This window comes from Heterocephalus glaber, unplaced genomic scaffold, assembly GCF_053883595.1.
Source record: "Heterocephalus glaber isolate CG9 unplaced genomic scaffold, H.glaber_assembly_v1.0 deba00001606, whole genome shotgun sequence".
Classification (NCBI taxonomy): Eukaryota; Metazoa; Chordata; class Mammalia; order Rodentia; family Bathyergidae; genus Heterocephalus; species Heterocephalus glaber.
The window spans coordinates 13,179,620-13,321,769 of NW_028258377.1; the positions used below are offsets into that span (position 1 = coordinate 13,179,620).

At 46.3% G+C, this 142,150-nt stretch overlaps 4 protein-coding genes and 1 pseudogene across 32 annotated transcripts in view; 3 read left to right on the top strand and 2 right to left on the bottom strand.

Moving 5' to 3' along the window:
• The first annotated feature begins 2,577 nt into the window (after window positions 1–2,577).
• Gprin1 (G protein regulated inducer of neurite outgrowth 1) lies at window positions 2,578–16,447 on the top strand. Of its 3 annotated transcripts, XM_087194813.1 has the most exons (3): window positions 2,910–3,047; window positions 12,407–12,633; window positions 12,744–16,447. In XM_087194813.1, the coding sequence occupies exon 3, from the start codon at window positions 12,879–12,881 to the stop codon at window positions 15,438–15,440; it is 2,562 nt and encodes an 853-aa protein (XP_087050939.1). In that variant the 5' UTR covers window positions 2,910–3,047; window positions 12,407–12,633; window positions 12,744–12,878; the 3' UTR covers window positions 15,441–16,447. The 3 variants fall into 3 exon arrangements, with proteins under 3 accessions (XP_021094808.2, XP_004836381.2, XP_087050939.1); XM_021239149.2 differs by lacking the exon at window positions 2,910–3,047 and adding an exon at window positions 2,578–2,694 and having other exon boundaries at window positions 12,407–16,447; XM_004836324.3 differs by having other exon boundaries at window positions 2,890–3,047; window positions 12,407–16,447.
• A 38-nt stretch (window positions 16,448–16,485) lies between these two features.
• Window positions 16,486–55,819, bottom strand: Cdhr2 (cadherin related family member 2). Of its 8 annotated transcripts, none has more exons than XM_087194807.1 (33): window positions 55,680–55,808; window positions 43,309–43,416; window positions 42,549–42,611; window positions 42,233–42,304; window positions 37,663–37,802; window positions 37,473–37,526; window positions 36,739–36,828; window positions 33,619–33,708; window positions 32,844–32,969; window positions 32,624–32,770; window positions 32,467–32,542; window positions 32,255–32,370; window positions 31,925–32,158; window positions 30,865–31,020; window positions 30,623–30,784; window positions 30,269–30,330; window positions 29,271–29,514; window positions 28,068–28,307; window positions 25,897–25,966; window positions 24,771–25,376; window positions 23,992–24,063; window positions 23,532–23,581; window positions 21,806–21,957; window positions 21,538–21,646; window positions 21,366–21,454; window positions 20,765–20,833; window positions 20,593–20,670; window positions 20,426–20,486; window positions 20,226–20,350; window positions 19,587–19,700; window positions 19,426–19,506; window positions 19,180–19,237; window positions 16,486–16,706 (listed from the first exon to the last, which is right to left on the bottom strand). In XM_087194807.1, exons 2-33 carry the CDS (start codon window positions 43,376–43,378, stop codon window positions 16,566–16,568), a joined length of 4,017 nt encoding a protein of 1,338 aa, XP_087050933.1. In that variant the 5' UTR covers window positions 43,379–43,416; window positions 55,680–55,808; the 3' UTR covers window positions 16,486–16,565. The 8 variants fall into 8 exon arrangements, 7 of the variants coding, with proteins under 7 accessions (XP_087050933.1, XP_087050932.1, XP_087050934.1 ...); XM_087194806.1 differs by having other exon boundaries at window positions 16,486–16,709; XM_087194808.1 differs by having other exon boundaries at window positions 16,486–16,709; window positions 43,223–43,416; window positions 55,680–55,786.
• Window positions 55,820–61,004: 5,185 nt separating this feature from the next.
• Window positions 61,005–76,757, top strand: Rnf44 (ring finger protein 44). 18 transcript variants are annotated; one of them, XM_087194816.1, is made up of 12 exons: window positions 66,337–66,444; window positions 66,716–66,757; window positions 71,344–71,495; window positions 71,619–71,838; window positions 72,243–72,410; window positions 72,833–73,009; window positions 73,100–73,261; window positions 73,352–73,473; window positions 73,782–73,869; window positions 73,954–74,075; window positions 74,210–74,309; window positions 74,473–76,757. In XM_087194816.1, exons 3-12 carry the CDS (start codon window positions 71,389–71,391, stop codon window positions 74,533–74,535), a joined length of 1,329 nt encoding a protein of 442 aa, XP_087050942.1. In that variant the 5' UTR covers window positions 66,337–66,444; window positions 66,716–66,757; window positions 71,344–71,388; the 3' UTR covers window positions 74,536–76,757. The 18 variants fall into 18 exon arrangements, with proteins under 18 accessions (XP_012933718.2, XP_004836387.2, XP_021094849.2 ...); XM_013078264.3 differs by lacking the exons at window positions 66,337–66,444; window positions 66,716–66,757 and adding an exon at window positions 61,005–61,157; XM_004836330.3 differs by lacking the exons at window positions 66,337–66,444; window positions 66,716–66,757 and adding an exon at window positions 61,411–61,542.
• A 13,564-nt stretch (window positions 76,758–90,321) lies between these two features.
• The window catches only part of Faf2 (Fas associated factor family member 2), a 62,752-nt gene continuing 10,923 nt past the window's right edge, over window positions 90,322–142,150 (bottom strand). For 2 of the 3 annotated variants that reach the window (XM_004836336.3, XM_021239211.2), the window contains 10 exons: window positions 114,914–114,982; window positions 109,523–109,657; window positions 105,135–105,211; window positions 102,585–102,723; window positions 100,902–100,987; window positions 100,547–100,638; window positions 98,880–99,057; window positions 93,970–94,141; window positions 93,406–93,549; window positions 90,322–91,148 (listed from right to left, as the gene is read on the bottom strand). In XM_004836336.3, coding sequence (XP_004836393.1) covers window positions 90,966–91,148; window positions 93,406–93,549; window positions 93,970–94,141; window positions 98,880–99,057; window positions 100,547–100,638; window positions 100,902–100,987; window positions 102,585–102,723; window positions 105,135–105,211; window positions 109,523–109,657; window positions 114,914–114,982 — 1,275 coding nt within the window. In that variant the 3' untranslated portion in view covers window positions 90,322–90,965. Of the gene's footprint in view, window positions 91,149–93,405; window positions 93,550–93,969; window positions 94,142–98,879; window positions 99,058–100,546; window positions 100,639–100,901; window positions 100,988–102,584; window positions 102,724–105,134; window positions 105,212–109,522; window positions 109,658–114,913; window positions 114,983–124,395; window positions 124,420–142,150 lie in introns of those variants that run through there. The other variant, XM_087194821.1, reaches the window with a different exon arrangement.
• LOC101712421 (chromobox protein homolog 3 pseudogene) lies at window positions 115,484–116,084 on the top strand (annotated as a pseudogene).

A 142,150-nucleotide genomic window follows, 5' to 3' on the forward strand; every position in this document is an offset into this window, starting at 1 on the left:
TTGTCTACTCCTTACTCTCACGTACTCCCGAATCTGCCCCCCACTAAGTTGACCTTCCACTCCCACCACTTCACTGATGTTGTGCTTATTAAGTGTTATGGCTGTTTCCCCCAAAGCCTCATATGGTCATAGGTAGGGCCTTTCAGAGATGACTGGATCTACAGTGTGTGATACTAGGATTGTATGTGATGCTGGGATTAACTGTGTGATGCTGGGATCAAGGGTGTGTGATTACTAAATTAGTCCACTGGTTTATTTGGCATAGATCTGGGTATGGATAATGGTAAGGCCCACCCTGGATGTGAGTGCCACCACTCCTAAAGGCATGTAGCCTAGATAGAATATAAGGGACAGAAAGAGGGCTGCTGTAATGGATTGCTGCTTCTTCACTACTTTGCTGCTTTGCTGCCTTCTGCCTGCCATGAACTGTTTCTCCTCTGCAATCCCCCTCTGCCATGCCACCCTGTCCTGGAGCCAGCTGACAATTGCCTGAAACCTCTACAAACTGTGAGCTACAATAAACCTTTCCTCCTTTAACTTTGGATGTCAGGTATTTTGTCTCAGCAATAAGAAAGTAACCAAGACATCATGTTTCCAATTACCTTCTTTTCTTTTCTTTTTTTTTTTTTTTTGGTACCGGGGATCGAACTCGGGACCTTGCACTTGCAAGGCAGGCCCCGGAACCACTGAGCTAAATCCCCGGCCCTCCAATTACCTTCTTTTCAATCTAAGGAACACCTTTCAGGCCACATTTTGCCTTCCTGATATGGCTGATACTGCCTTCCTTCTGGAACATTCTCTCCCTTTGGTTCTGAATCATCACACTCTTTTGGGTTTTAGTGGCTTCTCAGTCCTCTGCTTCTCATTCTTCTTTGCAGCTTCCTTTTCCTGGCAAGTCCCTCAGTGCTGGTGCTCCTCAGGATGGCCTAGGGCCCTTATGTCTCCCTATTTTGTTTATACTCTCCCTCTGTGTGTCAACATCCCTCACACAACCTCCTTCATCAGCTCTCAGTTGGTGGAATTCCTAGTCTGTCTTCAGCTGTGACTCTTTCAGAACGCTGCACTTTTAAGTCTCAGTGTGGCCATCCCAGAAGCCCTTCCTACTCCCAGGGCTCAAAAGGTGTATGTCTTCCATTCAACTGACTCCTCAAGGCAGGACCTCAGGGGCAGCAGAATCCTGTCTCCCTTTGTACCTACACCCATGCCTATTGGTTTTTACCCCTAAATAGGCACTGAGTCTTGCCTCTCCTCTCCATCCCAACAGACCTTCTTGTGGGTCAGTTGTTATCATCCTTCACCTGAACAACTGCCTGAGCCTCCTCGTATATTGCTGGATTTACCCTGAGCATTCTCCTACCCCAAGGTGAACGTTTTAGATCAAAGGTTGGTTCTTGCCATTTTCCATGTCTTGTGACCCTCCCTAAGCCTGAATTTCTTCACCTGTATCCTGGTGCCAATGGTATTATTTTTGAAGGGTGGAGTGGAATTGAAGTGAAAAATAAGGAATACAACTGACAAATTCTGGAGCTAAATGCCATTGTGGGCAGTGAATGAAACATTTTCAGGATCAGAGATAGAGAGCAGCCTTGGAGTGTTGTTGTCCGTGGTCCTGAACGATGGTCTGCCACTCTGGGTTTTTTCCTTTCTTTGGGATGTTGAAGGAAGACGGTGGTGATTCCACTGATTTTTCTTCACTTGCATCTAGATTTTTAAAAGATTGTAAGGTCACGGTGACTTATGGTTCACTGGATGAGGGAGAAGACTAAAAACAATAATTAAGCATGAGGCCTGCCGGACTTAAATTTCGAAAATTTGTAATCCCAGCTGCACTATCAACTAGCTGTGACTATTTTCTTATCAGAAAAAAGTGGGTGTGATACATTAATATTGCTCCTGAGTGATTGGAAATTGAAATTTTATGAAGCCTGCAAACAAAATCTTAGCACAGTGTCTGTGCCTAATAAAAGTTTTATTAACATTAGTTGTTGCCATTTTTAGTAAGTGGTTTCATAGTACAGGCGAGAATGGGTTTATCACCTTCCAGACAATTACAGTTATTTTCTCTCGGAAATCTAAGAAACAAAGGAGTACTTCTCCGCTATGAAATCTAGAGGGAGTGGACAGTGAGTTCTCCTGTCTTTGGCAATTGAGATTCAACTGGAAGCCCCTGAACACCTACTTCAGATGTTCAGGTGATTAATGTTAGTCCTATTTTACAGATAAGGAAACTGAGGCTGGAAGAGGTGACATGACTTGTTGGAGGGTATCTAGTAGGAGAAGGCTTGCATAGACTGGAGGGTGGGCGGGCACCCTGCTTGTGGAGCCCGGCAGAGGCGAATGGAAGGCGCTTCTCCCGCAGCACCACCGCTTGCGTCCCCGCCGAGCGCGGGAGCGTGGGCAGCGGCGAGACAAAGGGCCGGGGGCGGGGCGGGGGGGGGGGCAGAGAAGGCCGGAAGTGCAGCCGAGGGGGAGGCGGGAAATTTCCTCGCAGAGGGAGCTTGGAGATCACAGCGACCGGGGTCCCCTCGCAAGCGCCGCACGTTCTGGACAAGTGGCAGCATCCCTGAGCAGCAGCTCCCTCCTCGGTGGAAGGCGAGAGCGTCTGCGGGGCTATGCTGACTGAGATCCGAGACAGCGCGCCCGGCCCCCAGCAGGCACCGCCAATGGGCAGCCTCTCCGCCCCTCAGTCTCCTGGTCCGTGAAATGGGAACCCGTTCGAGAAGGGCGGGGAATCCAGGATCCCAGGGGCCACAGGCACGGGAGGGATGAGGGGCGGCCTGTGAGGGGCGCCCCTCCCTCCCTCGGCTCCTTGTGCCCGCCGGCACCGCCCCCTCCCGGTTCCGAGGGCGCGAGTCGGCCAGCGCGCATGCCCGGGGCGGGGCGCGGGGCGGGAGCGCGGAGCGGGCTCTGGGGACAGCGGCTCCGGGGACAGCGGCTCCGAGTCCGCGGGTCCGCCCGCCAGCCCGGCCCTAGGCAGCCGAGGCCGTTGGGGCAGCGGCAGGAGCCAGAGCGCAGCGCTCGACGAGCCGGAGCAGCTGCACCCCCAGGTAAGCCCCCGCCCTTACCTGCCGTTCCCTGCCGGCGGCGGCTTCTGCCCGCTCGGTTCCCTGGCGCCTGCTCCGCAGCCGCTGTCCAGGGTCCTCAAAGCCCCTCGGCGCGGCCCGAGGCAGGTGCCCAGGTGTGCGTGGGGCGCGCGTCTGGGTCGGCCGCGTCCGTTTCCAGGCTCCTCACTGGGGCAGGGCGGGGCGGGGGCGGGTCCCGCAGCCCGGGCCGAACCCCCTCGGGGCCCAGCGACCCAGGCCGCCCTGCATATAGGAATGGGGCCCTGAGTCCGTTCTCGCGGTGGCTGGATGCTTTGTTTCGCACGGCAGTGCGGGAGGGGGCGCTTCCCGCCACCGGGGGGAGGGGTCTGCCCGCGTTGATCCATCTCCTTCCTGGGGCGAGCTCGGCGCTCCAGAGGCTCTATTCGCACCACTGAGCACACTCGCCTTTGCACACCCAGTGTGCCACACACTCCGGGACGCAGTCACACACTCACCGCATTCACACACAGGCGCCTCATCCCTGGGCGAGGCCAACAGGTCTTACACACACACACACACACACACACACACACACACGACATATGGCATGGCCCTTGGTCATTCCATCAGAGTCATAAGTAAGGCCACCTGTGTACCCACCCAGTACACCAAGTGGAAGACTTGCATACACACACAGGCACAGCTACGCACTCACACCAGCCATTGTAGATCACAGCATATTAACAATGGTTCCTGAGCAAACACTCTCAAGGCCACTTTTGCAGCCTTCTCTGACCTGCTTGTACCTGTTCACACTGCTCATGGTGTTCCTCATGTGTCCCTAGACCCTGGTATAGGCTATCACACTTGTGAATACACTCCTTATCACAGACACACGCATGCTGTCTCTCAGCTTGTTGCTCACCCCCACCCACACTAGCCCAAGTTTACACATCCATTCTTCTCCTCCTGTGGATGGATGGACAGATGAACAGATGGGCAGTAGTCTAGGGTAGTGGTGGTGAACCTATGGCATGCATGCCACAGTGGGCTGTTTGTATCATTGAAAGCTCTAAAGGTTCGCCATCACTGATCTAGGGGCTTTTCTGGAAGGTCTGTCACTCTTTGCTACACTGCTTCTCTCCCTACAGCCCCAGGCAGGACACTTTGCTCCTTTGAAGGCCCTAGCAGAGGAGGGGACAAGAGGAAGCAGACTGGGATTTACACACACACTCACAGGCACACATGCCTGCCAAAACCTCACCAGCCTTTATCCCTCCTGTTACCATGGGAGGAGATGCTTGCAGGTGCTTGAAAGCCCTGGCCCTGGATTGAGGGTGTAGGGATGGCTCCAAACTCACACTAGGAAGAAATCCTAGAGAGAAAGAAACAGGCTAGCCAGGTCTCTATGCATTCACAGTGCTCCTCTGCTTGCAAATGGGACACACGTGCCTGCATACTCACCCAGGCTACCACTCCCATGAGTGGGACTGGAAGGCTATGTGGTCACACATGTGCACACTCACAGAGTCCAGGTGACTCCCTGGAGATGCAAACACTCACATGAGCCATTCTGCACATAGAGGAGACATATATATATCAAGGTTTTCCTGGCCTAAGGTGGTGCAGACTTCCACGAGTCATCTGCTCACTTCCTTGCACACCAGGTGAACCACCTGGTATACTTAGGGTTATTTCAATCTTCTCCTTCAGTTAGGTCACACGCACCTGTGTGCAGGCTCATCTGTTCATAGGATGTGTGTTCCCGGAGGTGGGTGTATGTATGTAGGGACACTTGCTTCCTCTACTGAGTGCTCCCTGGCACTGTTGCCTCTGAGGTCCATGGGATTCAGAGGAGCCTTGGCCTGACCTCAAAGAACAGAAAGGGATTTAAGAGCCAAGTGTTAATATCCAAGATCTTGGCAGACATCATGGTAAGAAACCAGACCAAAAAAAAAAAGAAAGAAAAAAAAGAAACCAGACTTCGAGCTCAGACACAGCTGACTTTGAACTATAGCCCCTCCTCCCCCCAGCTATGTGTCTTTGGTCAAGTCTTTTCTCCTGACTTCAGTGTCCTCATCTGTGGAATGGGATGATAATGCTCCCCTCGTGAGATTATTGCTAGTCCAGATGACAAAATGAGCCTGAGAGTGCTGGGCCCGGAGCTGAGCACACAGAGAGAAAGGGTGGAAAGAGAGGAGGTGAAACCATAGGCCCAGGCTGTATCTTAGAGTAGTGGGTAGAAGGTACTGAGGTTTCATTTAGAGCCAGAAAGGAGCTGGCGGAACTGAGGAGCAGCACCTCTGGCATTGTTCTTTAGGCAGATAACTTTCATTTCACAGATTGGGAAACAGGTCTAGGAAGTAGGAAAAAATTACCCAAAGTCACAAAGCAAATAGATAACTAAGCTGGGATTTAACCCCACATCTTTGTGCTTCCTGGATCAGGCTCTCTGTCCTTACCCTGGACCTGATCCCCTCTCAGAGGCTGAGAACTTCAAGCTGGGAATTTGGAAGCTAGCCTCTTCCAGGGAGGTTTGCAAAGAGGGAACATGACCAGCTGGGCCAGGCCTGCCTCTCAGAACCTTGGCTTCCTCCTCTGGAAAACAGGAATATAGCACATGCCCGGCAGATGTACAATGTCTGTGCAAGGACACCTCCTGACTTTCTTGGCATCTAGGTCAAAGGTCAAAACTTCAGTGGCCATAGGCCAGGAGAGTAACATACATTAGGGGCTAGCTATAAGAAAAGTGATTGTGCAAATGTAGTGATTTCTTGTTCATGTTCTTGTTGTTGTTGCTCTTTCTCATCTTCTTCTTCTTCTTCTTCTTCTTCTTCTTCTTCTTCTTCTTCTTCTTCTTCTTATTCTTCTTCTTCTTCTTCTTCAAGACAGGCTCTCACTTTGTAGTTTAGGCTGACTTTGAACTCACTATGTAGCACAGGCTGACTTTGAACTCACGGCAGTCCTCCTGCCTCAGCCTCCTGAATGCTGGAATCGCAGATGTGTGCTACCATACCTGGCTGCAAATGCAGTGACTGATGGCAATAGTAAGCCTCAGGACTACCCATAGGAAGGAGTGGGGATTGTGGCTAATTGGAGAGCCTGTGCCCAACTAAGAAGCCCTTCAAGACTCCGGCTGACTGTTGCTATGCAGAAGCATGCTCACATTGCCAAATTTTAGTTTCCCAGGAGAATCTGGAAATCTGATTCTCACACAAAATCTTCTCATTTTTAAGTATTGATCAGTACATGCCTTTATTTTAAGTTGACTAAAAATTCTAGCACTCTGGGTCACACAGGCATATCTGAAGGCCAGATTGTGCTAGTTCGAGTGTCTGCTGCAGGCCCTCTCCCCCTGCCCCCTCCTGGGAGCACAGCTGGGCTCTGACAGGCTGAGTAGATAAACATAGGCCTTCCATGTACACAGCCCAGCCCTACAGTGAGCAGAGCCTGCACACTCCTTTAATTCTTACAGCAGCCCGGGGGAGCACAGGTGGGCTCTTCAGGGTCCCCAGTGAGGGGCACAGCCTTGCTTGGGGCCATAGAGCTGTAAGTGGTGACCTGCCTGGAGTTTGTGTGGGGCTCCCTCACAAGGGCCAATCTCAGAGGTTGGGCTGGTGTGTAGGGATCTCAGAGCTGGGCCACCAGGGCTGAAATGAGAGGTAGTGAGCACCAAGAGCACCTCTCCTACAGCCTTTTCTGACTCCTTCCCGCTGCAGCTTAAATTCCCTATCCTATCAGATTCCTACTTTCCAGAGAAGGAAAGCAAGGCTGGCATGGCAAGCAGATCTTGGCCCTTACCAGAACCTGGGCCCCTTCTCTTGCCCATCTGCCCAGTCGCTCTGGCTTATAACAGGCTTTTCCACAGACCCTGTCACGGGATAGGTCACAGGTCACAAGGCAGTGGCCTCGGGGTCAAAGTTGGCCTACAGGAGTGTTTTGTTTGGTCTTTGTGTCATTTTAAAAATGAGCCAACTGTAATCACAGCACTCTGGAAGGTTAGGGCAGGAGGATCACAAATTCAAGCCCAGATTTCATAACCAAGCAACTTAGTGAGACCCTGTCTCAAAATAAATCTTTAAAAAGCAAGGAGACTGGGCTGGGGATTTAGCTTGGTGGTTACGGCACCTGCCTTGCAAGCGCAAGGTCCCGAGTTTGATCCCCGGTACAAAAAAAAAAAAAGCAAGGAGACTGATGACATAGATCATTATGAAGGCCCTAGGCCTTCTCTCTCATACCACACATACATGCATGCACACACACGTTAATATTATAAAATATTAAAAATCCAGATTTATGAGTTTGCTCAGTGAATCATGATACCTGGCCAAGTAAAAGCCATTCACTCCCCCACTCAAAACACTCCAGGGGTTTCCCAGCCCCCTTAGGATAGATAAGCTCCCATCTCCCTAAGCCCTGCACAGCTCGCTACTGCCTATTTTTCTCCCTTCCTCCCTCTTCGACTTCCAGCTCAGCTCCAGCCACTCTGGCCTTTTCATGGTTGGCTCATGTGCTAACCTCCTTGGAGAAGTCTTTCTTGATCACATAACCAAACCAGCTGCCAACTCCTTTGTCTTCACAGCACCCAGTATTTGAAATTATATCATTCATTTGCTCCTTGTTTTTACACTCTTTCTAATATTTCTGCACATGGAGGATAGGGGCCGTACACGCCTTACTTTTGTATCCCCAAAACCATGAACAGTGCCTAGAACATTGCATATGTGCCTAATAAATGTTGAGTGAATGGGATGAATTCCTATGTGGCCACAACTGGCAGGAATTGTGTGCATTTACCCCTTTAGAAGGGATGAATCCTCTCCAGTTTGCCATAGTCCCCACCACTCCCTCTCATCTCCCTCATTCGGAGGATGTCAGAAGTCTTTAATCACCTCCCTTGCTCTATTGTTTTTCTTATGGGAGAAAATGTTTATTTCTTTTCATGTCATTATTACAAGCAAAGACCATCTATACCACTCTAATCTGATGCCTTTCTCACTCCTGCACACTGATAACTTTCCAACGCCTCCTTTTAATGCAGATGAAAATCAGATCCAAAGAATTCCAGCCAAAATATCTCTTGTGCTTCAGACCTATCTTCCACCTGATTCCCACATGCCCCCCAATAAATCCCACAGACACCCCAGTTGAACTCCTCATACACACAAAAACAGTACTCCACCCATCCTCTCAACACTGTCTGGGCTCCTGTATCCCCATCTTTGTGATGATTCTTATCCCTCTGCCCAGGTCTCAACCTCAAAGCATGGGGAATCCAGCAGTAAAGAGTATTAATGGAACTCCTACTCAGGAACTTAAGGTCAAGTTGGGGACCCAGAAATGTAAATGGGTCATGCAGAGTGACATGATTCTGATTAGGCAAAGAACAAGAGGCCATGGGAACACAGAGGAAGCTGGTAGGCAAAGAAGACTCACTAGAAGAGGAAGCATTCACATGGAGACCTGAAGGTTTAACAAGCAGTAGCCAGACAAGGAGGGGGGAAAGACTACCCCAGCAGAGGCTGAAATGGCTGTCAGGTTCATGGACAAACCCATGGAGGGGTGTTCATGGTGTGTGTGTGTGTATACATGCTTTGAGGGTAGGAGTAGGTAGGTAATGAAAGATAAATCCCACCAGGCAAACAGGTGGGTAGGGCTTTAGAAGTACATTAAAGAGGGCGGGGGATTTAGCTCAGTGGTTTCACCACCTGCTGTGCAAGCGTGTTCGATCCCCGGTACAAAAAAAAAAAAAATTAAGAAGTACATTAAAGAGATGGAGCCGGGGATTTAGCTCAGTGGTTCCGGCGCCTGCCTCGAAAGCACAAGGTCCCGAGTTCGGTCCCCGGTACCAGAAACAAAAAGAGATGGACTAAAGGTGATAGGGAGTCATTAAAAGTTTCTATTTTTTTCTGTTTTTTTAAAAAAGTACAGTTGTGTACCACATAATGACACTTTGGTCACTGATAGATTGGTATACACAATGGTGGTCCCATAAGAGTATATGGGGCCAGGGATTTAGCTCAGTGGTGCTGCCTCATACCTCACAAGCACAAGGTCCTGAGTTGATCCCCAATACCAAAAAAAAAAAAAAGAATATAATGAAGCCTTTGTAATATCTTAGCACAACATATTACATGTTTGTGGTGATGCTTGTATAAATAAATGTATTGTGTTGTGGTTGTATAAAACTATATCACATAGTTACACACAGTACATAATACTTGATTATGGTAATACTGTAACAATGTTACTAGTTTATATATATAGTATATTGTACTTTTTATTATTATTTTGAAGCATATTCCTACCTATTAGAAAATAAAGTTAGGCAGGCATGGTGATACACGCCTGGGAGGCTGGGGCAGGAGGATTGCAAGTTCAGGGTCAGCCTGGTCAATTTAGCAACTTAGTGAGATCTAGTCTCAAAATTTGTAAAACTTAATTACACTTAAAAAGGAATGGGGGGCTGGAGTATGGCTCAGCGTCAGAGCATTTACCTAGCATGTGCAAGGTCGTGGGTTTAATCCCCAGCATAGAACCCAAAAAAGGGATGGGACTGTAGCTCAGTACAGATGCCCAGGGCTCAATCCTGAGTACCACAAAACATAAATAATAAAAATAAAGTTTACTGCAAGACAGTATGCTGTGCTACCCAAGCAGCAGGCTCATCCATCTTTTGTTTAGCACATATCTTGATTGCATCCAACGACTACACTGAGTTATTGGTCCAGACTAAGTCCATTCTATGACTTTCCTACAATGGCAAAACTGCCAACAAGACATTCCTCAGAACATACCCCAGTCATTAAGTAAGGCATGATTATACTTTGTGCATGCATAACCCACACTTTGACATCTCAAAGGGGCATACAAAAAAAAAGTCTCTCCCACCCTCAGATCCCTTGTCTTACTTCCAAGACACAATCGCCACTCAAAGTTTTGTGGGATTCCATCTGGAAATTTTCTCCTTATAAATAAACCCATACATATGTGTCTGATCTTCTCCTTGGCTACTTGCACAGGAACCTAGAACCTATGCTGAACCCTACATGTCTTTTTTCATTCAGCTTATCTTGAGCATCTTCCCTTATCACTCCACATGTTTTAGCAGCTATGTGCTGTTCCAGGTGATTGTCCCACATGTCACAGGCCCTGCTCCCTGGTTTTCTTCGCAGTACCAGCCATGCATTTGTGCTCCCTGATGCACTATCACTCTGTCTTCAGGACCATCCCTAGAAGTGAACTTGCTGCCTCACATGCTATGTGCATTATAAACTTTGATAGAAAATCATAAATGTCCTTCCAAAAAATTACAACCAACTTAATTTCCTAACATGTGTGAGGAGAGTTTTGATCCAGGAGAAGTGTGGTTAGATCTACACCTAAGATTATTCAGTCATTCATGTAATGAATATTTTTTTGGAGCTTATTTACTGTGTCATTATTCTTGACTCTGGAGAACATATCAATGAGCACAAGAATGTCTTCACCCTCCTGGAGCTGGCATTCTAATGAAAGAAACAAACAACCATAAATAATAAAGAAATATATGATTAATGTCAGATGGTAACAGCTACTATAGAGAAGAGCTCAGTGGGAAGAGTGGACAGAGAATGCTATCCAGAGTTGGGGAGGAAGCTGTTTTATATAGGATGGAACAGGAAAGAACTCAGGGAATGGATGAGCCAGATATCTGCAGTCCACACCTGCCACCCAGCACCCTCTCCCAGCATTCCAGGCAAAGGAAACATCCAGTGTAAAGACCTTGAGGCAGAGGGTATCTAAGATCAGTGTGACAGCCACCAGGAGGGGGCTGAAGCAGCATAATGGAAAAGAGAGTAGTAGGGAAAAGGCCATAAAAGGTGATGGGGTCAGAAAATGCAGTGTCTTGTGAGTTACTGGAAGTTTGCTTCTACTTTGTGTAAAATAGAAAGACACTGCATGGTTCTGGGCAGGACATGATCTGCCTTGGGTTTTACTAAGACTCCTCTGGTGGCTGTTTAAGAATAACCTGGATGGGGTGAAAGAAAAAAGCAAGGGTAATCCAGATAAGAGGGAATGGGGGTTAGCCTGGGGCAGTGGCCAGAATGGAAGATAGATCCATTATATTTTTCTGATGGACAGGACATGGGATATGAGAAAAAGTCAAGAGGGATTCTGGCCTGAGCACTAGGAAGATGACTGTGGAGCAGGTCTGGGGGGAATCAGGAGCTCTGCTCACTTGCTCACTCTGGCTGCTGAGTGTGCAACAGAATGGAGTTGCTTGCAGATCCAGTTCCCTGCTGACCCTCTTCCTGAATGTTCCCGAGGCACCACAAACTGAGCTCATCTGGAATGGACCAACCTCCCGTTTATCCCTGACCTCCCATCCAGCAGCCCCCATCCTAGCCAGTATCCTGCAGGCCACCCTCACCATCACCAACTACAGCCATTGGTTCTTGTTCATTTTCTCTGGATATCTTGATTCTTCTCTTATACCTTTCATTGCTGTGCCATCCTCACTTAGACTATTGCAACTGCTTGGGGCCTGCTGCAAAGAGGGGGCTATATGAATGAATGAGGGATTGCTTGAATGAAAGATTGAATGAACTATTGACCTGCCTCCTCATAGGTCTTGGCCAGCTCCTGTCCTCCTGCTCAGCCTCCACATTGTCCTAGAGGAATCTTTTCAAACACACATCTGACTAGTCCTTTTCTTGACTGTAAAACATTCACAGCTCTCCAGGGCCTACCCAGACATAAACTGGTGGCCTACAGACATGTTTTCTTTGGCCCACATAGTGTTTTGGGTTTTTTATTTAAATCTTGAATTAATTAGCATATTTTACATTAAAGTCTAGATTTACCACTTAAGATACTAGAAGAGCTAGGACTATTAGGTTTCATTTCTCCGGGGCATTGCTTGGCTCATGGAGTCAAGGTTCCATTTACACAAGGCATGCATGCTGCAATTTGGCATAGTCCACATGATTCCTTTTTGCTTTATACTCAACCTGCTTAAATGACCAATCTGGCCCCTATGGCATCAGAGTTTGCAGACTTCCCCTAGAGGCAAATGCATAACTTCTGGGTAGCATATTGCATGGGGTAAGCTGGCAAGGGTGGGGACATAGTAGTGAATGTGAAAGGTCAGCCTGTGGGGAAGTTGTGCTTTGATTGCCCCCCATCCAGAGGGCTACTGGGTGCAATGAAGCATGGGAGTGATGTGGTCGCATTCATGTTTTTAGACCAAGCTCTCTGGACAGAAGGGGACCCGAGAGAGACAGAGAGCCCAGTGAGGAAGCTAGGCTGCTAGGAAGAGGATGAGCAGGAAAAGGCATGTATGGAAGCTGCTTCCCCACCGAATCTCCCCTAAGTCTCAGTCTGCTCTCCTTGTGTTTCAGAACCAGACAGCAGCCTTGGACTCAAGTATGGCCACAAGGACAAATGAACAGTGCTGAAGACCCAGACTGTCTCCAGCTGCTCCAGAAAGACTCTAGCCCCTCAGAACCCTTCTGCAGCCCACAGGATGGAAGCCTGGGTGCTGGGGGCCTGGCCATGAGGGACTACTGCCCCTCCCAACAAAAGGCCAGCCCTGCACCCTTTAAGCACACCCCTGACCAAAGCCCAGGCATGGACTCTAGACGCAGTTACCCTAGCGGGGCTGGGGAAGGGGCCTCCTGCTCTGAGGGGCCTTCCGGGAGCTCAGCTTACCCTCCTTCCATTTGCATCTCTCCCCAGGAGGCAATCACCAAGGAGACACTAGGGGCACATGGAGCTTCAACCTCAGGGATACCAGAAACCACCTTGCCTGGGAAGCTAGACCCTGTGTCCTCAGTGAAAACTGATCCCACATCCTTAGACGGCAGAAATCCTATGTTGTTGGAGAAGATGGATTCCAAGTCCTCAAAGCAGGCCAATCCCACTTCCATAGGCAAGGAAGATGCTGGGTCCTCAATGAAGGCAGATCCCACGTTGATAAGAAAGACAGAGACCATGATTTCTCGAAAAGGGGATGCTATGGCTGCTGGAAGGATAGATCCCATGAGTTCAAGAAAGGGGGATCCTGGATCCTTAGGAAAAGTAGATCTGATGTGCTCCAGCAAGGTGGATGCGGTGTCGCCCTTGAAGGAGGATCCTGGGTCTTTGAGAAAAATAGACCATGTATCTTTAGGCAACATGGATCTTGCATCCCCACAAAAGGAGGAGCCCAAGTATTCTAGAAAAGAACACCCTGTGTCCTCAGAAAAGGTGGGCACTATATCCACTGGAAAGGTGGGTCTTTTGTCCTCGGAAAAGAGACATTCTGGCCCTTCAGGGAAGGTGAATCCTACTTCCTTGGAGAGCATAAATTCTATGTCCACAGAAAAGACAGATTCTGCACTCTTGGAAAAGCTGACTCCAGGGTCATCAGGCAAGACAGAGCCTATGTCCTTTGCAACTGTGACTCCTGGGTCCTTGGGCAAGGTGGGTTCTACACACTTGGAGACCACAGATCCTGCATGTATGGGCAATGCAGAAACTGGGTCCTCTGTAAAAGAGGACCCTCAGTTACAGGGAAAGATGGACTCTTCCTCCTCAGGAGAGGGAGGTCCCATGGCTATAGGAATGATAAAAACAGTGTCTACTGGACGGATGGATCCTGTCTTTTCAGGAAAGATGGGTCCCACATCTGTGAAAAATGTAGATCTTGTGTCTTCAAGCAAGATGGATCCAGTCTCCTTGAGAAAGGTAGATCCCATGTCCTCAGGAAAGCCAGAGCCCTTGTCTCCTGGGCAGACACAACATGTGTCTGTGGGGAAGACAGAAACTGTATGCTCAGGAAAAGTGTCCTCCAGAAGGGCGGATCCCCCAGTCATAGAATGCATAAAAACGTCACCTTCTGGAAAAGTGAACCCTGAGTCTTCAGGAAAGACAGACCCTGTATTCTCAGGTCCAGGGGAGCCCACATCCCTGGGCTCCAGGGGTCCCCCATCTGCAGTAAAAGCTGAGGCAGTGGCTGAGAAGAAAGGAGATCCACAGTCCTTGGAGAAGGCTGGTCCCACAGCCTCAGGCCAAGTAGATCCCTTGAGCAGGGGAAAGGTAGAAACTGTCCCCTTTGGAGACATGGACTCTGTGTCTTTAGGAAAGGTGCCCCCTACAACCCCAGGAAAAACAGTCCTGGAGAAGATGGATCCCATGGGTTCAGAAAAGGTAGAAGCTGTCCCAGAGGGAAAGGTAGATCCCCTCTTTCTAGAGAAGGAGAATCCTGTGAACTCCACAAAAGCGGAAACCAGGGCCTTGGGGAGAGTGGAGCAGAAGGCTGGGGGCAAAACAGAAACAAAGCCCTCTGCGCATGAGGGTGCCTCGGCGTCAGGAAAAGCAAAGGCATTGTCTTTGCAGAAGGAGCAGCCAGGGGCATCTAAAATGGATCCTGCGCCCTCGCCCTCAGAGAAAGCAGAGCTCCTTGGGGCTGAGAAGGTGGAGCCTGTGGCCCAGGGGAAGGCTGGCTCTGCATCTCCGAGAAAAGCAGAGTCCCCGTCCTCGTCCTCAGGAAAGATGGTCCTTCTGTCCCCGGAAAAGTGTATCCCCTCCTCTTCCAGGCAATCAGATGGCAAACCCTGCGGGTCAGCCCCGTTTGCAGGGGCTGGCGGGAGCAGTCGTGTGGAGTCACAGCCGGTCCCCAACACTGAGGCCTGCCAGAAAGACCTGGCGGCTGCTGGGGCCCAGAGAAGCCCTCGAGCAGAGGCCGCAGTGCCCCCACAGGGGCCACGGACTCGTGACAACTTCACCAAGGCCCCATCGTGGGACGCAAGCGCCCCACCGCCTCCGCGCGAGGACGCGGGAACGCAGGCGGGCGCCCAGGCCTGTGTGTCGGTGGCCGTGAGCCCCATGTCTCCGCAGGACGGCGCGGGCGGCCCGGCCTTCAGCTTCCAGGGGGCTCCACGCGCACCCAGCCCCGCGCCCAGGCCGCCCTCTCGCCGGGACGCGGGCCTGCAGGTGTCGCTGGGCGCCACCGAGACGCGCTCCGTGGCCACCGGGCCCATGACGCCACAGGCTGTTGCGCCACCCACCGCGCCCCCTGCTTTCCCCGAAGTTCGGGTGCGCCCGGGGTCGGCGCTGGCCGCAGCCTTGACGCCCCAAGAGGCGGCCGAGCCTGTGCGCGACGTGAGCTGGGACGAGAAGGGCATGACGTGGGAGGTGTACGGCGCCTCCATGGAAGTGGAAGTGTTGGGCATGGCCATCCAGAAGCACTTGGAGCGACAGATCGAGGAGCATGGCCGCCAAGGGGCGCCGGCGCCTCTGCCCGCCGCACGAGCAGGCCCGGGTCGTGCGGGCTCCGTGCGCGCCGCGCCCCCGGACGGCGCTGCCAAACGCCCACCTGGCCTCTTTCGCGCACTCCTGCAGAGTGTGCGCCGGCCGCGGTGCTGCTCTCGGGCAGGACCCACGGCTGAATGAGCTGCCCCCGTTTTGTACACCCGGGTCGCCAACTGTCTCAGGCTCCCTTCTTGACCCCAGGGCCCTAGAAGGGGTCCAGTCCCCTCGGTGTGCGAGGGGCAGGCAGCCTCAAGGGGCTTCTCAACCTCTTCTTTCCCAAACACACAAATGAACCCCCCTACCCAGTCCCTTGGTAGCCATGAGCCCAGAAACCCACCCCTGCGCCCCCTTTACCCCATCAGTCCCCAGGTACTCCCTCTCCTGGTCACACTGGGTGAGGCGGGGACCTGCTCAGCACCCCTACTTCCCACCCCTGAGAGCTGAGGCAGGCTCCAGAGATGGCCAGCCTGGGGCATTGAGATCTCCAGGGGGGCCAATACTGAGCTGGGAAAGACTGCATGCAAATCTCTAAGTGATCCTCCATGTGTGCAAGGACTGGTGAGTGAGGACCCAAGTGTGCTGAGCTCTGAATGTGAAGCTCTGGTGGCCTGTGGGTTTCTGGACACGTGAGTGAATCCCCACACAGTGCTACAGCCCTGTGGCTGGCGTCTCTTGCATGTTGTTGGTGGTCCTTCCCCAACTCCCCTCTCCCACACACCTGGCCCATCCCCCAGCCCGATCTCCTCTCCGATAGCCCCACCACCACCACCGTTTCACATCCCTCATTGGTTCACAATCCCCAGAGGGGCCAAAGGCTTAGAAGCGCCCTGGGACCTCAGCTGAGAGGGACAGCACAGGAGGGTCAGAGGATCTCAGGCAGGACTGGAGGTCACAGTGAGGCTCACAGATGATCTCTAGCCATTGCAGCTTGGGTGATAACGAGTCTTGGCCATTGGGGACAGGCTGGAGCGCTCATTCTACAACCACAGTTGTCCTTTGAAGACCACTCTTCAAGCCCTTGTCCCCCCTGTGCAGTGAGTCCCCACAAGACCCTTGTGACCACTCAGTGCCCTTGTCCCCACCCCTCCAGCCTTGATTTTTTGGCTACAACTGTCACAGTATACATTGGTAATAAAATCTTTCCCCAATCCTTGTGTGCAGTGATTAACTGAAAGCAGAAAGCAAAGCAATAGCACATATTATTATTATCATATCTGGAGAGGAGTGGGTGTAGTTTCCGGGGTGCTGGAAGAGTGGGGGCCTCCATCACACGTCTGTGGTGTCCAGGCCAGCATTGGTGAAGGACAAGCCCTCCTGCTGCTGTCCTCTTGGGGCTGCCTTTCTCAACAGCACAGTCTTCAGGGGCTCAGGCTCTGACTTCGGTTCTGGTGCATTGTGAGGAGGCTCCTTCTGGGGGAGCAGGGGAAGTTGATGATGGAGTGACCTTACCCGACCCTAGAGGTGCAGTTGGGCCTTCAAGCCCAAGACCAGATGGCTCCTCAGCTGGGATGCCCTTCTGCTCCTCTTGGGACCTCAGTCTCCTGGGGCTGTGTCCCAGAGGTGGTCACAGCCAAGGGTGGTGCTGATGGGCTCGGGTGAAGGGGTGGGTATGGGGGGTCATCTCTGGCCTTTGTCTACCCAGCCCACAGACAGAGCAGCATTCTGGTGCCCACCACAGTCCTGAGTAATGTCCAGCCCTGTGTCCTGTGCCAAGGAGCCAGTCCATCAATCTGCCTCCTTGCACCCCCAGCAGGCACCATGTTGGGCAGGGTCCATCCATTGCCTGAAACAGCCACAGCTGTCCCCTGAGAGAGGTCATGTGGGCACTGATGGGCCAGGGTAGGTTTGGGCCACTAGTCTTGCAGACCTAATGCCTGGCCATGGTACAGCACTGCCCCTGGTTGAATCTGGGATCTCTTCTGCCACCCTCAGAAGGACATGTCACATCTAGTTCCCACTGGCAGTTCATCATGGTACACACTTCCATGTTTCTCTTACCCTTCCTCTTCCCCATTTCCATGTGACATGCCACACATGTATCCTGCCAGTCACACACACACCCTCAGGAGTGCCGGGCTCACAGGCTGAGTTACTCCACTGCAGATGCTCACAGGGCCCACTCCCCAAGGTACTCCAAGGGCTTTTTCCAGACTGGGGCTGTTCCAGTCCCTGGTAAACAGTGGAACATCTGAGGGGCCCCAGAGGGGCTAAATATTCTGCCTATGTTCCACAGAGCCTTGCCACTGGTACCAAGCAGGGAGCAGAACCACCCAGAGTAATGTGACCTGGTCCCCAAGACCAGAGATCTGAGTTCAGGTCTGCTCCTGCCTGCAAGCTGACTGAGAAAATCAGCATCCCTCTCTGGGCTCAGTTTTCCTGTTGGTTATTGGGAAAGGTAGGAACTGATGATTTCTCATGTCACTCACACCTTCCCCTACACATTTATGGAGCTCCTGGGCAAGTCACAGCACCCAAGGATTGGCAGGAAAAGACCTCACCAGAGTCCTCACCCAGCCAAGGGAGAAGAGAGGCAGGTGGCTCCTGAGAGGACCCCAGGGCCTCTTAGGCCTGCCAAAGACCTCCAAGACCTACCCACTGCAGCAGGAGAGGGGATGAAGGCAGCTTCCTAGAAATTTTTCCCTCCCTGGACAAAGTCTTAGGTCCTCTGGCTTTGAAGTCTCTCTGTGTCACGGCCAGCTCCCCTCTCTACTCTTCTCTCATGGCTCCCACTCCTGCCCAGACCACAGGCCCAGCCCTAGCTTGGGGGGCCCTCGCTCCCACAGCACGATTGGCCTTCCTACTTTCAGTCTCTCAGACATTCGCTGGTCTATTCAGGGATGAGCCATGCCTGGAGATTGCCCGGGTTGCCTCTCACAACACCCATCCTTAGGGGGCCATTTGCCAGATTCTCTGCACTGTGAGACGCTGGAGCCCTGTGCAGCCTTCTAGTATTTTAAAGCCCAAGAGAGGCTTTGGTTGACCAAATCTTTCCAAGCAAGGAGTCCTCAGAGGAAAATAAGGACTGAAACATGAGGGCAGCTGGAGCTGCGGGGCAGGGGGTGGGGGGCAGGCACCAGACAAGCCTGGGACCCAGAGTAGGCTGGATTAGGGTCAGTGGTGGCTGGATGCCTCCACTGGCGGTGACAGAAGCTCACCTATGCGGCTCGAGGGGCCTTAGAGAGCGCCTCCTCTGGGGCAGGAGAGGTGGCCATTCCTTCTGCTTCTGGAGCCCCTCCCAGCCCGCTGACCAAGCTGCAGGGCTTCTCAACCCTGCTTGGACCTTGGAATCTCCTGAGGAGCTTTGACAGGGTATCTGTGCTGTGGCTCCTCCCTGGGCTACAGAATCAGATCTATGGGTGTGACCAGAGCACTGGTATTTTTAAAGAGTTCCCCAGGTGATTCTAAACAGCAGCCCAGGCTGTGAACCCTTTAACTCACCTAACGAACTAACCTAGTTAACAAATGATGGTACTGTTTGTCTCCTTTGCTATGCATTCATCTCTGGATCTCTTCCTCCACCCCACCAGCTCTTACATAAAGGCTAGAAAGGAGCAGAGCCAGATTTCTGAGCTGTTGCTTTGTGCCAAATGCTTTTATGTCTGCTCTTTAATCTGCACTACTGCCCTGCAAGGTTGATGTTCTGATCCCCATTTACAGATGAGAAAACTGAGAACCGGAGGCAGGAAGTCATCTACCATGGGTCACGTGAGGAATGAGGGGAGAAGCAGGGATGGGACCTTACTCCAAAGGTGTGGGGCTTTCTGAGGCCTGGTGCACTGAGCCAAGGCTGCCCGTGTCAGCAGCAGGCCCTCCTTGCTCTGTCCTTCATCCCTTGCCTTCGGAGAAGGCTCCCAAGTCAGAAGCGCATCCCCCGCCTTACCTTGGTCTGCTGACTGTTCATGCCCAGGTCCACAGAGTTCTCATCTAGGGAGTTGAGGCTGGGGGAGAAGTGGTCGAGCCTGGGTTGTTGGGAGGCCCAGTCCTCCCTAACCGTGGGCCCTGCCACCTCCACCCCTACTGCTGCCACCAACACTGTTACCACAACCATTCTCACTGCTACCTCTAGCACCACCATTACTACCATCATTACCATCACCACCACCAAACGGAGGGGCAGGTGCCTCACCTGACATTGTCTGAGTCACTGAAGGAGGAGAGGTACTCCAAGCCCAGGTCCTTGGTGGGGAGGTTCAGCATAGGGTTGGCCCTGGAGAGGAAACCTGGTCAAGCAGCTGTGGCCCTCAGTCCCCTCCCCTGGTCTCTTGGCCACCTTTGACCCCTGCTCACCGCTCAGTGTTGTACATGTTAGTCCCAGGGATGGCAGGGGCTGAAGGCATCACCCCAGCTGTGGTCTTCTGAGCCTCCTTGCTAGCCTTCATAGCCCGGAGCTTCCGGTGGTAGCTGCAGAGAATCAGGAAGGGAGTCACACTTTCACTGCTGGCCTAGTGGAAGCCTTGACAGTGTGGCTTCACAACCATCCTGGCAGGTGAGAGCAGAGACTCCATTTTACAGAAAGAACAGCCAGGGAAGGGAAGTGATTTGCCAAAGGCCACACAGGCAGCCAGTGGCAAAGCCTGGACTCAAACCCAAATGTGACTACTGACTCTGGGCATCCTGGTAAGGGAACGAAGCAGTATCTACAAAGTATAGATGCTGTGCCAGGCATCGTGCTGGTGTGAGATGCACATGACAACCGTGACTACATCAAGGAATCTAGTGTTGTGTCCATTCTTCGGATGAGGAAACGGAGGCTCAGGGAGGGGAAGAGACTCACTCAAGATCTCACAACAGGTCACTGGTAATGGGACACACATATACCTGGGGCCTAGACCCAAACTTTTTCTACCCCTACCCATCCATGTCTCGGGCAGTGGAAGGGGGAGGGTCGATGGGATGATGGAGCCCAGGGGGCAATGGGATCAGCACCTCTTCTGCACACACACAAAGGCCATGATCACAATCACAAGGACCAGCAGCAAAGCCACTGCCAATCCTATGATGATTCCGGTGAGCATCTTTGCCTGGTCTGACTCCTGGCTCTTCTGGGAGCCCTGGGGAAGAAGAGGTGTGAGGGCAGCTGAGGGGGCCATACCCTTCCCCTCCCCACAACTGCTGCTTCCACTCACCAGCACCACCAGCCCCAGCTGCAGCAGCTGTGTGAGCGCTTCCTGTTCGCTCTGGATCATCCTGGCCACAGAACCCAGCTCAGCCCCGAGAGTCAAGGGTCGAGGATCACCGGCACCCTGGGCTTCAGGCCCACCCTCCACCCATCCCCAAGGACAGCCCCACTCACATACTCAGCTGGCTAAGTGTCAGGGCCGTCCCATTGGAGAAGACAAAGTAGGCATCAAGGTAGGAGTGGGCTTGGGCTCTGGGAGAGGTGAGGTGGGGAAAGAGTCAGCAGATCAGAGCCCGGTCAGCCTCACTGCCTGTCTCTCTCCTGCCCAACCACAGGGGGCACTTACCTGGCCAAGGAGTCTGTGTCCTGAATGTTCACAATGTAGACGGAAGTCTTGGTTGCCTGGGCAAGGGCCCTACAAAGGGGCAGGTGTCACAGATGCCTAGGATAAGGCCTTCGCCCAGACCTGTGCCCTGGGCTCTGCCAGTGGAATTAGGAGTTGTGTGAAGGAAAAAGGAACACAGTAGCTCTGCTGGCTAAGCAGGCAGCACCACTGTGCAAACTGGAAAAGGAAACCCCTTCCTTTGGGGCTGGGTTTGCAGCTTAGCAAGCAGTATGCTTGTGCAGTACACAGCCTTCAAAACTGTACATGACAACTGTGTTTAAAGCTCTACTGTCTTTGGCTGGGTATGGAATGCTAGGGGCATGCAGAATGGTAATGTGGGCACAGGGTCAAAGAGAAGTATAAGGTCAGGCCGGGGATTTAGCTCAGTGGTTCCATCGCCTGCCTGGCAAGCGCAAGGACCCAAGTTCGATCCCCAGTACCAAAAAAAAAAAAGCAGTATGAGGTCAAGTGTGGGTCAGGGGTGAGACATATTCCATCCCATTCTTGTCAGGGCCCAGCCTCCTGGTTTTCCCCCAACCCTTTCTTCCCTCTCCAGACCTACGCCTTAATCTCATTCACGTTGGAGCCCACTTCCTCCTTGGATGTGGAGAACTGCAGCCTCACGAGGTAACTCTGGTCCACAGTGAAGAGCTACAGGAGGAGAGGGTGGAGGGATGGGGACCTAGGGGCCAGGGGCTGGCAGAGGGCACTGGTGGGAGGGGACCGGTACTCACATTCAGGGTGATTGTGTCTTCCTGCGCAGGACCCACCGAAGGTGTGTCCTGGGCCTTGACTGTCACCTGGTAGGTGCCTTGGAGGGTGGGATCCAAGCTGGTCACCAACCTGTGGAGGGTGGGGGGGCATACTCCATCTTGGAACACGAGACGGGGTCCTCTGAAACCTACTTTCACTCCTCCCTCCCAAGATGGGTGCTTCACTGCTTTGCACCCTCTTTTGGCTCCACCCCTGCCCGCTGCCCATCCAGGGGCTGCCCGAAGTTACTTGATGCTGCCAGTAAACACATTGGCCTCTGAGAATGTGGAGACCTGGAAGAAGTTCTGGGAAGGGGTCGTAGTGCCGTCCTTAGCGAGGAAATTCGCTTGGAGGATAGAGAACTGGATGGCCCCATTGTTCCCCGAGTCATCATCTCTGGCCTGAGAACAAGTGTGGATGACACATGGGGGTCAGACCAGGCCAAGGACCTCCTGTCCCCAGCAGGGATGAGAGGCCGCAGTGCCCTGGAAGCTGCTCCGCAACTCTCCCTCAGCCTGCTTCAGGGTGCGCCATGTCACCACAGGCATTTTTAAGGATGAACTTGGGCTGGGGATTTAGCTCAGTGGCACCGAGCTTGCCAGGTCCTGAGTTTGATCCCCAGTACTGAAAAAAAGAAAAAGAGAGTGAACTTGCTCTGCACATCTAAGTCTGGACAAGGCTCTTCCTCTGCACCTGAGCTAAATGGATCATGGCCCAAAGTCCTTCCCAGCAGAAATCCTGCCTCACCCCTCCCCAAGTGCCACACATACAAGAGTGAGAGTGCACTCACAAATACAGAAACACTCGGATTTCCTGAGCACCTACTGTGTGCTTCCTCCTTTTAGATCCCTCATTTCAGGGCTTACTAATGTATGAAATCCCCCTATAGACTATGAGCTGAATGAAGGAGGGGCAAAACATTCTTATTTATTCTAGTGCCTTTCAGGGAAAAATACAGCCACACACACAGCCCCGAGTCCACCGATATTACTGTTCAAGAGGAACAGGAGCTGTTCACGTTTCCAATGAAAGAAAATTATTTGAAGCCATGGCTACAATCATGACACAGGAGTTGAAGGAAGGGCAGGGAAATGGGAAAAAATAAGAACAAAGATACATCATGTAAAGGTACAAGATCCCAGTGATAAACGTAAATGTATTGTATACCTAAAATGTACCAGTAAAAGAATTTAAGAAAAAAAAATCATGACACAGAAGTGCAACTGGCTCAAGATTAGGCAACTGACTGCTTTAAGGCTTGAAAGGACCCAAAAAGGAAGAATTTCTCTCCCCATTTTGTGAGAGGAAACTGGGGCCCACAAGAAACCCTGTCTCTACGGTGCTCAGGCACCCCATCTCCTGTCTACACTTGTCTGTCTCCCAGGTACACCCATGTCCTTCTCACAGCAATCCAGGTGGCACCCAGATTCTTTCTGCCTTCCAGGAACCACCAGCTGCTTCTCAAAGAGAGAAACTGAGTCCCAGAGAGGCATAGAAGATCTCTAGGTCAAGAAGAGGCCCAGCCAGGCATCGTGGCACCCTGGGGGAGGCCTCACTCCCCACAGCACAGAAACTGCCTCTACTGAACACACCCATATCCAAAGCCATAACAAAGTGGAACGATTTTTTATAATTGTTCTGTGGAAATTATTTAACTAGAAATAACTCATTTAATTTAAAATAGGCTATGATTTCTCTATCATACTCAAGAATTCTGGTGTAGTCAGAAAAATCAAGCCTGCAAAGTGCCATTTATGGTCATGAAATTTTTATGACTACTAAATTGAACAATTAGTGGAATTTGATCAGACCAATTAGGCAGGTGTTTGTTTCTGTCTTGCAGTTTGTGTTTTTCTAAGTTAGAGTGCATCCTTTCTAGTGTTCAAACACTGGCGGGGCAGCTTAAAAGCTGAAGGCCTTAGCCCCATGTCCCCTGAGGCCAATGTGACCAACAAAGGCGGAGCCAAGGACTCACCTGAACGGAAGCCACCTGCTGGTTGGGTATCACGAGTTCCGGGATGATCACTACAAGTTTGAGCAGGAAATGTTCAGTGCGGTGGGGCAGTGCCTGCCTGCCCACCAGCCCAGCTCAGGCTCCACCCCTCAAACCTGCTCTCAACCCCTTTGCCAAAAGAGATTCCTACTACAGTTACACCTGAGCCAGTCATCACCAAGTCGTCTACCTCCTATTGTATAGATGGAGAAACTGAGGCCCAAGGGGGGAGGGCCTGGCTCAGGCCCAGTCATCTGATGAGGCAGATTGGGAATAAAAAATTCAGGGGTCCCCTCCAGGTACAACCCTTGGAGGAGGAGAATTAGAGCCCTTCATCCCTTTCTAAGGCCCCCCTGGGCCTAAGGTGGGCCTATGGCAGTGCCCAAGGGTGGTCTATGTGGCACAAGGAGGTGGGGGCGGTGAAGACTGGGCTGCCACTTACCGAAAGTCTTATTATCCGGCAGAAAATAGGGTGCGTTGTCATTCACATCCTCGATGGTGATGGGGAGACTTCCTAGAGAGACAAGGTTGGCTGGCTCAGGGTTCCTGGACAAGGCCTGACACAAAGCCTGGACCTTAACCACACTCCCTACAGCCTCCCTCCCAGGCAGCACCCCCATCCAGTCCCCTCCTCTGCTCCTGACCCAGGTCCCCTACAAGGTCTTCTCTGGTCTGTGTGTGGGAGCATCATCCCTAGACCTCAAGGAGGGTTAAACAGCTTGCCAAAGTCACACAACCCGGCCACCCTAGGTATATCATTCCACCTGACTGCTGTGTGTGTGTGTGTGTGTGTTTCAGTGGTAGAGCACTTGCCTAGCATGAGCAAGGGCCTAGGGCTGATCTCCAGGTCCAGCACAGAGGACGGGAGGAAACTATGTGCCTGGCATAGTTCTTGGCTCTCAGGAAGACTCAGTATATGCTAGTTATTAACATCATTATTATTGCTATTTGGTGTCAGAAGTGGGATAGAAATATACATTCAGCCTAGAAGTATGTGTTTCCCTTTATGGTGCCTCATGAAATAACAACATTCTTTAGGCACTTAGTATATGCCAGGCAGTGGACTAAATGCTTTGTATACACAGAAGGAGAGGACTTTGCCAGTGACACAGCTGGGAAGGGCTGAAGCCAGGAATCAAAGCCAGCGCTGTGGGTCCCAGCCCAGGGCTCCGTCCACCCCACCGTCCCTGTGCTGTAGCCCTGCTGGTGAGGCCACCTCACCGTTTGGACTGTAGGCCTGGAAGCGGGGATCCGTGTTGAGGTCGTAGGCTCGCACTACCAGCATTACCTGGTCGCAGGCCTCGTAGTCGATGGCCTCACTCTGACTGATGTACACGGAGCCATTGGCTGCCACTGAGAACCAGCCCTGGCACACACTGCGCACGTCAACACTGGCCTTGGTACAGACAACATTCATTAGCTGTATCTCTAGCAGGGCCTCAGTGTCCACATCCTGGGCCATCACCTGAGCCACTTGGCCGTGCTGTGAGCCATTCTCAGCCACAGAGATGCCCTGAAGTGAGGCTTCCACCAGGGTGGGTGGCTCATCATTCACATCCAGCACAGTCACATTGACTTCTGCTGTGGCCTCATGGCCCTGGGGGCCTGGGTTCTCGGCACTCACAATCAGGTTGAAGAAGTCCTGGGTCTCATAGTCCAGATTTACATCCGGGGGCAGCAAGAGCTGGCCCTCAGCCCTCCCAAACCCCAGCACCACACCTCGGAGCATGAAGTTGTTGGCACCACTCCCTGACAGGCTGAAGCTGATGCGGTTGTTGGCTTCTGTCTGGTCTGCATCCCAGGCCTCCACTATGCCCACCAGCACTCCTGTGGACAAGGGACAGAGCTTGGAGAGACGCTGGCCAGGCACTGGAAGCCTCCTCTGCCCTAAAGTCTAGGGCCTCTGCCTGCCTGCTGAGAGAAGCTGTTAATACAGTTCTTATTGCTATTTGCTGTCAGAGGTGAGATAAAAATACACATCTGGGGCAGGGCATGGAGGTGCATACTCTAATCCCAGCACTGGGAGGCTGAAGCAGGAGAATTGCAAGTTCAAGCTCAGTCTGGGCAACTTAGTACTTAACAAGACTCTGTCTCAAAAAGAATTAAAAAGGGGCCTAAGGATGTGGCATAGTGTGAAGGCCCTGGGTTCAATCTTCAGTACGATAAACAAACACACAGACACACAATTGCTCTAAAGTATGCTCTTTCCCTTACACTTCCTCGTAAAATAACAGCATGAATCAGGTGCTTACTATACACCCAATACTGCACAAATCCTCTCATTTAATCTTGACAGTCATCACCCTAATGCCCAGTTGTAGGGCTTGAGTGCCCAGAGAAGGCTTACCTGAAGCCCTCTCCTCCACGACGAATTGGTAGCTGGACTGGTTGAAGACAGGCAGGTTGTCATTGATGTCCTGCAGTTAGAGGCAGCTATGAGTCCCAGGGACCCAAACAGCCCCAAAGGTTCAACCTGCCCCAAGCTGATCTGAGAAACTAGTGATTCCTCTGCCATAGACAGAAGCTGGTTCTCCTCAGACAGTGCCGCCTGCTTCCAAGAGGTGGAAACAGCCTTTGAGAGGAAGTTCCATGGCTCTGTGGCCCCCATTTTCCTTCTTCGCCTCCTTCCTCCTGTGTCTCTTGCATTCGTCTGACCTTATGGCACTAGCTCTTTGCTCAGCCAGAGCCGGGGCTGAGACTGGTCCTGCCCTCTGATGCCAGCTGTTTGCTGCTCTCGCCTCCTTCTCCAGTCCTGGCCGGAGCCCTTGCTACTGCTGTCACAGCATGGAGCCAACACCACCGCCCATATCCTCCCCTAACACTGGCATATGCAGGGAGGGCACTCTGAGAGCTCCGGCCCTTCCTGGGTCAGGCTGGAGGGTCATCTTTTTCTATATAACTGTAGAATGGACACAGGAAACTAAGCTCCCTCCCCTCGATGAGATGCATATTCTCTCTTTCTCTCTCTCTCTCTCTCTCTCTCTCTCTCTCTCTCTCTCTCTCCCTCTCTCTCTCCTCTTTCATCTCACTCTGTGACCCAGGCTGTTCTCAAACTACTGCTGAGCCTTCTGCCCTCCGAGTAGCTGAGACTAAAGATGTATGACAATGCCCAGCTGAGATATGTGGGTTTGGGGATTTTAGGGTTTTGTTTGTTTTCTCAAGTACTGGCAGTTGAACCCAGGGCCTTCACAATGAGCTACATCCCCAGCCCCTTTTTTATTTTTTATTTTGATATAGTGTCTTGCTAAATCGCTAAGTTGCCCAGGCTGAGCTTAAATTTGCAGTTCTCCTGCCTCAGAGTGCCTCAGCCTCCCAGAGTCCTGGGACTAGTGTACCTGGTACAACCAGTGTACCTGGCTGAGGTACGCTTTCTGACAGTGGTTTTCTAGACAGGGCACTGTCAGCTTCATGCACATGCCCAGCTTCATTCTTGCTGCATCATAACTTACAGGAGTGAGCTAGGAGAGCAGCTCTGACTCAAATTCCACCCTACCTTTGCCTCTTGTGTAACTTTGATCTCTGGGCCTCAGTCTCTGCATCTGGAAAATGGGGAAGCAGTCCCCACTTACAGGACAAAATGAAGACTGGCTCGTGGAAGTTTTGTTTGTTTGTTTGTTTGTTTGTTTTGGGGGGGGGTGCCAGGGATCGAACTCAGGACCTTGAACTTGGGAGGCAGGTGCAGTGCCACTGAGCTAAATCCCCAGCCATGGCTCGTGGAAGTAAAGAGACCCACTCATTTATAAATGCAGTTCTTCATTTTTCCTTCTTTATAGTCTACCCTATTTCCAGGACAGCCAACAAACCCTAAACTGGCTTCTGTTTTCCCACTATCCTTGAGACTGCACTCTCTGATCTTTATAGGAGAGTGGTAAATCCCAACCCAATGGCACCCAAGGCTGCTATGTATGGTGTTGCAGACTGTGCACTGCACATCCCTGGGGGGATGGTACACATCATGGCCACTGTAGAGGTATGCATCTGTTACAATCCTTTTCCAGAGGAAGGTGCCTTGTAGGCTGGTGGCAGCTCTAGAACTGTGTTCAAATCCCCATTGCACAACTCTAGGAAAGCTACGGAACCTCTCCATGACTAATTTTTCTTGATCAATAAAATGATAATAACCATCCCTCCTGTACAGGCCCTGGTGCACGGTAGATCCTATCAATGCCGATTTTCACCCCTTCTCTTTGCCTGTGAACAGTGGCGGGGAGACAGGAGGGTTTCAGGCAGGACTCTGAATGACATTCGAGCTAATATTCTCTGAGTCCCTTCTATGGGTCAGGTGCACTGCAGAACATTGTCCAGTAAGTAATGCAGGCTTCCCACTGTCTCTACCCCACTCTACACACGAGGAATGGAAGGCCCAGGGAGCTGAGTGACTGCCTCAGCCACACAGCTCGGCAGCCCATCTGCAGGCTCAGTGTACTCCCCAGCCTGCTATAGTGCTGCAGAGGATGGTGAAACACAACCTGTGCTGGCGAACACCCGGCCTGGCACAGCACGGCGGGGCGGCCTTACCTCCACGGTGACCATGACATTGACTTCAGTGCTGAGTGGAGGCACTCCACAGTCAGCCACACGCACAGTCAGTACGATGCGGCCCCCCAGGGCCGGGTCAATGGCCTCTCGGTCCAGGGGCCCCACGTTCCTAAGGAGCCCGCTGTCAGGGTCCACTGAGAAGTTCTGGCTGTAAGGCCCAGGCAGCAGGCTAAAGAGCAGGCGGCTGTTGTTGGTGTCTGGCTCATCATTGTCATAGGCCTGGGCAGAGAAGCAGGCGTTGGCATCAGCCCTCTGCTCCAGCCTCCCCCTCCAGCCCTGGCCCATGAGGGGCACAAGTGCCAATGTCCTGGCCTCCCTGTGATCTCAGTCTCCTATCTAAGAGGCTCCAATTGCAGCCTGCAGGAGCTTTTGAGGTCTTCAGCATGGAGTCATCCATTCATCTCACAACTGTTTATTGTGTACCTACTATGTGCCTGGTCCTGCTCTAAGCCCTGGGAAGAAAGTTGTAATCAAGAGAACTTCTTTACAGAGCTGATATGTTACTGGGAAGAGAACACAGGAAAGTATATTACAGATATTCAAATTAGAAAAAAAAGGCTGACAGTGGCACACACCTGCAATCCCAGCTACTCAGGAGGCTGAGGTAGGAGGATCATAAGTTCAAGGCCAGCCTGAGCAACTTAGAAACTTAGCAAGACCCTGTCTCAAAATAAAAAATAAAAAGGGCTGTGTAGGTACCTCAGTGCTTGCCTACATCATGCAAGGCCCTAGGTTCAACCCCAGTACCAAACACACACAAAGAACAGTTTATTTCTGTGGTACTGGGGATTGAGCCCAGGGGTGCTCTGATACTGAGTGACATCCCCAGCCCTTTTCATTATTTATTTTGAGGTCTTTCTCAATGCTGAGATTATAGGTGTGCACCACCAGGCCCGGCTGAGCAATGTTTTTGAAGGCTTGTTCCATGCCAAGCCTACTACTGAGCACTTTATTTTCTCATTATTCCCCAATGCCTGTAAATAAATACTCTAATCATCTTCATTTTCTGAAGAGGAAATAGAGGCTCAGAGAGACTGAATGACTTCCTCAGGGCCACACAGCAAGCCCTGACTCCATCCAGGGCCAGCATGATCCCAGAGCCAGACTTGGTATACACACACACACACACACACACAGGTGCACGCGTGCTCACACACACCCCAGGTCTAGGCAAGTTCATACCTGGATGATCATGGAGACAGTGCCCTCCTCCTCCTGGACAAAGATGTTGTAGGAGCCAGTGACCACAGGGGCATTGTCATTAACATCCAGCAGGTGGATCTCCAGCATGGTGGTGTCAGACAGGCCACCCCCATCTGTGGCCTGCAGCGTGAGGTAGTACACAGCCTGCCGCTCCCGGTCCAATAGCACGCCATCCTTCACTGTCACCATCCCTGAGTCTGGATCCACCTCAAAGAGGTCTACCCTGCTCGGGAAAGCCAGGTTGAGCAGATACAATTACACTCAAATTTGAGTTTCAGATAGACAATGACAAATATTTTAGTATATCCCATGCAATATTTCCAACACACTTTTGCTATTGTTTTGACAAGATTTGAGTGTGCCCCACACACACATATAGGAAGCATGGTCCACAATGTGGTAACGGTAAGAGAAGGCAGGCCCTTTAAGACGTGGGGCCTGTTGGGGGCTTGTTACAGGCCCCCCCTTCACTCAGGGGTCCCATGTGGTCACTGGACCTTGCAATGCTGTCCACCTCAAAGTCTTCACTGGAGCTGAGCTGATGCTGGCGCCCTGTACTTGAACTTCCAGAACTGTGAGCTAGTTAAACCTCTCTCTTGGGCCGGGGATTTAGCTCAGCAGTTTTGCCGCCTGCTATGCAAGTACAAGGACCCGAGTTCTATCCCTGGTACCAAAAAAAAAAAAAAAAAAACCTCTGTCTCTCTTTTTTTTTTTTTTGGTACCAAGAATCAAACTCAGAGCCTCACGCTTGCCAGGCAGGTGCCTTGCCACTGAACTATATCCCTGGCCCAAACTTCTCTTTATAAAGTAGACAGCATTAAGTATTGTTATAGAAACAGAAAACATATATTTTTTAAAATGTTGCATTGTTTTTCTGAAATTTAAATGTACCTGAGCAACCTATATTTTCTCAGGCTACCCTGGCCCTTTTGTGAGGCAGAGATGTGAGCCTGCACCCTGCCACGCTATGACCTTACCCATTTCCAGGGAGAAGTCTGTAGGTGATGTGGCCCCATTCACCTGTGTCTGGGTCTTCGGCCTGAGAGGCAGAAAGATGATGATAGGGCGCAGTTTAGACACCATGGCACCTGCTGCCTACCATGCAATTCATGGAGAAAGGGCTGTCCTGGTTCCTGGCACAAAGGGAAGACACCCCACACCTGGATTCACACATAGATGCCCCACACATCTAACACACACACACACACTCACACACACTCTCGTGCTTGCTGGGCCCCAGTGACACTGAATGATACAAAGACTGAGGCACCCACAGTTCCCAGATCTGCCCTTCTCTTCATAAGCCTCCCAGCCCTGCCCATGTCACGCACATGTATGCTGCTGGTTACCACAGAGCCTGTGGCACTGTCTTCGGGCACAATGAGGACATATAATCTCTGGGGGAATGTGGGGCCATGGTCATTAATGTCTCTAAGATGGATGGTCACCGTGGCAATGGAGGTGTTCTGGCTGACTGAGTCAGTGGCCACAACCTGAGGACAGAAAAGACGGCAGTATTGGGGCCTGGCTGCACCGTGGGCTCCTTTCCCCAGGACCCTGGAGCACCCCTCACCTGCACCAGCATCACTTTCTGGTTCTCATAGTCCACCATCTCTGAAGCTCTCACCAGCACCTCCACGTTGGCTGAGCCCGCTGCCCTCGCAGGGGAGACGCTGAAGGCTCTAGCATCAGGGCCCTCCAGGGACAGCAGGAAGGTGCCATTGCTGCCCTGGAAAGGTAGGCTGTAAAGTAGGAGCCCCATTCCCCTGCAACTTGCCCACGCGCATCTTTTCCTCAGTCTCTAGCCTTGGGCTCTTGCCTCCAAAAGCCCTGCCCCATAAAGGTGCGAAAAAGAGGGTTCCTAAAAGACTGAGACAACAGGGCCCAGCAGGCTGGACTGGTCACTAGTCTCTGCAAATGTGCGCTCAGCAGAGGAGGATTTCCCATGGCGCTGCAGGTCCCAGGCCAGGACTACAGAGACAACGTGGTCACACTCGCCACACTCCCACAAGTGTTCCTATCAGCCTTGCTTAGTAGCCACCACTCACTGCTCCCCACCTACCCCACACCAAACATGACCCCACCCAATAATCACCCTATACCCAGTGCCACCTTTGATCAACACTGACCACCACCTAGTCCCACCCAATACCATCCTCCACTCAAAATGTTGTACCAAGTCCATATCACTTAATACTACCAAACACCATTCATGGTTATTTATCATTCAGATTCACCCAAGTTTCCTACCATCCAGTATCAGTTTTTATTTCAGAGTTCCCTCCAACCTAACACTCAGATCACTCTGGACATAACACACAACACTGCCCAGCATCTCCCCATGCCCAGTGTTACCCCAAATCACGGACCAACCAATACCAGCACCATCAGAAATCATACTCCACTCGATGTGACCTGATATCCAGTACCGACCCCGACTCAACTCTGCCTCCTAACAATACTACCTAATATCACCTGAACACATTACTCAACATCAGTCAGCATTTCCCAATATCACCCAACAATTCCCACAGCTCACCAATCTGCACCACCATCACCTGTTCTACCACTCACCTCCCTGCCAGCTACCGCCCACCGTCATCTCCTGCCATGCCCCCTTGCCCTGTGCCTGCCTTGTCTGGGTCATAGGCCACCATGGTGAGATTGTCAATGGGGATGCGGGTGGAGGTGTGCTCATCCACATAGGCAGTGAAGTTGTCTTGGGCCTCTTGGGGGGTGAAGGAGCATCTTGGGAGGACACAGTTGTAAAATTCCGGTTTGTGGTCATTGACATCCAGCACTGTTATTGTGACCCATGTGCTCGCCTTCGCCTCTTGCCCATAGATGTTGAGGTTCTTCTCAGTGGCCTAAAGCAAAGAGCAGAGACCAGAGCACAGAGAACCAGTGCTCAGAAACAATAAGACCAAAGGTCCGAGGTGACCGCCTGGGGAGCCCTCACTCACCGTGACCTGCAACTGCACTTCCTCGTTCTCCTCCAGCAGCTGCTCACGGTCCAGGCAGGCGCTGACTATGATGACCCCATCTTCCCCAATAGCAAACCATCCAGGCCTCATGGAATCTACAAGGAGATAGATGAGGCAGCTGCTTCCAGTAGCTCTGAGCCCAAGCCATCCCCCTCACTCCAGCCTCAGCCTGGGGACACCTGGGTTCTCACTGGAGATGCTGTAGGTCACTGGGTCATTGATGCCTTTGTCTCCGTCCACAGCCTGCACCGCCACCACTGAGGTGCTCTGGAAGGAGGCCAGGTCAGTGCCTCAACCCTGTCCTCTGCCTCTCACTCCCACCCTAAGCCCTGGGTACCCAGTACACACCACATCTGCATCTTCAGACACGGAGGCCGAGTAAAACTGCCTGACAAACTGGGGGTCCAGGTCTGGCTGGTCATTCACTGAGATGGACAGAAAGACAGGCTGGGAGCACTGTACAACTAAGATGTTGTTGAACTGGCCGCCCAAGTCCTGCAGGGAGAAGGGTCTTTTGTGAGCCAGAGCCACAAGTCTGCATGCCCGGCCTGCCGACACCCCTACTCACACAGGCCTTCAGCTGCAGCTGGTAGGAGATGCTCTTGTTATTGTAGCTGAGGCTGTCATTGAGTACAATGGAGCCGTCTTCCAAAATCTTGAAGAGATACTTGCTGTCCAGGGTATCAGGGATGACCTTACCAGAGGACATACTCAGGTCAGGCTCCCTTGGGACAGTGCTGCCCCCCTAGGACCCTCCTCTGGGAGACATGTGTTCAAATCCTGGCTCTACCACTGACCAGTCATGCAGCCTTCACTTCTGCAAGCCTTGGCTCCCACCTCTGGGTGGTGGGGCTGGTCAAGCTGTCTCCACAGTTGAAAGAAGGATCCCATGAGGTAATAGATAAGCCAAGAATAGGAAATGGAGCGATCACTAACAAATTTTTCTGATAAATGGACTCACACACCTCTTATTGTCTGTATACCCTTGGACAAGACCTAGGACCTCTCTGGGCCTCAGTTTCCTTGCCTGTGAAGCTGGAAGTGCGTTAGCTACTGGGAGCTGAGACATTAGCTTTCATCAGAGGCCTAGACGGTACCTTGTGCAGGAGGGGGGAGGAAGGATCTGGTCCAAAGTCAGCACCCTCTTTTGACAACAGAGCAAAGTGAGGTTCCATGGAAGTGGGGTGGGAGGGCCAGAGGGAGGCTTGGGGACCAAGGTGGGCTTGAGCATTGCCTGACTCTCAAGGACCCTGTGGGTTGCCTTGGAGATGCTGCCCCCTTGTGGCTGTGAGGAGCAATCAGGAGACACCCCCCCACACAAGTTCCCAGTCTTTCACACTCACCTTCTCTATGAAGTACTGGACCAAGCCCCCTGAGCCAGTGTCTGGGTCCTTGGCCAGCACGGAGAACACGAGGGAGCCAACTGGCAGCGTCTGAAAGGAGAGACTTGTCACCTGTGCACTGAAATCCCTCTCCCCCACTCCTGAGCTTCAGTTTCTTCAACTGTCCCATGCAGATGAGGAGGGGGCCAGAGGTGACATGAGGAAGGACACAAGACCCACATCCCTCTCCCTACACAGCCTCACCACCACTGATCTGGTGGTGGCCCCTCCTCATCCTCTTCTTCCTCCTCCTCCTTCTTGCAGCTGAGGATTGAACCCGGGGCCTGGCATATCTTAGGCAAGTGCTCTACCACTGAGCTACATACATCGCCAGCCCTTTTCACTTTATTTTGAAATAGGATCTTGCTAAACTGTCCAGGCTAGCCTTGAACTTGTGGTCCTCCTGCCTCCATTTCCAGAGTGGTTGGTATTACTGGCCTGTGTCACCATGCCTGGCCTGAGCTGGCTGCTGACTTGTGGAGCCTCTCAGGACCAGGGTGAGGGAACATTCTAGAAACCAGTCTGACCATGCCAATTCCCTATTTGATCATCCCTGTGGGCACACTAGAGCTTACAAGCCCAGACGTCAAACACTGCCTTCCAGAGCTGGGAGGTCTAACAGGAGGCATTCACTTCTGGACTCTCACCTGCATTTTTGCCACTTTCACATGGCAGCCAAAGATATCTTTCAAGATCATAAATCAGACCATGCCATTCTTATGCTTCAAAGCTTCCCAGGTTCCCCAGACTACCTAGATAAGGTCCAGACTGCTTCTATGGCCCTCTGAGCTCAGGTTGCTGTCCTCTCCTCACCGTCTAGCCTCCACCTACCTGGCCAGCCTCATCCCTGCCTCAGGCCCTTTGCATCGCTGTTCCCCTGCCTGGAACATCCTTTCCTTGGAGTGTTCCCTCCAGGCTCTGTCTTGCCATTCAGACCTCTGCCCAGAGGTCACCTACTCTGAGAAGCTTTTCCTAACTTCGAAACAAAAACCAACCCCTCACATTCACCTTCTTTCACTTTGCCCTGTTTTATGGTCTTCATAGAACTCAATGCCATCTAAAATAATCCTGCTTATTCTATGTTTCATTAATTACTATGTTCTGTTCCCTAAAATGTGAGCCCCTGAGGGTGCCAACCAGAGAAGTCTTGTTCAGTGGGCAATTTAAGCACCTAGGACAGTGCCAGGCACACAGGCATCCTGTCAGAGCCTGTCACCTGACAGTTCAGCCCCTACCAGCGTGCCCCTCCCCCAGCTCTTTGCAGCAAGGTTGTAGTGAAGATTCAGGAATGATACTGTGTTCACTGCCCGGTGACTACTGGGAAAACTCCTCCCCACTCCTGTCATTCACGTGGGGCTGCCCCCTTGCTGAGATACAGACTTAGTCAACCAGAGCATTCCAGAGAACAACATTGAGATTCCACCTCACTCCAGAAAGAGTGGCTGCTTTCAAGAAATCAACCAATAGGGCCGGGGATTTAGCTCAGTGGTTCCGCTGCCTGCCCCGAAAGTTCAAGGACCCCAGTTTGATCCCCGGTACCAAAAAAAAAAAAAAAAGAAAGAAAGAAAAAGAAATCAACCAATAACAAATGCTGGCGGGGGTGTGGAGAGAAAGGAACCCTTCTCCACTGTTGGTGGGAGTGCAGACTGGTGCAACCACTGTGGAAATCAGTGTGGAGATACCTCAAAGAACTAGGTCTACAGGTCCCATTTGACCCAGCTATTCCCCTAGGAATCTTCCCCAAAGAATTAAAAGAATCATACCACAGCGTGTGTACACATGTTTATAGCGACACAGTTTGTAATAGCTAAAGCTTGGAAACAGCCCACATGCCCATCAACTGGAAAGTGGATAAAGAAGATTTTTTTTTAATATAAAATGACATACTACTCAGCCATAAAAGAACAAGAAACTAGAGTCATTTATAGCTAAATGGATGCATATTGAGGCCATACTCTTAAGTGAAATAAATAGGACACACATGTGTAAATACCGAATAGTTTCTCTAGTGTGAGAAACTGAGAGTGTAAATAAGGGTTAAAAGGATTAATAACTAACAATTGATACTTTGAAATAGGAAAAGGTCCAAAGGGGTAGGGGTGGTGGGAGGAGTTGGGGAAAGGGAAGAAGGGAAAGAAAAAATTATGAGAAAAGGAAAATAAATGAAAACGAAGTCTATGTAAATAGGGAAGGGCGCACAGGGAATGGGGAAAAAATAAGAACCAAGATACATCATGTACAGGTACCAGCACCCAATGATAAATGTAAAGGTATTGTATACCTAAAATGTACCAATAAAAGAATTTAAGCAAAATAAATAAATATATAAAAAATTTTTTAAAAGTGAGCCCGTGACAGTCAGCCCTGGGGTCTGGGCTGGAACTGTTGAGAAAGACACAGTGTTTCTGTGGGGCTTGTAAAGCTGGTAGGGTGTTAGCCTGAAGCTGCTGGGGGGCACTGTTCCGACCATTTACATTTTAGAACAGGGCTGGGGATTTAACTCCGTGGTTCTGTTGCCTGCCCCGCAAGCAAAAGGACCTGAGTTCAATCCTCAGTACCAAAAAAAAAAAATTTAAATAAAAATAAATAAATTTTAGAACTGCTTCCCACCCTCACCCCCACCACCAGGTTGGAGACAGCAAGAGAAGCAGAGCTGAGAGGTGGAGAGAGATATTTCTTGGTGACGCAGTTTGAGTACCTGGATCCAACCATGCCTGAAGTCAGAGGAACTTATAAATTTTTCAGATTTATGAGGAAATCAATTCCTTTTCTTTCTTTCTTTCCTTCTTTTCTTTTCTTTTTTTTCTTTATGGGGGGGGTTAAAAGTTTATTTGCTTTCTTTTTTTTTTTTTGGTACTGGGGTACTTTCTTAATTGGAAGAATTTCAATCCAATATGGTTACTTGCAAACTATATTGCTCGAGCCATTGTTCTTGGGGTACATCTTCCTGGATTTGGCTCCTGTAGGTGCCTTTTCTAGAAGAGGCTTTTCCTGATCTCTGGCTGCCCCTGCCCCCTCCTTCTCTGAGACATGCGTTAGGAGATCCCTTGCCCTGCCAGGTCCCATGAAGGCAGGTGTTACCTCACTGACACTGGTAGAGAATACAGTGTTCTGGAAAACAGGTGCATTGTCATTTCTGTCTTCCACCACCACACTCATTGACTTCTGCACCTGCAGGCAGTAATGGAAAACCAACTAATATAATGGGGCTTAGGAAAAATGTTGGAGACAAAACTCAAATTCCACAGACACAAGACCCAGGACCATAAGCATGTCATTCAAAAACATGAGCAGGGATGCTAACATACTCAGGCAAAAACTTTGAAGGTGAACACCTCAGAGGTGCATGGGGAGGCAGACATTTGCCAATGTTATTTTTTTTTTCTTTTGAGGTACTGAGGATTGAGTCCAGGGTCTTGGACTGAGCTATATCCCAAGCCCTTTTTATTTTTATTTTGAGACAAGGCATCACTAAGTTGCCCAGGCCGGCTTCAAATTTAGAATCCTCCTTCCTCAGCTTACTGAGCAGTTGGGATTTCAGGCATGATTTATATTAACATAAATCAATACCACAATTAATTTTATACTTACAAAATTTATATAATTGAAATAAATTAATAATAAATACCAAAGTCTTTGTTATATTCTATGACAAAAATGGGCATGTTTAATTTTGATAAGAATAAACGTTAAGTTCATTGTGAACTGGGGTGCTCTCTGTTCACTTGAGGTAAGCAGCATGGTGAGGAGTAGACACCTGGGACCCTGCTCTTCCCATTCAGGCTCACCCCTCCCTCCCCCCACTTTGGACTCACAGGGTTGTTGTGACCATCGCTCACAGAGACGGTGATACTGAAGAATTTCAGTGTCTGTGAGGGCAGAGAGAAGAAGCACAAGGTGACCCCCTGTCAGGGTGGGAGAACAGGCCAGGTGCCCCTGCAGGACACTGGCTTCCAGGCATCCCCACTTCCCCCTCGGGGCCCTCCCACATTGCTGGCCCTCTACCTCGAAGTCCAGGAGGCTTGCCAGCTTCACTTGCCCAGTGTCCTTGTTGACAGTGAAGAAATAGGCATAGGTGCCGCTAATCCCATAGGTCAGAGGGTCATCATCCATGTCTTTAGCTACCAGCCAGAAGACCTCGGCACCTGGGGAGGGGATAGGGCCTGCCCAGGTCTGTGGCACCTGTCAGCGCTACCTGGCTGGGCCGCTCCACAAGGCTGGGCTGGGCTTCTCTGCACACAGGCTCAGCCTGACATCTGGGGCCTCTCCGACAACCTGAGGTCTGTCCCTGTGGCTATGGCTGTGAGTGTGGTAGGGGCCTCTGGGTAACAACACCCTGATTTCCTGTAGGCCAGTTACCCTAAGTACACAGGACTCAGTCCCATTTGACCCAGCTATTCTCCTCTGGGCATCTTCCCAAAAGAATTAAAAGCATCATACCACAGTGATATATGCACGCCCATGTTTATAGTGGCACTGTTTGTAATAGCTAAATCTTGGAAATGGCCCAAATGCCCATAAACTCATGACTGGATAAAGACGTGTTGTTTTTTTTTTTTTTAAATAAAATGAAGTACTACTCAGCCATTAAGAATGATGAACTTAAGATACATTTATAGCTAAATGAATGGACTTTGAGACCATACTCTTTTTTTTTTTAATTCTTTTATTGGTACATTTTAGGTATACAATATGTTTATATTTATCATTGGGTGCTTGTACCTGTACATGATGTATCTTGGTTCTTATTTTTTCCCCATTACCTGTACACCCTTCACCCCCTCCACCCTTCCCTATTTACATAGATTTTGTTTCCATTTTTTTTCTTTTCTCATAATTTTTCCTTTCCCTTCTTCCCTTTCCCCTTCCCCTCCCACCACCACTACATCTTTGGACCTTTTCCTATTTCAAATTATCAATTATTTATTTTAATCATTTTAACCCTTATTTACACTTTCAGTTTCTCACACTAGAGAAACTATTCGGTATTTACACATCTGTGTCTTATTTATTTCACTTAAGAGTATGGCCTCAATATGCATTCATTTAGCTATAAATGTCTCTAGTTTCTCATTCTTTATGGCTGAGTATACTCCATTTTATTAAAAAACCACATCTTCTTTATCCAGTTTCCAGTTGATGGGCACTTGGGTTGTTTCCAAGCTTTAGCTATTACAAACTGTGCCGCTATAAACATGGGCACACATATATCGCTGTGGTATGATTCTTTTAATTCTTTGGGGAAGATATCCAGCAGGGGAATAGCTGGGTCAAATGGGACCTCTAGCCCTAGTTCTTTGAGGTATCTCCACACTGATTTCCACAGTGGTTGCACCAGTCTGAACTCCCACCAACAGTGGAGAAGGGTTCCTTTCTCTCCACACCCCTGCCAGCATTTGTTATTGGTTGATTTTGTGATAGCAGCCATTCTTTGTGGGGTGAGGTGTAATTTCAGTTGTTTTCATCTGCATCTCTCGAATGACCAGTGATGTTGAACATTTTTTTATATGTTTGTTTGCTGCTTTTACTTCTTTATCTGAGAAATGTCTGTTCATTTCAGATGCCCATGTTTGAATTGGGTCTTTGAATTTGGGGGGTTTGAGACCATACTCTTAAGTGACATAAATAGGACACACATGTAAATACCCAATTGTTTCTCTGGTGTGAGAAACTGAAAGTATAAATGAGGACCAAAATGTATAATTGATATTGTGAATAGGAAGAAAAGGTTCAGAGGGGAAGGGGAGCTGGGGGGAGAGTGGGGGAAAAGAAAGAAGGAAAATAAAAAATGAGAAAAGAAGGAAAAAACGGAAACAAAGCTTTTGTAAATAGGAAGGGGTGGAGGGGTAAACCAAGATATATCATGTAAAAGTATAAATTCCCAGTGATGAATGGGATCATAATGTATCCCTGAAATGTACCAATAAACTTAATGAATAAAAAAAGAATTTATTACAGATTGTGAGTTGTTCCCCAATATCCATGCTCCAAGGCCCGATTCTTAGGACAAAGGGACATGCCGTCTTAGCCCTTCTCTTCCCCCTGGCTGGAATGGGGTATTCCATGAGCCACCCAGGACCTCAGGGTGGAGACCACACCTGGGAGAAGCCCCAGAGTTGGTGGAAGAAGAGGCTCTGACTCTAGAGTCCCCCGGAGGAAGGGGCTGGCCTGAAGGACAGAACTTGCAACAGCCCGGGACAGCCAGCACAAGGATTAGAGACCTCGGGCTGTTCACACACATCTGTTGCTTGAAGTCCCAGGGAATCAGTAGGGAAAGGGGGTTGGAGGCAGGAAAATGAATAAAATAGGGCCTCATTAGCTTTATGAAAGAAATTAACAGGAAACCTTACAAAAGGCAGTTTTTGTCTGCAGTTAGACTCCAGCAATTAGAAAGACAAAGATAGCAGATCTGGTAGTGCACACCTGTGATCCCAGCACTGGGGAGGCTGAGGCAGGAGGTTTGTCATGAGTTCAAGGACACTCTGAGCCAGCCTGAATTACATAGCAAGATCCTGTCTCAAAAAACAACAACAACAACAAAAACAAAACAGACAAACAACAACAAAAAGACAAAGGCAAAGAAAGGGAGAGAAACAAGGCCAGGGAAGGTGCCAGGTAACACAATTAATATACAAATCTATCAGGAAGAGGGGAAAAATTAATTAATTAGAATAAAAAATAATTTATCAGGAAGAGTTGACAGGCAAAACATGATGAAGCTGAACACATGAAAAAACCAGGATAACCAGTCTCCCAAATCTGATAAAATGTACAGGAGACAAGGGGCAACCACCTACAAACTCTTATTTAGTATATAAAGACACATACCTATACATTTATACACACACATATATATATATATACTCTCACTCTAGGGTCAATATATTACTGCACCAAATACACACTTTACTATGTCTAACTCTAAGCTGCTTTCTATGAGGCTCCCCCTTCCCACACTTATCCATCACAAAATGGCAGGAAGGAATCGAAGGACTGAAGAGAAAGTAGCCAAAGGTGCCTGGGCTAGGCTCAAAGACAGCCAGAGAGCCAATCAGGTTGTGACAAGTTCCAGGTGCCCATCATGGGGGAGGGAAGGAAGCTGAGGGTTGGGGATTTAGCTCAGTGGCGGTGTGCCTGCCTGGCAAACACAAGGTCCTGAGTTCGATCCCTGGTATGGAAATAGATAAATAAAAATAAATGAAAGGAAGCTGAGGTTAGAGATCCACGGGTATTTGCCTTTCAGATGCCCCCTAATCTGCTGAATAGCTTTTTATCTTCTCCTCCCCAGCCTCCTTCATATAAATCATCGTCCTTTATTTTATTATTATTATTTTCTTTTGGTACCAAGGATTGAACTCAGATCCTTGCGTTTGTGCAGCAGGTGGCAAAACTGCTGAGCTAAATCCCCAGCCCCATCATCTTTTATTTTAAACTTGGTTCCTTTCAATAATTTTTACTGTTGCTCAGTTGATTGTTGTTTTTTGTTTTTGCGGTACTGGGGATCGAACTCAGGACTTTGCACTTGCTAGGCAGGTGAGATGCTGTTGCTGAGTTTTATGATCTCTGTTAGCAGTGTGTTTCAACAGAGCAGTGGTTTGGGGTACACCCTGGATGCAACAAATCCAGTCATCTATTATTTCTGTTCCCCCAATCCATGCATGTCCTGCCTGCTGGGAATCTGCCACTCAGTCCTCAGAGTTTGTCCAAAATGGCATTTTCAAGACTTTATCCCTTTCTGTACCACTGCCTTCTCCATATTCACATATCATTATTTATGATTTCTTCTCCTCTTCCTCCTCCTCCCATTCCCCTCCCTGTCCCCTGCCCTTATTCCTCTTCTTCCTCCTTTTTTTTTCCTTTTTTTTTTGAGATGGGGTCTCCCCAAATTGCCCAAGCTGGCCTGTCCTTGCACTTGAAATATACTATGTCTGGCTTGATTATTCTTTAAGTCAACTTACTATTGCATGTAATATATTTATTTTTAAAATAAATTTCAGATCACTACGGTAAGTGGAAAATGCCTCTCATTTGCCATAGGGAAAAGGTAACTACAAAGAAAGAAAATAAAAGCAAAGCAAATTTATTAACTTCTTGCAAGAAGTTTCTAGGAAATACTCTGAGCCTGAGGCTGTTTGTTAAAAAACAACAACAAGGCCAGGGGATGTAGCTCAGTGGTGCCATTGCCTGCCTCAAAAGTGCAAGGTCCTGAGTTTGATCCCCAGTACCAAAAAAAAAAGCAGGAGGTAGGGAGAGATTAGCAAAGGCACGAGAGTTAAACAAAAAATGGTTCTAAACAGAGTCTATTTCCTTGGGGAAGTCGGAAAACTGAGAGTAGGAAATAGGAGTTCTGATTATTTGGTGCTACATGAGGGCCCCTCACATCTTAGGCCCATGACTCAAAAGCCGAAGAGGAGAAAACAAACTTCTAAAACTAAAGGGACTCCCTTCAGGCCACCTTTGTCCCAGGAAAAGCCCTGGGGCTGCAGGGATGGAACAGGCCAAAGAGGGAGCCCTGAAACTTCCTTGTGGGTCAGGGCTTGGCTCTGTCCAGGCACTTTAAGGGACCTTTACTCACCCAATGGTAGGTCCTCAGGCAAGGATACACTGGACATGTTGGCCTCAAACTTCGGGGGCACATTGGCTGCCACTGTAGGGACACAGTATTGGGACATCTGGAGCCCCTGCAAAGCCGCCCCACCCCACTCCCTTAGGAGTCTTAGCACTATGGCTAAGACGAGGCTCTACCCCTGGCCTCCCCAGGGCAGCACCCCCCACAGGGCCAGCCATAGGCGCTTCTGTTGCTAATCAGGGAAAGCCCTTCCCTCGGGAGGGTCCTGCTGCAGGTCCTTAGCTTCTTAGTGCTGCTCTTGTGGGGGATGGGAGGCACCCACCTGACACCATGAGAGCAGGAAGCAGGAGGCAGGGCAGCCACAGCCGGGCCATCTCCAAGGTACCTAGGGAAAGATGCAGCAGGGAAGGGTAACTGGAACCAGGCCTCTCTCTTTTTTCAGAGCCCCATCCACGTGGGTCTAACCCAAACCCACCTACTACCTCTCTGCCCAGTAATTCCCCACCAGGGCCCCCATCAACCTCGGTCTGCTTTCCAGATGCTCCAGCATTGAGGGAGACAATGGGAGACAGCTGGGATGAGCACGATGCTGACAGGTGGACCAGACACTGCTTTAACTGCTTTAAGCATCTTAGAAGTATAAGATCTCCCCCCTCCTCTCTCTCTCTCTCTCTCTCTCTCTCTGCCTGTTTCTCTCCCCTCCCCTCAGGGCCTTGAGCATGCTAGGCAACATTCTACAACTGATCTACACCCCAGCCCTTAAATATATGATCACATTACTCCTGCAACTATGAGGAGGCTGTTATGATCCCGAGGCTGAGAGATGAAGGGGTTTCTTGAGGCCACACAGAATCAGTGACAAGACCAAGCACTGAACACGGCCTTTTGGACCCCAGAATTCATGCCCTCAACCGTGATATTACTTTGCCTGTTTCAAGTCCCCAAGCTAATAACATCCTTCAAAATCAAGGGCCCAGAGAGGGACAGTGACTTAACCAGAGAGTCTGGGAAGTTCATCAGGATCCTTGTTCCACTTGCTGATACACATAATAGGCATCTTTGCCTGTCATGGTGGCACACACCTATAATCCCAGCACTCAGTAGGTTGAGGCAGGAGGATACCCATGAATTCAAGGCCAGCCTGGGCTGCATAGTGAGTCCAATGCCAGCCTGAACTGCATAGCAAGACCCTGTCTCAAAACAAACAAACAAACAAACAAAAATAGCCACCTTTGAAGCCTTTCCCAAAGTGTGTTCCATGGAATCCTAGTAACATCCCACTGCCAGGTCAGTTTGGGAAGGGGTGCTATCTGCACTCTGTACTGACTGACACCCGGGCGGGGACCCTTGGAAAGCCCTACCTGGGCCAGCCTCTTTTGGTCATCTGATGTTACAAGCTCTCCAGCCAGGGAAAGGAGAAATGGGGGGCTTTGATTCATTGTCACTGAGAGATCTGAAATCTTGAATCTTAATCCCAAATGACAATTGGTATATTATACAAAGAAGAGAGGATGTGACAGGCTCCCCACATGTTTTGTTTCTTGCTCTATGCCAGGAAGGTTTTGTGCGTGCTGCTTCCTTGAAATCATTCTCTAAGGCAGGATAGTTACTTGTATGTACTTTCGTGTTAAGTGAATGTATTAACTTTTCCAAAAATAAATTAAATTAAAGCTTTAAAGCAAACAAAGGACCACAGGCGCTCCCAGACACCATTCCCTAGTCCTGGGCACATCCCATCCAGGGCTCTTTCCCTCCTACCTGGAGCTTTTGCAACCAAGAGGGAGGCAGCCAGGGAAAGGAGAGGGAGAGGGAGAATGGCCCAGGTGTGACCAAAGGGATCTTGACCGTGAAACACAGTATCAATCAGAACTCCTCTCTACACCACCTACCCTCTCCTCAGGGATCCACCCACTTGGCCCCCACTTCTCCAGAACGCTCCAATTCATTTCTCCTCTGTTCCTCTCCAATCTCCTGCCTCCCCGCCACCAATACCAGTGTCTTCAGCCTCCTCCACGGCTCTCTCCAAACTCTCTCATCCACTCCATGCAGCCAGAATAATCCTTCCTAGTGCAATCTCGTGACCTCCCTCCCTTGCTCAAAACCTTCAATGGCTCCCCATGGCATGAAGAGGAGAAATCTCCAGGTGTGGTGGCCAGATGCCTGTGATTCCAGCATCTTTCGAGAAGTTGAGGGAAGAGGACCACAAGCTTGAGGCCAACCTGGGCTACACAGCAAGTTCAAGCCAGCCTAAGACTACATAGTTAAACACTGTCTCAAAACACACAACAGCAATAGAAGAGAGGAAGGAGGAGGTGCGGGTATTGCAGGCAAAGAAGGTTACAAATGTTGACATTCCTCCACAAGAGATGGGGGCCATGTGTGCTTTCATGAGTCTGGTGTATTAATCACGGTTTTTTATTTTCTGTATTTTATGATACTTTGACATCTTTGGGGATTAGCTGGCTGGGAAAGACTGACTCTCCCCCAGAGTGAACTAATTCCTAGAGATATTAAACAATTTGCCTTCAGATGTACCTTTCATATACAAATGAAGCAACCGAAACCCCATATCTCTAACCACCTCCTTGATGTAACTCTCACACACTAATATTTCCCCAGCCCAGGGCCAAGTTCTGGGGACCTCTGTAGCCCAGAGCCACTTTAGTCACTTGCATGATCCAGTCGTAGCCCTGCTCAGTGGCTCAGTCTGCGGCTTCCTTCCCAGGGAAACACAACCAAGGATCAGGGCCCTGCTTGCCTCCTCCTCCTCCCCCGCCTCCTCACCAAGGCTAGGGCTTTCCCGTGTGGTCCTGTGTGGTTGTGGCCTGGGCCCTCCTCTTCAAGCTAAGTAATCAGATTGTCTTTTGATACTCTTAGCTTCCCTGTGTCATCACAGCCACCTCGGTAAATATCAATCCCAAGGGTACCATAGAGTCATCTGGCAGGACTCTGAGTAGTCAATAGAATATGTTGCCAGAGCTCAGACACACCAGCAGCTTCCCCTCCTTGCCTCTTAGACACTCACACTGGAAACTTAGCAGCCACACTACATGAACCCCAATACTCCTTGAATGGGTTTATGTTGGCCCAAGCCAACAGACCATTGGGAGCTAGGCTCCCATTAGACAGTCATCCCACTTGCAAGTCATGTGAGCTAATCAGCCCAGAATGAATTGTCTACCTCCGAATGAACCATCCAAGCTGAGCCCTGCCTAAATCATAGATTTCTCAAGCTAACAAACGGTGGTGACTGTTGTTTGCCTGTGAATTTGGGGTCTTTCATGCTTCAGTGGATAATGGGGACAGGGAGGGTGGGATCTCTGAAGAAGTAAAGTTTCAGCAGGGATCTGAAGAGTGAGAAGAGGGGCTCACATGAGTAGTGGAGGAGGGAGCCTCCGGTATGAATGGATGATTCAAGACTGAGCTCCACTTCCCCTCTCTTGAGACCCCACTAAAATGATGGTAAGGATTTTGGAAGCTGGCACGAACTGATGAGAGACTACCAACTTCTCAAGCTATGGATAGTTCAAGCCAGAGTAGGGATGGGAGTGAGGTGCACCCACAGGAAGCAGACTCCAACCCCAGGAAAGCTGAAGGACTGGAGATTGTGGAACCCTCTGAAAGCGGAGGTATGGGTGTCCTGGAAGCCGGAAAGCTGGTTGAAAATTTTTATAAGAAGCAATTAAACATGCAGTCAGCTGGCTGCCCCACCCCACCCTCTGCCTCAGAGAACACGGAGGTTACTTCCCGGAGAGGTTGAATCCAAGAGACCTGGAATTAGGGGCACTAACCTTGGAGGAGATGAGGTTACCAAGCAGAATGAGATTAAGTGAATGGTCATAAATGGTGACACTCTCGGGCCCTTTCCCCACTCAATCCCAAGAGCATTGGTGGCAGATGCTAAGGCACCTCTGCCAGCAGCCAGAAATTAAAAAAAAAAAAAAAAATTACAATTGACCTGCCTAAGGGAAGAAAGAAAAACCCACATTCTGAAATGTTGGGGGTCTCTCTAAGATGATGTTATGGTGAGGCCTCCAGAAGACAAATTCCATCTACGACCCAGGACATCTAGTCAGCTTTTAGGGTCTCTCTCTCTCTCTCTCTCTCTCTCTCTCTCTCTCTCTCTCTCTCTCAGCTGTGCTGGAGCCCTGGTGCTAGGCAAGTGCTCTACCTCTGACCTACACTCCAGCCCTAGAGACTCATTTTGTATTATAAACAGGCAGAAATCACCTGACATTGAAGGGAAGACAGAGAGAGTAACATACTGAAGTTGCTCCTGACAGTTGCCAAATTTTCAGGAAGTTTTCAGTGTGTCTTACATCGTACAGATAACTCAAAATCAGCCACGGTGGAAGTATTTACTCTAGGGAAATGGAGAAACACAACAAATTGGTGCTTTTCTTCCTCCCTGAAATCTGCACACCAATGGATAGGCCCTGGAAACTTAAAGCTAATTTGAACAAAAATCCAAACCAATGCAAATTTCAAAGCATGAGGAAAAAAACAACTCTAAAGAAGCAGAGATGATGCAAAAAAACGAAATTAACATTCTCAAAGCCATAAGAGAGGCTACTGGATCAGTGAATAGGGATGAGGATGATGATATATTTTTAAAAGCCTAAAGAACAAGGAGTATTTTTCTTTTTTTTGGTACCAGGGATCGAACTCAGGTCCTTGAGCTTGTGCAGCAGGCAGCGAAACCACTGAGCTAAATCCCCAGCCCAACAAGGAGTGTTTTTACAGATCAGGGTAGGCACCATTGACACTGTGGGCTGCCGAGCTTGGCTGTGGGGCTTCCTGTGCATTAGATGCTGTTTGGCAGCATCTCTGGCCTCCCCCTACCAAACTCCAGCATCAACACCCAAGTTGTGCCAGCCCCAAATGTCTCCAGACATTGCCAAATGTCCCCTCTGGAAATAAAACCAACCCTCATTAAGGACCATTGTTAAAATATGTAATGGGAGGAATAAAAATGTTAATAGATGGATAAAAATATAAAGTTGGAAAAAACCAGGAAGCATAAGAAATTAGAGAATTAATCCAAAAGGTCCAGTGTTTGATTAATAGAAGTTCCAGAAAGAAAAGACAGAGCATGGCAACTATTAGCAGAGTATAAACAATAAATTTCTCATAAATGAATAACAAATTTCCAGATTGAAAGAGCCCTCAGCAAAATGAGAAGGGAGGGGAAAAAGAACTACAACAAAGCATTTTCAGAATACTAGGGATAAAGAGAAGACCCTGAAATCTGGAGAGAAAAACAAGCTGCATACAAAGGATTCAGAATCAGAAAGCTGTGGGAACTAAAAGACAATGGAGCAAAGTGCAGCTACTTAGTGGTGGCTGCAAAGAAGTCCAGTCCTGTGCTCTTGAATCTGAGCTAAGCTTAGTGACTTGCTTAACCAACAGGGCTTCTTGGAACACAGAGATGCCTTGTAAGAAATCCAACTACCAGGGCCAGGGATGTAGCTCAGTGGCATAGCGCCTGCCTGGCAAGCACAAGGTCCTGAGTTCTATCCTGGTACCAAAAAAAAGAACTAAAGAAATCCAACTACCCTGAGGCCACCACGCTCAAGGAACCACAAGCTAGCCGGGAGAAGTGGTACATGCCTGTAATCCCAGAACTCTGGAAGGCTGAGGCAGGAGGATTGCAGGTTTGAGCCCAGCCTGGACAGCATAGAGACTTGGTAAGAGCCTGTCTCAATAAAAAATTTTAAAGGGCTCGGGACATAGTTCAAAGCAAAGGACCTGGGTTCACTCCCCAGAACTAGAGAAAAAGAAACACACGCTAACCAAACTTATGGGCCTGTGTGGGTAGAGAGAGCAAGATGCTTGGCCAAATCCCACTGCTTCAGCCCTCAGCCTTCCGCATAACTCCAGCTGGGGTCCAGGCACACCCGGGCAAAGTTCAACAATTCCTGCTACGCCTGATTCAAATTCCTGACCTAGAGAATCATGAAATATAATAGTAATAAATTCTCATTGAAGTCAGTTTGGGGTATTTTATTATGAAGCAACAACAACAATGGGCCGGGGATTTAGCTCAGTGGTTCCAGCGCCTGCCTCGCAAGCGCAAGGTCCCGAGTTCGATCTCTGGTACCAAAAACAACAACAACAACAAAAACAATGATCAGAATACCATGCCTGCAAAATACTGAAGACAAATTATTTCCAGTCCAGAATTCTATACTCACCAAAACTATCAGCTGGATATGAGGGTAAAATAAAAACATTTTTAAGATAAAGCCCAGAATTTTACCTCTTATGAATCTTTTCTTGGGAAGATAGTTGAGAATATAACCCATTATATAGGTAAAGGAAGCCAGCCAAGAAAAAGAAAACAAGAAATCCAGGAAATAGAGGACCCCAACACAGAATGGGGAAAGGGAGCTGAGATAGCACTGTAACCACACAGGGCCATCTCTAAGAAAATGGAAACGTGGCTGGTGGTTTCAAGCTTAATTTTTCAATACTGGGGATGTAACCCAGGGGCACTGTATGCAAAGCTACACCCCCAGTACTTTTTATTTTTTAATCTGAGACAGAGACTCACAAAGTTGCCCAGGGTGACCTCAAATTTGTGATCCTCCTGCCTCAGGAGCTGGGATCACAAGTGTGCGCCACCACACCTCCAAGTGTTTTCAACATTTTGAGAGAGATTTACGCCTTGGCTAGAGTGAAGAGATCAACTTGTGCTATTATGGAGTAGACTGAGCAAACAAAACCAGGGACGGTGGCATGGGAAAGTATTCTAGAAAGGGCCCGGGAACATAGCACACTGAATGTCTTGGCTATAAATATTTCCATAGTAGATGGACCATAACCTCATTGTGAGTGGAAGGGGAAGCACTGCAGTGAAAAAGAAAATCCTCACTTTTACTTTAAGAAATCAACCAATGAAGTGGGTGTAGTGGTGCACACCTATGATCGCGGCACTCTGGTAGGCTGAGGCAGGAAGGTCACAAGTTTGAGCCCAGCATGGACAATACAGTGACTTAGAGAGAAAGAAATCACCAGATGGCGTATAAAGTAAAAATCCAGAAATAACAGTATCAACATGCTATGTGGGCCAGGTGTGGTGTTGCACTCCTGTAATTCCAGCACTCGGGAGGCTAAAGCAGGAGGACTGCCATGAGTTCGAGGCCAGCCTAGGCTGGATAGTGAGTTCACGGCCAGGCTGAACTACACAGTGAGACCCTGTCTCACAAATTTAAAAAAAAACAAAACATGCTAATTGGGAATATGGTGGCAAGTGGAAGAAGTAGCTAAAGATGCAAAAGCAGGTGCTTCCAGAGTGTGAGTATGAGGGCTGTGGAGTTTGGGGCCAGGCAAGTTTGTCATTGATGTTGCTGTTGTTGCTGCTGCTGCTGCTGCTGCTAATACAAGCCTTACTTTATGAAATACCCACATGGCTCTGATAATCTGAACATTATCACAGGGGAATCCCAGACAGAAAGGACAGTATGAGAGGTGGCCTTGGGTCAGGTACAAGCCAAATGCACTGCAGGGAGGGAAAGGCGGTCATGCAGCTGCAGCACAGGGAGCTGCAACTCTTTGGATTAGAGTGTCCCCCAGAGCCTGTGTGTGGAGGCTTGGTCCCCAACCTAGGGTGCTTTGGGAGGTGAGGTCTAAGGAGTCCTTACATCATCGAGAACATACCCTCCAAGGGGACCTTGGAACCCCAGTGTCTCCTCTTTTTTTTCACTTCCCAGTTGAGTTAAGAGCTTTGCTCCACCACTCACATGCTCCCTCCATGCGTGCTGCTTCACCACAGCCTCAAGAGCAACAGGGCCTACTGACTACAGACTGAAACCTCCAAAACTGTGAACCAAAATAGACCTTTTCTTTCTAAGTTATTAATTTCAGGTACGTGTTACAGTAATGGAAAGCTGATTGACACAGCAGGGAGCCAGATCATGCTGCGCACCATTAGGCAGATTAAAGAATGATTTGTTTTATTCTGAGAAAAATTGAAGGTCATTTCAGAGTTTCATGAAGGGGAGCTGGGAGTGGTGGGGCACACCTGTGATCTCAGCACTCAGGAGACTGAGGCAGGAGGACTGCCATGAGTTCCAGGTCAGCCTCGGCTGCATAATGAGTTCAAGGCTACCCTGAATTACGAGTGACACCCTGTTTCAAACAAACAAACAAACAAATAAATACAGAGTCCTGCAGGGAAGAAACAGGAGTTAATTTACTCTTCTAAAACATCTTTTTGGCTGCTATGTATCAGTGGACTGAAATGGTAGCTGCAGGACTAGAGAGAACATGGAGGCAGAATGTTTGGAATTCAGATCATTTCATCTTCACAGCAACCTCAGGAAACTGAGGCTCAGAGTGATCCGCTGAGGATCTCACCACTGGAAGTGAGTGGGATTCACACCCAGCTCCCCAGAGTGCAGCCCTCACCTTTCCCTCAGCCCCAGTATGAGAAAAAGCCCAGTTTCACGTGGACCCCAAACCTCCAAATGTTGCCCTTCTTGAACTAGTCACCCAACTACCTAAAACAAGGAAGCTGTTTTCGCAGGAAGTTATTCAGCACAAGTGACTGTTTATAACCATGGTGACTTGGACGTAGCCCAAATGTGGCTGCAGGGAATGGCTGAGGATGATGTGGCTAAGCACTGGGCAGAATATTTGGCAGCCATTAAGCATTATGGTGATGAGCAGCAAAGACTGCCTCATAAGGGACACCTGCATCTGCCACACATGGAAGTAGACATTATTTAAGACTAACAAAAGCCTTCCAAGTAGGTATCATCATGCCCACTTTGCAAAAGGTGAAATTAAAACTGGGAGAGTGAAGAGCCCTGAGAGGTGATCCACTCCAAGTCAGTGTCCTGTTCTGCAAGATGGGAACGAGTGAGTGGAGCGATTGGGTTGGTCTGAACAACAGTAAGAACCTGCAGCTCAGCAACTGGCATACAGCAGGTACTCTGCAGGTGCAAATCCCTTCCTTTCATGTCTTGAGAGGTCGTCTTCACCTTACACAGGCTATGTAGCAGTCACCAGGGAAACTGCTCCATCCCTCCCCTATGGCGTCCTCACCCAGGCCCTAAGGCTGAACAGGCTCTCTGCAGAAGAAGCTAAGACCTGCACTGTGACTCTAGTCAGTGTCCTTTGGGAAGCAGCTGCTGGTTTGCCAAGGGCCCCAGAGATCATAGCTGAGGACAGCCCACATGCTGATCAGCAGGGCTACACTCGGCCACACTGGGAAATGCAATGGAGCCAGCTGCTCAGAAGGAAGGAGTATGTACCCACAGTCCTCAGCACCATCCGTCTGCAGCGCTGAGCCACAGCCCTCCGTGAGATGGTGGGTACGCTGGGAATGTTGTGATGCTGCCAGCAGAGTGGGTGGGATGGAGTCCAAAGCTTGGGGTGGAGGTGTAGATGCAGTAGTTCAGGTGCAGGAGGGATGGCAGTGGGAGTGCAAGTGATAATCGTGCTGGGGATGAGGTAGGGATGGGGCCCTGGTAACGTCTGTGATGGCTAAGGTGGGTGCAGATGGCCTTGGTGGAGGTGATGGTTGTGGGATGGAAGTGACGGTGGAGGTGGGTGAGTGGAGATGGTCGTGGCACCAAACATTAGCGATGGTCGTAGACTTCGGATGCCCACCATGTGAGGAAACTCTGGGCCCTTTCAGGCTGGTGGACCTGTCAAGACCTGGCGTAACTGCACAGCTATAATCTTGGACTTAACCCCTTGCTTCTTTTGCTCTCTCCTTTCCCCCCTGAAGTGCGTCAACAGCCACCGTCCTTGTGAGGTGTGCAGCCAGCAGGTGTCCTGGGTGTATTAATCATCCTTACAAAGTCCGCCTGAGTCCATCTTTCAGGAACAGAGATTCTTCCCTCAGGATCCTCCACCCAGTCCTCAAGGGGAAAGGGCACCAGCCAGGAAGTGACATGTGCTGTGACCAGTACTTTGCACCCAATATTATTTGGTCCTCGACAAACTAGGAGGGGAGGGGTTTGTTTAGGGTCTAGAGTCACAGGACCAGAATCCAAACCAAGCAATCTGTGTTTTCTCCTTTCTAGGTTTTCTCTTCCTGATCTGTCAGATTTGCCCCCAACCACACAGAGCCACCAGGAGAGTGAAGTTGAGAGACAACCGCCTGAGCTGGGTCCTTCCTTCTCTGCTGTCCCCTAGGCCCCAGGAGAGTCTCCTCGCTGTGCTCTGTGTTCTTTGCTCAGGGAAGTTTCTCCCTCCTTCCCCTCTTGTTCTCGTGGGGCCTCAGGAAAACCTGCTGTCCCTGCTCAACAGTGTGGTGACCCTCTGTCAGCAGAAGCACACGCAGCATCTCCCCTGCCTCTGGCTTCCCCATCCCCTGGAAGGAAGAGATGGCTCATCAGCCCCTTTTACCCATGGGGACCCTGAGTCTCAGGGAAGTGAAGGGAAGACACCCCAGAGCCGGAGGGCAACTGAGATGCATCTGCTGACTCCTAGCTCAGCACTCTTTGCCACACCCTCCTGCACTGCCAGGGTCAGCCCTGGGTTCACACAGTCTGATTTCCTTTTGTCACCACCGTACTCACATACTGATTTGATCATCATGGGGCCAAATCTTTAAGTTTACAGTATCATCCCCTGGATTCGGCCCCTTAGGAAAAATACACTGTGTGAGCGGGAAAGGCACAGGATGAGCTGCCCACCAACGAGCCTCTCACTCTACTGGGCACAGCCATGTCCAGGCTCAAACCCCTCCCGTGGCTCCTATGGGTTGCAGGACATTCTTCCTGACCCAGCCTGACAGGCCACATCCTTGCAGGGCCTGGTCTCTCTTTCCACACGAGCTGTTCTCTTCTGCTCCTGTGATCCAGGGTCATTAAGTGCTCCTGTTCTCAGTCCATGTCCAGCATTTTCCTTGCTCCTTGTATTTGCATATGCTATCTCCCTGGCCCTCTGTACACCTCCACACTCTTTCCATCCTGTAAGGCCCAGGTCAGGAGTGAAGCCACTCAGGCATTTGGTGGCCCCTCCTCTGGGCCCTGCGTCCCTAGTACCCTGGCAAGGAGCCAATGCAAGGTGCAAATGAAAAGAAAGTGAATGGAGCTGCCCGTGGGACTGGAGGTGGGGAGGGCCTTCTGATACCCAGCGGGTCCTTTCCCTGGGTTCCCCTTTCTCCTGGTGGAGCAGCCACCAGCCACGAGTGCTCTGAAGTGAGGTACAGCCTGGCTCCAGCACCATCATTCACATCTGTACCCTGGGACTCTGTTCTCTCAGAGCAGAGGGCTGTTTACATTTTAGAAATTACAGCTTCCTTGCCCTGAGCTCCCCTCCCACTCCTGTTCTTTCCTTGCTCTTAAAGAAAGCATTTGGGGGGCCGGGGATTTAGCTCAGTGGTTCCAGCGAGGAAACTGCCTCGCAAGCACAAGGTCCTGAGTTCGATCCCCAGTACAAAAAAAAAAAGTATTTGGGGCTGGATAGGAGGAATAACTTCTAATGTTCTGTAGCACAATAAGGTAGCTATCATTTACAACTGTATATTTCAAAACAGCTGGTAGAGAGGACTTTGAATGTGTCCAACATAAAGAAATGATAAATGTCTGAAGCCATAGATATGCCAGATTACTCCAGTCTGATCACTACACATTGTATACATGTATCGAAATGGCTCAGTGTGCCCCATAAATATGTAAAATTACTATGTGTCAATTAAATATATATATATATATTTAAAAGTATTTGAGAATCAAACATATTGGCACATGCCAGTAATCCCAGAACTCTAGAGGCTGAGGGCAGGAAGATTCCTGTGAGTTCAAGGCCAGCCTGAGCTACATAGTGAGTTCAAGGCTATCCTGAACTACAAAGCGAGATCCTGTCTCAAAAAAATTAATTAATTAAAAAGTATTTAAGGAAGGAGCTGGTAGTGGTGGCACACACCTATAATCCTAGCACTCTGGGAGGCTGAGGCAGGTGCATCACAAGTTCGAGCCCAGCCTGAACAACTTACTCACTCAGTGAAACCCTGACTCAAAAATAAAAATAAAAAGTGCTAGGGATATCGCTTAGTAAAAAGACCCTATGTTCCAGCTGAGTGTGATGGCAGGTATCTGTTATTCCAGCACTTGGGAGGCTGAGGCAGGAGGAGCACCATGAGTTCAAGCCCAGCCTGGCCAACATCTTGTGTTCAAGATGTCCTCTGGTCCTACCTGGACCAGGAATGTTGGCCCCGCCAGCTCTGGAGATTTTGGTCACTCCTTCGGACAAGGCTTCGAGACTTCCCAGAATGTGGAGCTACTGGAAGTGAGGACCCCAGCCTGCCCAGGCTTCCGGGACACCAGAGCCAGAGGCACGCCTGCCTCACCCACCGCAGCCCCGCCCCTGCAGGTCACTGTAAACTGCTTCTGCTGTCTCGTTTCCTGTCCTGAGATAGGAATGACGTTCAGCTAATATTCTGAGAACGTCAAGGCTCAGAGATGCTCACAGAGAGACGCCCAAGAGCAAGGGGCAGAAGGTCAGACCCAGACCAGCGACAGATCCAGGGGACCCTAGGGAAGACTTGGTCTGTGCTCCACTCACTGAGTCCACCGAGCCACTTTGGCACCCACACGGCAGACGCCAGCCCAGCCAGGGTGGCCCTGTGCTAAGATGTGAGACTTAAGGGCTCCAGGCTCCCGCTGTGGGGCCTCCAAAGGCCCCCCGCCAGGATACTTTGTCCTGGGGACAGATGTGGAGTGAAATCCCACTGAGTTCAGGGTCAGCATTTCACCTCCTTACTGGGCACCCCCAGGCCAGCCCATCCCCTTCTGGGCCCACTTCCCCTGCTGAGAAAATGAGGTGAGGAAGAAGCCATGGAATCTCAGTGCTTACAGAGCACTGAGCCTTGTGCCTGGTGTCAACCTTGCAAAGAAGTCCCTAAAACAAAGCTGTTGGCTCAGTCTCCCCCTCAGGCCCAGGGCCCAGTCAGGAGCTGGTCCCTGCTTGACACTTCCGTGTCCTGGCAAAGATGGTACTGGAATGTGTCACTGAGCCTGAGAGGGTGACAGCACCCAGCTCAGCCTGCCTCAGGGGCTCTGCAGCTTCTCGCCACACTCTGAAGAAACGAGGACCACAAGAAGCAGCCCAGGCAGAGTCAAGACAAAAGCTCAGACGTGAGTCCAGCACCTGGCCTTTACACCTCAAGCTCTGAGGCCCCCTGGGCTCAGCCACCCGGCCTCACCTTCAAGGGTGAGGGGCCCAGACAGGGTAATTCACTTCCCCGGAGACCCCACCAACCCTTAATCCTTTAACAACTTCTCAGCAGGTCCAAATTACCCAAGCACTTGGAAGGGAGGGGACAAGGCCACCAGAACCCCGAGAAGAGGGTATTATCCCCACATTTCAGAAGAAACTGAGGTCTCACAGCTGGATGGACTCAACCCCAAGGCTATCCAACCCAGTGCCACAGCTGGCTCTATGCACCGGGCATTTCCCCCCAGCCAGGGGGATCTTTAAAGACCCCCAAGCTTACCGTGGCCCCAAGGACCTTGCCTTACACCTGGCCAGGAACTCTGGGAGCTGGTGCCGCAGCTGGGCTAGGCAGTCGGCCCGCTGTGCCCCACAGGGGCTGATGGCGATGGGTACTGCAGGCACAGGTGGGCACTATATGAGGCCGGCAGCAGCACGCCTAAGGCAGACTTTGGCACCGTCTCCACCTCCTCTGAACAATCATTAACCCTGCCAGAACTACACCTCCCACCAAGAGGCTGAATCCTCAGGAGGAGCCACAGCTGAGGGCGGGGGAGGAGGGAGACCAAGGGACAGGGCTCATAGGTCTTCTGGGACCCGAGGCCCTGGGAATAAGGCCTAGCCCAGTGGCAGGCCAGAGATGGGAAAGGTGGTAAGGAGGGGAGTCTCAAGTCTCTGTCCCCTCCCTGCTTCAAGAGTCTTCAGTGACAGTTACCTGTGCAGGTGAATGGGGATAGGTCAGGGAGGGGACCAGTAAAAGGGTGTGACAACCAAACACAGAGACTTCAAGACACCCCGAAAGGTTCAGGCAGAGGAGTGAGGTCGTCCTGCCTTGAGGGAAGCTCTCCCCCACCTGCTGGTATTTGTCCCCTCCATGGAGGGCCTCAAAGAGCAGCCACTCTCCAGGGCTTCATCTGTCCCAGGCTGGCTTCAACACTGTCCCAATGCCAGTGTCCTCCTAGCAGAGTTCAAGCTCCCAACTCCTTCTCATCCAGCCTCGAGGCCCAGCCATCCTCAAGCCACACAGGAAGAAGGGGGCCCAAGTACAAGATCACCGACCTCACAGCCTGCCTTCTTCCAGCCGGGCTGTGGAGTGTTGGGCTCTTCGGCGCCCACAGGAGACTGTATTGTGGACAAACAGGCACTCAGTGAGGCCCAGATCTGCCCACAGAGATCAGAGAGGCAAATCCTGGGAACTGCATTTCATGACCGAGGGAAGTCCTGGTACAGGCTGCCCTGTGCCTCTTACACTGAATGTGTACCTACTGTGCGCTGTACATGGTGTCCTCTCTGATGCCTGAGGTCACCGGGAGAGGAAGAGAGTGTTATCAGCATGTCCCTTACACAATAGAGGAACCCGAGGCTCTGAGAGGGGAAGTGACCATGCCCACATCGCCGAGAGCACAGAGCTGAGAGTCAGTCTGACACAGGGCCAGGACTCTGTCATATGGGAAGGACTGGGGAGCAGCCACCAGGTCCTTCCTCACTCGCCTGGACCCTCCCCTTGGCTCCCCTGCTGGAGTCTTCCTCCTCTCTTCACTCCCTGTGTCCCCTGCCCACCCAACAGAAAGCCTTCTCTGTGCCCTGGCAGTGGGCATATATGTTTTGGTTGCCAGCAGCCCTTCCTGGGAACCAACACCCTGGTTCTCCTTTGGGAGCCTCCTCACTCTACTCTCCCTGCTCCATGCTGGGGCTGCTGTGAAGCCTGGCCAATCAGATCATGATTTCTTCCTGGCCACTGCAGTTGGATCAGGTGTTTTTTTTTTTGGTACCGGGGATTGAACTTGGGTCCTTGCGCTTAGGCAGCAGGCGGCAAAACCACTGAGCTAAATCCTCAGCCCTAACTGGATCAGGTTTATGCATGTGACAAAGCTGGACCAATAAGAACCAATGGGTCTCAAAGGCCTTTTGTTAGAATGATAGTAAGCAAGAACTTCCTGGCTGGTGGGATGTCTAAGAAAGTAACCCTGGGCCTTCCAACAGCTGTCTGACTGATAAATAATCTAAGATTGAGTAAAGCAGAGATAAGAAATGGACATAGGGATTTCTTGAGACTGTCTGAGCCCCTGGAGGAAACCATGCCTCATGCCATCCACTACCAGATTTTTTTTTTCCTTTCTGACACAGGGTCTCACTAAATTGCTAAATTGCCTGCCTGGGCTCAAACTCTCGACCCTCCTGCCTCAGCCTCTCAGAGTGCTGGGATTATAGGTGTACACCTCCCACCCCCAGCTCCAGATTCTTCAGTTACTAAACCAATACACTGCCTCTTCTGCTTGACCTTTTTAAAACTGGTTTCTGCTCAGATTGCTATCCCCCCAGGGCAGAAAGTCCCCACCCCACTCTGATGAAAGGAAGAGGCACAGACAGTGTTGAAGTGAGAGAGACCAGAGTTTGAATGTGTTTTGGCTGTCTCCATTGTTAAGCCTCTTGGAGTCTCTATTCCTCCCTGTAGCATGATATTGGACATCTCCATTTGTAACTGGAAGAAATTTTTTTTTTTTTTTTGGTATCGGGGATCGAACTCAAGTCCTTGTGCTTGCACAGCAGGCAGTGAAACCGCTGAGCTAAATCCCCGCCCTGGAAGAAAATTAATAACTGTATTACCTAATTTGTGGCATTCTTGTGAAGATAAAATCAGATCAAGATACCATTCCTGACCCAGGCACAGTGGCACATGCCTGTAATCCCAGCATTTGGGAGTCTGGGGCAGGAGGATTACTGAGAGTTTGAGGCCAGCCTGGGCTACACAGTGAGTTCAAAACCAGCCTGCACTACATAGTGAGACCCTCAAAAAACCCCAAAAAACAAAGATAGTACTGCTGGCATGGGGTTTGGGGTGCAGCATGGACTCACCCTCACACTCACTTGTCCCCAGCATAGAGTCCACAACTTTCCTATGGTGTGTGCCCTCTGTCTCAGCACCAAGGGCAGCCTGCTTCTTAGGAGTAGGCGCCACACCTAACCTTCACTCCGTGCTTATGTGAGATAGTTACTTCAACCAGGCCTTTTAACAGGATAGTTCATTCCCCAGTCCAATTGTACAAACTTCACAGGGCAAAGACATCTGGATGGGGGGAAAACATGAGAAAAACAAGAGGCATATGAGCTGGAGTAGAGTCTACAAATAGTTGAAGTTCTGGGTAAAAGAAATGAGCCTTGAATTAGGTTCTGAGCTTCCCAGCAGGCAAAACAAAAAGGGAAATAGGATCCATTCATCCAGCATCTATCCATTTAAAATACACTGCTGGGCATGGTGGCACATACCTGTAATCCCAGCACTCAGGAAGCTGAGGCAGGAAGATTGCAGTGAGTTTGAGGCCAGCCAGGGCCACATAGTGAGTTCAAGGCCAGCCTCAATTACATAGCAAGACTCTGTCTCAAAAAAATAACAATAAAAAAATAAAAACATGTCTACAGCCAAGCTCTGGGAACGTCGAAGCAATGTCAAGTTTTCATACCCAAGATGTGTTTCCTGAGAGGCACTTCTCAGGGAGAGGATGCCGCAAAAGCCATGCAGCACTTGACATGACTGAAAGCATGGCAGTTCAGGTCCAGGATCAGATTGAGGAGTTCAGCGTTGGCAGGGCAAATTACATAACCTCTCTGAGCCAGTTTCTTCACCTTTAAATTGTGGGTAATATGTGATACCTGCCTCGGAAGGGGTGGTGAGGATGAGAGGGAATCAGGTATTTAATGTGCTGAGTACGGCGCCCCCCACAGAGTTAATGTCTCAATGGGTGTTACTGTATCAGGGCATGGTGGTACAGGCCTGTAAACAGAGCATTCAGGATGGTGAGGCAGGAGAACTGCCCTGAGTTCAAGACCAGCCTAGGCTACACAGTGAGACCTTGTCTCAAAACAAATAAACAAACATATACAAACAGGAAACAAATATTTATTTGTGGCATTACAAATATTATTTAATCCTTCCACTAACTCCAGGGATGATTTAATCCCCTACTACAGATGAGAAAACTGAGGCCTGACAAGTTAGGTCATTACCCAAACCCAGACTGTCAGAAGGCAGCAGAACCAGGACAGTAACACATAGATGTGCAACCATTCTTGCCCCTGGTGTCAGATTCCTCTCTGAAAGAAGTAGGCACTGACTATGGTTGGTGCCTTGACTGGCAGGAGGAGAGACAGGCACCCCACCCAAGGCTCCAGGATCCATCTCTGCCTTAAACCAAGTGAGGCAGCCTGTTCTATCTGCCCTGCCCTAGACAGGGTGGACCAGGACCCAAGTCCCTGCCCTTCCTCTTTGCTATTACGGCTGGGGCTACAGCTCTGAGACACTGTTGTGGCTTCCACAAGGTGTGTCCTGGCCTGCCTAGACCTTTAGACAGCCTCCGGGTGAGATAAATTTGGACAGATCCTGCCCTGCCCATCTCAAGGGGCACCTGTCCACCATTCACAAGGCATCTTGGGAAGCTGATTAGGCTCTGGTCTGTGATGATCCAGGTCTGAGTAACAAGTCCAGGTCCAGGGTCAGTTTCAGGAAGCAGTAGGCAGAGAGAGGGGCTAAATGCCCAGGATGACCACAGTCCTGATGCCTGCCACACAACTTAGGGGCTTGGGCTGGGGAACTTCATGTTGCTGAGCCTTGATGCCCTCATCTGCAAAATGGTATAACAGCAGATTTCAACTCAGATTTCTTATGAGGACTAATCAGATGGCACATGAAAGCACTTAGAACAGGGCAAACAATAGAGCTATGGGAACAATTTAGATACACTTCAGGGTTCATCCATAGCCACGTGTATCTTTTAAAAAAATGTTTTTAACAGAAAAATTTCTCATTGCCTGTCTTTGCTATTTGCACCATGAGCTCAGAAATTGATCAAGGTGAAATCAATTACTAGCTTGCCCTGTCTAGCTGTGAAGCTGGGTCTCTCTCCCTCTCCTCTCAGCAGCTACTTTTTCTACAACATGGAATACCCCCTCACCTCCACCCCAGTGTAGGCCTCAGAGGCAACCTCAGGAGCCTGGGGTGAGGGTGACCTTCGGTGTGAATGTATTCAATCCTTTCCCAACTTCCCAGTTATCACTAGATGCTACAATCTGGAGGGTACAGAGTACCTAGACAGCTGCTTTATCAGTTCCAGAACAGTGTTCACTTATGTCACATTCACAGTGAAAGGATCTAGAAGGGACTTGCCAGGCACCCTTCCAGGGCACACATTCCCTTTAAAGCACTCTCTATCCAGATGGCTGTTCTACCAACAATTGGGAGCTTTAACCACTAAGTCACCACTACCTAATTGGCCCTCTGAAGAGGAGCCGAGTATTGGGTAAGAAAGGGAGGGTCCTGGGGCAGCGTCCGGGAAACGCGGTCTGCAGGGACTACAGCTACCAGCAGGCACAACACGACACGACCAGGCACCGAACGCTGGGAGTTGTAGTACTCACTGGCCTGATCTCCTCTGGGGCTGGGCATACTCGGCCTGAGCAGGTGTGTACCAGCACTTGTCTGGGCTGGCTCTGGCGGATGCGCATACAGGGAATGTGGTCAGGGAGAAACTATCCCTCCCAATGTCTCTTCCTGTTGTCACTGGAGTCTCCTAGTGGAAACTGGGAGAATCTAGATCTACTGTGCCTGTTCTTTGTATACCTTTCCCCATTCCGAGGCTGGAGAAAGGGCACAAACTTTCCAGGAAGCGAAGATTCTGTGAAAGGCCACGAAATCGTACTATTTCCCCTATTTCACAGGGAGGAAATGGAATCAGTCCTCATCCAAGATCACCGGCCAGTGAAGTAGGTGGGTGTCTGGCATGCTAGGCCCTGGGCGCTTGGCCTTTGCGAGCTCGGCCTTCGGGCCCCCTTACCCGCCTAACGCCAAGTGGGCGTGGGCGGGTGACGCCCACCCATTTCCACCTGCCAACCCCTGGATCCTCGCGCCTGGTGCAGTCCAGGCAGTTCCATTCGCGCGAGAGCGGGGTAGGAGGGCAGAAGCTGTGCAGCTGGTTTGGGCCACCCCCGCGCACGCGCCCCGGTGGTGAGGTCCGTGGACGGTTCCACCGAGCCGGCCCAGAGGGGGGACCCGCGGCTTGCGGCGTCCGGGCCGCAGCCCGACCGGGACACCGGGCTGCAGCGGAAGCGACGCGCCGCCGCCTGGTGGGGGTGGAACCCCGCCACGGTCCCAGGTAATGCTGGGCTGCGACCCTGCGCCGAAAGCCCCAGGCGCGGGGCCAGCCAAGACGCAGCGGTAGGGGATGGGCTCGGTCCCGCAGAGTACCGCAGAGGCTTCCAGCGAGGCCTCTGCGTGCGCCCGTCCGTCCCCAGCTCGCTGTCCGGGCTCGGGAGCCCGGGCCACGCCGCTTTCCCGCCTGTCCGCTATGCCCAAAGGCCTCAGTTCGGGGATGCCTTGGGAACTACACGTCCCATGGAGCCCTGCGTCCGCGCATGCCCCGATCACAGCCCCCGGCGGTCCGGGTTCAATTGGGACCCGGACGCCCCGGATCGAGAGCCGCAGAGGCGATGGAGTCCTATGGTCTCTTTATGTCGTTCTCAGTCGTTTTACCGACGCCCCCTGTGCCGGCTACTGGGGAGCCAGAACAGCCCGGGCTCTGCCCCGGAGTAGTGAAGGTCCGGGTAACAGAGCACTGCACTCTAGCGCAGTCCTTTCTGCATTCAGGAAGCCCGAATGTCGAAGGGTCCCGGGACGGGCTGTGTCTTCCCCAGAGTCACACAACTTCCGTTGTCTGAGGGCCTCTAAGCTCGAGTGGAAATGTTGCTGGGGACCAGGGAGGAGAGGAGATGAAAGGGGACACTTAAGATGGAGGGGAAATGGAGAATTCGGTTGGAAGTATTCTCCCTGGGTCAGCCCGGCACTGCACACCAGCAGCCCCTAGTTTTTATATCGGGACAATGGGATGATGGTTCCTGGTGCCTTTGCAGACCCTCAAGGCTCTGGTGGTGGAAGTTTCAGGAGTGGGGGTGGGTCAGGGGAGCCCCCAGGTACCCCCACCACACACACAGACAGAAAGCTCACACATCCAAATGATTCCGACCCAGAAAGCCTGCCGGCTAACTCCAGAGAGGCACACACTTGACAGCCACTATTGACCCACTGAGGTATGTACTCTCATCTTCATTTTACACCTGGACAGTCAGAGGTTTGTTACGTCAAGGTCACACAGCTCATAAGGGGCAGAACAGGCTCTGCATGTGACCATCAGTGTAGTGTTAGGGCCTTAGTAACACGTGGGAGATGTGCTGGGTGCATCTTAGGTGTTCAGTAAATGCCATCTGTCATTAGTGTTATTGTTCCGATTTTACAGTCAAGAGACTGAGTGGAGAGGAGCCAAATAAATTACCGACTCTCAAAGCTGGAGCCAGAATGTTGCACACATGAGCCCTGGGAAGGTTACTGTGCCCTGCCTCTTTAGAGGAGGGCTTAAGAGGCCATGGAAGGGAGGAGTGGAGTACTTTCTCTGATCCTGAGGCAGGCAGCTTGCTGTCCAGGTCCTTGGGTAGGTGGGAACCCTAACTGAGCTGGGCCCCAGCCGGAAATAATAACCACACCCTCCTCTTCCTGTCTCAGCGTGCCTAAGCCTGTCCCATCTGCAGAGGTCTGGAGGGGGAAGCTGGAATGTAGTATCAAGGTACAGGATTTGAGTCTCCCTCTGGGTTTTATCTCCTTGGTGTGATCTGGAGCAACCCTGAATCTCTATGCGCCTTTTGTGACACTGCATCAGTCATACCACCTCTCACCTCAGTTTCCTCATGTGAAAAATAGGGCAGACACTCTGGCAAGTAGCCATTGTGAGAAGATGATCAGGATGGGACTCACAAGACCTTGCAGGATACCCTAGGTAGGACCTGCGTCTCCTCACAGGACCTAGAGCAGATGCAAGGCAGAGGCAGGCCACCCCCACCCATGATTTCTGGAGCCCGTTGGGCCACATTTCTGGGTTCTGTGGTGAGAAAAGTGACTTCCCACCTCTGAACTATTCCTTTCTGTAAGATGACTGTAAACAGTACCTAACTTAAAGGGGGCAGGGTGTGATGAGAAAGAAGCACACAGGACTGGGGATTTAGCTCGGTGGCACTGCTCCTGCCTCACAAGCACAAGGTCCCGAGTTCAATCCCCAGTATCAAAAAAAAAAAAGATAGAAGCACACAGTAGGTGTGCAGGCCAAAGCAGAGGATTTTGAGGAAAAGTCCAGGTTCCTGGCTTTTTGTTTTTTTCTTTTTGAGACAGGATCTCCCTGTGTAGCTCAGGCTGGCCTCAAATACAAGCAGTCAATCCTCTTGCCTCAGCCTCAAAAGTGCTGGGATAACAGGCATGCACCATCACATCCAGCTCTGGCTTCTACTGAAAAAGAAATATGGTAGAATTCTGCCTCCTTCCTGCTGGCTACAGGCTGTTTTTGCAAGTGCCCAGGAAGGTTTTGCAAGGTAAAAGCAGATGTGTTAGTGGCCTCTGGGACTCTGGGGATTCACTAGCACTTCCTGGAGCCAGGGTCATATTTGGAGAAGTAATGAGTGGGTCATGCAGGAGAGAAGACAGGGCAGGGATTTTCTAGCCAAGTAGGTTTAGGGGGCAAACAGAGCCCCTTCCTTGGGCACCTGTCACAGAGTATGAGCCAGGCCCTGTACAGGGTGTTTGGGCCCAGCTGGGAACATGGGGTACAGCCACATGTAGACAGCCTTTGTTGTCATGATACAATGTGGTAATAGTTCTAGTGGGTCAGGGAAGTCAGAGCAAGCCAACACATTAGAGCAGGCTTAGAAAAGGTGGTCTTTGAGCTGGCCCTAAAGCTTGAGCAGGACTTTGGCAAAGGCAAGTAGGGGATGTTGAGGATATATTAAGCAGAGAAAATACATAGCCAGAGGCTTGGTGGCTGTAGGGTCACTATTTTTTTGATGCAAGGTCTCATTATGCAGTTCACGCTGGCCTTGAACTCACTGTGTAGCCTAGGCTGGCCTCAAATGTTTTGTAACTGCTTTTATGTGGTGGGGAAAGTGAAGGGTTAAGACATATAGGAAGTGAAGAGTGGATAATAGGAACCAGTTAAAGACTGGAGACGTAGTTCAGTGGTAGAGTGCTTGCCTAGCTTGCTTGTGGTCCTGGGTTCTATCCTCGTACTGAAAGAAAATATGAATCACTGTGTTTATCGGAACTTAATCTCATACACATGTAATTTTTTTTTTTTTTTTGGTACCGGGGATCGAACTCAGGTCCTTGCGCTTGCACAGCAGGTGGCAAAACCACTAAGCTAGATCTCCGGCTCCCATACACATGTAATTTTTAACTGTTGATGGATACCAAGTTTGGCATTCCGGGTAACATCTGTAACAGCACATCAGGAACTTGACCTTGTGTGTTTTAAAGATTGCAAACAGCTCACTGTGCTACTGGCTGCACATCCATAGTAATATTGATTATTGTTGGTTTAAATACTTTGCAATATGCAGGGCTGTTCCCCAGACTTCCTTTAGGATCCTTTCCATTGGATACCTTTCCTGAAGGAGGAGTTCTGATTCTATAGGAACAGACGTTTTTGTGGCTTAAAAGACGTAAAACAATTCTTGTCGTTTTTGCTAATCTTTCCAGTAGGTTGTATCCTACAGAACTTTTTAAAAAGGGCAAATAGAGTGTCATATACAATAAACTGTCTGTTCTAACCCAGTTTGCCCTGAGGACAATTGTTAATCAGTTTCCTCTATATCTTTTCAGAAATATTTTATGCTGATGTGGTATATATCCAATTAAAAACTTGACAATTCTGTTACATCCTGCTCAGTATCCTGGTTTTAATTTTTTTAAATTTGGGATTATGAAATATATCCAAGAAGCATAGAAAATGAGCCTCCACCCCAAAATGCAGATTTAATAAATACCAGTTTTTACTGGCACCCTGTTTGTTTAGGGCTGTCTTGGAGGTAGCCCCATGGCAGTACAGCTTCAGGGGCCTCTTTATGGTAGCCATCTCCAGCTTTAGGGTAGATTATTACTGGTTTTCTGCTTATATAATTGATTTGGATATAATACCCACTTTTATAAGGTCTGCCTAGGGAGGCATCCAGGCAAAGGAGGACCAAACTAGACCTTGACTTGGATTCATATTTCTGCTCTGCCACACTTTCCGGCTATGTGATGACCTCAGATGAGTGAAGGCTGTTTTTGTGATGCTGAGGCTTGAACCCAAGGCCTGGCACACACTAGCCAAGTGCTTTCCACTGAGTCACATCCCCTCCCCTGCTGGAGTGAATGCTTTTTTTTTTTTTGTACTGGGATCGAATTCATAACTTTGGGCTTTCAAGACAGGCACGGTGTCACAGAGCTATATCCCCAGCCCAAGTGAATGCTCTCTTGATCCGCATTACCCCTATCTGTAAAATAAGCAGGCTTAACTCACACACACACACACACACACACACACACGCGCGCGCGCGAGCTGGGGATTAAACCAGGGCTTCACCAGGCTAGGCAGGCCTCTAACACTGAACTACGTCCCGGGCCGGGCTGGCTGTCTTAATCCCTCTCAGAGTAGTTTCTCAGCTACTGGGAGGAGTGGAAAACTATAAAGTACAGAAACTTCTCTGGGCTTAGTTTCCCAACTCCCTGGAATAGGGACTTCTCCAGAGGGATGCAAACGCTCCTGGGCCGCTGCAGTTTAGCTTTAAACTACAATCTGTTCCCCGCCCCTTTCCCCTGGCCACGCTGGGGGCGGGGCGGTTAAATATCTGTGACGTCAGCACTCGGGGCCAATCCTCCTGGCCGAGAGACGTTAGCTCGTTTGCATGAGTCGCCGGTCATTGGTCTTCTGGGCAATCCTGGCCGACCAAGCTTTTTAAAGGCGCCGGGTAGTATAAACAAGGATCTGTGGGGCGACTGAACCATGATGTCATCGCATTGCTGCAGCTCTTGGGGGTGACGTCATCGCCGAGGTTTCCTGCCCAGAGCTCTTTGGACCGTCCTGACTCCACAGGCCGGTTTAAGAGGCTACCGCCCCCCCCCCGTCTTATCCGAGGTCAGACCCCGTTGCACTTAAGTGGCCCAGGAGGCCCCCTGCACTCCAGGAGGGGACCATGACACAGTAAGTCTGGGCTGCAGCTGTCTGGGCGGGACCCATTTCTCCCGCAGAGAAACAGCCTCAGAGGCGCGAGTAGTTGAAATCAAAAAAATTTAATTTGAAAAAAAGTTTGAATAGCAAGTTCGAGTTGCAGCCCATCAGTCTGTCTGCCTCGGCGTATTTTCTAAATCTTTTTGTCAGATCCTATGACCCCGCCCCTTGCCTTTGACTGTGTCTGCTGTTACTTTAAATGCGAAGGTGCGGGCTGACAGGAAGCTTATTTTTTAAAAAAAAGGTCTCTCAAGATGGCGGCCCTCTGGTCACATGTCCGGTTACGGTGAGTGATTGGTTCTCAGTGCCGCTGCGGGGCGGAGCCCTTGGTGTGGGGCGGGGCCGCCGCGGTCTTTCTGCGGGCTACTGTTTGCCGGAGCCTCCCGGCGCGCCCCCGCGAGCCCCCCTCCCGCTCGGCGCGCGACCCCGCCACTTCCAATGTTGTGAATCAAATGTGGGGTTTGTTACTTTCTGCCGCCGTCGCGGACAGTTCTTAAAGGGCCAGCCGCGCGAACTAGCTGCGTCCAGCGCCTCCTCTCGCTGCCTAAGGCTTGGGGAGGAGACGGACCGCGCGTGGGCCTCGCCAGGCAGACGCCGTCGGGCGGACAACAAAGAGACGGCCCCGGAAGAGCCGGGCTGCCCCCGGACCGGGGTTGGGGTGGGGAGGGGAGCACATTGTTCCGCAGGGCGGGGACTCTTAAAGGGTCCAGGCAGCCCCCCCCCGCCCCCCTGCCCAGTTTAGTCGTCCTAGATCGTGAACAAAGGAGTCGACGTGTGGCCGGGCGGCCGAAGGTGAGTCGGGGCTAGGGCCTCAAACTCTTGATTCCCGCACCCCTGAAACTCCTGTTCCCCTCCCCAGGGAATGGGGCCCGTGATCCACCTGGGTCCGCAGGGGTTAATCAAGGACGGTCTGGACTGGAGCTCGGCAAGACCCCTGGGATCCGGGACCCCCCACCCCGGCCACCCCTCTGAGCCAGAACGGGTCTCTCCCTAGAGGCTGAGCGCTGCGGTTGAGAGGAAGGAGCCGCCCCCTCCCCCTGTGGCCACCACTTCCTTTGTTGTTGCTTTTGTCTCACGCCGAGCACATGGTCCAGGATCCTCAGCTCTTAAAGTCACAGCGTCCCGGTCCCGGCTCTGTGGTCTAGCCGTCCGCCCCCAGTCCCCCTCCGAGCGCGACACAAAGTAGTAGGAGGGGGTGAAAGAGGCCCCTTTCGAGATAGGTGTCCGAGTCTCAGCCCGTTGGTTCCATTCCCAGGGAAAGGTAGCTGTGGAAGCTTCCTGGAGCCCCACAACCTGTTTCTGGCCTGCTTTGGGGAGGAGCTGGCCTTTCAGGGACACTGGTTTCCAACCCCCCTAATGTGACCACTTGCTTTCTTGCTTCTTATCTCTTCTGGCTCTGGTGGGGCTCTCTAGGAAGGAGGGATTTCCGACCCCATTCTACAGTTGTGGCAACTGAGGCTTTCAGAAGTGAAGGAATTTCCTTGACCAAGGTCACGGGGAGACTGAGCTAGCCACGGACTCTGCAGTGTGGTGGTCCCGCCCTCAACCATCTCCAGGAGCCATGCCAGGGAGCTCCTGGGTCGGGGGGAGTGGAGGGGGAGTTTCTTTACCTGCCTGCAGGTAGTCGTGCTCCTAAAGTCTGACTTTGCTCATCTGTTAAAGGGAATGCTTCTTCCTGCAAACAGAACTCAGGCCCAAAAGACAGGGCAGAGGCTCACTAGGTTAGGGTTGAGGCTGCTTGGGGCTCTGGACTTAAGAGTTGGCTGGCTGGGGTGTGGGTAGGTGTAGGAATTTGCTATAAAATGAGGTGTCTGCCTCCAGGCAAGATTGGACTTAGAGATGGGAATGTCAAAATGCAGTTACACAAACCTCAAGGAAAGCAGAGCCAGGGAAGTGTGGAAAGGCCCAGCAGTTTGCTGTTTGACCTTGAGCAAGTTGCTAGTTCCAATTGAGCTTCACTTCTCTCTGTAGCAGGTGCTTAGAAGAGAATGCTCTCCCACCCTCCTTTATGGCTTGGAATAGAGTTGGAATTAAGTGGTGTTTCCTGAGGCTACTGATGCCAATGAGGGAGTTGGGGGAGTCGGGTCCTAGGGAGCAAGCCAAGACATTCCAATCCTCTCTGGCTTTATGGTGTAGGGCAAGTGTCCTCCTTTCTCTGAGCCTTAGTTTTGTTGACTGTGAAGTGGGTATATTTCCTTCTTTGCCACTTCTATTCCTGATAGGACTTGAAAGAATCAAGAGCCCCTCCCTTCCCAACTGGGATACTCCCACAGACAGTGGGGTTGGGGATGGATCCCAGCATGTCTTATTTTCTAATAATGATCATTCACACCCCAGCAAAGTTAAACTTTGCTTCTGCTATTGCCTTTGGAGCACTCCTTGACAGGGGTGTCCTGGAAGGTAATTGTTAGATTGTTCCCATTTTATAGATGAGGAAGGTGAGGCTCAAAGAGGAGAAGCCATGTGCCCAAAGTTTTCATCCCGGGCTCTTGCCAGATGTTGGGAGTGGTAGTATGGGACTGTGAGATGATACATCACCTTTGGCACCACCCCTTATAACTAGAGGCCCTTCTCTCTGTTGGTCTGGTTTCTCAGCTCCTTACCTACTTTTCCTTCCCTGAGGAGTGGGTGCCTTTGTAGGGGGCTGGCCAGATTCCCACAACCCGGGCCTCTGGGATCAGTCCCCTTGAGTCTTGGCACTGCCCACCCTCAGAAGACAGCCTGACAGAAGAGGAGCAATTGGGGCCACTGGGCACCACTAACTGGGTGGCTAATTCTGGGTGCTTACTGGTCACAGGGGTCATGTCCCAGCGCTCACACACCTTCAGCTGACTGGACATCTCTGAGCCTCGATGTCCTGACCTCTCAGGGCGGTTATAAGGCACACAGGAAATAGTGTGGTTCTGTTACTAACTGGGCTCCCAGGATCTCAGGTCTGCTAGGGCAGAGGTTTGCAAACCTAGCTGTGCCTAGAAACTGCAGGAGAATTTGATTAAAAAAAAAAAAAAAAAAAAATCAAGGTACTCTTGTTCCCCAACCTTCTGAAGATTCTAACCCAGAAGTTCTAGGGTGGGCTAGGGGTCTGTTTCAGTTATTTTGGGATTTCATCTCAGTACCTTTTGTCCTTTGTTTGCTTGGCTAGATTGACTGCAAGAAATAGGGCCATGTAAGGATGTGCACTTGCTTGCCAGAGGTTACAAACTTACTCACCTGTGCTGAACGGGCAGACAGTGGGGTGGGATGACCTGGAGAGAAAGCTCATCCGGGTGAGGAAGGCAAGCAGAAATGAGGCCCAGTGGGACCAGATTTTCCACATTTTTCTCCCTCATAAGAGCCCAGGTTTTTTTGTAATCTCTCAATTTGTAATCATTGGCACTAGTGTCATCACTGCCAGGCTGTGTGGCCTTGGACCTTGCACATGTATCACACCAGGCCTGCCCCATGCTAGACAAAAGATGGCCCCTACTCACCCCTTCTGCCAAGCCCTTGAGTTAGCAGGAAAAGTGTGAATTCTAGGTCATACATTTCCCAGCTATGCGGCCTTGGCCAGGTACTGTCCTGCAAAGTCAAAACAGTCCTGTGAAAAGCTGGTTTTTAGAATTAGAGCCCAGGCTTGTAGAACTCAGCACAGAAGAAATAATTTGTGCTGCTGTTCACAGAAAGGAACAAGGTGTTGAGCTGACAGTTACACTGGCTCCTGGCTTTGTCAACAATGTTTCAGGCTGGATATCAAGGATGCATAGATTTGTGGGGCCTTGGTGTAGGGAGGAATGGCAAAGAGCTATCCCTGTTTGATGCACTCTTAAACTTTGCAGGGGCTGGCAGATTCCAGAGCTTTCCCTGGCAGGGTCTCAGCCCAGCTTCTGGAGTTTACAAAGCCTGATATTGAGCTGAGCCCCAGCTTCCCCCACCTGGAGCTCTGTTCTGACCCTAGGGAGGAGACTCTGCCCCAACTTGTTCCTACTCAACTTCCTGTTTTAGGTTCTTGCTTCTCTTTTTTTCTTAGTAGGCCCCACCTTCCACATTGAGGGCTGTGTTGAGGCCCCCAGAACAAGGGCCTGGCTGCATTTTTGACTCAGGAGGCTATCAGTGGGCCAGCTTCCTTTATCACCTTCAGTGAAGCCTCCTGCCAGTGGCAGGGTGCAAGGACAGGCTTGTAATTGGCTTATTTCCTAAGTTTCACACTTACTGTGTGGCCTAGGGCAAGTCCCTTCCTCTTGCTGAGCCTGTTTTTCTCTCCTGTAAAAATGGGCTAACAGTATTTTTATTGAAGAGGTGATGGAAGTCACACTTGGGGAGACACTGTGGGAATGTTAAGGAAAGAAAGAATGCTGCTTTGCCTTGGACTAGGCCAGGAACCAGAAAAGAACCTCTTACCTAACAATAGTAGGTAAGAGGGAGAAGTAGTAGGGAGAAGAACTGGGTCCCAGGCCTCTTTGGAATTTCTCCTGCATCAGCCAGATGGAAGGAAGGAAACTGGGGTCCCTGTCCCCCAGCATGAGCCCCTAGCTTCCTAGAGATCAACTTGTAGCCCCTGACATGAGGCAAGAGGTCTTTATCCTAACCCTCCAGGACAAGGTGCCCTGGAGCCAGCTGGCCCAGGAACAGGCAGACCAGGTCTCTAAACTTGTGCACCTCTACTCTGAGGGGACGTAATCCCATTTCACGGGGCAGGAAGCTGAGGCCTGGGTTCCCTACAGGCTGAGCCTGCCCCTGCCGTGTCAGCACTGCGCCCCAGGGCCCAGAGGAGGGCCTGCTCCCGACTTACAAAGAACACCATTGGCTCCTGCAATCTCACTGCAGGGCCAACTCCTAATGGGGCAAGTGACTGAACTTCTCTGGACCTCATTTCTTTTTCTTCTTACCTCTTAGGGTTGTGAGTCCCAGCCCAGCCCCTCCACCTCCCTGCCCCCCCTGATGCAACCATGGGCTCTGGCAGTGACTAGGTGGCCACCCTCTGCCGCTGTGGGTCAACGGCAGTTCTCTGCAGGACCCAGAAGTGCTCTGGGCCAGCTCTGGAGAAGGTAGGCACGAGTCTCCCAGCCCTGGTGCTTGGGGTAAGGCCTTGGGCTTGGGCTGTCTTCTCACCCCCGTGGGGGTAGCACCCTGGCTTCCCTCTGTGCTCTGTGAACGAATGGCCCCATCAGTCCTACCAGGACCTCCTCTCTGTGGTACAGCCCCAGCCACGAGGGCCCCCTGGCTAGCCCACCTGCCCAGGATGAGCGCTTACCCTCCCAGCAGCCGCTGCCCCGACCACCACACCTCCCTGTAGAGGAGCATCGAGCCTCGGCTTCTGCCGGCGGGAGCCCCCGAATGCTGCACCCAGCCACCCAGCAGAGCCCGTTCATGGTTGACCTCCACGAGCAGGTAGGCAGAACACTTTCCCACTTGCTGCTGTTCCCCAACCTCTGACAAGCTGGCCTGAGAAGCAGAGACCCCAAAGACATGGTTCACCTTGGCTTAATTCAGTGCATATTCAGGGGTGGCATGATTGGCCCTGTTTTACAAGTAGGTAAACTGAGGCCCGGGGAAGGGGAGGCACTTCCCGCAGGCCACACAGTGAATGGCTAGCAGAGCTGGACAGCACTCCTGGACTCCTGAAGGGTTATTCCCTGGGTTGCCTTTGCCGGGAACAATCTGGTTTATACCTAGGTACATCCCCAGCTGGAGAAGGGACAGAACAGCTGAGCCTTGACAGGACAGTTTCTCCCTAGGGTAGTGCAAATAGCCAGGCTACCTCCCTACAGCTTTCTGGGTCTCTCTATTCACAGGTACACCAGGGAGCTGTCCCTCTGTCCTACACAGTCACTACGGTGACCACCCAAGGCTTCCCCTTGCCTACAGGCCAACACATCCCTGGCTGCAGTGCCCAGCAGCTCCCAGCATGCTCCGTGATGTTCAGCGGGCAGCACTACCCCTTGTGCTGCCTCCCACCCCCGGTGAGTGGCTGCTTTCTCCTTTCCTGGCCCCCTTGCAAGCCCCAGGAACTTGGCACCCCAGAACTGAGTAAACAGTGCTCACCTAGGCTGTCAGAGTGTCTGAGCTCTAGGCCACAGTGCTTCCCACAAAAGTATGTATGTGTTCCCACACAGGGACAAAGCATTTCAGGGTTCAAGCACTTCCCTGTGCCCTAGTGCCTGCCTTACACATTAGCATATAGGCCCTGGAGTGGGGACAATAGGCCTTCACAACAGTGTCCTACCTGGGTGGCCTAGGGCAGAGATGGGATGACCAGAGCTGCTGTTAGCTGGTGGATTTGTGTGCCCAGGGAGGACCTCTGACTGGATGTATGGACCTAGTCCTTATTACAAGCATGGGCCCAGCCCAGAGCCCAGAATATTCTTCAGCCCCCCTCTCTCAGCAGCTGATCCAGGCGTGCACCATGCAGCAGCTCCCTGTGCCCTACCAGACCTACCCTCACCTCATCTCCAGTGACCACTACATCTTGCACCCTCCACCGCCGGCCCCACCACCCCAACCTACCCACATGGCACCTCTTGGGCAGTTTGTATCGCTGCAGACCCAGCACCCACGTATAGTAAGTCTGGGCCATGTGTCTGATCCTAGAGCGGGAAGGTGGGGATTTGCCTTGTCACTGACTGTGGCTATCCACCCTTGCCCCGTTTAGCCCCTGCAGCGGCTCGATAATGATGTGGACCTGCGGGGGGACCAGCACCCACTGGGTGGCTTCAGTTACTCCACCTCTGCCCCTGGCCCAGCTTTGTCCCCTTCGGTGCCCCTGCACTACCTGCCCCATGATCCACTGCACCAGGAGCTGTCCTTTGGTGTGGTGAGTTCTATCCCCCAGCCCCCACCTAGGCTCTCGGGTAATTGGGAGGCAGGCCTGAGGGCTGACCTGCACCCGGCCCCCCTCTTGCAGCCGTATTCCCACATGATGCCACGGAGGCTGAGCACCCAGAGATACCGCCTCCAACAGCCGCTGCCGCCACCACCACCCCCACCCCCACCACCTTATTACCCCAGCTTCCTGCCCTACTTCCTGTAAGTACTAGCACATCTGCCCCAGAGCAGGGACAGCCTGTTCTCCTGGGGCCTCCAGTGGTCAGACACAAATACAGCCACAGAGACCCTGGGGCGCCCAAGGCTTTTAAAACCATCTGGTACTCCCACCGAGCCAGGCAGCCAGACACACACCCACACATGCCATTTGGGTTCCCCACCCCTCCTGGGGTTCCCAGTGTGAAGTGTGCAGTGCTCCGGGTTTTGTTTTTGTGGAGGAGTTAGGGGAGCTGCTCTGTGCCCCTGCCTCTACTGCCCTTGACCCTGGACCCCCACACCTGCCCCTCTAGCTCTATGCTGCCAATGTCACCAACAGCGATGGGGCCCACCATCAGCCTGGATCTGGATGTGGATGACGTGGAGATGGAGAACTATGAGGTCCCGTGGCATCCCGTGCTGGGAGGTGGGGTTTGGGAGACTTCAGCCTGGGTGCTGTTGACCTTCCATTCTGTCCATCTCCAGGCCCTCCTGAACCTGGCCGAGCGGCTGGGAGATGCCAAGCCCCGAGGGCTCACCAAAGCAGACATAGAGCAGCTCCCGTCTTACCGCTTTAACTCGGACAGCCATCAGTCGGAGCAGACGCTGTGAGTGCCACATCCCCATCTCCTGTCTCTGAACAACTGGGCTACAAGAAGATCCTCTTCAGGGAGATTCACACATGGCCTGGGCTCTCCCTCAGCTGTCAGGGTAGGAGTGATACTTTTCTACCCCACTCCAGGTGTGTGGTCTGCTTCAGTGACTTTGAAGCACGGCAGCTGCTCCGAGTCCTCCCCTGTAACCATGAGTTTCACGCCAAGTGTGTCGACAAGTGGTTGAAGGTAAGGCAGCCCAGGCTTTCTCCCAGGTGTTCCTCCCATGTGAGGGGGAGGGCAGGCCTAGAAGGTTTTCCCCTTAACCCTGTTGTCATCCAGAAGTTCTGGCTCCATGGGGAACAGAAGAACCAGGTGAGAGTGAAACCTGACTTGTGGCTGCTCCCCTTAGGCCAACCGGACGTGTCCTATTTGCCGGGCTGACGCCTCCGAGGTACCCAGAGAGGCTGAGTGAGGCCCCACAGCTGCCCACCAGAACCCTGCCCAAAGCTCTGGAAACTTGGGGGGGACCCAGGGAGGGGAATGGCCCAGGCCTGTCCCATCGTTCCCACCTGCATCTCCAGAGCTGGAGCCAGGGTCAGCCCTGTGAGAAGCCCCTGCAATAAGCCCCTGCATTTGCCAAGCTCCAAAGAGTCCTTTCCTCATCTGCCTGCCTGTCTGCCGCCACAGAGCTGCCTGGGGGTCCCCAACTCAGTCTCCCTCCTGTTTGCCCTTGGGTCCTTTTTTTTTTTTCCTGCTTGGCACTGGGAGCCAGGGCTCTTCCCCATTGTGGTGGGCAAAGGGTTCACCATCCTGGGTCACCTTGGGCTCTTGCACTGAAATGGTATGCCCTCCCTCTGCCCAGGTGGCACTTCCAGGCGTGTGGACAGATGGTGGCATGATGCCATTTCCTAAGCCCCAGGGCTGAGTCCTGCTTGACCCCAGAAGTCAGGCCACCAGCCCTTGCCTCAGACTGGAGGGCATCCTGGTGGGGCCTCCTGAGCAAATGGAGACTGGCCCCAGGCGGCGCAGTGTATGCTGATGGGGTCTAGGCCTTGCTGGGCAGAGTCCCTGTGTTCACCAGGGACAGGGGCAGACCCATGTCCAATCTTCTCCTCTCTGTCACTTTGCATGAATGTGAAGAGCAACAGTTTTTGTTTATTCATTTGGCCCAAAATTTTGTGTAGGATTTGGGGGTGTGGATATTTATGACAATTTTTTTTCCTTTGATTTAGTGGGGGTTACAGGGATCAACCAGGACCGAATGCCCAGGGGGCAGAGAAGGGTCAGGGGGTGCCACCTGGCCTGCATGCATGTGTTTGGCTGGGGTGGGGCTGGGCAGCCGGCGGTCAGAGGGCAGGGTTGGAGGATTCTGTGCTCAGCTGATAACTGCCATGCACTGTACTGCACACGTCCCTAGAGCCTACTGGGACCGTCCGCTTTTCAGGGCATTTCTCCCTCTCCAACCAGGGTCCGCCTCCCACCTGCCTGGGTGAGTCTCCAAGGAATCCCAGGAGGGCCGGGGCCAGGGAGGGTGGGGACCTTCAGTCCTGGAGGTCCCACGCAGCCTGATTCTTGCCCTTCAAGGTCTGGAGGGGGACCCTTTAGGGTCTGGCTGAGCTCCCTACCCTCCTTCCCCGGTCCCATTCCTTCTTTGCCCCCAGCTGGGGTTGCTGCCCTGAACGAACGAACCGCGTGTGGGGCCGGCACATCCTAGCAGGCAACCCCTCGGCGCCTGCTGCCTCAGGGATGCTCCAACCACCCTCGTTCTCCCCGCAGCGACCTTGGCCCCCTGCCTCCCACCCAGCCTGCCATGGGACCCCTCAGCCTGGTTCCACCCCCGTGAAGAACCCAAAGTCTTAACTGTATATAATTCCAGGTGACGTTTCTATATTTATAGCAGTGTTGAAAACCCATGTGTTTTACACAGAACCACTCTCCAACACCCCTCCCTTGCCCACCCCAACAAAAGGTTTTCAAAACCCTTACAGTTCCTGGGGCAGGTGGAAACAGGTTCATGGATTGTGTGTCGTCTGCAGCAATGATTCCAGCAAGCAGCTACTGGGGGGAGGTGGGGGGGACACAATATTTTAAAAAATCATCATAAAAAAAATTTATGAAACATTTAGGGTTGTTTGTGATTTGCTGACCTTGCTATAGATGCCATGTTACCAATGATTTCCTGTGGTGGGGGCTTGTCATTGTTTACTCTTATTTACCAACTTCTGGCCTAGGCATGACAGTGGGCACCTTCCCCCAGCCCTGGCTGGGCCCAGCGCCTGTGTTCTGTGTTAGAAAGTTTTTATATACATATAATTACATATATATATATATATAAATATATGTAATTTTGGGGGCCCTGTTCCTTGCACATTTTACAGTTACCTCATTTTTCCCATGTATGTATTTGAGAAAATGCTAATATATAGAGAAAAAAATGGTTCTTAAAGCTTAAATGTGTGGTTTTTTCCATTCCATTGGATTCACATTGGTTTGTAGCATTTAACATAACTAGTATGTTGTACTATATATATGTGTATACTGATTGAAATTTTTAACAGATTTGTACTTTTTTTAAAATGAAAGTTGCTAGTTCTGCTTGACCAAGTAGTGCAATCATTATTTTTTTTAATATTGTTGCTGATTTCAGAGGGATATTCACTAATAAATGTATGATGTATACCAAGTACTGCCTGAGCTGCCATTGGCTGCCTGTGTTCTTTCGGTGGGAAGCAGGGGCTGGGAATGATAGCAAGCCAAGGGCAGGGATGGCATGGGGTTGGGTAGGGGCAGAAGAGATTGTTTTGTGCCCTGGAGCTTTGGGGTAGGTAGTCAGCACCAGCACCTCCTCATCAGGAGCAGTCTGCCAAGCCAGTTCATGATTACTTTTTCTGGACCATCTGCTTCACACTCGAATTAGGCAGGATTCCATCTTAACTGATTTGAAGGGGGAAAAATCCATTAGTGTTCCAGACATTTACATTGAAGTACTGGGCTTCTGGGTTTGATCCCCACCACTGCAAAATAAATACTGAGGTAGGTTCTTCTGGCAAGACTAGGTCAGGGTGCTCAGGCCTGTCATAAGAAAATGTCTTAAGGGTTGGGGATTTAGCTCAGTGGTTTCGCTGCCTGCTGCACAAGCGCGAGGACCCGAGTTTGATCCCCGATACCAAAAAAATAAACAAGAAAATGTCTTAGGGCCAGGGATTTATTTTTTATTTTTTCTGGTTCCACCGCCTGCAAGGTCCTCAGTTTGATCCCAGGTACCAAAATAATAGTAAGGCTTTCATCTTAGAAGTTTGGCATTGTCACCAGGGGAAAAACCACATTTTCCCAGGTATTGCCACAACATTTCTGGGATTGAATCTTACTAGACCAGTTTTGGTTGTGTGCCAAAACTTGAACCACTCACTCTACCAGGAAGCTACAGGAGTGGTGCACATAGCACCCATCCACAACCCCCACGGAACCCTACTGACATATACCTCTCAAACCCAACTCTGGCTGAAAGGCCCGGGAGACCCCAGAGGGCACCCCTGGTTGTAGTTGCCTTCCTTTTCTCCTGGAGGATGTCAGGTGCTGCAGGAATGTTGGCTGACTTGTTACCAAGTCAACAGCCCTGTGTGGAAGAACCCTGGAAGGGGGCGGGGCTGTGCCTGTGGTGCTGCTGACAGTAACCTTGGTCAGGCAAGGCCGTTCCCCACTTTGGTCTGGATCATCTGCAAATTAGGGGCCAGGACCAGTCAGTTGAGTGGTTCTCTTTAAGTGTGTTTCAGAAGTCCAGTGGGAACATAGCAGCTTGGGTTTTTTTGTATGTTGGTTGGTTTTTTGAGACAGGGTCTCACTATGTGGTTGAGGCTGGCCTTGAACTCACTGTGTAGTCCAGGCTGGCCCCGAGCTCATGGCAATCCTCCTGCCTCAGCCTCCTGAGTGCTGGGATCACGGGTGTGCGCCACCTCACCCAGTAATAGTTTGTTTAAAAAAAAAAAAGGAGGGCCGGGGATTTAGCTCAGTGGTTTCACTACCTGCTGCGCAAGCACAAGGACCTGAGTTCAATCCCCAGTACCAAAAAAAAAAAAAAAAGAGCTCTGTGGGATGGCATAACTTTGGTCAGTTCCATGTCTTATGCTTCTCTGGGCCTCAGCTATACTGATGGCCATTGTAAATCTTAAAGAGTTCACATTTCTAGCCAGGCCAAACATAGCAGTGCTCCCCTGTAATCCCAGCACTCAGGAGACTACTGCTGAGGCAGGAGGATTGCTATCAGTTCGAGCTAGCTTGGGCTACATAGAACCCTGTTTCAAAACAAAAGTTTGTGTTTCTTATTTTTTGTTTGTTTGTTTGTTTTGGCCATATGCAGGGCTTCAATTACTATCCCTGGAGGAATATGGGACTTGGTTAGGTCAGTGACAGCAACTGAATTCCCAGGTTCCAAGAGGTCTGAGAAAATTGTAAGGTGAAGAAGTGTGTAAGTTCTTTTCAGTATTTCAGAAAGCCTAAAGAAATATCAGGGCTAAAAACTAAGAACCAAGATACATCATGTAAAGGTACAAATTCCCAATGATGAATGTCGTCATTTTGTATACCTAAAATGTATCAATAAACTTAATGAATAAATTTCAAAAATAAAAATACTTACTAAATGTAAGGGAAAAAAAGGAAGTATCAGGCCTGGGCTTGGTGGGGCATTCCTGTAATCCTAGCACCCGGGAGGCTGAGGCAGGAGAATTGCCACAAGTTTGAGGACAGCTTGAGCTACATAGTCAAGGCCAGCCTGAACTGCATAATGAGACTCTTGTCTCAAAAAAAAAAAAGCAAAAACACAATGATACCTTTTTTTCATTGGTGGTACTGGGGATTGAACCCAGTGCCTTTGCACTGAGCTCCATCCCCAGCCCTTTTTTATTCTGAGACATTCTAAGCCTAGCCTCAAATTTGTGATTTTCCTGCCTCAGCCTCCCACGGTACTGAAATTACAAGTGTGTGCCACCACAGTTGGCTGATCTTTTGCTTTTTGTTGGGCGTGTGTGTGTGTGTGTGAAGAGGTGGGGTTTCACTATATTGTCCAAGCTGGTCTTAAACTCCCAGATTCAAACAATCCTGCCCAGCTTCCTGAATTGCTGGAACTACAGGTGCATGTGACTGAGCAGTCTTCAAATTCCCTTATATACCTGAGATACAAGTCTTTTGTCAGATATATGGTTTGCAAATTTAAAGTTTTTAATTTTGATAAAGTCCAATTATTAATTTTTTCTTTATGGATTGTTTTTGGTGTCCTATCTAAGAACTCTTTGCTTACCTCAAGGTCTTGAAGCTTTTTACCTGTTTTTGTTTTTGTTTTTTTACCTGTTTTCTTCTAAAAGTTCAAGTTTTATGTTTTACCTTTACCTCTATGATGTGTTTTGTGTTAATATTATATAAATTGTGGCACTTACTTGTTGAAAAAAACTATCCATCATCAAATGTTTAAAAATCACTTGTCGGGGCCGGGGATTTAGCCCAGTGGTTCCATCGCCTGCCTCGCAAGCACAAGGGCCCAAGTTTGATCCCCGGTACCAAAAAAAAAAAAAACAAAAAACAATTGTCCTTGTCTGGATCAGTCGACCTCTGAGTTTTTTGTTCTGTTCCATTGATTTATGTGTCCCTTTGGATTAATGCAGCTATACACTTAAGTCCTAAAGTCATGTACAGTGATTCTTTCCATATTATTACTGTTTTACAAAATTGTTTTAGATTCTCTAGCTCCTTTGCCTTTTCATATATTTTAGAATGTCTATCTAAAAAGGTTTTTTGTTTGTTTGTTTTTTGGTACCAGGGATTGAACTCAGGACCTTGTGCTTGCGAGGCAGGTGAGGTGCCACTGAGCTAAATCCCTGGCCCTTTTTTTAAAAGTAAGGTGCAGTAGCTTAGTGCTAAAGCCCTGGGTTCAATCACCAGTACCACACACACAAAATATGTAAGTAATTTGATAAAAAGGGCTAGGGATGTAGCCCAGAGCAAAGGCTTTGGGTCAATCCTCACTACCAAAGGAAGGAAGAAAGGAAAGAAGGAAGGAAGGGAGGGAGGAAGAGGAGGAGAGGGGAGAGAAGAGAAAAGAAGGGTGGGCCAGGCATGGTGACCAATGCCTGTAGTCCCACCACTTGGGGGGCTGAGGCAGGAGGATGGCCCTGAGTTTGAGGCCAGCCTGGGCTACATAGTGAGTTCAAGCCCAGCCTGTACTACATAGCAAGACTCTATCTCAAAAAAAAAAAAAAAAGGAAAAGAAAAGTTGGAAGGGAGGAAGAAACATGAAAGAATGAAAAAAGAAAAGAATCTACATACATTTTACCAAAGAGGATTTCATGTGCTTATGAAAAGATGTTCTTCAACACCTTTAGCCATTAGGAAAATGCAAATTAAACCAGACATTACACACTTATTAAAACAAAATGATGACTGTCAACTTCTGGTTGATATAAATAAACTGGATTTCTCATTCATTGCTGGTAAAAATGCAAAATGGTACAGCCACTCTGGAATTATAGTTTGGTAGCTTCCTATAAAACTAAACGTGCCAGGGATGTAGCTCAGTGGTGCCATGCCTGCCAAGCAAGCACAAGGTCCTGAGTTCCATTCCTGATGCAGGGGCGGGGGACATAAACACACTTGTTGGGCATGGTGGCTCATGCTTGTTATCTCAGCTCTCAGGAGGCGGAGACATGAGGATCCCTGTGAGTTTGAGGCCAGCCTGGGACATACAGTGAGTTCAAGACCAGCCTGAACTACATAACAAGACCCTGTCTCAAAAAACAGCTGAGTATGGTGGTGCACACCTATAATCCCAGCACTCAGGGGGCTAAGGCAAGAAGATGCTCACAAGTTGGAGTCCAGCCTGGACTGCACTGTGGGTTTAAGACCAGCCTGGACTACACAGCACAGAGAGACCTTGTCTCAAAAAACTAACAACAACAACAAAAATGTATACAAATGTTCATAGCCTCTTTGTAATAGTTCCAGACTGAGAACAAGCCAAATGTCCTCCAGTGGTTAAACAAGTTGTGGTACATCCAGACCATGGAATACTACTCAACAATAAGAAGGAACAAACTCTTGGTATATACAACAGTTTGGGTGGCTCAAGGGAAGGATGCTGAGTGAAAAAAGCCAATCATGAGTTATGACTCCATGATGAAATTCCAACAACAGAGAATAAACACAAATTAATGGCTTTCAGAGGTTAGGAATGGGGAACAAGGAGGTGGGGTAGCATGAGGAAGTCCTTTGTGGTGACAAAAGAGCATCTTGCTTGTGTGGTTACACACATCTGCCCATAAGGTAGACACACACACAAGTGAATCCATGTAAAACCAGTGAAATCTATAGATTGTACCAATACCAATTTTGTGTGTGTGTGTGTGTGTATGTGTGGGTTTTTTTGGTGCTGATGACTGAGGATTTAGAGCTAGAACATGCTGAGCTGGTGCATACCACTGAGTTATACCCCTAGCCCACCAATTTCCTGCCTTTACCATTCAGGGAAACTAAAAGTTTCCTGTAATATTTTTTTCTGTTTCCAATGAATCTAGTTATTTCAAAATAAAAAAATAAAAATTTTGTGGAAAATTGTATAAAGACCCAACAAAGCTGGGCATGGTGGCACAAGTCTACAATCCCAGCACTCAGGAGGCTGAGGCAGGAGAATCGCCGGGAGTCCAAGTCCAGCCTGGACTACATACTGAGTTCAAGTCCAGCCTGAACCCCATAGACAGAAAGGAAAAGGAGGGAGAGGCTACATACCGAGACCCTGTCTTTAAAAAAAAAAAAATGAAAAGACCCAACATAACAAATCAGATTAAAGTCTATTATTGTTAGGCTGAAATTGTTGTTTGAAGGTATGGTGGGGGCCCAGGGATTTAGCTCAGTGGTTCCACGGCCTGCTGCGCAAGCACAAGGATCTGATTTTGATCCCCGGTACCATAAAAAAAAAAAAAGGTATGGTTGGTGGTCAGGTGTGCAAAGTTGTTTTGGTTCCTTCCTTTTCATCACTTCGTGGCAACTACAGCGGTGCCTGGCCCAAGGTGAGCACCATGTGAAGAAGCAGCAGTGAAGTGTGTCTTTATATTAATGACAGCTCAAGTACTTGGCAACATCTTTCTGAGGGGTAAAACACTACCAGTTGTCCTCAGAGGCAGGAGGCTGGAGTCCAGGACAGGGTGCTTTCTCTTCACTTTGCCTCATTGTCCTTTGAGTTTGTCCAAAGGAAGAACTTTCAAAGTTTTCTGGGCACAGGGAGGGTGTAAAAGCCTAGACACTATTTCTGGGGACTGCCATTGGCTACTCAGATCTGGTGGGGTGCCTGGCAGGTCATGTGTGCCAAATGAAATCGTTCAACAAAGCTGGCTGAGTGTGACTGCCCTGAGCCAACACAAGCCCTGTTTTAGCACTGAATGTACCAGGTGAGCGAGGAAGCTCCTGCCTCCAGAACCGTTTTCAAGGAGGAGAGGGACCTGATACATTATACAAATAAATAACTATTTCAATGTATAACAAGGGCCATGAAGGATAAGTTAAAAGAGCCAAGGGCAGGGGCACCTTCTGCAGTTCTGACCAGTCAGGATAAATCCCTGGTCTCTGTGCTGTTTCTCCCCAAAGGCTTTGATAAAAGACATTCTGAGAAATACCCTTGGAACAAGAGGACTCACTGCTACTCAGGACTCAACATCACAGCAGGTCTGTGGGGCCAGTGCTGGAGTCCAGCTCAGCTGTTAGCCACATCTGCCTAGCATAAATGGATTTATTTCAGCACAAACATTTTTTTTGGGGGGGGGTGTGAACCCAGGGCCTCACACATGCTAGGCAAGTACTGCACTATTACAGACAGCTAAGTGAGGCAGAAATATTCTAGGCAGTTAGACAGGACTAGGCCCTAGGAGTCAGTGCAGAAGATGAGAACACATTACAACTGGCAGGAGGTGCATCTGTCAAAAGGCCAGACCTCAAGATAAAGATGGAATGACCAAGCCTACATGCCTCCCTGAGGGATAAGCAATAAAGTGAAGATTATGCTCACCTGGTCCAATAAAGTCTTGATAGACATCAGTCACCCACGTGGGTGACCAGGAAGGACTTCCTGACCCATCCCTTCCTAAAGTCTTTGTTCTTTCCATGTACACTTGCTACGTGACCTGTGACCTGCTTCCCTGTTGGATCAATATTACCTAAAGGGTATACTTGTAATCTTATTGGTCAATCAGTTTTGTGGGGGTTTTTTGGTACCAGGGATTGAACTCGGGTCCTTCCGCTTGTGACGCAGGTGGCTGAACCACTGAGCTAAACCTCCGGCCCTCAGTCACAATTTGGACCCACATTATACCCGTGTCTCGTGATTTTGCTCTATAGAACTTCCTCTGTGAAGTGGGGTCCATAGCAACTCACTTTTGGATCCCCTCCTGTCTTAGAAGTTATCTCTCTCAATAAATTTTTCCTACTCTTAACCTCCGCTGTTCCTTAAAATTTATTCTATTTCCACCGCCTGCCTCACAAACGGAAGGACTGGAATTCAATCCCCAGTACCGAAAAATAAATAAATAAAAATAAAATTTCTTTGATTTTGGGGAAACACAAACTCTGCGCATCTGATATCTAGCAGGTTGGGAGTTACATTTATTTCCCCTGTATCAGTACCACTGTGCCACATCCCTGGGAATTTTTAACCAAAGTATATATAACTGCAGAAAACTGCTGTAAGCAAATATGCTCAACTATTAATGTTAATCACTTTGAGCAGAGGAAATACAAATAACGGTTATTTTCTTGATACTTTTCTATATTTATTTAGGATTTTTTGGTTTCGTTTTTGTTTTTTGAGATAGGGTCTCACTGTGTAGTTCAGGCTGGCCTTGAACTCATGGTGATCCTCCTACCTCTGCTTCCCAAGTGCTGGGATTATAGGTATGCACCACCATGCCTGGCTTTTAAGTCAGAGTCTTGGTAAATTTCTAAGTTGCCCTACTAGGCTCAAATTTATGATCCTGCTGTCTCAGCCTCCCAGAATGCTGGGGTTACAAGTACTCTATATGCCACCATGCCCTGTTACTTCTTTATACTTACCTGCAATTTTTTTAAAAAAAAACAAGGCTCTACCTCATCATGTGGAGTGTATCTAAGCACAGAAACCCTAATGTGCTTCCCTCTTCATCTCAAAGGCGGGCCTCAGCAATGTTGCCCTCTGCCTCTGTCCCCGACCCCACAGCTGTGCTCAAGCCACTCTGATTTCTGGCTTTCAATTCCAGAAACCAACATCTTCCAGCATGGTTTTAAATTAGCAAGAGTATTTCCTGTCTGTTGCTTCCAACCAAAAGCCTCTAATACAGACATCAAAAGTTAACTGCAGCCAGGGATTTAGCTCAGTAGTTTCGCCGCCTGCTGCACAAGTAAGTGTAAAGACCCGATTTTGATCCCCGGTATTAAAAAAAAAAAAGATAGCCACTGTTAAGACATCAGGCTATGCTGGATGGATGTGGTGGCACATGCCTGTAATCCCAGCACTTGGGAGGCTGAAGCAGGAGGATCGATGAAAGTTCGAGGCCAGCCCGGGCTACTTAGTGAATTCAAGGACAGCCTGAACTACATAGCAAGACCCTCTCAAAAAAAAAAAAAGAAGAAAGGAAAGAAAGAAGAAATCAGGGTGTGTGTAGTTAGTGTGTGTCTACGTTGGTAGGCCATGCCTGTTACGAGTTATGCGTACTCTCCTTGCCAGTACCTGGGTTATACTGAACCTAGAGTTGAGTCTTAAAAATGGGATTCTGGTGCGTGCTTGTAATTTCAGCACTTGGGAATCTGAGGCAGGAAGATCTTCTGAGTTCAAGGCCAGCCTGGGCTACATAGTGAGTTCAAGGTCATCTTGAACTACATAGTGAGATCCTGTCTCAACCCTCACCCCGAAAAAAATCTGGAAAGACCAAAGTCACACAGTCTGATGGCAGTCAGAGGAGTCAGAGAAATTGGGAGCACTTCCTTTAAGCCATTCCTCCTGAGTATCAGTTGTCTATCTACAGGTAGGAAAGTGCAAAGTGTGTCTAGAGAACAATCAGAGGACCTGAACATCTCCAGCCCAAATCTGATGACACACATCATCTCTTATTACTCAATGGCTCCAGGTCGAAGTGCAACTTTTGGGTTTTTTTGGTACCTGGGATTGAATTTGGGACCTTGCGCTTTCGAGGCAGACGCCTGAGCCACTGAACTAAATCCCCTGCCGGCGACTTCTTTAACATGATCTGACCTCCAATCTGTGGGAAGAGACAAAGTACCAGCAGGGGAACTTTTGCATTTAGAAAGGTCTTGTTAAGAGACCAATGAAAATGGTAATTAGGAAGTCACCGGTGATCCTAAGAGATGCTCAATGGAGATGAAAGTTCAATTACAAAAGGTTTCAGCAAGTAGAAGGCAGTTTTCACAAACTGTCCTGGCAAAGGGGACTGTGGTAACTTGTGGTTAAAGCAAGATTGAGCCTTTGTAAGGGACTCAAGCCTTTTTAGAGGGAAGATAGAGATCCAAGCAGTTTAAAAGGGAATGCGTGGTAAAGGTTCTGGCAATTATGACAGGTGGGAGGCTGAACACATACTCATACAATGCTGGTAGGAATATAAATTACTTCTGGGTGACAATTTGGAGATAACACAAAACATTTTTTAAGTTAAAAAAAATTGGTGGTGGTGGGGATTTAGCTCAGTGGTTCTGCCACCTGCCTTGCAAGCACAAGGTCCCAAGTTCAATCTCCAGTACCAAGAAAAATAAACACCAAACAAACAAAAAAAGTTTTTTGAGACATGGTCTATGTAGTTCAGGCTGGGCTTGGACTATGCAGCCTAGGCTGGTGTCCTTCATCAGCCTCCCGAGTGCTGGGACTATAGGCATGTGCAACCACACCTGGCTATTCCTTTTTGACTTAGCAAGTTCACTTTTGGGATTTTGTGTGCGTGCGCATGTGTGCACAGTGCTGGGGATCAAACTGGGGACCTCAACTGGGCAGAGGTGCACACTTGTAATCCTAGCTACTTGGGAGGCTGAGGCAGAATCAAGTCTGAGGCCAGCCTGGGCAAAACTCAGCAAGACACTTTTTTTTTTTTTAAGACACTGTCTTAAAAAATAAAAAGGGCCTGGGATGCAGCTCAGTGGTAGAGTACCTCTGGGCTCAATCCCCAGTACTGCAAAAAAGCCCCCAAAAAACCATAGTCCTTGCTTGTGCTAGGCAAATACTCTACCACTGAGCTATATCCCCAACCCCTGGATTTTTTTTTTCTTCTAAGAAAATTAGTATGGATGTGCACATTTAGCTACAGGGATATTTATCAATCTGCTGTTACGAAAGCTACAACAGTTTGATAACATAAAAAAGACTGTGATCAATTAATGATATATCCATTCAATGAACTGCTGCTAAAGCCCTTAAAGAACTGTCTATTTTGGGCTGAGGATGTACCTCAGTGGTTGAGTGCTTGCCTTGGCCAAGTGCGAGACGATGAATTCAATGGTTAATTGTTGTTAAATGGAGATATCATACTTTAATACTATTATCCCATTATAGCAGGTATCTCTGGACAGTGTGGGATTATGAATTCTTTTCCCTACCATGAAAAAGAACTAAACCTTGATCATGAAAACAATTTTTAAAATCTTTCTCACGTACATATGCAGTTTTTGGGCAGGGGATTTAGCTCAGTGGTGCCACATCTGCCTTCCAAATGCAAGATCCTGAGTTTGATCCCTGGTACTGGCTCCCCACCAAAAAAAGCAGGTTTTTTTTGAGACAATGTCTCGCTGTTTAGCTCGGGCTGGCATTGAACTCAGTGATCTTCTGGCCTCACTGCCCAAGTGCTGGGATTACAGTTGCAGGCCCGTATGCCCAGCATGGATGCAGATTTTAAGAACAGGTAAAACTATGGTAAAGCAAATTCACATTCACTGGAATGGTTTTGAGACAGGGTCTTGCTTTTTTTTGGGGGGGGGGGGTACCAGGGATTGAACTCAGGACCTTGTGCTTTTGAGGCAGGTGACGATACCACTGAGCTAAATCCCCGGCCCAGAGTCCTGGTATGTACTTCAGGCTGTCCATGAACTATGTAGCCCTGGCTTTGAACTGGTGGTGATCCTCCTGCCTCAGCTTCCCCGAGTGCTGGGATTATAGGTGTGCACCACCACACCCGGGCAGGAATGAGTTCTTTGCCTAGAAGACAGCACGGAAGATAAAGGCTGAAGCTTAAATGAAAACAGGAGTAAAATACCCCAGGAAGAGAATTCCAATAGTTTGGAGTCTATTCAATTAGAAGGGAATCTTCTCTCACCTTCGCAAGAGCAGAGCTCTAACAGGAGAAATTCCAAACTCCTTAAGAAATTGAGTCATTATTACAAGAAAATATTTCTTCAAAATATACTATAGTGAGAACAAATATTTAATGACAACTACTGTTTGTCACATGCTCTACTGAGGCAGGCCAAGGTCTCACTGTGTAGTTTAGGGTGGCCTCGAACTTGCACTGATCCTGCTGCCTGAGGATCCTTTGTGCTGACTTCTATACATAATTTGCTTTATTCTTCAAACCTATCCTGAGGCAGACAGCATTGGCTTCATTTATAGTTGGGGAACCTAAAACTACATAGCAGATAAAGAACTTGCTCCAGGTCACAAAGCTGACAAATGACAGCTTAATTTGATCTCAGATCTGCTTGCTCCCTACACCATCCAGCCTGAGTTGCTATTTCTCAGAGACATAATACAGAAGATGTATTTTAGCTCCCTGCTTCTTAGCAATGCACCTGTTTCCTCCCTTGATCTTTTTCAACCTTCCCTTCACACACAGGAAAATAGCTGCCATACCTCTCCTAGACAGAAAGACCCACAGCTGGTTGTGAATTTTTTGTTATAAAACATTTAATGTTAACCTACAATACAATGTAAACCTTTATGAAAAAAATTTTAAGTACACTAGATTTCTTCAGGAAATTATCACGTAACTATTTAGGTGCAGTACAAGTTGGGGCACTGCATCCTTCGTGGATGGATTTTCTGTTGCTGCGTTCCTCACAAGTCCTAAAAAAACTTTAAGATGAAGCTCCTTGTTCAAGCACCAGGTGACAATATTCCCCTGATTTTGCATCCTGGGGTTATCACTCTTTCTCAGTCATTTTCTGTCTGAAACTCTTTCCTGGGCCTTGGCACCATTAGCAATTTTCATAATAACTGCTCAGTTGAAGTTTCTAGGTTCTTAGTTTTTTAGACATATTCTCCTCCAGCCATCTCTTCTCCATATCTCATGATGGAGGCAAGGAGAAAGGAATATTTACTGCAGGAAATTCTGCAGAAGTGAAAGAAAGACCAGAAAGGTCCCACTGAGGCTGCAAAAATTCAACTGACCCCAATTGGGTATCTTTGCTTGGTCATTTCCCATGGTGATTCAGCTGACTCTACAACTTCAGTTTTGGGAGTGTAGAACAAAACTTGAAACAAGTGTTTTTGTTGATGACTTGCCATCTGGAATCAACAGCTGAAATATCTCAGAGGTGATCTGGAAACAAGAGCAAATGCTTGCAGACTGCTGGCTTCTCAGCATCTTTTTTTCCCCTTGCAGGTCCCGTCAAGCTCCCAGAGGTCCTTGGGAGTAACACAGATTGTACTGGCATTAAGTGACAAAATGTGCAGCCCATATCACACCTAGGAGGAAGGAAAACGGCACCCAGGCAGCAGCAGTAGGGGCAGCAATGAGACAAGCATAAGACCTAAGTAAAGCAGAACTATTGCAAAAGGAACTAGAGGGGCATGTGCTTCAGTTGAAGCCTCTTGAAACCTACAGTAAATGGGCAGACTGTCCCAAGAGTTGTACCGAAAAAGTTGTCTTAATATACTTGGATCTGACCTCCTTTGCTGAACAACAGGCATCAAAAGGCAGAAAGAATAAAGTGCACATTATAGAACCAGATTGAGTTAAGGGGAGAAATAAACCCCATAATCCCCCAAGGATATTTGGGCAAGAGACTCTGTACGGCCAGCCTGTTGAAGGTCCTTCACACCCTCCTGTACAGAGCTGCCAGGGAAAGAGCTGTGAATTGCAAATGGGGGAGGCTTAAGAGGAAAAATTCCTCTTGTGTGGTAGTCATTTTAGGGTTGAGTGGAGAACATGATTTACATGTAGTTCATTTGAGACACGTTCTTATGACAACATCAAGGTGTGAGTTTCCACCCAGGTGGCCCTGGGAGAGCAGAAAACCAAGAACCACATGCAGCCAGGAACAGAACTAACTTTTCCTAGAGACAGTGGGAAATTCTCAGGCTCCCCAGATCAGGTCATATTCACGAGGCGCCTCCTTCTGCCACATGGTATTTTCCTGATAATAACTGAGGCTGCAGAGAGCAGTTAGTGTACTACTGCTACCAAAGAGTGGTCTTTAGGTTTTAGTTAAATAAAAGAAAGCCGCTGGAGATGACAAAAGCTAGCAAGTCAAAAAAAAAACAAACAAAAAAACCCTAGCAAGTCATGCTTTATCATGACCCAAACACCCTTGCCTTCACAGCATGCTAGCAACCACAGTGATTTCAGAAGGCTGCAGAATGTAAGCCTTGCACCAGTCTAGCTACGGGACTCAATGGAATACTTGTCAGCACACACTGGCATCTGTTAATACATGACTTGACCCATGTACACATTACCATAAACTCAATCACAGACCCGGCATCCAGAGGTAAAAGGGAAAAAAAAGGACATCCTATTACTTCAACACAGCAACAGGGCAAAAGGATGAAAAGGCTTCTGGCAGTTGCTGTGTCAAAAGTGAAATGCAGCTAATGCAGGCTGGGAGTCCCGTCTTATTTCCCTTCAAGGCCTCTGGTTCTTTCTATTCTTAAACACACTGATTGGGGAAGGCAGGGAGGGCATTCTTACATGGTTCTGCTGGCTCCATTGCTGGTTCTCCCAGTACGTTGCAAAGGCACCAAGCGTGGCAGTTGGGGAAAGCTGCACAGCATGCACATGTCAGAAGAGGAATGAAGAGCTGCCATCCTTTGGTTCAAACCCTTTCACCACCACTTGGTACTGTTCCACGGAAAACTGCAGTTATGTGTAAAGGTGAATGTGTCTACCACATACATGGGTATAATCTGTCCACACAGCCTTTGTGAGGCTACAAACTCAGATTTCCTTCCACTGGTCCAAGTGGGGTGCACAGGTGGTAAGAAAAGACAGCAAGAGTTGGACCAACATGACCTCTCTAGGAATACGAGAGGGGCAATGGCAAAAATAAGCACAAACCAGCCTGGCCACCTTTATTACACTATTGTGGGCTAAGGAGCCCATGGCATGAACTCATGGGTTTAAGAATTGGCTTTTATGAAATAAAGTTAAGGAAAAAATATACCTGTGTCAGCCTCATTCCTTTGGTCATTACAAAGCAACATAAACAATTAAAATTATTCATAGGGCAGTTCAAGGAACATCCCTGATCTGTGCTTTCTCTTTCCCCTCTTCTCAAGAGGTGCGAGAAGGAAGTCCGCAGGAGATGCAGCTGTAGCTGGTTGATGGAGGTTTTTCACTTTCATTTGCCATAAAAGTAAGAATGAATAAAAGTAGTGGGAATGTCCCCTACCCCAACTGGAACAATGGATGGGCTGGAGGTGAAGAGTCTCTGTTCACTGAAGGTGTGCGGTGAGGAGGCTGTAGGGAGGGGTGGAGAGGGTACTTTCACTGCTAGCCTTGCGCACGCACAGGTCGTTGCTCTTGCAGGCAGCATGGTTTCTGACTCTTCCTTAGGATGCAGCAGTCTTTTAAAAAAAATATTGTATTATAATAATAATATGAATATCTCTCTTTTTTGTTTTGTTTTTTTCATTTCTTTTAGGGATTGGGGTGTGGGAGGGAAGAGGAAGAAAAAGTGTCATTCGTCTGTTAGGTCCTGAACAAAGAGAACTTCTGTGTGGCTGAGTCCCGCCTCTTGCAGCGTAGGGGGGTTTGGCCATTCCTCTGAAGGAACACAGGGTAGTACCCGCCTGGGAAAATTGGCTTCAATCTGAAATTTTTCAGGGCTTTCCTTCAAGGAGAATAAGAAGTCGTGGATTACCTGAAGAGGTCATACAGAAAAAGAATGGCAGTGAGAAAGACACACATACACTATTATAAAGTCTAATATCCCCCCATTCTCCCCAGAATGATTCTGAGACATGAAGCAGTCACAGCACCCTGGAATTCTACCTCAAGTGCTTCCATTTCCAAGGACAAATACAGTATGTAAGGCAGCCCTGTTAAAGAAATTACACAAGCCCAACACTAGCCCTACCCTGAACTGATTTATCTGCTTCTTTGATAACTTGTCTGATATAAAACTCAAGTTTTTCTTAGAAATAACCACCACTGGATGTGGTGGCACATGCCTGTAATCCCAGCAGTTGGGAGGCTAAGGCAGGAGGATCACCGTGAGTTTGAGGCCAGCCTGGGCTACACAGTGAGTTCAAGGCCAGCCTGAATTAGATAACAAGACCCTGTCTCAAAATACACACACATACACACACACACACACACAAACACACGACCCCTATTTTTAAAAATACAAAGTTGAGATGTGAGCACTTACCTCAGTATAAACATATAAATGAGAGACCAAAAAAAAGAAGCTATTTCTTTCTCTCACAAAGGTGACTCAACTTTTACTCTGCATTAGTTCTTTGAGTCTTACTCCCTACTGCCCAGTAGTAAATTCCATGAATTCTAAAACCATGTCTCATTTGTATAATCCCTAACTAGTGTCTAAAACAGAACATGACATATCCTCAGTTTAAAATACTATAGGGCAGTGACGATGAACCTTTTAGAACTTTCAATGATACAAACAGCACACTGCAGCACAGGTTTGCCACCACTGCTACAGGGCATATTGTATTTCCATTTTACAGATGGGAAATCTGAGATCTGGCAAAAGATTCTATAATGTGCCCAATGTTCTCTAGTTAAACAAGGAAAAGCAGGGCTGGGGATTTAGCTCAGTGGTTTCGCCGCCTGCTGCGCAAGCACAAGGACCCAAGTTCAATCCCCAGTACCAAAAAAAACAAGGAAAAGCAATGACTACTACTCAGCCTCACTTGACAATAGTGCATACTCATTTCTATTGCAATGTCTCCTCTTGGTTTTTTTTTTTTTTTTGGTACCGGGGACTGAACTCGGGACCTTGTGCTTACCAGGCAGACACCAGAACCACTGAGCTAAATCCCCAGCCCTGTTTTTTTTTTTTGTACTGGGGATAGAACTTGGGTCCTTGCGCCTGCAAGGCAGGTGGTGGAACCACTGAGCTAAATTCCTGGCCCTTCCTCTTGATTATTTTTTGTGATCAGAGAATCTACCACAGTTGTCAATATGGAAAAACAACATACTAACTCTTAATATAAACAGAACTTTTCTTTTGGGTATAAATACCCAAATAGCATTTGAGCACTCATGTTATGAGCCAGGTACAATGTAACACTATCTATCTGTCTGTCTGTCTATCGAGACAGGGTCTCATTATGTAGTTGAGGCTGGTCTTCTTGAACTATGTAGCCCAGGCTGGCCTCAAAATCATGGTGATTGTCTTGCTTCAGCCTCTCGAGTGCTAGGGATTATAGCTGTGTGCCACCACATCCAGCCTATTACACTAATTTTACAGATGAAAAAACTGAGCACTGAGATTACGTAAACTTCCAAGGAAATACATCCAGCAACCCTGGAAGAATAAGAACCCAAATTCTTATTCTGTGAGACTCTGAGAGTCTCTGCTTTTAACTATTTCCCTATGGAAATGACATACAGAAATGATCCCATACAGACATATGGAAATGATCCCAAACATACAAGGTACCCTCAGGAAGTGAGGCTTATGTGCTAAGTTGGTAGTAAGGGAGAGATCCAGACTACACTTGCACTGATATTCAAATGTGTAATTCAGTGCTTCTAGGTTACTGGGGAGCTCTCTCTACAGAGGAAAGGGTTCTGATGGGATTCTGAAGCCAATGCCAAAAGAGAGCACAAGAGAGCCTCCAATCCTCAAACAAACATTGCTTTTGTGGGACTTCTTTATAAGGTTTTTTTTTTTTTTTGCTTAGTGGAATGCAAACATGATGAAAGAAAACCCTAAAAACTGCTTTGAGCTGACAGCCCAAACTGAAGGAACTCTCAGTTCAATGTACTCTTCTTGGTGTCACACTTGTCTCTTCCTTCCCTGTCCAACAGAGCATTGCTGACACCAACAGCACTGTCCAGAGTCTGTCAGAGGTTCTACAGTCCAGTCCAGATGCTATAAACTACAGTCCAGATGCTATAAACACTTCACCCACTTAGGTGATCCTTACTGTTAGAGACTGTGAAAAATGGAATCGTCTTTCTACTCGGGTATCATTGGGTAATTTGAAAATGATCTTGACACTTTCAGGGTCATCTGCGGAAGGCTCAGGAGGAAGGCACTCCAACTTCCTTTCCTTTTCCTCCTGCAAGTTCTGCAGACAAAAAGCAAAGATGAGATCATGGCTCAAAGAGAGACACAGGATCGTGTAGGTTTATGTGTACATTCAGAAGAAAATGTAATGACTGATCACTATAAGGAAAAACATGCTGCCGAGACACCAGAAACAATTCTGTTGCACCACGTATGTACTGTTTACTGAACGTGCCCTGTATTTAACCATTTGAGGAAAAAGGGAATGACTAAAGGACACTGGTGGTTAAGTGGTAATAGGCAGTGAAACAAGATCATGAAATAGAATATTTACCAGCTTCACTGGTACTATGAATAAGGTGAAGAAAATTAATCACTCATAGTACCAATATAGATTTTTTTCCTTTCATACTTAAGCAAAGACAAAGATGGCTAAGTCTCAGCGGTTTAGGGATCACGGAACAGAAGCACAGTCCATCACCTGCCGCCGTCTCTCCTCTGCCAGCTTCTGTTGCTGCACCTCCTCTTCCTTCCGTCGCTTCCGCTCCCGTTCCTCCCGCTTCTTCCTTTCTTTCTCCTGGTCAGCTCTGAGAGAGGCCAGGTATGCTTCATCCTGCTGTTGTCTTAGCACCTGGGTCTGGTTCCTTTCTTCTCTGTGGACAGATCAAAAGCATAAAAAAGAAAACAGCAATTTCACAAAGCTCTGTTTTCTTTTGAGGTCCTGGGGATGTAACCGAGCCTTGTGCATGCTATCAAGCATTCTACCCTGAGCCATATCTTCAGTCCTCTGTTTTCTCACACAGGGTAAAAATGTTGATCTCCTGAGGGAGTCCAAAAACAGAGCATGGCAGAATCGGAATGAACCATCTCATCTCATTCCTCAAGTTAATCTGGCAGAAACAGAAATGGCAACTTTTTTCCTCTCAACTTTTTTGTGGAGACAGGGTCTTTATGTAGCCCAGGCTGGCCTCAAACATGTGGTGATCCTCCTGCCTCAGCCTCCCAAGTGCTGGGATTATAGCACCACACCTAACCCTCTCCCTAACTTTTCATTATCTTTTTTATAACACTGTTATTTTTATGAAGTGATCATCAACATCACATTTTTATAGTAAATACCATTTCAGATTATCGCACTTTTGTTTTTTTTGTTGTTTTTGGTACCGGAGGGAGATGGAACTCGGGACCTTGTGCTTGAGAGGCAGGTGCTGGAACCACTGAGCTAAATCCCTGGCCCTATCCCACTTTTGTATATGTTTTCATTTAAAAAAAACAAAACAAAACTGCCAGGCTCAGTAGCACATGCCTGTAATTTTAACACTCAGGAGTCTGAAGCAGGATGACTGCCATGAGATTTGAGGCCGGCCTGTGCTACATAGTTAGGTTCAAGGTCACCCTGAACTACACAGCAAGACCCTGTTTCTAAAAACCAAAAATAAAAATTACACACACATTACAGAAGAGTATTTTTCCCCCCAGTACTGGGGACTGAACTCAGGGTCTTTGTACTGGATTATATACCCAGTCCTTTAAATTTTTCTTTTATTATACTTTTTATTTTATTTTTTATTTATTTTTTTTAACCAGGGATAGAACTCGGGTCCTTGCGCTTGCGCAGCAGGTGGCAAAACCACTGAGCTAAATCCCCGGCTTTTTTCTTTTATTTTGAGGTAGGGGTCTTGTGCTAAGTTTTGTTAAGTTGCCCATGCTGGGCGTGAACTTGGGATCTTTCTGCTTCAGTTTCCCACACTGTAGAAGATTTGAAAACTCCAGAGAACATGTTATTTAGAATTCCACTAACCACAGGTAAATACCATAAAATTTTGATGTATTTTCTATTTTTTCCTCTTTTCTCCTACAGTTTGTTTCATTTTCTCTTAGCAAGAACAATGTTGAATAGACATGTTTAATTTTCTTTAAAACTTTAGATAAAATTTACAAGCACTGAACTGCACAGATCTTAAATGTGCAATTCAATGAGTTTAAATAAATGTAATCATGCAACCACCACTTCAATGAAGACAAAATATTCCAACACCCCAGAATGTCCTCTCTGCTATATATTTTTTCAAATTGCTGGAGTATAAACCCAGCGCCTTGACAGGTGTGGTGGCACATGCCTATAATCCTAGCACTTGGGAGACTGAGGGTTGGCAGCCTGGACTTCATAGTGAGTTCAAGGTCAGCCTGAATTATACAGCAAGATCCTGACTCAAAAATGGAAAAACAACAAAAAAAACCCCACATAAATAAACAAACAAAACCAGAGCCTTGCTTTACCTGTCAGCTACACCCTGAATCCTTCTATACCTTTCTTATGATTTTGGGGACTGATCCCAGGGCTTCATGCACGCTAGGCAAGTACTTTACCACTGAAGCATAACCTGGACCCAACCTATATCCTTCTTACATGGTTGAAATTATACTATATTTATAAAGACTTTATCTTGCAGTTTTCTAACATATAATAAGCAGTTTCTCATATCACAAAAGCTTCCCATAAATTTATGTACAATTTTCCTGAGGGCATTTTGGCACAATAAACAAAATACTTCCATACACTTATATTGTTTAACACAGAAATTATACTTCCGGGAATTTTTTGGTTTTCGTTTTCTGAGACAGGGTCTCCCTATGTAGTGCAGGCTGGCCTTGTACTCAAGATGATCTTTCTTCCTCAGCCTCTGAGTGCTGGGACTACAGGCATGTGCCACCATGTCCAGCTAAATTATAGTACAGTTAGGTAATAGAGTGCTATGCAATAACTTCTTTTTTTTTTTTGGTACCAGGAATCAAACTCTGGACCTTGCGCTTGCAAGGCAGGTGCTGGAACCACTGAGCTAAATCCCCGGCCCAATAATTTCTTTTTGGTATTGGGGATCGAACTTATGACCTTGTGCTTGCAAGGCAGGCGTGGTGCCACTGAACTAAATCCCCAGATATGCAATCATTTTTAAAATGTGACAAAATAATACTTAATGAAGAGGGGGACTAGGACTGTAGCTCAGTGGTAGGGTGCATGCTGCTAAGCATGCAGGATACCCTTGGTTCAATCCTCAGCACTGTAAAAAATAAAACAATAATATTTAATGATGAAGGAACATGCTGTGCATGTAAAAAGCTTATACAATAGTATCTCAATTTTACAAAAAGGATGACATTACCAACACACACACACACACACACGCATAACATACACCCACCCTCCATATGCGCACACACACACACACACACACACACACACACAAATTTTTTAACAGTACTGGGGATTGAACCCAGGGCCTCATGTATGCTAGGCAAGTACTCTACTGATGAGCTATGTCCCCAGGAGCAACCCTTTTTTATAGTTTTATTTTGAAATAGGTCTTGCTAAGTTGTCAAGGCCGGCCTTGAACTTGCAATTCTCTTGCCTCAGCTTCCTGAGTAGCTGGGATTATAGGTATGCATCATCACAACCATTTTGGTTTTTGTTTGTATTTCCTGGCTTTTAACTCCTTCCCTAAGGCAGGCTATAGAACCAGTATTTGTCTACCCCAAGGTAGGTCATGATTTTTTTTTTTTTTTCGGTGGTACCAGGGACTGAACTCAGAACTTTGTGCTTGCCAGGCAGGAGTGGCGCCCCTGAGCTACATCCCCGGCCCCTGGTAGGTCATGATTTAATCTTCTCCTACCTTTCTATCATTGGAACTGACAAAATGGAATTCTCTGATCTTCCCTTGTCTGACAGTATGTCATAAATTGTAAGAACCCTGTATTTCAGAAGAGGTCTTGCCCCATACTCAAGAGGAATAAATGCTGTAGAGGAAAGACATGAAAACCCTGAAACAGACAAGCCTTGCTGGGTTTCCTCAACAAATCCATTAGCATTGGATCACAATCATTTTATCCAATCACATTTCTATATGGTTGTCCATACTTCAATCATGGTGACACAATAAAGTCTCCCAAAAGAAACCTGGATATTTCTAGAGGGTGGTGTGCCCAAAGAGGGCATGGAAGCCCCACAACCCTTCCCATATGCCTTACCCTATCCAGCTCTTCATCTATAGCTTCTATAGAAAGCTAAGTGGTTTCCTGAGTTTTATGAGCTGCCTGAACAAATTAAACCCAAGGTGGGGGTTGTAGCAATTTTGATTTATAGTTCCAGAAATAGAGGAAAACAACCTGAAGCTTGTGACTGGTATCTAAAGTAAGTAGGTGGCAGTCTCGGGAATGTAGCCCTCAACCGGTGGGATCTGACATAATATCCAGGTAGACAGTGTCAGAAATTAGTGGACACTCAGTTGGTGTTCAATTCTTTAGAATTAACTGTTTGCTTGGTGGATGGAGGGGAAATATCTGGTATCAGAAATGATCTGTTCTGTAAAAGTATGGTAGAAATTAAGCTTCAGTTTTCTCTTACTCAAGTTTTTATCAAGAGTATGTACCATAAAGGTGAGTGTATGTATTTATAATATTAAAAAGAAACAGGGCCAGGGATGTAGCTCAGTGGCACTGTGTCTGCCTCGCAAGCACAAGGTCCTGAGTTTGATCCCCAGTACCAAAGAAAGAGGGCGGGGGGAGAAAGAAGAGGAAAAGAAATATACTACAGCAGTGATGGTGAACCTTTTGGAAACCAAGTGCCCAAACTGCAACCCAAATCCCACTTATTTATTACAAAGTGCCAACACTGAAATTAAACCTCAATACTGAGGTTTTAGTTTAGAAAAAAACAACTGTTATCCAATGCGTGGCTGCTGAGATGACCTGGCTTGCATGCAGAGAGGGCTCTGTGTGCCTGCTGTAGCACATGTGCCACAGGTTCATCACCAGTGTACTACAATATTAAGAGATGGTAGGCACATGCCTGTAATTGTAATCCCAGTTACTTGTAAGGCCATGATAGGAGGATTGTCAAGGCAGCCTGGGCATCTGAGAGAGACTATCCCCCCAAAAATGCTGGTGATACAGCTCACTGGTAGACCACTTGCCTAGCATGTATGAGTCCCTAAATACAATCCCAAGTATGAGTGTTTAATTTCTTCTTTGTACTTTTCCACTTTTTTCAAGTTTTTGGTAATTAATGCACATAATTCACATAAGGAGGGGTAAAGTTATAACCATGCCACATTTTTTACATTTTAGTTCTTTATATGAAGTTCAGCTACTCTAAATGACATATCAGTCATTCCTGAAGATAAAGCCTATCTTTATTTTGATTTACATCCCTTAAGAATGGATGATTTGACATAGAATAATTTAGGTCAAAACATGCAAGTATCTTGATACCTAGTGGGCAAGGCTTTTAAAGTTGCCTAAGATAGGGAAAAAAGCAAGGGGTTTGTGGAACCTCGGGTCAACTCTCCAAATACACAACTGGTCTCTTCCTTTCAGAAAGGAACTCTCTTGTACCTTTCTAGTCGTTCTGACACCAGGTATGTCTGGTTTGCATCCATAATAAATGTCAGCTGGTTAATGAGGTCATCAGGTTGAATGAGGCCTTCTAGCCGCCCCACCACAGTCATCCTCCGATCCTTCAGCATAATCATGGCCAGGAATGGATAGGTATTCTCTCGTAAAGCCTGTGAGACTGACAAAAAGATCCAAGAAATCAAGAGCGGGACTTGAGGATGAAAGAGATACCTCTTAGACTTTCCCAAAAGAGAGAGAGAATTCTTTAATCTTAGCTGGGAAAGAAGGGAGGTGTTGTTTATTCTCTGCCTATCCTTTTTAGCTGCTAGTGGCTTAGTCTTCCCTTTGTTACAGGTGTCCCTAAACCTAGGTGCTTAATTAGAACAGGACAGGCTTTTCTGGTGGGGTGTGGTTGTACTGCTGGGAGAGGTTGCACAGGTCAAAGACAATGTGTACTTAGTGGTAGGAAAAGCATAGCTCTCCCTAAATGAGAGGTCAAGCCTAAAAACAGACAAAGTTGCAGGTCTTAGCTTGATGCTGCAGGCGAAGATCTCCACCATAATCTTTTCTTTCTTCCTGTTGCCTAATCCCTTCCTTACCTTCATGTCTACTATTTAATAGTTTCTTTTTTTTGGTACCAGGATTGAACTCAGGACCTTGAGCTTAGTGAGGCAGGTTCGGTGTCACTGAGCTACATCCCCAGCCCTCCCCTCATGTCTATTTCTAGCCCTAAAAAGGCCATCTTTCTGCTCCAAAGGACCTAAGGAAGTTGTTCCTTATGGTGTGAATGAGATTTTATACATTTTTATAAAACATATTCTTAGTGTCCTTTTTCCACACTCCCAACCCTTCAAAACTTTATTGGAATGACAAAATGGATGCTGCAGGAACTTAGATGTTTAACAAACAAGAGTAAAGTTTTAGATTCCAGGATGCAGGGGAAACACCTGGTGCATCTTTCAGTTTCAAGATCTAGCACGATGCCAGGCATGCCAACCTACATTGTGCGGATGCTGGACACAGTAGCTGCAAAAGGACTGCATTTGTCCTCACTGTACATCTTTGTATCTTCTAAGGATTTCTAAAAATACTTATCTACAATTAAGTTATTGTCAGCAAAGAAGTGAACTTTCTGAATCTGTATCAGCGCTCAAAAAGATTTTTTTTTTTTTTTTTTTTTTTGGTACCAGGGATTGAACTCAGGTCTTTGTGCTGGTGAGGCAGGCAGCAGAACCACTAAGCTAAATCCCCGGCCCCAACACTCAAAAAGAGTACTCAAACAACTCACTCCCTTTGCTAGAAACTCTGTTAAAATTGCTGATGAGGAGAATAAACTCTTCAGTAAAAGGCCCATTAAGATCAAAGCCATGCTGCTAGACTTTTTAAAATAGGCCTCTGGCAATGGTAAACTATAAAAAATGGGCCTTAAAGCCTGTCAGACCTAATCCTGCTCTAAAATTTGCTGTGTAATTTCAGGCCTGCGGCTTAAACTCTCTGAGCCTGTATCCTAAATCATAATATAGAGGTAATACAATCCTCATCTTTTAGGGCTAAGATTAAATAATATAAAAACTACAACTAGCATCGTTACAAAAGACATGGTCGTGTAACAAAACCTTTCGAAGACATTGTGACAATCTCAATGAGGCAAAAGAAACACAACTTACCCCTGTATCCTTCAGGCTTGTTTGTAGAACATGCCCAGAAGAGCATCCTAGTATTTATTAGTGAAATGACTTCAGGTGCACAGAGTGTATTGCTAGGGAAAAGGATGAAAAGGACATTAACAACTTGCTGACTATAAACTGTCAGAAAGGATGGAAAAGAGAAAGAAATGGCAGGCATGGTGGCACACACCTAAAATCCCAGCACTCAGGAGGCTGAGACAGAAGAATTTCTGTGAGTTCGAGGCCAGCCTGGGTTACATAGTGAGTTCAAGGCCAGCCTGAACTGCATTAGTGAGGTCCTGTCTTGGAAAAAAAAAAAAAGAGAAAGAGAGAAATAAATGATTAATCAACTTACCGACAAAACTCATCAGAGTCCTGGTGGTCATCTCCATGAAGATAAACCAGAAGAAAGCGAAGCTCACGCTTGGCATCATTAAGTGCCTGTGTGAAACAGAAGACCATAAGTTAGTATAAAGTCTGTGCCCTGAGCTTTTACTTAGGCTAAGGGTCCCAACAGACACAGTTATGTATTTAGGATCGAAAAGAGAAACAGAAAAAAATGATAAGCAAGAAACAAGAAAACTTCTGGGTTTCTATCTTTACACTTTTGGCATTTTTCTCACTACACAAAGTTTATGCTAATAAACTTAAATGAATTAAAGTATTTTAGAATTGTTAGGATTTTAATTGTATCAGCTACATGAGAATAGACAAGCTGACACATACAGGTCCCCAGTAAATCACAGAAATGCCAGATGTTCCTAGTCTAAAGGAAGACAAAGGCAGGAGAATCTGACCATGTAAAATGAAAGGTGAACATTCTGCCACTCCACAGCTACAATTTCCTTGTAAATAAATAACTGTGAAGATGAGCCAGACTTCAGGCCACATACCAGGTAGGAATGAAGGACTATGGGACCCAAAGATATTCTAAGTACTAGTTTAGAAGATCTCCAAAGACAAAGCTAGTGTCCAGGACTCTTGTGTATACTTCTGCATGTGCGTACTCCTAAGCATCTTACATTTTAACATTTTCTGCATGTCCCGTGGTGGTCACCCTTAAAATCAGGGCAAAGAGAGTACATGAGAGGTGCTTATCTTACTTATCTCTATCTCCAGCACAAGTGTCTTAATGCTACGTAGTAGGTACTTTATGTTTGTTGAGTGGGGTGGCAGCAGCCAATCAGGACACTGATTGTGAGATAAAGGGGAAAAAAAGAGAGATAAAGCAGATAAGGGAAAAACAAGGACAAGCGTTTTCTCTTTGTCCAGAAAGATTCAGGAATCCTGGAGGCTGCGGAATAGAATCATCCTTTTTTGCCAACTTGCACAGTGTTAATTCTCTAATTTTCTGTAACAAACTAGAAATACACCTAACACCCAGAGAAATCTGATTTCTTCCGGAGAGGTGATTAGCAAAGGTCTGTGTGGCTTAGGCTGAATGAATGAGCTATCTCGAGTCTATAGTCTACATCCTTATTCAACTCTGTAAGGAATTAGAAAAGATTTAGGCTTTTGCCTTGAAGACATGTACAGTCTGGCAAAGCAGATAAGACATGAACGTAAGTAACTATGAGGAGAAATGTGAAGTTGCTATAAAAAAAAAAGCTATGGAAGAACAAAAACATAAATATTGTAGGTTGCAAAGTAGCACAGAATAAGGCACAACAATCAGAATGGTTGGAAAAGGGTTGTGGCATGAGCTGTTTGAAGGATGGGCAAGATTCCAGTTAGCCAAAATGTGAGGAAGGCATTCCAGGTGTAGGGAAGAGCAAAAGCAAAGGTACAGTGGTAGAAAAGTACAGTGCTGAGGGAAGGACTTAGCTGGAATCTAGGATATAAGGAAATAAGTTATATAGAAAAGACCTCAAAAGACAGTTACGATTAGATCAAGGAGGGTCCAGCTTTTTTTCCCCCTGTTAGCAATGAAGAGTTAAGGTTTCTGAATAAAAGAATGACATGATCAGTGCTGGGCTATGCTTTCCTTTGAGAACAGAATCATAGCAGTAAGTTTGTATCTATACGGTTTGGCACTGACCTGGCTGTAGGTTCCCTGGTAGAAGACAGGGTGTGCCCTCCCATATTTCTCTTCAAAAGAGTGCATAAATGAAACAATGTCCCCAACGGGGTCAGTGACCCGGCTGCGAGGGTCAGGCCGTATAAAACGAAGAGCAAACCTGGGGAGGAAGGAATAAATATCACATAAATCCAGCTTACTGTAGTGCATATGGAGTGGGCCAGTTTGTACAGATTCCTGTAACAGAGCCAGAGGCATGGCACCAAAGGGAGGTAAAGGGTCTATGAATGGACCATCAAACCCGAGAGTAGACTGACTCAAAAGCTATAAAGCTGCAAGAGTTGTTCCACTGCCTGTTCAAGAAGAATGCAAACTACTAGGATTATAAATTCCAACACTAGCCTAAACAAATTGTGCTTTCTACAGAAAAACTGAGTGTCTAAAAGTCTGAGAAGGGAGAAAGACCACATTTCCATCACCACACAATGTTTTTGGACAATGCTGCTCTACAAGAGAGATCTTTCTGGTTGTCCATATGCTTCTCCCTCTCCTTTCTGCTCCCTGGGATTTTGAAATTTTAGTTCATATTCCCCAAACTATTCAAATTATGGATAGAAACTTCATAGGGCCGGGGATTTTTAGCTCACTGGTTTCGCCGCCTGCTGCGCAAGCCCAAGGCCCCTGAGTTCGATCCCCGGTACCCCCAAAAAAAGAGAAACTTTAAACCTGAACTTGTGGTCTTGATATACTTGCTCTTTTAAAGGGGCAAGTAAATTTAGCTTGATTTAGGATTTATGGTATCCATGAAGGAAGTTATAAAAAAGGATCCAATGACAGATTCGGAGTACTGACAGTGGGAAGCATTACCTGATGGTATCAAACACCTATTCCTAAAGAGGCCTTTCTACCATATTGTATAGCATCATTTCTTTATGTTTTGGGTGTCCATGGTAGGCAAGGGGGCAGAGGTCTATATATCTCATTAAATAAGTTGCCTAGATGATATAGTTGCATTAAAATTAGTAATACATGCCATGCATATTTTGCTAAGGAAAGCAAACAATATTCATTTACTTGAAGAATTTATAACACAGAAAAGGTGTCTAAACTATGACACTTTCCTTACAAAATCTTGAGCTGATTCATTCACCCCTCAACAACTTCCCCATGTGTATACAATTACACTTGGAATTTCTTTTGAGTAATTAAATCAATCATTGACACAAATATTCCAGAAAAAATTTTTTAAAATGTAAGAAGTTAGGCTCAGTGGCGCCATGCCTGCCTCGCAAGTACAAGGCCCTGAGTTTGATGCCCAGTACCAAAAAAAAGTAAGAAGTTGTATATATGGCAAAACGGCTAGAAATCTTTCACAAGAGTGATATTTTGACTACTTTCTGCCTAGGATTATCTCTTTCTGTCTAGGATTATCTTTAAGTTTTCAGGAATGGCTAAAGGCTCCAAATTTTGAGGAACGGCTGAAGGCTTCAACTTATTTGTTTTTCATCACAATATATTCCTAAGCCAATACAATTTTGGACGAGATATCAGCTCAGTCTTAAGTTTTAAAGTTTTTTAATGTATTCATTTCTAAATAAAACAGGGACAGAAAGAGTACTAAGCAAGTGACTGGTGACCATTAAGAACTTTACTAAAGAAGCTATTAGATAGGGAGCAAAAGATATCATTTGAGTCTTGAACTTCCACAATTACTAGGTGCTCACTTCCAGTCTCTACCTCTTAGAGGGCAAAGGCTGCCTCTTATTTGGAGACAGGTGCAGACTGTGCTGAATTCAAGACACAGGTTACATCTCTAGCTCCATCTGCTGGCCTGGATGCCCATTAACATTTTACTTCCCCAGAAAGCCTCAGTGTGGCTCTAAACCAGATAACCAAGCCTGATCTGGCATGAAGTCAGGCTCCTCAGAACATTTCCTAGCCCTTGGACCCTCTGTAGCTTCCAATGAGAAGCTATCTGAATGGTACATGAAGGAAACTAGAAAGTGAAGGTATGAAGCAAGTGGGTATATAATATCTGAAAGGATTCCAGTGTCAGCAACACAGGGGTTGTCAGGGCAGAGAGAAATGTACACAACAGGGTGTCTAGAGATGCACCTATTGAGGGAGAAATCTAGGGCAACGTGGATAACTGAGAGCAAGAGAATTTACTGGGACTGTGAGTATTCAGATGGAGAAGTGGTTTAAGGTAAAAGTTTCAAGGAGTGGGAAGTTAGGAGACAATGGTGGTCAGAAAGAAAAACGTGGAGATTAGTGTTGAGGTGACAACATGGTGAAGGAAAGAAAGGAATGAACAATAAATGTAGGCAGAATTGATTCTTGTAAATAACAGGCAAGACTAATTTAAAACAATTCCATTTTATAACACCTAGCACTATGCTTGAACAACTTAAAATATTTTTACACTAGAGCAGAAGATAGTTCAAGAAGAATATTCAATCTGTTGACAAACTGGCAAGTCAAAACTGATAAGACCACAAAACTTATTCTGGTCCAAGTTTCAGCTCCAGAATCTACTTTGTTGCTATTAATCATAAATATGGAGGTACATACCTAAATATATCAAGTATCGTATAATAGGTAAACCGGAATGGAAGCATTATCAAGTAATAACCCCATCCAAGCAGTCCCTGAAATGTCAAAAACAAAGTTAGTGACAATTCTCTCCATCTGTAATACTTTACCGAATGGGAAGGTTAGATTTTTATACTTTGTTATTTCATCTAATTGATTCCTCCATAATATAGTTCTCTCTCACTGGTCACCTTATGCTTCTTAAATGCTTCTGCCTTTGATGTCATTTCATCTAACACTATTGCTTTTCTTCACATAATTACTGTCTCACATCTTGAATGCTTTTTCAGCAGCTCTTTATTATACTGTCAAAAATTCAACTGCAGGGCCGCGGATTTAGCTCAGTGGTTCTGCCACCTGCCTTGAAAGCACAGGGTCCTGAGTTCGATCCCCAGTACCAAAAAAAAAAAATTCAACTGCAAATTTATCTCTCCAAATAATATTCATTCTTTACTTTTTTTAGCATTACACATTGAAATATGACACACAGAAACAGAAAACCATTTTTACTACCTTGGACATATGTATATAAATGATAAGGAGATAGGTTGTGGTAGTGTATGCCTGTAATCTCAGCACTTCAGGAGGCTGAGGCAGGAGGACTGCAAGCTGAAGCCCAGCCTGGGCAATTTACCGAGACCCTGACTCAAAAGAAGGAAGGAAAAAAGGGAGGGAGGGAGGAAGAGAAGGAAGGGAGGGTCAGTCTGGAGATGTAGCTCAATGCAAAGGTCCTGAGCTCAATCCTCAAGACCCCCCCTAAAGGTATTAACACAATGACAAATCTATGTATAGCTGCCAATCTTAGTACTATTAACAATTGTATTGCTATTATTAGTTATTAGCTAGCACTCATATAGGGCTCTATAGTTTACAAAGCACTGCTTTCTGTGTCCATGGTCAGGGAGCTCTAGAGTCCAATGGCTGACTCTGGGACTGAACGGTCAAGCCTAAAGGAAGCTGATGAAACACCAGGCATATACAGAACTACTACCTGAGACATGCATTCTCTAGAAATCTGTACTCTTCTACTTCACAATATCCCAAACAACTACTGTCTCCCTCTCCCTATATCTGTGGTTTTGCTTTCAATAGTTTCAGTTATTCATAGTTAACCAAGGTCTGAATATATGAAAATAGAAAATTCCAGAAATAAATAATCCATAAGTTTCAAACTGCATGCTATTCAGAGCAGTGTGATGAACTCTCCATTGCCCTGCTTCATCCCACCCAGGATGTCAATCATCCCTTTGTCCCTCCTGCATGCTACCTGCTCATTAGTCACTTAGTAGCTATCTTGATCATCAGATAGACTGTCAAGGTACTGCATGCTAGTGTTCAAGTACCCCTTAATAATGAACACAGATCATAAGAGTAAGGATGTTCACAATTCAAATATGCCAAAGATAAATCATCCAAGTATTCCTTTATGTGAAAAGGTAAAAATTCTTGAATTATTTTAAGAAAAAAAAATCATACAAGGTTGCTAAGATCCATGGTAAAAGCAAATCTTTTATAAAATTGAGGTAAAAAGAAATCTGTGCTAGTTTTGTTGTTGTACCTCAAACTGCAAAAGTTACAGCGTAGTACATTAAGTGCTTACTCTTTTTTTGTTTTGTTTTGTTTTTGTTGAGACAGGGTCTTGCTATGTAGTTCAGGCTGGCCTTGAACTCATGGCAATCCTACTGTCTCAGCCTCCCTCCCAAGTATTGGGATTAAAGGTGTGTGCCACCACAACCGGTTCACTTAAAACTCTTCACTTGCTTATTTTACTTACTGACAAAGTCTTGCTATGTTACTATTTACTGTTACGGTTTAGATACAAAATGTCCCCCTAAAGACTCCTGTGTTCAGAGGTAGGGCTTCTGGAAGGGGAATGGATCATAGGGACAACAGAGCCATCAGTGGATGACCTTGTCTAACCTCCTCCAAATAGGCCTAGGCCTCACCTCCTAAAGTACATTAGGTGGGGTCTGATTGGACAAGGTGAGTAAAGGTGTATTCTTTGTTTTTTGGGGTTTTTTGTACCAGGGATTGAACTCAGGACCCTCCTGCTTGCCAGGCAGGCGCTGTGCCGCTGAGCTACATTCCCGGCTAGAAAGGTGTATTCTTGTCTCCAGCCCCTTTCTCTGTGGCTCTTTTCCTGCTCTCTGGTTTCTGGCTATGATGGGTCCAATAGCTCTGCTTCAGCTATCCTCTACCATGATGCGTAGAGGATAGCTGAGCAGATCATGGACTGAACTCTATGAAAGCTTAAGCCAAAATAAACCATTTTGTCCTTTAAATTATGTATGTTGGCCAGGGATTTAGCTCAGTGGTTCTGGCACCTGCCTTGCAAGTGCAAGGTCCCAAGTTAGATCCCCAGTACAAAAAAAAAAAAGAAAGACCTGGTCTCAAATTGTGTATGTCAAGCATTTTGACCCAGCAACAAAAAACTAATGTATTTATTTCCTTCCTTCTCCTTCTTCTCCCCTCCTTCCTTCCTATGTATATACAAATGTATGAGGTCTTGTTATGTTGCCGAGGCTGGCCTAAAACACTCAAATTCCTGCCTCAGGCTAAATTCTGTATTTTTTGTTGTTTTTTTTTTTTTTTTTAAGACAAGATCTCACTATGAAGCCCAGGCTGGCCTCAAACTCACGGAAATCCACCTGCCTCAGCCTCCAAAGTGCTGGCATTACAACCATGTGCCAGCATGCCCAGCCTAAATTCTATCTTTAAAACCTGAAGTACTCCACAAAAAAAATATGGCAGTAGAGAAAATTCTGACTACTTCAAGGGTAAAAGAAGTGCTTTAAGATTCTAAATGTAGGGGTCGAGGATTTAGCTCACTGCCACTGTACCTGCCTGGCAAGTGCAAGGTCCTGAGTTCTATCACTGGTATCTCCCCCATCAAAGATTCTAAATGTAAGAACCAGGCGTGGTGGTGCATGCCTATAACCCTAGGACTCTGGAGGCTGAGGCAGGAGGACTGCCATGAGTTCAAGGCCAGCCTGAGCTACATAGTGAGTTTAAGGCCAGAACTACATAGAGAGACCCTGACTCAAAAAAAAAAAAGATAACATTTGATTCTAAATGTAAACATAAGAGGTAAGTATAAGCTGGTTTACTGAGGATGGAACACAGGGACACCCTACCACAGAGAGTATATCTCCAGCCCTTTTTTTTTTGGTACTGAGGATCGAACTTGGGTCTTTGTGCTTGCGAGGCAGGCGGCAGAACCACTGAGCTAAATCCCTGGCCCTAGCCTTTTTTATTTTTAGATGAGGTTTTGCTAACTTTCCCAGGCTGGGCATGAATTTGTGATCTTCCTGCCTCAGCCTCCCAAGTAGCTGGCATTACAGGTATACATCATTTCACTGCATCTTTAGATCCCCAACACCAAAATGCCAGGTAACTGGAACACTTTTTTTTTTTTTTTTGGACACAGTCTATGTAGTTCTGGTTGGACTTGAACTCACAATGGAGCCCAGGCTGGCCTCGAACTCACTGTGATCCTCCTGCCTCAGCCTTCTGAATGCTGGGATTACAAATGTAAGCCCACTATGCCTGTTTTAGAGCACTTTTTTTTTTGATACCAAGGATCGAACTCGGGATCTTGCGCTTGCCAGGCAGGTGCGGTGCCACTGAGCTAAATCGCTGGCCCTGGAGCACTCTTAAATGCCTGTTCAGTTTAAATGAACTATCTTTTTTACTACTAGCCTTTTAAACCTAAATTCAAAGATGTGGCAGAGGACTCCAAAAGTCTCCATGTACTTTTTCAAAAGTAGCTAAAAGTAAACTGAAGCAACAAAGACAAAGAACTCAGTCAACAGATTCTAATTTAAAAGTGGGAGGGCCGGGGATTTAGCTCAGTGGCACCTTGCCTGCCTCACAAGTGCAAGGTCCTGAGTTGGATCCCTGATATCAGAAAAAAAATAAAAATAAAAAAGAATGTGTAAACTAACCTATTCAAACACTCAAAACATGTTATAGCAAGCATGATTCAACTAAATGGCAAAGAACACAAAAAATGTGGCCAAGTGCAGAGCCACACACCTATAATCCCAGCTACTGCTTGGGAGGCCAAGAAAGGAGGGCCACAAGTTCAAGGCCAGCCTGATCAACTTAGCAAGATCCTGTCTGAAAATACAAAATAAAAAGGTCTAGGTGTTGCTCAGTGACAGTGCACCTCCGGGTTTGATCCCCAGTACTGGGGATAGAGGGGTTAAAAAACAAAGGCGAAATGGCATACCCAATAAATCTACCAAGGGCTTATTTCTACCTAACAGGTTTACATTCTGAATACTTCTGTCATACACAGATCACTATGACTAAGTGAATGAACATACAAAACGAAAAGAGGAAATTCCAGCTTTAAAATGACTTGCCCTTGGTTGAGGTCTTGAGACAACATAGCTGTAGATCCTGTGATCAGCTGTATTAACCTGTAGGGGTCGGGAGGGAGGTGGGTTGAAAACACTTGGTACGCCCTCTTGTTCATTCAGTCTGTCTTGTACAGCAGCCTGAGAAGGAAATGAGAGTTAGCAAGAGTTTCAGTGATATTCAAATCAATCTAGAAGAGGTGAAGCAACTATAGTTTGGTCTTTCAAAATAGGGTGATCATTAACACAAAAGTCACCTGAGGAGTGTATTTTCAAGGACCTTTTAACCTGCTGCCCTGAGAGGCACTGAGAATTCACACATAGGAGAGGAGACCAAGAATGTACATTTATGCAACAAGCATACTGCTTTTATTCAGAACGTATATAATCCTTTACTAGAATATAAGATGCTTCACTTTACAACTCCAAGAAAAGCTATACACAGGAAATACAATGCGGACAGGGCCCCTGGAGTTGTACACTGGTGCAGGCCTGATGAGTGGTAACTGATGGAGTGCTAGGACATAGAGAAACGTAAGTCTGAATTCTAGCACCATCACTTAGAAAAGTTGCTCAACTTAATAGCCTCAGGTTCTGCATGTGCAAGATGAACAATTGTGCTCAGAGTTGATAGATTCTAATACAACTTGTGGCAGGTCACTAGTACTTCTTTTTTTGTACCGGGGATCGAACTCAGGACCTTGGCCTTGCCAGGCAGGGGGTGGGACCACTGAGCTAAATCCCTGGCACTAGTACTTGGTTTTTAAAGAAACCTTATTCTAGGGGTGAGGATTTAGCTCAGTGGTGCCACTGCCTGCGTCAAAACCCCAAGGTCCTGAGTTCGATCTCAGGTACCAAAAAAAAAAGAAAGCTTATTCTCCTTTCACCTCTGTCCTTGAAAATTGCTATTTGTCTCAGGATATGAAAAATAGGGCTAGGGCCAGGGATTTAGCTCAGCGGTTTCACTGCGCGCAAGGACCAGAGTTCGATCCCCGGTACCAAAAAAAAAAAAAAAAAAATAGGGCCATACCCAAAGAAATGCCCAGGAGGTATTCTATGTCATATGTGATGGGAGCAACTTTTTGCTTTCTCACCCAAAAAGTCTTACAGTGATAGCTAGCCATGTCAGAAAGGCCAACTATGTGATTTAAAGTGTGGATTTGAACCAGGTGTGGTGGTGCATGCCTGTAATCCCAACATAGGAGAGACTGAGAAAGGAGGATCACTGAAAGTTCAAGGTCAGCCTGGACTACATTATAAGGTCAAGGCTGGCCTGAACTACATAGTGAAATTTTGTCTCTAAAAACCAAAATGATGATGATGATGACGACGACAATGACGACGACAGGATCTGAGGCCAGTGTGGTGGTGCACACCTGTCATCCCAGTTCTCTGGGAGGTTGAATCAGGGGGATCACAAGTTTGAGCCCAGCCTGGGCAATATAGTAAGACCCCATCTCAAAATAAAAAAAGCAGAAAGCTGGGTATGGTGGTGCACACCTACTGTATTCCAGCACTCATGAGGCTGAGGCAGGAAGGAGGACTGCTCTGAGTTTGAGGCCAGCTTGGGCTACACAGTGAGTTCAAGGCCAGCCTGAACTGCACAGTAAAACCCTGACAAACAAGTCAAACAAACAAAAAATAATCCTTACAAATTAAACACAAAACTGGAAAAAAAAAAAAAAGACCTTAAAAAATAATAAAGGGCTAGGTATGTAGTTTTCAGTGTGAAGACCCTAGGTCACCCTAATCCCCAATACCATAAAAAAGAAAAGAATAAAGTAATGATTTGGGATAACTCAGTGTCAGTCAACTTGGATACTGAGTTCAACCACATGGGCACCTATCAAACTAATCATGCCTATGTAAGGAAGCCCCAATTAAAATCCTGGACATTTCAAGCCCACATGAACTTCTCTGGTTGGCAATATGCATACATATGGTCACACATTGGTGCCAGAAAAGTAATGCATCCTGACTCCATGAAAAGAAGGGCATGCAAGTTTCCCAGTGGAAACCCTTGAGATTGGCCTATGTATAGCTGATTTAATCTATACCAGTTCCTCATAATTAAACTGTAGCCATGAATGTAACAGCTTTCAGTGAGTTCTTCTAGAGAACTATCAAACCTGAGAGTAGTTTTGAAATCCCTTTGGATATATAAGTCAGTGTCAGAATGACAGTGGCCTCTGGGAAAGCTATATACCCTCTAAATTTGACATTTCTCTTTAACCTTTGTAGTATGACTAATACTATGCAGTCCTTTAATTTACAATTCAGGGAGAAAAGAGTAATATTCAACAAATGGTGCTGGGATTCAAGAGGAAAATAAGTTAAACCACTAGACTACTACTGTGGTTTTCCTCATGATAGCCTGCCCTACATCTTCCAGGGTGTACTTTTATCTTGCTTTTTCCTCTTTTACTCAGCCCACACCACACACTGCAGTGCCAGTTTCTTCCTCATTCCTCATTTTTATTTTTTCAAATAAACTTTGCCACTGTTAAAAAAAAAAAAGAAGAAGTTGAACCATTGTGGGGTACCACTTCTGATTATACTCAAAGCCCAGGCATCTGAGGACACTTAAGGACATGACTTCACTCTCAGGGACATGCACATAAGGGGCCACAGTTAACTAAAAGGGACTGAACATACTCAACCATGCATGCGCAGCATGGCCAAGATCATGCAGCAGGTGTTTAGTCTCACCATGCCCCAGTAAGCTGGTAAGACACTATAACTCCTATGAATTAAAGAACATTAACTTTTTAGTAGTTGCTTTGCTGAAAGAATAAAGATATGCAGATCTTGAGCTCTGGAGCTGGAGCTCCAACTCTCATGCTCTGATGCTGCCCTGATACTGAAAACTGACTCTGCATCTTATTCTTTATTGGGGAATTAATCAACTCACAAGGGATGATATGGACTAAATGGACCCCTCTCCAGGTGCCTCCTGGGGCATAAATTGAAATGCCAGTTTACTTGGGGAGAATCTCTGGTCAACATGTGGAAAACTTTAATACTGTTTTGTTTTTGTGGTGCTGGGGAGTGGAAGCAGGGCCCTTTTCACTGAGCCTCATCTTTGGCCCTATTAAAGATTTTTTTGGAGACAGGGTCTCACTATGTAGTCCCGGCTGGCCTCAAACTTATACAGCTTCCTGTTTCTGTCTCCCGCGTACTGGGCTAACAGGTATGTATCATTGTTTTTTTAAGACAGGGTCTCACTATATAGTTTAGGCTGGCTTTGAACTCTCAGTGATCCTCCTGCCTCAGCTTCCCAAGTGGTTGGATTACAGGCATGTACCACTATGCTTGGCCCAGCAACCTGTTTTTAGACAAGCATTGAGAATATCTGAAAAGAATAAAAAATTGTTAATATGGCTATGTGGGGAAGTAAGGGTGAAGCAGTGATAGGGAACTGATTTGGGTAGGATCTTTATCTTATTTCATCTCAGTCATAAAAATAAACCCAGAGCCTGAAAGGAGAGGGGATAATTTCCTTTGAGACAGGGTCTCACTATGTAGTTCAGGTTGGCCTTGAACTCCCTATAATGCCCAGGCTGGTCTCAAACTCACAGCGATTCTCCTGTCAGCCTCTCAAGTGTTGGAATTACAGGTATGCACGACTTTGCCAAGCGAGAGAAAGCACATGATCATTTTCTTTCTTTATAGTTTCCGGAATCCTCTGCCTATGTGGGTGCACCTATGTGTACAGGTATTTTTCCAAGTCTGTAATAAGCTATTTCATTTGCTGGTCAACATCATGCTAGAAGCCAGGTGTGATGGTGCATGCCTGCAATCCCAGCATTCAGGAGGCTGAGGCAGGAGGATTGCCATGAGTTCAAGGCCACCCTGGGCTATGTAGTAAGTTCAAGGCCAGTCTGAGCTACATAGCAAGACTCTGTTTCAAAAAAGCAAAAAAAATCCAAAACAGGACAATACACACACACACACACACACACACACACACACACACACACACACACACACACACACACACCAAAAAAACTCATGCTAGATAATAAGGAACCAGAAATAAGGGTAGCAATACTAATAAACCAGAATTCAAACCAAAAAACATATTAATGAAAGGTATTTCTACAAGAAAGTTAACAGCCACTTATCTTTGTGTTAAATAAGGCTGTTAAATCTTATAAACATTAAAAAGTGCCTCTCCCAAATAGACACAAAATGTGTTAATATATTTAATTTCTACTATGTCTTGCCTTCCCACAGCACATACAAAAAATAAGCACGAGCTGGGGATTTAGCTCAGTGGTGCCACACCTCCCTGGCAAGTACAAGGTCCTGAGTTTGATTCCCAGTAACCCCCCCGGCAAAAAAGTAAGCATTTGCTGTGATGTAGAACTTGTTATTAACACTGGAAAGGTACATATATATACACACATACATATATGTGTATATATATATACACATACATATATGTGTGTATATATATATACACACATACATATATGTGTATATATATACATACACACATATATGTATATATACACACACACACACATATATGTGTGTGTATATATGTATGTGTGTATATATATACATATACACACATATATATGGGCATACTAAGCAGAATTATATATAGAATAAAGTCTGGAAGACAGAAGAAATCATGCTCAAGTCATCACCTCAAGTAGTCTCAAAAGGTAAACAAATGAAAAAAAAAAAGAGAAAGAAAGAAAAGAAAAAACTAAACAAGCCAGGCATGGAGCGTGTTTGTAATTCTAGCACTCTGGCAGGCTGAGGTAGGAGGAATCCAAGTTCAAGCCCCACGTAGGCAACTTAGTGAGACCCTGTCTCAGAATTTAAAAATCTTTAAAAAGGGCTGCTGGTATAGCTTAGTATGAAGACCCTGAGTTCAATACCTAGTACTGCCCCCCAAAAAGGTAGGCACTAGGGTCAGGATTTTTTTTAGGTTTTTTTTGTTTGTTTGAGACAGGGTCTTGCTAGGCAGTTCAGGCTATCCTTCAACTTGATGTGTAGCTCAGGCGGGCCTCAAACTCAGGGCGATCCTCCTGCCTCAGCCTCTAAGTGCTGAGATTATAGGTGTTTTTGCTGCCATGCCCGGCTAGGGTCAGCATTTATTTTATATTTCATACATTTTTATCACATTTTATACATTTTTCACACCAGTAAAGGTGACTAAGGAGTCATAGTTCTCAAGAAAAAAAAACCCTATTGTGGGAGGATTCATGCTGTGGAAAAATATGCTTTTAGTTACAAGACCAGAGAAAAGAGGACCAAGGATTTAGCTCAGTGGTTCTGTCACCTGCCTCGAAAGCACAAGGTCCCAAGTTCAATCCCCAGTACCAAAAAAAAAAAAGACCAGAGAAAAGAAATAAGCTTAGAATGAATCCTACTATAGTGTACCTCTATGTTCCAGTTATGCTGTTCCAAGGTATGGCGGCACTGATCCATAGATTCTATGCCAGTCAGATCCTGGGGGAATAAAAGGATAAAAACAGTTATTTAGAAAAAAACCAGGGCTGGGGACATAGCTTAATGGTAGAGCACCTGCCTAGTATTTTATAAGGCTCTGGGTTCAATGCCCAGCACCACTACACAACAAACAAACAAACAAACCCCAACAGTATTTATGTGGATATTTTTACCGAGTGGACTTGTTAATGAAAAATGTTAGGAAAATGCACTAAAAATTTTTGAAGGCAGAGCTTAAAGTATGGTTAATGCTGACTGATTCAGAATTTAATCAGCTATTTGAGACTTATACAGATTTTTAAATTAATTTTATTTTATTTTATCCTACTCCCTCTCTTCAAGCCCCACCCCCCGAAAACAAAAGCTTTGTTTCTATTATACAGATATTTTTTAAATGCTTCCTTTAAAAACTCCAATTAGGGGAGTGCAGCTGCAAGCGTGCAAGCCGAGATGCTGTGGACCCGCAACATGAGCATTCCAGGCGGTGAACCCCAGGCTCTGCAAGTCTGCAATAAAAAATGGCCTCCAATAAAACTACATTGCAAAAAATGGGAAACAAAATGGAAAAAGTAAAAAAGTAGAGGAAGCAGAGCCTGAAGAATCTGTGGTACAAAAAGTACTGGAACGTTGTGTCATGAATGGGAAGGTGGAGTATTTTCTGAAGTGGAAGGGATTTACAGATGCTGACAATACATGGGAACCTGAAGAAAATTTAGATTGTCCAGAATTAATTGAAGCACTTAATTCTCAAAAAACTGGTAAGGAAAAATATGGTACAAAAAGAAAATCTTTATCTGACAGTGAATCTGATGATAGCAAATCAAAGAAGAAAAGAGATGCCGCTGACAAGCTTAGAGCATTTGCTAGAGGTCTTGATTCTGAACAAATAATTGGTGCCACAGACAGTAGTGGAGAATTGATGTTTCTCATGAAATGGAAAGATTCAGAAGAGGCTGACTTGGTGCTGGCAAAAGAGGCAAATATGAAATGTCCTCAAATTGTAATTGCTTTTTATGAAGAGAGACTAACTTAGCATTCTTGTCCAGAAGATGAAGCTCAATAACGTACATCATTTTTATACATATATATATATATATAAAAAATGGGTCTTGGTGTTTGATTTACTAGTGTAAAAAACCAGCATTCTAATGAAAATCAAGTTTAATATGTTGGTTTTGAAAGTATTTGGGGAAGTTGCTGGGTTTTGTTTCGCATCAATAGCACTAGTTATTTTGAACAAATAAAAAGCTTTCTGTAGTTGCTTCCTTTATCAAAAAAAAAAAAAACTCCAATTAGGGCCAAGGATTTAGCTCAGTGGTTCTGCTGCCTGCCTCGCAAGCACAAGGTCCCAAGTTCGATCCCCAGTACACCAAAAAAACAAAAAACAAATAAAAACTCCAATTAAAGAGGACTAGTGATTAAAATCAATATTCTCTCAAATTCAAGTTAAAAATTTAAAAGATTTCTTCAATCTCTTGGACCTGCAAACTATTCTTTAATAAACAACCGCTCTACCAGGGATTTGGCTCAGTGGCACCGCACCTGCCTCGCAAGCACAAGGTCCTTAGTTCAATCCCAGGTACCAAAACAATAAATAAACAATTGCTCTGATTATAAAACATAATGTAATGTAGTTCTCCTGCAAAATACCATTCCTTTCATCAAGTTATTTATCTAATGGTATCCAACTCAGCTCACAATGGGAACAATGTAAGACTTTTTATGAAAAAGAATCTGTAATTCACATTTCCCTTTTTCACTGTTCCAAGGTTTCACCTAGTCTCTAACCAAAGCTCCTTCTCTAGCTGTTCTATCCCTCTAAATGTAGGAATTTACCTGAAGATATGTCCTTGATTTGGTTTTCTTTTATCTACTTTCTTGACAAATTTCAATCAATCCTTAGCCTTCAACATCCTTTTGATGTAGATGATTTCTAATTTAATCCCTGGGCCCACTTCTTTTCTTGTCTTTTTTTTTTTTTTTGGTACCGGGGATCGAACTCGGGTCCTTCCTGGGCCCACTTCTGATATTCAGCAGCACATTCCAATGGCCTATTCAACATTTCCACCTAGATATGGTACCAGTATCTCAAATCCATCATTTTAAACCACTGTATCTGTTAGTGACATCACCTTCCAAAATATCCAGACAACATCTAAAACCTCAACTGCATCTCAGAACTCCACAGTTCATGAGTAATCAAGTTCTGAAAACTCACTTTGTATTTTATCTTATACCTATAACTGCATTTCCATTTTTATAGCTAGAATCTTTAATTAGCTTCTTTTTTTTTTTTTTTGAGACAGGGCCTTGCTATGTAATTCAGATTGGCCTTGAACTATGTAATCAGGTTGGCCTCAAACTCCTGGTAATGCTCCTGCCTCAGCCCTGGCATTACAGGTGTGTACCACCATGCCTGGCTAATTAGTCTTTCATAATCCTTAAGTCAACCATCAATTTCCCTCCTACCTTCAGATTTTTCCTCCTAGTATTTGGGTATGTGCGCGCGCGCACACACACACACACACACACACACACACACACACACACACATTAGTCAAATCCTTTCAGCCGACTGAGTAACAAATTCCAAAACACTTAGTCTGGCATTCAAATATTTCTATAAAATGAGTACAATCTAGCTTTTTAGGTTGCTTTCTATTTCCCCTCAGATAGCTAATACCAAATCTAATAGTTCACACACACATCTCATGCCCAGCAATTCCATAGAGCTAAACTCTAGCCTTCCTTCAAAGCCCAATACAGAAATTATATTCCCTTCAGCTATTCACTCTTTCACTTAACAAATGCCTACTCTGTTTATTACTATGTTCAAGATCTATAAAGATGAGCTAAGACAGTCTCTACCCTTAGGAACCTCTCAACTAGCAACCATCTGGACAAAGAGACAGATCTAAACCTAACAAAAATGTGGTAGAGCATCCAGGTTCTCTACAAATTATCACAAAATCTCACTGCATATGGACATGTTGGGTTTGATTTTTTTGTTCTGAGATGATGGGGATACAACCCAGAACCTTCTGCATGCTAGGCAGGCACTCTACTACTGAGCTATTACTTCCAGCTCCTCTAGGGTTTTGAAAGCCCAAATGTTATTAGATGCCAAGCTGGTTGACAGCAAATTTGTAATCTTCTTAGAAAGGGATGAAGCCCAGGACATAGGTTCTGCTTTATTTTTATGTTCATTTTTGCATTTTAAAGTTTCTCAGTTAATTCTAATGTATGAGAATGATGTGAAATCCATGGTATTAATGTACAATTCTAACTAGGAACAGAGTCTATTTTTGGGGGTGAGAGGGGTTGGTACCAGGGATCGAACTCACGACCTTGCCCTTGAGAGGCAGGTGCGGTGCCACTAAGCTAATCCCCGGCCCCAGAGTCTTGTTTTTTTTGTACCGGGGATTGAACTCGGGTCCCTGCGCTTGCGCAGCAGGCAGCGAAACCACTGAGCTAAATCCCTGGCCCCTGCCAGAGTCTTGTTTTTGCAGTACTGGAATTTGAACCTGAGGCCCTGTACATGCTAAGTCAACACTCTACCCTAAAGATACATCCCCAGCTCTGGAACAATATTTTAAATCTCTTATTAAAATACTTTTTAGGGCCAGGCATTTAGCTCAGTGGCATCACACCTGCCTTGCAAGTGCAAGGTCCCAAGTTTGATCCCCGGTACCAAAAAGAAAGAAAAAAATACTTTTTTAAAAAAGGTGTGGGCCGGGGATGTAGCTCAGTGGCACTATATGTGCCTGGCAAGCACAAGGTCTTGAGACTGATCTCTGGTGGTGGTGGTGGTAGGTGGGTATATAGCCATGTGTGGCAGTGTACACCTATAATCCAAGTTCTTGAACACTTGGGAGGCTGAGCCAAGAAAATCAGGAGTTTCAGGGAGGATTATAAATACTGTAGAAGAAAACAGAGTAATTACACAACTGAAAATTGAAATACTTAACCTAATTTGCAAGTAAAATCCTTTTGTAAGCAGTGACACAGTTAAACATGAAGCCCAACTAAACAAGCCTGCTTGTAATTGCTACTGATCAGTATTAAAACCATGCAATAAGCAGGTGAGACACACCTAGGCCAGGATTATTTGTTCATCAACATATATTCACTGACCCAATATTCTAGATATCCAGAATACAGTTATAGTTCCTGCCCTCTAAGGTTGTATTTGAGAAGCTGGGCATGGTGCTGTCCACCGGGGAGGCTGAGGCAGGAGGTCTGCCTGGAGTTTGAGGCTAGCCTGGGCTACAAATTGAGTTCAAAGCCAACTTGAACTACATAGGGAGACCCTATCTCAAAAAACAAAAACAAACAAACAAACAAGAAGTTTGAGTCCAACTTGGGAAACTTGAGACTCTGTCTGAAAATTTTTAAAAAGGGCTGGAGATGTAGCTGAGTGCAAAAGCTCTTGTTCAGTGCCCAGTAATGCAATCAATCAATCAATCAATCAATCATCTAAGACCGACCAAAACAAATCACCTACACATTACTAGGTAAGTTAACAGAATTTTCATTTTGTTCTTGGAGCTCTCTGGATTGGATGCTCAAAAAAAAGTCTCCCCACTGGAGATTTAGCTCAGTGGTGCTGCCGCCTGCCTGCCTTGCAAGCGCAAGGTTGCAAGTTCAATCCCCAGTACCAAAAATAAACAAAAAAAGCCTCCTTAAGGAGATAGCATTGGAGCAGAGATATGAATAAAATATTGGGGAAGACTTCACCATGAAGAAATATGTGGAAAGTGTATTACAGGAAGGGCAACAAATGCAAAAATTCTAAAACAAATGATATGTGACACTATGCATTTATTTTATTTTTTGGTACTGGGGATCGAACTCGGGAAGTTGTGCTTGCAAGGCAGGCGCCGGAACCACTGAGCTAAATCCCCGGCCCCACTATGCATTTATTAAAATCCACAGAATCTTCAAAGCAGAGTGAACCTTAATGCATGTAAATTGAAAAAAAAATCAGGAGGCCAGAGGATCCCTAGATGAAACATAGACTATAATGAAGGAGTCGAAATTTATTACAAATATATGAAACAGCCCCACTAAAGGAGGTGGGCAAAAAGGTACTACCCTAAGTAACCAGAAAAAAGTGGTTTATAAAGCTAAGATTCATAGATAACCACTGTTCTCTGGTGGTAAAGAGTTGTTTTCCACATCTGTGTATGTGCACTAGAACTGAACAAGTAAGTATTTAAATAATGTGAACCCATTTTTTCACTGTTAAAGTGGGAGGTTACAGATAACCAAGGAGACGAGGCTAAATTTATCCATTATAGTATTGAGCAGGAAACATCTATATAGACTCACGTAAATTAATATGGATACAGATACTTTTTTTTTTTTTTTGTCTTTTGAGACAGTCTCACTATGTAGTTCTTCAGGCTGGCCTTGAACTTGAAACAATCCTTCTGCCTCAGCCTCCCAAATGTTGGGATTATAGGCATGTGGAACCACATCTGGCAATTTGGTATACACATATGTCCTTGCTGTCAGTTGAGAGGACATACAAGCAACACATTCCAGTAAGTAACAAGCATACCCAATGCCTAGATCCTGGTTGTTTTGTTTTGTTTTATGAGACAAGGTCTCACTATGTAACTGAACTATCAGTTCCAGGCTGGCTTGGAACTGATGGCAATTCTCCTGCCTCGGCCTCCCAAGTGCTGGGATTACAGGTATGTGGCACCACACCTGGCCATTAGATCTTGTTTTCTAATACCATCCTCCAAGAAAAGGAACTCTGGCTCCTTGGAGAAATGGTTAAATCTAGGACTAGGGCACTTCTGCTTCAGCCTCCCAGAGGGCTGGGATTAGAGGTATGTGCTACCTCACCTAGTTTATTATGTGATTTTCCTCCACTCAACTAGTTTATACAGTGACTTTTCTGGGCCTCCAGTGCCTGCCACACACAGTCAGTTGCATCAAAACTCATGTTAATCAGATGCTACATACACTTAAGTAACTAAACAAGTAAAATACAGCATTAACCTACCCACTTACCCTGTATGCCTGTGAAGACAGGCATTTATTGTTAGTAAGCAGACATGTTAAGGTTTTTATTTATTAAACTTGAGTTTTTATTTTGTAATTTAATATGTTAAAATAATTTTGTGGTATACAAACTACACAAATCCATCAAATAGTTTTTGCTCATAATATTTTGTAATATACAACATTGCTATACTAGAAAAATAAATGGTTATTTTTTATTCCAGTATGGCTTCAGTGCTGTCTCAAGAAAGCAGAATCCATTAAAAAAATTGTGAAATGTTCAACAAACATAAACACATGAGAAACCTGACAAGCACAACCTGAGCCAGGAGATCAACAGCAACATCAACAGTAATAAATCCTGTTGAAGCAGTGCATACACTTAATATGATGATGTAATAAAAACAGGTGCTTTACTTCCCTCATAATTTCTCCTCAAAATCCATTAATGCCAGTTATGATAAAAACATCAGGTCAATTTCAACTGGAGAACAGTCTACAAAGACCAGTACTCCAGAAAATTGTCAAGGTCATCAAAAACAAGTAAAGTCTGAGAAGCTGTCATGCCCAACAGGTGCCTAAGACCTCACTAGTAAATGTAATAATGTTCTATATCCTAAATGGGATCTTACAACAGAAAGAGAACATGGGGTAAAAACTAAGAAAATCTGATTAAAGTATGGACATTAGTTAAAAATAATGTATCAATATTTATCATTGGGCCGGGGATTTAGCTCAGTGGTTATGCCGCCTGCTACTCAAGCGCAAAGACCCAAGTTTGATCCCCAGTACCAAAAAAAAAAATTTATCATTAATTGTGACAAATGTACCATGCTAATACTATAAGGCATTAATAGAGAACACCAAGTGTGAAACATATGGGAGATTTCTGTACCACTATTGGAATTTTCTGTAAATATAAATCTATTCTAAATGAAAAGCTATTTAAAAAGTAAAACAGGACTGGAGGTATAGCTCAGTGGTGGAGCACTTGCCCAGGATGTACAAGGCCCTGGGTTTTATACCCAGCACCAAAAAACAAAACAAAACACTGAAGTAAACAACTTAAGCTGGAGAAGGAGGAAACCTATGAGGTAGAACAAGCTTGGCAAATTGGTAGATAAGGTCTGAGAAGTAGCAGATCACTTAAAGGGAGAGCGATCACTCTCCTTTAAGGGCAGTTTCTCAATCATACCTGCATATCCAAAGAACTTATTGGGACTTTAAGAAATACTCAGGATTTTTTTTCATTATTTAAAAAAAAAAAAAAAAAGCCTCTCCCATGCAAGTAAATGCTGATAGAAGTATGCTGATTTTTTCCTTTTTAAAAAATCTTTTTACTAGTACATGTGTGCAGTACATAATGATTACATTCATCATGGTGATTTGGTACATGTACATAATACATCTTAATTCCCCCTCCCTTTGGTTCCCTTCCCCACACCCCCTTCCTTTTTCCCCTTTCCATTTGAACATTTTCTTCCTACTTCCCAGTATCTATCACTATTTTGGTCCTTATTTGTGTTTTTTGTTTCTCACGCAAGAGAAACAATGCAGTATTTACACGTGTGTGCAATTTATTTCACTTAAAAGTATGGCCTCAATGTGCATCCATTCACCCCTTAAAAAGTCTCAAATTTATCTTTTTTTTTTTAGTACTGGAGATCGAACTCGGGACCTTGCGCTTGCGAGGCAGGCGGCAGAACCACTGAGCTAAATCTCCGGCCCATAACTTTCTTTTTTTTTTTTGGTACCAGGGATCAAACTCGGGACCTTGCGCTTGCAAGGCAGGTGGTGGAACCACTGAGCTAAATCCCTGGCCCAAATTTATCCTTCTTTATGGCAGAGTAGTATCCACTGTATATAACAACTATATTATCATTAAGAAGGCTGCTAATTTTCAAAATGGATTTCTATAGTCCTGAATACTACTCAGAATTAGATTTTTAGCCAGGCGTGGTGGTGCGCATCTGTAATCTCAGCACTCAGGAGGCCAAGGCAGGCGGATCACCCTGAGTTCAAGGCCAGCCTGGGCTACGTAGCAAGTTCATGGCCAGCCTCAACTACACAGCAAGACCTTGTCACAAAAAAAACAATTTTTTTTTGTTCTTTGTCATCTCAGGGTGTACCAGAAAGATACACTGGCATGCCTAACTCCCAAAGATAAGACAAGCATATGCAAAACAAACAAACAAACAAACAAAAAAACAAGCATATGCCATTCCTGCCCTTTATTTATCCCAGGAGACTTTTCTAAGGTTTTCTCTAAGGCCTTCTCTATGCCTCAGGAGTCTTATCTGTAAAATGGGAAAGTGGCCGGCAAGCAGTCCTAGAGAATCCCCATCCTGAGAGCCTTGGTTCCAGGGGATGTCTGGGGGAAGCAGCAGCCCTGGCAGTGTAATTCTATGTCTAAAAGAGGAGGCAGAGGGCTCCACACAGGGCATATTCACTGCATACAATTTTCTGGATTGTTTTAGATTTTGTTATACAACCACAAATCTAGTTCATATGGTTAAAAGTGGCAAATTCATAGTTACCACAGTTTGTCATTTTTTAAGCTGTGTTTGATGCTATTGTTATTGCAGACTATACTATGTTGGCAAGACGACATTATTGTTCTAATCAGTTGTTCCTCCTGGTATGCCAAGACTGAGATTGCCTAAGGGTCATAAACAATACTATAGGCCAGTGCCTAAGAACCAGGGACTAGGCCAAATAGGCAACTTCTCATCCCTAATAAACTGAAGAGGTAGGATCTTGCAACAGATACAAACCCAAAAGCCAGCTAGTTATACCTGGAAAACATCTCTGAAAAGTAGTCATTTCTTAAGGGTTCTAAATATTAGCAATAAAACTACTTGCCATAAGCAATTTAAAAGCATCAATGCAGGAATTAAACTTAAAAAAAGGAAGGAAAAAGAAATTGAGAAGACACTTAAACAAGACGCAACCCCAGACTTTCAGCTCACCAAAGACAAACCCAAGGGGCAATAAAGTGGAACAATCCAAAACCCACCCACCACCTGGACTCTATGAAGTGGTAACAGGAAAAATAACAAGGCAGATGAACAAGGATCTAGAAAAAAAAAAAAAAAATCAAAGCAGAAATGATTTCTCAGACAACTGCAGAGGTGGTGACCACAACGAAAGACATGCTTAGGGACTCCAGAGCACATACAGATTAAAAAAAAAAAAAAAATAGAGGAGCTCAGGAAAAAAATGGAAACCATGAACTCCCAAAACAGAAAAGAAATGGAATCCATGAAACAGATTCAAACAGATATCGAGGAGATTAAAAATTCCAGTGAAAGTATCTGCAGCAGAATAAACCAATGTGAGAACAGAATATCAGATATAGAAGACAGGATTGTGGTTAGGGATCATGAAAGATATCTTACCCGAGGATTTAGCTCAGTGGTTTCACGGCCTGGTGAGCAAGTGCAAGGACCCGAGTTCGATCCCAGTACGCCGGTACCAAAAAAAAAAAAAGAAAAAAAGAAAGGTATCTTAAAAATAGTAAGGGAAGCCAGGGATTTAACTCAGTGGTTCCGGCTCCTGCCTTGCAAGCACAAGGTCCTGAGTTTGATCCCCAGTACCAAAAATAGTAAGGGACTACAAGAAATCAATCCAGCAGCTGGTAGATAAGGCAAAGAAGAAAAACGTAAGATGGACTGGAGTCAATGAAAAACCAGGAGCTACAGTGGTTCTGCCACCTGCCTTGCAAGCGCAAGGTCCCGAGTTCGATCCCTGGTTCCAAAAAAAACCAAAAACAAAAACCAGGAGCTAGCACAAATGATATAAAAAACCTGTTCACAGAAGTAATGGAAGAAAACTTCCTAAGCAGGAAAAAAGAATTTGACATACAGATAAGTGAGGCACACAGAACTCCAATTAACTATGATTTAAAAAAAAGCACTTTATCAAGACATATAATAGTCAAGATTCCAGAAATTCAAAAAAATTCAACACAAGAACAGAATATTAAAAGAATGTAAAGGAAAGCCCATCAGAATCACAGCAGAATTCTCAACACAAACCCTCAAGTCAAGGAGAACTTGGAGTGAAGTATTTCAAGCCCTCAAAGGAAACCACCTCCAATCCAGATTGACGAACCTCCCAAAAAACTATCATTCAAAAATGATGGAGAAATAAGATACTTCTATGACAAAGAACACCTGAGAAAATTCATGACCACCAAACTAGCACTCCAAAATGTTCTAAAGGATATTCTACAAAGAAGTAACAAGGATTATAGCTCCATGAACCCCAACAGAATGAATCCAACAGGCAAAGCAAGCAATTAAACACAGAGGAAAAAAAGGAACCAACAACAGCAAAATAGTATGACAGGGATAAGTCAATATGTATGTTATACCCATCAGTGTTAATGGGAACAATTCACCAATCAAGAGAGACTAGCAGAATGGATCAAGCAGCAAGATTCAACAATATGTTGCATAGAAGAAACAGATTCAATTCAAAAAGAAATTCATAGACTGTAAGTCAAAGGATGGAAAACAATACTCCATGCAAGAGGAACCTGGAAAAAAGCAGGGATAGCTATTCTATTTGCAGACAAAGTGGATTTTAAGTCAAGGCTGATTAAGAGAGACAAAGGTCAATACATTCTTGTAAAGGGAACAATCAAAAAGGAAAAGATAACAATCATAAATATATATGCACCAAATACCAGTGCACTCAACTATATAAAACAAATATTAATGGACATGAAAACACAAGCAAGTGCTAGTACAATTGTAATGGGGGATCTCAATACCTACCACAAATAGATCTACTAGACAAAAAACCAACAATGAAATATTACAACTGAACCAAACTTTGAACAAATGAACTTAAGATATCTACACAGTGTTCCACCCTACATCAGAATACACATTTTTCTCAGCTGCATACAGGATATTCTCCAAAATTAGATGACACACTAGATCACAGAATATGCTTAAGTAAATGCAAAGGAATTAAAATTATCCCATTCACATTAAAAGACCATAGCGTAATGATATTTGAAATCAATGGCAAAAGAAACCACAAGAACTTCATAAACACATGGAAATTAACACCCTTCTGAACAACCAATGTGTCACAGATGAAATTAAAGATGAAATTAGACAAATGCTACAACTAAATGATAATGCCAATACAGCATACCAGAACTTATGGGACACAGTGAAAGCAGTTCTAAGAGAGAAATTTATAGTGGTAAACACGCATATCAGGAAAAGAGCAGGTTCAAATAAACAACCTAATGTTGAACCTCAAGGTTCCAGAAAAAGAAGAACAAGTCAAGCCCAAAGCTCAAAGGAGGGAGTAAATTATAAATATCAAAGCAGAAATTAATACAATGGAGACTAAGAAAAACAATACAAAGAATTAATGATTCAAAGAGTTCAAAGAGTTTCACCTTTGAAAGATTAAATAAAATTGACAACGTAGCCAACCTTATCAAAAAAGGAAAGACCTGGGCCGGGGATTTAGCTCAGTGGTTTTGCCGCCTGCTGCGCAAGTGCAAGGACCCAAGTTCGATACCCAGTATCAAAAAAAAAAAAAAAAAAAAAAAAAAGGAAAGACCTTGCAAGTGCAAGGTCCTGAGTTCGATCCCTGGTACCAAAAAAAATAAGGAAAGAGAAAGACTCAAATCCATGCAGTTAGGAATGCAAAGGGTGAAATCACAACAGATCCTACAGAAATCCAGAAGTTCATCAATACCTACTTTGGGAACCTGTATTCTAATTAAGTTGGAAAACACAGAAGAAATGGACAGATTTCTACATACATCTATCAAAGTTGAATCAAGAATCTAAATAAGGGCCAGGGATTTAGCTCAGTGGTTCTGTCGCCTGCCTCGCAAGCACAAGGTCCCGAGTTTGATTCCCGGTACCAAAAAAAAAAAAATCTAAATAAACAAATATCAATCAATGAAGCTGAAGATGTAATTAAAAACCTATGGACAAAGAAAAGCCTGGGCCCTGACAGATTCACTGCTGAATTCTACAAGAAATTTAGAAAAGACCTAATACCACTAGTTCTCAAACCAATGAAATCAAAAGGGAAGCCATACTCCCAAACTCATTCCTGAAGCAAGTCTTACCCTGATACCAAAATCAGAAAAAGATCCAACTGAAAAAGAAAACTACAAGCCAATCTCTCTAATGAACATAGACACAAAAAACCTCAATAAGATACTGACAAACAGAATGTAGCAAATCATCAAGAAGACTATACACCATGACCAAGTAGGATTCATTCCAGGGATGCAGGAGTGATTCGACATATGCCAATCAATAAATGTAATACACATTTTTTTGGTAATATTATTTTTATATGAAGAGTTCTTCTATTTGCTTTTAATATAATGACCACTAAATGTGAATTTTATTTTACTACTTTTTGTATTTTAATATTTTTGTATTATCTTCTCTGATATTCTCTTAAAGTAATAAAATTAAATCATTGCTTTCATTGTTGTATATTCTTCTATTATTTTTTCTTAGGTGAGTTAGGAGCTGGGGCCAGGCAAGGGGGAGGGGTTGCTGGGGCTGTGCCTTGGGGAGTACAGCTCCCTCCTGGCTCCTCTTGGCTTTCTGCTTCCTCACCACCATACCAGAGCAGCTTTCCCTCTGCTGCATCCCTCTTTGGAGCCGGAAACAACTCCTCTTGCTGCCCACTTTTTTTCCCTGCAGGGAAAATCTCTGAAACCCGAAGCCAAACAAACCTTTGCTCCTTTAAATTGTGACTGTTGCATATTGTGTCTTGGTGATGAGAAAGTGACTTTACATGATGCATCTTGGTTCTCATTTTTTCCCCATTCCCCTGGAATACAGATTATTAACAGAGCCAAGGACTAAAACCATATAATCATCTCAACAGATGCAGAGAAAGCTTTTGACAAAGTCCAACACCCATTCACGATATTAAAAAAAAAAAAAAAAAATCTTGGGCCAGAGAATTAGCTCAGTGGCACTGTGCCTGCCTAGCAAGCACAAGGTACTAAGTTCAATTTCTGGTACAAAAAAAAAAAAACCTACAGAAAATTGGAATAGACGGTCTTTATCCCAATCTGATAGAAGCCATCTATGACAAACCAACAGTCAACATCATACTAAATGAACAAAAAACCAAAGCTTTCTAAAATCAGGAACAAGATAAGGATGTCTGATGTCACTGCTCTTATTCACTATAGTTTGGGAAACATCAGCCAGAGCAATTAAGGCAACAAATAAAAGTAAAAGGAGTAGGATAGGGAAGAAGTTAAATCATCATTCTTTGGGGGCCAGGGATTTAGCTCAGTGGTGCTGCCATCTCCCTCGCAAGTGCAAGGTCCTGAGTTCGATCCCTGGTACACCCCCCCAAAAAAAATATTATTTCCAAATGACATGATACTCTACATAGAAGACCCCCAAAACTGCACCAGAAGACTTCTAGATTTAATAACCAAATTCAGTAACATATAGATGGATACAAAATGAACACTCAAAAATCAAGAGTATTTCTGTACACATAACAAACTCATTGAGATAAATTAGGGAAACAACACCTTTCACAATAGCATCCAAAAAAATAAAATACCTAGGAATCAATCTAAGGAAGGAAGTAAAAGACCTTTACATGGAAAACTACAGTATTCTGAAAAAGGAAATAGAAGAGGATATCAGAAAATGGAAAGATATCCCTTGTTCTTGGGTAGGAAGAACCAATATAGTGAAAATGGTCATACTTCCAAAATTGTTATACAGATGTAATGCAATCCTAATCAAAATACCAACAGCATATATCACAGAATTAGAGAAAACAATCCTAAAATTTGTTTGGAACCAGAAGATACCTAAAATAGCAAAAACAATTCTGGGCAACAAAGGCAAGGCAGGAGGCATCACATCCCCAACTTGAAATTATACTACAAAGCTACTGTGATAAAAATAGCATGGTACTGGCGGGGGCGGGGGGGGGGGCGGGAAGACCAGAGGATCAATTGAACAGATTAGAAGATGCAGAAACAACTCCAGACATATTCAGCCACCTTATCTTTGACACAGAAGCCAAACATCTTCACTGGAAGAAAGATAGCCTCTTTAATAAATGTTGCTGGAAAAACTGGCTTTCCACATGCTGAAGATTAAACCTAGACTCATCTTTCACCATGCACTACACTAAAATCAAAATGGATCAAAGATCTAAATATTAAAACAAATACCAAATCTTCTGGGAGACAGATTAGGTAAACTCTTGAAGACATTGTAGGCAATGAAAGACTTTATGAACAAAACCCTGATCACACAGAAAATATCAAATCATCAACTGTGATTTCATCTTATTAAAAAGCTTTCACACACCAAGAGAAACCACCAACAGAGTGAAGAGACAACCCAGTGTGGGAACAAAATTTGCCAGCTGTTCTAGACAAAAGACTAATAACTAGAATATATAAAGGACTCAAAAAATCTACACCCACCCAAATTTAAAGACCCAATCCAAAAATGGCCATCTGAAAAGAACAGAGACATCTCAGAAGAAGTAGAAATGGCAAATAAATCTACGAAAAAATGTTCAACATCACTGGTCATTCGAGAGATGCAACACTGAAATTCCATCTCATTCCACAAAGAATGGCTGTTATCAAGAAATCAACCAATAACATGCTGGTAGGGCTGTGGGGAAAAAGGAACCCTTCTCCACTGTTTGTGGGAGTATAGACTGGTGCAACCACTGTGTAAATCAGTGTGGAGATTCCTCAAAAAACTAAAACTAGAGGTTCCATTCAACTCAGCTATTCCCCTTCTTGGTATCATCCTGAAAGAATTAAAAGCATCATACCACAGCAATGTATGCACACCTCTATCTATAACAGCTAAATCTTGGAAATGGCCCAAATGTCCATCAACTGATGAATGGATAAAGATGATGTGATTTTTTTTTATACAATGGGGTACTACTCTTCCATAAAGAAGGATAAGCTTGAGACATTTCTAGCTAAATGTATGCACCTTGATACCAGACCTTAAGCAAAATAAACCAGACACACATTTAAATATCACGTTCTCTAGTGTAAGAAAACCAAAGTGTAAATAAGGACCAAAATGTATAACAGATATTGTAAAATGGGAATAAAATGTTCAAATGAGAAGAGGAATGGGGGGGGCAAGGAAAAAAAGAACAGAAGGAAAAAATGGAAATAGCTTTTGTAAATAAATGGGGGGAAAAGAGGTGGGAAGGGGGAATGGGGAAAAAAAAGCAGCAGCAAGATATATCATGTAGAGGTACAAATTCCCTATGATGAATGTAATCATTATGCATATCTAAAATGTACCAATAAAGGTTCTGCTACAAAACAAAAATGAAAACAAATAAATAAAAACAATTATGCAGAAGCACCCCGCACCAATTTGAGCACACATGGTCAGTAGTCAATAAAAGTTAACTAAGTCTATAATTTCTCTTAACTGACTTGCTCTTCAGAGTAGATGTGGTTTACATGTGTATCTACTGACATCTGATGTGCCCTGAGGTAGTGGCAATGAGAGCTGAGTTTGTCAACTTCTTCCTCTAATGGGTCAGAGCCAAGTGTTAATTGTCACAAACTGTTACTATACACCCCCCACTGGGTAAGTCCATCCCAGTACTTTATCTGAGAAAAAGCCCTTGCTCCATAACTTTGTCTATCTTTCCTTATCAGAAATAACTTCCCTTCCATAAAATGACCTCCCAAGGATTTAGAATATTGCATTTAGACACAGCAGTGTATACAAAGTGCAATTTTCAGGCAGGGTACTGGGGATCCCAGGGCCTCTGAAGTGGACTACATTCCCAGCCCTTTTCCCTCTTCTTCTGAGACAGGGTCTCACTAAATAGCTAAATTGCCCAGGTTAGGCTCTAATTTCTGATATTCTGCCTCTGACACTTAAGAGTGCTGGGATTACGGGATGCGCACCACATCAGGCACAGTGTAACTGATGAGATCACTAGTGAGAAAACGGTAGTATTTACCGTTGGGATAAAAATTCCTTGAACCCCAATCTCTAGTAAAATACAGAGGCGTGAGTGGTAGAATACATGAACCATGCTATATCCCTCAGTGATTCCATCTAGTCCTAGTCTAAATTCTCCCTTAAGTCAGAAGGTAAGATATCAATCACTTGGCAAACCAGGTTTTGAAAAATTGTGATCCCTGATCTAGCTCTTTCTAAAGTATCAAAAAAACCCAGTATTTTAACCACATGGCTTAACTATTTGGATAGAGATTGAGTAACCTGGGTATGATCACCTCCCTTTCCCAAGAAGTGTTTCTTTTTTCATATCCAACTGTTTACACCAGCCGACACTGCATGGGAGTGGGATGAAATTTCAGTTGAGAGCTAAGTGATCTTTAGGTTCCAATTGGTTTGTTGGCTCTAGTTTGTTTAAGATGAGTATTTTAAGTTTTGTTTTCAGTTATTCCCAGAGAGAAATTTGGCAAAACTCGGGACCGGAGATTTAGCTCAGTGGTTCCAGCGCCTGCCTTGCAAGCACAAGGTCTTGAGTTTGACCCCCGGTACCAAAAAAAGAAAAAGAAAAAGAAAAAGAATTTTGGCCAAACTACGGGATCTTTTTCTCTCCTTTCTATCACACAGGTGGCTTTGCTTTGCTTTATGCAGTAAGCACTATGACTTCTCTGGTGGTGGTAGGAGAAATGGAGCTTAGAAGTCCACTCCAGTATTGATTATAGCTAAGCTCAGACCTTTAACTAGAATTCTTACATGCAGATCTTTAGTATTCACATTTAACTACTTATCTCCCAAATTAATTATCAGTAGTTCCCATTTACTAAGAATCTAAGTTAGGCACTGTAGTATCTTCTTTCTTATTCATTCTTAAAATGTTAAAAGGTTAAAAAACATTGGTCACTTTACAGACATGAAAACCGAGGCCCTGAAGGATGAGTAACTGTCAAAGATCTAATTCTGTTCCTAATAAGAAGCTGTTTCCCTTTTATCAGGCTAAGGTGAAAATATGCTTAACTGGATTTTTTGTTTTCTTCTTTCCCCTAAAAAGAGGACCATGTTACTGGAACTGATTCAACAAAAAGATAAGTATTAATAACAAAAAATCTCCAGTTAAGCAAGATTTATGATACATTATTCCATTCATTCATCCAATATTAATTTAGCATCTACCATGTAACAAGCACAAAACAAAGAATCACACTCCGAATCCCCAATGATTTTATGGAGTAAAAAGACATGTACTAGTTTGGTGTAGTATGCATGCTTGGAATCCCAGCTAGTTCAGAGACTGAGACTTCAATTCAAGGCCAGCTTGGGTAACTTACTGAGACTGTGTTTCAATATAAAAAAAATTTTTTTTATTATAAAATTTATAAAGGACTGGGGACCTAGCACTGTAGTAGAGTGCTTGTATGAGGCCCTGGACTCTATCCCCAGTTCCAAAAAAAAAAAAAAAAAGATAATTACATTATTACAACATTTACTGTACACTAGCAATAAACAAATCCTTAAGTCTTTCAGGGAACTTGATATCAGAAGACATCAAATTTCTGGGCTGAATACTAGTGGAAGGAGATGCTTCAGTGCCAGGAAGAACATGTAGAGGTGAGAGAATGACATGTTAAGGAATTAAAAAGTATCACTGGAATAGAAATGGAAAGGGTAAATAAATGAGGCTGAACAACAGAAGTATGAGTTCAATCATGAGGTAAAAAGAATGATTTCATGCAGCTCTAATCAATGCCACCCAAATCATCTTTGACTGCCTCAATCCAGGCTTCCCACTTTTCCCATTATTCTAATTACTCTAGGACAGGCAACGGTGAACCTTTTAGAGCTTTTAATGGTACAAACAACCTGCTGTGGCATGCGTGTCATAAATTTGCCACCATTGCTCTAGGAAAACTTGGAAAGCTAAAGAGGAGAGGGCATGTTGATGGATGCCTATAATCCCAGCACTCAGGAGACTGAGGCAGGAAAATCACCATGAGTTCAAGACCAGCCTGAACTACTGTATACAATGAGACTCTGTCTCAAAAATAATATAATTTGGGGTACCAGAATGAAAAATTATTGAAACAGTCCAGAGGAGAAATGAGGTATCAACTATAGTAGGAACAATGTAGAAAGGGAAGAGGGTTAATTGAAAGTACTACATTTTCCATTTGACTTTTATTTCTTTAATAAGAACATACAAACATTTAAAATCTCCTTAGATATTTAGCATAAAATTTTTTCTCTTCTATTTCTTACATATCTATTATATCTCACAGAACTGTGTGATTTCTCAAAATTTCAAAATTTCATTGTGGGAAAATCCAAATCCCCCAACTCCATCAAGTGTTCATAGGGATTTCTGCTACTTATCATTTCTGACATTCTTGCTAAGGATAGTATTAAACACACACACACACACACACACACACACACAAAACCAAAAGTAGATTGCCAACTTTATTGCTGTACTATTTAATTTTTGCTATTTATTTTAAGCAAAAATATAAGGTTGGAGAAATGGCAACTAGACTTCCTGAATACATGAAATGATCATCAGATGACCCAAAAGAAAACTGACAAATTTAAATCTTGCTGCGCATGGTGGGTGAACGCTGTAATCCCAGTACTGAGAGGCTAAGGCAGGAAGCCAAACCCTGTCTCAAAATAAAAAGTGAAAAAAGGGCGGCGGATGTCACTTGCTATAAGGCACTAGGTTCAATCCCCAGCAGTACAATCAATCAATCAATCTTTATCAAGACCCATTCCAAAGTTCTACTTTTTTTTTTTTTTGGTACCGAGGATCAAACTTGGGACCTTGAGCTTGCGATGCAGGCACCGGGACCACTGAGCTAAATCCCCAGCCCCAAAGATCTACTATCTTTTTTTTTTTCCAAAGATCTACTTTTAAAAGAATATCTACATTATAGTAATGACCTATTCAAAATAATTTCAATTTATACTATTCTTCCAATTATGGAAACAGTCCTTAAAATACTTTTGGGGGGCATTAGATTTTTGAGACAAGTCTCCCTATATATAGTTCAGACTGGCCTTGAATTCACTATATATCATATATCCCAGGCTGGCCTCAAACTTGCAGCAATCCTCCCAAGTGCTGTAATTATATATGGGCAGCACTACCTCTACCTCCTTTAAAATACTGAAAGGAATACATAAAAACCGATACAGAGCCTATTCTGAAAAAATAGCCCCAATCTTGAAGCAACTTAATCAGAAATGTTTGTACTTCTCACATAAAGTTACTTAAAAAAAGAAAGAAAACAGGCTAGCAAGACAGGAGATTAGGGTGTGGCAAAACCGATTGGGGAAGTAGGCATGACCTGTTAATTACAAAATCCCAGAACATGCAGGGAGATAGGCATGGCACATGTGGACTTCCTGCAGTTCCGTATAAACAGAATAAAAGGACACGGGCGCCATGAAGAGCTCGCTACAGTGGTTTTCCTCACAGTAGCCCACTCTGTGTCCCCCAAGGTGTATTTTTGTTTTATATTACTTTTTTTTTTGGTACCAGGGATCAAACTCGGGTGCTTGTGCTTTCGGGGCAGGGGGCAGAACCACTGAGCTTAATCCCCGGCCCTGTTTTATATTATATTTTGGTTTTGGTTTTTATTTTCCTCTTACTCAGCCCAAGCTTCTCTGCAGAGCCAATTTCTCCCTTACCGTTCACTTTAAATTTTTCCAGTTTCAAACAGTAAATGTGAAACTCTGCACTGTTTTGCTTGTTTCATTCAATTTTTTGAGAGGAAAAGAACCTGAAACATTTACAATGTGTATTTAGAGTGCTACCTCTACAAGGAGACTACCTGGTAACAACTCTTGAGAACTCAAACAGGTTTTCCATAGGATGGCTTAGACCTGATGTCAGCCTGAGAAGTGGGTTATACAAAAGGAAGAGTTCAGGGCTAGAGATGGGGCTCAGTGGTACAGCATTTGCCTGGCGTGTGTGAGTCCCAGGGTTCAAACTTCAGTACCAAAAAAAAAAAAAGAGACCACACTGAATTTTTGCCACTGTGCTTTCTGTTGTAGAACACTGTAGAATGGCCTCATGCTACAGGGTGTACTTCTTTTACTACTTTTACTTTGCTCTGCAGAGCCTGCTTCTTTTCCTACCTGTAATAAAATGTTTGTGCTTGTCTTGACCAATTCTTAGCTCAAGACAGAAAGAACCTAGAAACTACCTCCAGAAGGAGACTCCAGCACCCCAAAATCTGTTAACAGTAGCAAGTAGTACCAAATTAGTATGTTAAAAACTTTCTAAAAACCAGCATGGGGCCACAGATCTGTCATCTCAACACTCTGGGAAGCTGAGGGAGGAGGATTACAAGTTTTAGCCTGGCCTGGGTAACTTACAGACATAAAACCTCGTCTCAAAAAATTAAAAAATGGGTGGGGGAGGTGGGGTGAGGATATAACTCAGTACAAAGTGCCTGAGCTCAATTTCTCCAGTAATGCCACGAAAAAAAAAAGTTTCCCATACATAACTATATTCTTGGATAGGAAGATCTAACAGAAAGACGTCAATCACATCCCATGAAGCTCATTTACAAATTTCAATTTTAAATTTTAATTTAAAATTTCAATTTTAAAAGTTGATTATAAAGATTCTTTGAAGAAACAAGAAAACACAGGAAGATTCTGAAAAAGAGCAATGGGGGAGGGGAACCAGCCTTTATTTTTTATTTATTTATTTTTTTGGTACAAAGGATCAAACTTAGGACCTTGTGCTTGCCAGGCAGGCATGGTGCCACTGAGCTATATCCCTGGTCCCTTTAAATTAAAATGTTACAAGTCTCACCAGGTCTTCAGGCCTGTAATCCCAGAATTTGGGGGCTGAGATAGGACGATCACCACTAGTTCCAGGTCAGCCTGGGCTACCTAAGAAGACTCTGACCCCCCCACCAAAAAAAAAAGTTATAAGCCTCTATAATTAAGAATAATATTGTTATATATCTATATGGAACAGAAAATAAAATCTAGAAATGGTTCCAACTATGTTCAAATCTAGTACTGATACGGGAAACATATCAAAGCAATGAGGAGGTAAGATTTATTTTTAAATAGATTTTATTTCTTAAGAATAGTTTTAGGCTTACAGAAAAATTCAATAGGAAATTGATTTTCAATTAGTCCTTCCCCCATCTCCTACTCTGGGTTCCCCAATTATCAGTATGTTGCACTGGTGTGGTACATTTGTTACAACTGTACATTATTAACTGTCCATAGTTTACATTAAGGTTCACTCTCCGTGGCCCACTATGCCCAAAAACCCTCTGTGCTTCATCTCTTCTTCCTTCTTCGTTACCTCCATCACTGGCAACCACTTATCTTTCCATTCTCTCCAGTTCTTCCTTTTCCAAAATGTCACAGTTGGAATCAGCCTTTTCAGACTGCTTTTTTTGGGGGGGGGGGTACTGGGGACTGACCCTAGGGCCTTCACACTGAGCTAAATACCCAGCTCAATTCCTCCAATCCAGGCTGGTCTTGAACTTCCTACATAGCCCAGGCTAGCCTCAAACTCACAATCCTCTTGCCTCAGTCTCCTGAGTGCTGATATTATAGGCATGGACCACCAAGGCTGGTGCTCAGCCCATTTTTAAATTTTTATTTTGAGACAGAGTCTTCCTAGGTTGATATTGTCCAGGCTAGGCTGGAACTTGCCATCCTCCTGCCTCAGTCTCCCATAGTGCTGAGATTACAAATGGGCAACACCACACCCAGCTCAGGTTGGCTTCTTTCACTTGGTAGTATGCATTAGCAATCTACAATCTAAAAATAAAATTAATGGGGAAGGAAGAGTAGTGGAAGGAAAAAGAATTAAGATGTCACATGTACATGTACCAACTCTCCACAATGAATGCAATTATATACTGCAAATATGAATTAATACCAATTTTTAAATAACATAATAAAATAGATTCATAAAACCATCAAAAAGAGCTGGGCATGGTGGTGAATGCTTGTAATCTCAGCACTTGAGAGGCTAAGGCAAAAGAATCACTGGGAGTCTGAGGCCAGCCTGGGCTAAATAATGACTTCAAGGCCAGTTTGAACTACATAGTGAAAGTCTGTCTCAAAAAACAAAATCAAAAAGAATAAATCTGACAAATAAGATCTAATTTGGGTATGGTGGCATATCCTGTAATCCCAGCATGGGGGACTTTTTCAGGGAGCTATCCCACTCCATGTGGTCCAAATGGTTCTGCCATGCTTGTTAAGAGAAATTCTGGTAATTTAGAAGGCTGTGGTGGGTGTGGTCACGCACCCTTGTAATCCCAGCACTTGGGAGGGTAAGGCAGGAGGATCACTGCAAGTTTAAAGCCAGCCTGGGCTACATAGTGAGTTCAAGAGCAGCGTGAACTACACAGTGAGACCATCTCAAAAACCAAAAAAAAAAAAAACCAAACCACATGCCTGGGGGCCTGAGCAGAACAAAGGAAACAGCTCGTGAAGATTAAATCAATTTGCAGGGAGCATGCAAAGTAGAGCTAAAGTTACTAGATAACAAACTCTATCCTCATACTTAGAACTTTTAAATATTTTCTTTTTTTCTCTTAAATGCTGAAAAAAGGTTTCTACCTCTACTGCCTTAAACAAAGTACCAAAGCTTTTATCATCAGGATAAATGTAAGGGATACTATTTCTCAAGAGCTAGATGGAGCTGATCTTTTCTCAAGTAACTAGTTGGAGGACCCAGGGGAGCTCTACCCTTCTCTCTAGGGAGACATAGTGGGCCACAGGAGTATGGAGAGTTCTAAAAAGAAAGGGGGAAAAAAGGGCACCGGTACCCCTTTGTGAAGACATTTAGTAGGCAGTACAACTGCATCTCATGAAGGATGCTTCTGGGGACTCAATGGGTCTGCATCCTTCTGCATGGGACGCCATCTGAAGGACCCCAGACCTAGTCTTCTCTCTGTCTCTGTCTCCCCATAGCCCTCATCATACACCAGGGGAAGCACGCTGCAGATCCCAGCTACCTGGCCATTAGGCTATATACTTAGAAACTGGGAACAATTTGACCCTGAAGGAGTCCTGGTGAGTTACGGAGAAATCTAGGAAAAGGCACTGGTGCTGCTTGCTTTGCCAGAGACATCTGGTTGTGCTTGAGCCTCATGATGTCTATATCCTTCCACATGGGACATCATCTGAAGGACCTGAAGTGTAGTTTTCTCTCTCATCATAGGCCTCGCACAATTACTGTTTGGGTCCAGTCTGAACGAGGAAGTGGCGAGAGATGGTTACAGAATGGCAGTCTAAATTACAATACTATTATTAAGTTAAATCTTTTTTGCAAAAATCAAGGAAAGTGGTGCAAAACCTCTTCTGTTCAGGCTTTTATGGCTCTTTATCTCTAGATAGGCCCAAGAACTACGGAACTTAAATAGGCCTCCAAGAGGAAAGACTATCACTGATGACCCTGTCCTCAGACGTCCACCACTCTCAGGGGATGGGTCTCTCTCACCTGGGAGGGCTCCTTAAACTAAAGCCAGCAAATCAGTCCCCTCTTTGTTCTCCTTAGACAGTTCTTAGCCTTGAAGGACATTTCATCCTGCCCCAGTGGGAGTCACAAGAGGAGAGGGGACTACTTGAGTCTCGGTTCCTCTTCTAGTGGCAGATACCCAACAATGGAGATCTTTTATCTGGTAGATTTGCAGATGGGTTTCAAGCTTTGACCCTGCTTAGGGTTAGGGTTGTTTTGGCCACTTGCTGTACCTCACATTCCTATACCCAATTGTTGGACATGACCTTTTCTATGTTCAACAATCGGAATCTAGATAAGGATAAAAGGAGGACTAAGATAAAAGGACTAAAAGAAAAAAAGGCTTTGGCAATACTCTAAGTACACCCAAGTCATCTAAGAAAACCCAACGCCAATCAAGGAAAGAGTTTCTGCTTTAAATGCAAAGAAACTGGGCACTGGGCACACAACTATACCAATCCAGCCCCTATGCCCTGTTCTGGAGGACTGACTGCCCATGCTGCCAGAGAAGGGCTAGGCCAGCCAAAACCCTTACCTTTTACTCTGATGAAGGACTGAAGGGGCCCAGGGCAATCTACAATGCCCTTGTCTTCAGACATCTCCATCTCCTGACGTCATGGGTAAGCAAGTTCAATTCCTTATAGATACTCTGCTCTAACTTTCTTCTCTAGAAAACCCTTCTCTAGATCAATAGCCATAATTACAATGGAAACAAAGCTTTTGTAAATAAGTGGGGAAAGAAGGGTGGAAGGGAGGGGAGGGGAATGGGAAAAAAAGAAGCAAGATATATCATGTATGGGTACAAATACCTTATGATGAAATGTTACCATTAAGTATATCTAAAATGTACCAGTTAAAAAAATAAAAGGGTGGTGGATAATAAAATGCTGAGGGCCAGGGATTTGGCTCAGTGGTTCTGCTGCCTGCCTTGCAAGTGCAAGGTCCTGAGTTCGATCCCTGGTACCAAAAAATAAAATAAAATGCTGAAAAAATTCAAGACAAAATGAAAAAACAGTCATATTAGGGTCAAGGGTGTAAGGTCAGACTGAGGCACAATTGAGACCACCAAGGCAGGCAAAGTTCAAGCAACATGCAATGAGTTTATTGCCATCTGGGTGCAGATGGGTCAAGGGCGAAAAGGCCGCTGGCACTGAGAGGAGGGTGTGTGTGTGCGCAGTTGTTGTAGAGGGGGCATTGGCCAAGACGGTGGAAAATTTTAGTGTCAAATGGGTGATGGGCCTGGGGCTGGCTGATAAACAGGCCCACCGTAGGAGCAGCAGCATGGCTGCTGGCTTTCTGTTATCTTTATGCTCCTGTGGATGCGGGTAGCAGGTCTGCTTGGGTGGAGGTTTCCCTTCAGGTTGGGTGGGGGTCCGACTCGGGGGACCTGTCAAAGGGGATCCCTAACTGGAGCTTCTCTCCACCTGGTCTGACATGTCAATTTGAAGGCCAAATGTTCAACTGTGAGTTTTTATTCATCCCACACTGTCTTACTCCCTTACTAGCAAAAGTGGGAACAATTCTCCAATTTTAGCAAAGGACAGAACAGATTTTACCTCCTGGGACCTCAGAGGCCATGCCTCCAGACACCCCTGAGGTGACCTGTACTACTCTTAATCTTAACTGATGTAGGCCTACAGGTTCAGAGGTTAGCTACTTTTTTTTTTTTTTTTGGTACCGGGGGATTGAACTTGGGACCCTGTGCTTGCAAGGCAGGCGCCAGAACCACTGAGCTAAATCCCCGGCCCTAGGTTAGCTACTTTTGTGATTGCTGTGAACCTCTGAAAGACTTTCTCTGAAAAGGATCTTCTTCAAAAATCAAGATTCTAGTACTGCTCCAAGTACAGGTAGGTAGTCACTAATGACCCCTAACCCACACAGTTTAAATGGGCACTATATGGGACTTCTGTTTTTAATCAGATCCACAATGTGGGTAATCTTACTAGGGATATGGCTCTCATGCTCTTGATAGTCTAATATCCTTCTCTGCCATAATTTCTCCTCCACAGGAACCATGGAGATCTCTAATTGCTAGATCTGTCATAGTTCATCTTTTTACACAGACAGGAAATATTCTGACTTGCACCTTACCATATTTGGGCTCTACATCCCCAACTTAATAGTAGTTTATCCATTCAAGGCTTCAGATGGTGATCTCTCCTGACAAATTCATTACGTTTTCTCCCACTGACAGGGAGTTCAACAGTTACTCACATATAGGCACTGACTCCCTTCTTATTGTCTAGTGACAGATTTTTTTCAGCCTAGCCGGTAAATCACAAAATCCCAAAGTAGTTAGAGAAAACATAATCCCTAGTAGGTATGGCCTACAGCCCCTTTCAACTGGAAAGTTATATGTAGACGGAGACTGCCAAACCCCCTGCCATCCAGAAAGAATTATGGAGATTTATATATGTCAGGGGAAAGGGAGGCAGAAGATTAGGGTGTGGTCAGCTTGCTGGACAAGTGGGCATGACCTTCAATCATGAAGACCCAGGACACATGCACCTAGGCCCTGCACCTGCAGCCAATCAGAAAATGCTATCTTCAATTCTTCTGACACAAGATCAAGCAAGTTTTTGATAGGATGGCCTAGATCTAACATGAGATTGAGGGATATACACCTTAGGGCCACTGTGAGGCTTTTCACTGGCCTGCTCTGCATTCTGGAGAGCATACTTGTATTCCTACCTTTAATAAATGTAAAAATCTTACTATCTTTCACATGTTTCCTGTCCAATTCTTTGTTCAGGACAACAAAGGCCTAGAAAGGACCCCTGGAAAGAGCACAGCACCCCAGAAACCTGGTAACAAAAGGATCACAAGTTCAAGCCCAGCCCGGCTAACTTAGCAAGACCCTGTCTCAAAATTTAAAACACTTAAAAAGGGCTGGGATATAGCTCAGTGTGAAAGTCCTGAGTTCAATCCCTTCAATTGCACAATAACAAAGAAGCACAAAATGGACCAAGATACCGAGCAACAGATTTTTACAAAAATTAAAGCTCTCATTACATCATCAAGATCCCCGTTATCCACAACTTCTACAAGTATTTCCTTCACCTTCATGGTATAACTGAAAAGTTTTTTTTTCTTTGAAGATGTCCATTTCCCTGATGTCTTTTTTCCCATGTTTTCTCATACCTGTGGGTATGGAAGTGCAATGATTGTCCTCTTTGTTATTTAGTCTCACTTCTGGGTGATTCTTTTTTCCTTCTCCTTAAAAGTCCACCTTCAAATCAGGTGTGGTGGTGTATACCTGTAAGCCCAGGATCCTGGAAACTGAGACAGGAGGACCACAAGTCCGAACCTAGCCTGGGCAACTTAGTGAGACCATGTCTCCAAAAGAGAGGTGGGGATAGGTGTGCCGAAGTAGCTCACTGAAGGCTATGGGTTCAATTCCCAGTAAAGGGGGAAAAAACTGCCCACCTTCATGTCGAAAACCACAAATTTGACTTCCTTTGCTGTATGTGTTCTCTTTTTTAAAATTGCTGGGGGTGGCAGGGCACTGCCTAGGATGCCTGAGGCCCTTGTTTCAATCCTCAGCACTTTACAAACAACAACAAAACCTACCACTAGCTATCTCTAGTGACTGCACTTATTTACCTTAAACTGAAAACAATTGACAATTAGAGCCAGAAAAGTAATGCTAGGTGATAG

Bases quoted from the DNA above. Each gene is read 5' to 3' on its own strand.
- Cdhr2 (XM_087194806.1), bottom strand. From the start codon at position 43,378: ATGCAGCCCAGGCTGGCCTTGAATTCATGGGTATCCTCCTGCCTCAAC. The intron at 30,331-30,622 runs GTGCGTGACATG...TCTGCCTCTCAG, and splicing joins TGGTAACCAGCAGCATACAT to GCCGAAGACCCAGACACAGG. The intron at 20,351-20,425 runs GTGAGTGGAAGC...CTTCTTCCCCAG, and splicing joins AGCTGGGGCTGGTGGTGCTG to GGCTCCCAGAAGAGCCAGGA.
- Rnf44 (XM_004836329.4), top strand. From the start codon at position 66,671: ATGCGAAGGTGCGGGCTGACAGGAAGCTTATTTTTTAAAAAAAAGGTC. The intron at 66,758-71,343 runs GTGAGTGATTGG...CTTACCTCTTAG, and splicing joins TGGTCACATGTCCGGTTACG to GGTTGTGAGTCCCAGCCCAG. The intron at 73,474-73,781 runs GTAAGTACTAGC...CTGCCCCTCTAG, and splicing joins AGCTTCCTGCCCTACTTCCT to CTCTATGCTGCCAATGTCAC.
- Gprin1 (XM_021239149.2), top strand. From the start codon at position 12,450: ATGAACAGTGCTGAAGACCCAGACTGTCTCCAGCTGCTCCAGAAAGAC.